Consider the following 144,179-nt stretch of genomic DNA (forward strand, 5'->3'; position numbering starts at 1 on the left):
ATTCAGCTTTTTCCCTCTTCCCTCAGAAAAAGAACTTGACCAACAGATAATTAATTTCACTATGTGCATTTCTTAGCTCTCATAGTTGCATAGGGACCACCAAGGGTCATCCTTTTGATAAGTATTTACACAAAATATTTTAATAACTAAAAAAGTTAGTTGTACAGGTTTTATTTCAGCAATCAAGCGCAGATGTTAGGCAGATGTATTTAAACTCATTGAACACTTAAATATTCACAGGTTTTTTGATCAGTCTGAAATCCACAGTATGAAAGTTAGTCTCAGGTGGGGGAGTGTGGAAGCAGAATAGTTCAGAAGTGACCTGTATATTTTCTGTTTAAGTGGTTAAAAAGAAATTAATCTTTTTACTGTAGTAAGATCCCAGATGCCAGATTTCACCTCAGCTTTAAAATTACAACTGAGCTGCTGAAGAGTCCCGTGATGACAATGTTGTCACTGCCTTAATAACAGCATCATGAACTTGGCCCAGTGATAAACAAATGGTATAGCTGATTTTAGTTTTTCCTCCAGACAAATGTCAGCAAAAGCTTAACTAGATACGCCACAGTATGCTCAAGGTTCACCTCTATGAAATTCATTTTAATCTAGATAATTTAATGCAGTGTTTCAGTGTCAGAGACCTGAAAGAAAGAAGTTGGAATGAGATGTGTTAGGTCTTTGCACTGACCCATTGCCTACATTCTTTATTACCTAAGCTATAACTTCTAGAAATTTACTATTTTGTACTTCATAGTTCAAAGATATGTTTTCCATGACCAGACAAGACATAACCATTAGAAAAGCAAATCTTAAAACTAACTATATCGAATCTTCTGTGGAAGAAGTGCTGTAACGAATGTACCTGCATGGGTTTACAGTCACTTCAGCTATACTCCAGTCCACTTCAGTATTTAATTCAAGAGGAGCGATGAAGCTGCATGTGGAGAGTATACATTTTTTCACATTTGAAAATCACATTTGTGAACCTCTAATATGTATTTTTATAGCCATCAGGTCAGCAATGCTTAGATTTACAAACAGCTAAGAACCAAAATAATACCAAGTGGCTTCTGACAATCACATCCAACTCTTCACTGCCTTAGAGCTCAGCCTGCAGATCTGTTGGCAGTTCTATTAAGGGTGGTAGAGACCACATCCAGTTGTGATTACTTCCAGGAAGAGCTCAATAGCAAAATACTAAGTGATAAAAGGCAGGTGAACATAAATGCAGATGGATGTGATATACATGAGGAAAAGAAACTTTATTTTCATCCATACAGTGATAATCTCTGAGTCGATTGCTATTGTCCTGGAATGGCATCTTTGGGTGAGAGAGCTCTGAAAACATCAGTTCTACACCCAGCAGCAAACCAAAAGCAAACAGAACATTCAAGGTTAGAGGGAAGGAACGCTGGACAGAAAATGAAACCTTATTCTGACACTGTATAAATCCATGGTAGTTCCAAGTTTAAAACTCCGAGTACTTCTGGTCCTCTGTCTTCAATAGTAACAGATCAGGAAGAATTACAGGGAACAACAACAAGGTCAAGTAAATGCTGGCATGAGAAATAACTAAACATTACAACTCTTGAAACTGCAAGAAAACAACATAAGGCAACAGGAAGGTGACTGACATCCGTTTTATCATGCCTGATGTGGAATAGTCATCTTCTTGAGTACAACATGAGAGGGCATCAAATGAAACTATTTGGCTCTCAGGTTCAACAAGTCAGAAGGAGATGGTTGCTTACAAAACATGCAGACAAGCTATGGAACTCCTTACCACAAGACACAGCATAGGCTGAAGGTTTACATGGACACAAGAAAGCAATATATTCCTGGAAGAAAAAAAAAACACCAAAAGCTATAGAAAGCAGACACCAGACCTGCTTCAGGAAGTCTCTGAACCACAGGTTGCTGGAGGAGTGTTCTGGAGTAGGAAACTATGTGTTTTCTTCTTTAAAAGCCTGCGACGTGAGATTACCAAATGCCTCTGACCAATGGTAAGTGCTAATTCAAGTAGATTGTGTTATCTTGATCTCCTTTGCTGAAATGGTTGTGTACTCCAGTGGATTTGTGCCCCATTCTTTTCTATTATGAAAAAACATGTCAAATATTCCTCAATGCTAGATTTACCCCATGCTCTTTAATTCTGTTCTTTACTGAGCAAATAAAGACATCAGGCTTCCTGGTTTGGATATGCCCTGAAATCCTTTTAAAAATTAGGGTTACGTTAGCAACATTTCAGTTCTCTGAACTCAGTCCTCTGGCTCTAACAGCTCAAACCATTGAATCCTTGAGCTACATTAGAACACAGACATCTTGCATGAACACCATTTTACCTATTCATTCTACACCCTTTCTGACAGCACTTCATATCTGAGATAGATCTTTTCATTAATCCTCTGTAAAGAGGGTTTTGGTATGGAAATCCCCTCTCTCTCTTTTGCATCTGAGCACACCTTTTAAACTTCTATCGGCTTCATAAAAATACTGGTCCTACAAACTCCCTAGCAGCCTTGGTTGTACTGACCCTGACATATTCAAAGAAGGAATCTTTATTGTGTTTCTTGTTTCTTTCAGTTGTTCAAACTCTTGGTGAGGTTCAGCTGTACCACTGTTCCTTTTGAGCCTTCACAGTTATAGTCCCCACCTTCTTCTCCCCAGATCCATGCGTAGATTCATCCTCTTCTGGGGAGTTAAGCTGACACAGGAATCTACAATTTTTAAAAATCACTGTGTGTTTACACAAGATTATTAAAAGGCACAGAAAGAAAAATAATTCCAGATGCAGATTATCCCTGATAATTCCTTATTCCTTAAGGAAGAATACATCTTTTTTAGACTGTAAACTTACTACTGTTTGCATCAGAGACCATCTAACTTTTGTTACAATCATACATTTCACAAGAGACAGTAGAACAAATCTAAGTAACTAACAGAGATCAGCACACCTGCACAACTGTGAACCAGACAAGCAGACAGATCCAAGGACGTGAATTTAATACATGTTGTTATCTTCCTCTTAAATTTCTGATGTGAGATTCAAAAAAAGCATTTTTCCCAACGCACTTCATTTGCTGCTAATTTCACTTTCCAAAAGTTAGGATTTCACTTCACCGTTGACCATGAACTTCATTAGAGAAAAAGAAAACACAATTTTATGTAAAGAAAGGTCCTTTTCTTATGATAAATACTAGGACACACATTTGAAAGAATACAGTTTCACAGACAATAGCCTTGTTTTTACAGGCCGCAATCAAAATATCTACAGCCAACATCTGAACCCTCCATCTCAACCCTGATTTAGCAGGCAAAAAGAGTTTGCTATGACATATTATCAACAGAACGCATCAAAATATTTGCAGCCAGGGAATGAGGACCCTGTCTGGGCTTCACAGTCCATGCTTTGCCATGAAAAGGATGCAGTCAGCAATGCAAACCTGTTCCTCTGTCAACCTTGGGCAGCTGGCGAAGACAAAGTGATAAAGAGGCAAATGGGAGGAATGAGCACAGGAGGCTTTCCCTGGGTGCTCCTTTCTAAGGAGTAGAAAAGGGTCTTCATTCATTAGTGCACAACATGTTCTGATGCACAGAGGGACAGAGTCCGAAGGCACCCTGAATATAAATTGTACACAGAAATTCCATTGCTAAAACCAAGCTGCAATGAGGAAGCACTGACACTGCCAAGACAGCGCCAACCAACCACCTCCAGGGAATGGTAGGAACAAAAGATTCATTATCTGTCTCATTGAGGAGCAAAGATGTAAGCAGCAACCTGGGAGGAGAGGAGGGGTAAGCAGGGAAGAGCAGAGCTGCACTGAGCCAGGCTCTTTCTCCCCCTCCCCACCACTAATTAGCTCATCGCCAGAACCTCTCAGAAAAGACACCTTGTGATATTCCCAACAAGCTGATTTTCTCACAGGCTTAGAAAGCCTCAGTAGATAATCCCTACAACCCCTTTCTGCCTTTATCATCTCCAAAGGATAACTGCAAGCTATAAAGTGAATATTATGACACAGAGTTCAATAAGAAATCCACTCCTTATTTCAGTTACTCTCCCATGACTGCAGGCTACTACTACCATATTCTAAAGATTGAGCTTAAAATGTTTTCAGTCATTTTATTGCAGACACACATTTATTGACTTTACTGCCGGTTTCAAATGCAAGCACTCTAACAGTACCTACAAATGTGCCGCAGACCCTTGAGCAGGCACCAGATGATGACTGTGAGTGACTATGTGCTCATTCATATTAGTTTAAATGTACATCTTCATATCCAGTTTTAGACACTTTCCTTGCTGCATTAAATATTGCCAGTAAACCATGAAGTAGTGGTGAAAAGAGTAAGACATGTAGTAATGTCTGTATACTTACATACCATTTTGTCTTGGTTATCACCACTCATTTGTTATTCCCTCCATCACAGAGACTTCTTAGCTAATTTCTTGGATGTGTCATAGATGCTGTATCATCTGGCCCACCAGAGAAAGTGGGTCATAGCCAGGATTTTAAGGAGAGTAATTCAAGACTTTTGGGATTACTTCCCTGTATAAAAGACAACAGGGGACAAAACTCAAATGAACCTGAAGTATTAGAGTAGCAATGAAAGAAAACATATGTCAGTTCATTCGTCTTAATTTTTTTTCACTTGAAACTTTTTTTTCTGATTTGGTATTTCAGCATGTCCAAGTTACACAGGAGAAAGGATTCACACCCGCTGATAGGCAGGCTTGGCAGCAGCATTACAAAACAAATAATTCGTTCCTAATTTCTCATTACTGTTTTACTTCTGATAAACTCTGCAATGCACTGTCAACCTGCAGACACAAGAGACATAAAATTTATGTGTATACCATGACATGCCAGAGCAAATTTAGACTCCAGCTCTTTCACACTTTGCCTTTAGTTCAGTAAGCATCATCTCCAGTGGTACTGGGACGCTTTCTGAGAATTGGGATAACTCACTGAACATTCTGCCCAATCATCATAATGCTCTTCTAGGGACTGCAGTGTTCTCAAGCTATACTCGGTCTAATAAATTTGGTAGATGCCAGAATAAAACTACACTTCAGCATGTTTTACCACACCATTACTACAAGACCTAGAATTTGAATCTAGTGTTCTTGCAATCATGACAGTTTTACTGTAGTTTTCACGTAATAAACTAGATGGGTATGATAACGTCTGTATAGCTGCTAGAGTTATACTGCATTAACTGTACTTTAACCATAGCTTTATGATTTAAAAAATATGGGTTTGGGCCAGTGTTTTACTGGGTTGCCTTGCTCAAACGTGCTCTCCATGGCAAAACAGTCATTTTTTTCTGTTCCAGCTCCTGGAACTGTAACATGAACAAGAAATACTACATTCATTTACAGCCACACAGGGCAATCTGCCAGAAGTTTGTCTGTTCTCTTCTCTAGAGTCCAGTCCACTGAAAGGTGAATCTGCTTATCTTACATACAGTCCAGACAGCCACAGTTGCCGGCAAAATTCAGTGATGCTTAATGAGTGAGCTGTGCTTCCAAGAAACAGACAAAGGCTGAGAGCTTGGAACTGGCCAGTTTTCAGGTCTCTCACAGTATTGCATCATCCTAAAGAAACCCTACAGCAGAACTGGGATTAGAGACTGTGCATGAGAGCTCCCATCTGCCAAAGCAGCAATGAAAATACACAGACTTGGAGAAAACCTTTTAACGTGTTAAAACCAGATGTTCCCATTCACCCTTCAGGCCTATGCGTTGTTCCACCTGTATCTCAAGGTGAAGGAGATAATTCTGCTCCTTTGCTCTCGTTTATACAGATATCTGCTTTCCAGCCTGAAAGGCCTATTCAGGCTCCCCTCCAATACTCTTTATTAAGATGTGCGGTTACATGAATATCTGATTGGTGGTCCAGTCATGTAAGATTTCACAGACAAGCAAGAAGTGAGCTACTATTTGAAGAGCGAGAGAAAAGTGGAAATGGATGACTGTAACTTAAATTAGCTGTTATCTTTTGCATCTCATGGCATGAATGGTACAGCACTCTCAGGGTGGTGTTTCTGGGGCCAAGTGGAATCCCACTAAGAATTCCTTTATGACTGGGTTACTTATGGGCATAAAATGAAGTTGAAATATTTTTCCTGCTCTTTAGCAAGAGATGGTCTGATAGACAAGGAAATCATCATAGCCAGCCAGAGGAAAGTGCATGTCTTTAATGTTAGGACAGAACTGAAACTTGGGGGTAAGAGTCTGGTAATTAAACTTTCTCCTGGGCTTTTGAAATTCAAGGCTCAGTTTTCTGCTCCACTCCAGATTTTGTGTATGATACTTAGCACATTATTTGGTCTGGATCAACAAGTATCAAGCTTTGAATCCATTTCTATGAACTTCAGCACCCATATCTATGCATGAATTTTACTACCAACAAAATAGGAGTGAAAACAAGGGCTAGCACCTGAGGTCTCTCCCTTTCTTCCCACCAGATGCCAGCACCACCAGGCTGGACTCAGATCCTTCACTCTTCTCCTTCCAGCTCCTTGTAGCTAGCACTGCCCACCACGACACCAGGGGCATCTAGATGTGGCACCCTAGATGTGACTGCAGGCTGCAAACAGAACCAGCCCCTGAGTAGTAACGTAATCTCGGCATCCAGTTAAAGAAAATACTTTTGCAGTGTCATGTTCATTAAGACGACAAAGTCTCTTGCCACTTAGCAGAAAAGCACACTGTGCTTACTTGTTCTTGCTTGGCTCTAAATAAAGCCACCTGCATGTTTTGTTGGGGTTTAAGACCAGCAGTGAATTCTGCAGCAAGTCTGGCCCTAGAGTTCATGTGCATGAACAGCAAATACAACACTGACTCCTGCAAAGTGACCCAGCTGGTGGAAATCTGCTCTACAGGTAATCTGAACCAGCCCTGGGAATAATAGGAAATCATGGACAACTAAGATGATATTGATGCATTGAGAATGTGTTTTATTTCATAGTATATTCCTCTTCTGAAAAATAAATACATGAATTACAAAAGCAAATGTAAATATCTTCTGAGTATTTGCCTTCGGATCAGAAATTCTGACTTGAAATATAGTCACATCAGGAGATAAAGTTAGATGATTTTTTTTGCATTTTTCAATAGGTAATTTTATTCAAAAGGTATTCCCAGTCCATATCATGGCTTTTCAAGATATTTGTGCTAGTTTCTGACCATCTGTACATGATTTTTTTCATCCTTTCTCACTTCCAACAGATATTTGAAGAAAAACTTAATTAAATATAACAAAGATAAAATTAATTGTCTAATTTGAAACACTTGAGTAAGTGTTATTTTGTTGAATTCTGAACGTGATGTTTTACTTAGTATGCTTTTAACTGACATCAGTAGTGCCGGATAACATTAAGGAATTGTGAATGATAGATGGATATTGACTTTTTTTTCTTATGTCTGCCACTCTGAGCTTTCCCTCCCAAAACCTTCCTTAGAGATTTGAAATAACTAACCTAATCACTGCTGCCTTACTACTGTCTGAAAATCCTTCATCATTCAAGGACCTTCATTTACTATCCAGTTTTTGAGGTGTCCTCTTGATCTTTGTCAGGATTCTCTTGGAGCTAGATATCTGATGTGAGATGCAGTTAAATGCATCACTGATCCAGGCAAGTCCAGAGCTCACAGTTTAAATTGACCAGAATGAATCCTGGAGATGTACTCTCATGTATGTATTTTGTGTGTATTTCTCCACTAGGATTATTTTTGTACATAGCTGGATAGTCTGAACAGACACTTGAAGGGATATTTTATGTGCACACTGAAAGACAACCCAACCTCTCCAGGCAAGCTGCACCTGAGGTTCCTAGAAGGGGAGAGCTGTGGGTGATTTGTTTTGAATTGGTGGACATCAGGAACTGAACTCCAAAAACATGTTCAGAGCGAGCAAGAGGCACCTCCCAGGTAGAACAAGGAGTTGAGATGAAGCATAAAGCAGTGGTTAAATCAGAGGACTAATGGCACCTTACTGATGGGTTCCGCCACTCCTTCAGCATGGCTCTGAGCCTTGCGATCTCCCAGTGCTCTAGCAAATCTACTGATCAAGTTTGACTAGCAGGGCTTACCTAGCCTAAAGGAGATCTTTGAGATCATTTCATGAACTATTAATTGCCATTTAAGGACTGGCTTTTATTTTGCACCATTTAGGGGCTGTAGTAATGACATTCTGAAACAGGTTCTTTCCCCACTACCCTTTCAGTGAACAGAGGGTTGATACAAAACAATTTGCACTTCAGCATACAGAAATTTTGTCATTTGCCTTGTTTGATATGTTAATACTGCTGAGACAAATTGACCCTTGAGAGATGACTCTAACGAATACTTTCCAGTTGGTTTAGATATCACCTTGTAGACTTTGTCTAAACAATCAAAGCAGAACATAAAAAGGTACCAAAAGAAAACATTAAAAAGGAGAGGAATCTATTTCAGAGTTTGAGAACAGAACTCAGTCTTGAAAAAAAAAACAGGGTGAAATACTGGCCTCTGTGAAATTGGTGACAAATCTCCCCCTGCTACACCCTCCCCGAGTTGAGTTCTAAAGTTTCAAAGGAAAATTGATTTTCCTAGCTTCTCTACTGACATAATGCGGATAGGGTAATAAGGAACTATTCACATCTACCATACATACTTACGCTGTGCTCACCACACTCAGCATCAGAACTGCCTTTCACAAGTAGCGGGAGGAAGAAAGTGGCAATAGTTAATAAATTTCCTGGACAGATTTATTTTACCTGCTGACATTTTGAGAAGCAACTCAATCCTCATACTTTAAAATCCAACTGTGCCTGTGGGACATGACCAATTTGCATTAAATCATGAAGTCCTATTCTGACTGGAAGAGGATAATCGCAATTTGTGTTTATGAAAATTGGTAAAGTCATTTGGGTTATTACCAACAAATGTTTAACAATTCAAGCTTTTCAAAGAAAGACCCTTCTGTATTCTCTGTAAGAAGGTTTCAGTTTGTGCTGCCACTGTGCCTTAAGGAAAAACTGTGTGTATCATATACAATACTGTACTATTCCTGACCTGTGTCCAACTTGTAGACGCAAATGCTTTCTCATACTCTGCACTCTGACTCAAACATTTTCCTCTCAGTGTGGAGCTTCTCACATTTATAAGTTTAAATCAGCTCAGTACGAAGGCAAATTGTTTCTGTTAAAGAAGTGATCAGGCTCACTCATGAACCATGGGCTCCATAATAAATCGGACATTACCACACAGTAATGCTGACCATACAACAGCTATTTCCTACACCACATACAGGGAAAAATATGCTGTCTCAAGTCATGCTGTGAAATGGCAATTATTGCCCGTTATTAATTTCTTAATCTAAGTCATGGTATGTATCTAAGAATTGTGCCGTCTATTTCACGGAATATTTTAAAAACTTTACAAAAGCTTAATCATCAACAAAAGCAAATCGAAAGGGGGAAATGAAAAAGCTGCCTTCCCCCCAACTCTGAAGAATTATTGCATCGTATGGCACCATGATGATCTGAATTGTAGAACTGCCACCCAAGGTGGCATTTGGTCCAAGAGACCAAAATCAAATAGTGCAGTGGGAGGATTGTGCTTGTGTCTAAAGGCTGGGAGATGCGGAGCAGAAATTTCAACAAGAAAGCAGCAGACACTTAAATGAGCATGTTCCCCCTCAGATAACTCCAATACAGAAACACAGTGGACCTTTTTGATAGGCCTCAACATCCCAGATTGTCTTTCTTCTTCAATCCAGCTGAAACAAAGCTTGGTTTTGATTTGCTGTTTTGTTTAACCCATCTAGCCAATCCCCAATTAATACATTTCTTGTCAATAAAGCTATAAATTAGAGTTTAAATTTCACTGATGTAGTGGGTCTCCCCGCTGTCTGTAGCCTACTGTGATAACAAAAGAGTGGCAGGAGACGCAGACAGCTGTTCTCTTTGAGTGGAAGTGCAAAAGGAGATCTGAGAGATCAGTAAACATTTTCTTTCAAGTTATTTTCAATGTTTTTACAACCAGTGTTGAGAAAGGAGAAAAAAAAACCCCTTTCTTTATAAATTTGAGGGAGAAAATGTATTAGTGGTGTCTTTTCATATGCTGCTACTACCCTGGCCTCATGAGGGGGGAGGGTGAAACATTCTGGCACCTTGTTCTAATAAATCTTCTTCAGTTTTCTCATGGACACAGCACATTGTAATTTAGAAACTTGGCAGGGAGGAAGTCCAAGTGCAACATCTTCAAAAGACTGTGGCTTTAGTGAAAATATAAGTGAATGAACTTGGCTTGACTACAAATAAGAAATGCATTCCTGGACTGAAGAACTGGAGCATTAGCTTAACCTTAACACCAGTTCTGTTTGTCCAGAAGTCAGAAGAGTTTTGTTTTGTTTTAATGTATAAGATCAAAAACAAAAATAAGTTGCATTTGTTGCCAGTGGGTGGAAGTAATATCTCAGTCAGCTTTGCTCCCAGTGTAAAAGAATTACTGTACTGTTATAGGTTTCTAGGTTTACTGAGTTAAAATTCAGGTCCTGTGGTGGGTCTGTCAGACCATACAAGGTCTACTTTATGAAGCTTTTATCTATACATCTGCAGCACTAGGCTGTAGCTTTATTGCCTTGCTTTTCCTATGTGTTTTTTGGTCTCGTTATTGCTGCTGTTGTTTTTCACAGGGGTAACTTTGCCAGTGGACAGACACTTGGGACCAAAACCATAATAAAGACTTTCGGTTACAAATGGTGCTGCCTTTATGAAGAAGACATGAGAAAAACACACTCCATAAACTGCTTTTACCACAGTATTTACCTTCCCTCCTCCATCCGCTTACACCAGAGGACAGTGAATGGTGTGCCTGAGGGGTGCCCAGCTTTAAAACCAGGATGTCAAATTTTTTTTTCTCTTTCAGTGGTACTTTCTGTGTACAAAATTCAAACTGTGCATGGAATGGACGTTGCTGTAAAGGAGCAGTAACTGAACTGTCAAGTTTGTCAAGTGGTTCTCTGCCACCCAATTTATTATGTTACAAAACAGAGGATGCTTTTTTTTTCCCAATCTGTAGTATAAATGTTCGTGGTAAAAACTAGGATCTGTGCAAGTAGGCACTGTGAATTAGCTCATTTCCCTCCCCCGACTCTGCCCCTGCCACTGGCTCAGCCTTTTCTCTTCCAGTCCTTTTGCACTGTCTGATGATTTTAATGGATTTTGCCGTGGCTTCTAAGAACTCATTTGGGACAATCAGACTTATGTCAGTTTTGACCTCGCTCTGAAAGAACTCCATAATTCAATAGTCACAAGTTCCATTTCTCAATAATATGCCCAAATTAATAATTAAAAAAATGAGCCTTTGGAAGAGCCCAAATGTCTGTTCCCTCCAGAACATGTCAAATCTGGGAATGGAAAACCTTGTGTGAGGTTGCAAACACATTCAGCATCTGAATTCACTACAAAACTGAATTACATGTGCCAAGTTGCAGTTACAGGTTTTAATCTTTGCATCCTACCTCACGCTTGGTAGGTATCATTGAAGAGTCAATGAAAGTACTTACACAAAATAGCAATCATGATTATTTGAATGTTATTTCATACTGACAGGCAAGCAGTAATTTACCAGCTGCTGGACCCATATGTCACTCTCAATTCTCATTCTTAAAGGCACAAAAACTGCCTGCAAATCCTTTAGCCCATCTCTTCAGTAAAGGGTTAAATGGGGAATAGCTCTTCAGCTAGGTTATGCCATCCCCCAGACAAAAACTCCCAGAGGCTTTGTGCTTGACGTGGTCAACAGAATCACAGCTGTTGTACTGTAAAAAGAGAAAATATGAACTTGCCCATCTTGTACCTGGGAGAGAAAGGCATTATTTTAATGGGTTTTTTTAATGCTATTCTTTGTTCCTTCCCTGTATGAGGACCAGATAACACCCTGGTCTCTAGGCTACACCAAATTTCTGGACACAATACTATGAGGTAAAATTCCCATTTAGTTTAGTGGAGTAAGATTTCACATTTGGATGTTAGCTATTGTTCCTGGCACCATCCCTCTTTTTTTTTTTTTCCATTGCACTCTGAGACCAGAGTATCTAATGGCACCAAACATTAAAAGGCTGGTTTCCACTTAATGGAACAAAAATCAGTTATGATAGTGGAGTCACCTCAGGGAGCCAAGTGCTAGTCTCAGCAGCACAGATGAGAACCATGCTGAATTCCTGTTGATCTGGGACTGTGCGTGTGTCAATGGAAATAAACTGTTGACTAGCTGGGTCTTCCATAGGAAGCCTTCTCTGCTTAAGCCCTGTGTACCTATTAAAAGTGTTGCTAGACAGTTTGAGTTTGGAAATGCTCTACAGTATTCTGTGATGTTGGTTCTATTTCTTCTGACTAATATATTTTATTGAAATTTTCATTGTACCTGTTGTTGGTCACTATCCCACAAGTTACTGCTCCAGTTGCAACCATTGAGCTACTGTGCAAACCTAGATTTTCTGAGACGTGTGGAGTCTTGTCTAACAGCTTAATACCAGACACATATCACAGTGTTTTTGTGACACCAAATATTCTCATTGTATACATCAGTGAATCATTTACATTAGAGACTTTTCACTCCAAGCTTGATTGTGCCAGAAAGTTGTAGACAGCTGATTATGTGTGTTTTGCTTTCCACTGTTTTTTTAATTTTCTTTTTCCTTTTAGAGCCTTATCTCAGGAAGACCCAAACAGAAATAAAACTCAAAGCAGTGCAGGATCAGACTAAGCAACTATTAGCTTGATGAGTTAGATTGCTCGGAGGAGGTTGTTATTACTAGGGCTCAAATTGACATCTGCCAGGTCTCTCCTCCTCCCCCTCCTTGGATCAGCTTCAAACAGCAGTTCTTCCTGTGTCTAAGAAATCAAGCATTTTAAGATTAAAAAGCTTAAAAATTGCCTCCAGCATAGGCTTACCCTGCTAAATCAGCACAGGTTTAAATGGATAGACTAACTATTGAACTTTATACAGGACTTCCCATCCTACAGAGAACTGCTGAGCATCTTTGGCCATTGTTTAGCACCTTGCAGAATTGGATCAAAAAGGATTACAGTGATTAAGGAAAGACATGTTTGATCAGCTTACAGTAAAGTGGAGGTAGAGGTAGTCTGAATAAATACAATGAAATACCATTCCCACCATACACTTACAATCAGATGTTCTTGTCCTGCTTTTTAGCAATATCATCTTATTTTTATGGTCTTTGAGGGCTTTGCAGATGCCCTCATCTTGCTACAGTCATAAAACCACCAACTGGTTATATATTGCCCAGGGTGGGGATTTCCAGTTCAGATGACAGTGAAAGGTGCTGCTTTTGATCCTCCTCAGCCTTTCATGGGTTCTCATTTCCCTTTTCATGAACAGTGAGAGAGCCTCTTCTGCTTTCTCTCTGCAGAGTAACAAATGCTCAGTTATGTCTGCCTCATTTTTGCAATCCAGCAGAGATGCAAAGGGGTTTGAGTAAGGTCCTCCTCATCTGCCCTATAAGCATAAGGGTATTGCAACCAGGAGTGTACAATTGAGGGGGAGGAGGAAAGATTTGTACAAGATGAGGTTCTTGATGCTGATCTTGCAATCACAAATGTCATCAGAGACTGATCACAGGACAAGTGGATCCCTCTAAGTTCTGGGATATGAGGGATGTAATGCTGGGATGTTTGGTTATTCTCACATCACATATTCTGAAAGAGGGAGATGCTTACCACAGTACAGCATATAAACTTCATTCTCCATTTCATTCCTTTGGTTTTCTGTTGGAGTGAATACATTTACTAAGATACATTTCTTTTGAGTATACACATGAAAGGCGTGATCCTAACTTTTTATTGGAATGGCCAGTTGCAAAATATATCTGAGTATGTAGCAGACTGTCAAGCGTATTGCTGCCTGCACTTGTAAATGTTCTTATTCATAAATCTGAAAATTGCTCGTCTACCTGATTCTCTGTTGTCTAGCCTGAATATGGACAATAAGCTTGCCTTGGTCTTCCAGATTCAGTGTATCTAGTCACCTGATTCCATTGTTTAAAAAAATGTTCTGTACCAGAATTCTTTTCCTGTGCTACTGGTGAAAACAAAGAATTGTGCGAACTTGAATGTAAGAGTGTGTGGTAAAAGTCACAAGATAACATAAGTTCTAAATTAAAAAGGAAATTTAAAAGTTAGTGTTCTCACACTGTAATTCATTTTTTATCTGAGTTTATTACATTAGAAATAGATAACTAATCTCTCAACACTTTTAAAATTATAATTAGTAGCCAAATGAAATCTATGGAAATAGTATTGAAGATCTATAATATGGGTATATTGAGTAAAAATATTGTTCTCTCATACCTGAAATGTATATTTAACTTCAATTCTGACTAATAAATAGAACTTTTATCACAGTATATCAAACAATAGTTTTTAAATGTGGACAAGTTAACATGGCTTTTGAAATCTTCCTGTTGTGCTTAAATATTTCTTACATTAAATTTCCTAGTAACTGTTAAGAACAAAGCCTTCAAAATCTGTTTCTTATTAGACTTGCAAAGTTTATATATTCTCCTTAACGAGATTCAAGTTTCATCTGTGTTGTACTGTAATTCAGGGGGACAGGGAGGGTGAGTGTGCTTTGAGTTTCACTTTTGGTTTTTTTTTTAGTGACTTTTTATTCATTTTAATGGGTAGATGAAAGAGAGGTAAACAAGAGAGAAAGACCAAGAGAAAGAAGGAGAAAGAGGAGAGAGAAAATGAGAGACAGAGATACAGAGAGAAGGACGGGAAGGGAAGGGAAGGGAAGGGAAGGGAAGGGAAGGGAAGGGAAGGGAAGGGAAGGGAAGGGAAGGGAAGGGAAGGGAAGGGAAGGGAAGGGAAGGGAAGGGAAGGGAAGGGAAGGGAAGGGAAAAGACAAGGAAGGGAAAGAGAAGAAAAAGAAAAAGGAAAAGAAAAAGGAAAAGAAAAAGGAAGAGAAAAAGAAAAAGAAAAAGAAAAAGAAAAAGAAAAAGAAAAAGAAAAAGAAAAAGAAAAAGAAAAAGAAAAAGAAAAAGAAAAAGAAAAAAAAAGAAAAAGAAAAAGAAAAAGAAAAAGAAAAAGAAAAAGAAAAAGAAAAAGAAAAAGAAAAAGAAAAAGAAAAAGAAAAAGAAAAAGAAAAAGAAAAAGAAAAAGAAAAAGAAAAAGAAAAAGAAAAAGAAAAAGAAAAAGAAAAAGAAAAGAAAGAAAAAGAAAAAGAAAAAGAAAGAAAAAGAAAAAGAAAAAGAAAAAGAAAAAGAAAAAGAAAAAGAAAGAAAAAGAAAAAGAAAAAGGAAAAGGAAAAGGAAAAGGAAAAGGAAAAGGAAAAGGAAAAGGAAAAGGAAAAGGAAAAGAAAAAGGAAAAGGAAAAGAAAAAGGAAAAGGAAAAGGAAAAGGAAAAGAAAAAGAAAAAGAAAAAGAAAAAAAAGAAAGAAAAAGAAAAAGAAAAAGAAAAAGAAAAAAAAGAAAAAGAAAAAGAAAAAGAAAAAGAAAAAGAAAAAGAAAAAGAAAAAGAAAAAGAAAAAGAAAAAGAAAAAGAAAGAAAAAGAAAAAGGAAAAGGAAAAGGAAAAGGAAAAGGAAAAGGAAAAGGAAAAGGAAAAGGAAAAGAAAAAGAAAAAGAAAAAGAAAAAGAAAAAGAAAAAGAAAAAGAAAAAGAAAGAAAAAGAAAAAGGAAAAGGAAAAGAAAAAGAAAAAGAAAAAGAAAAAGAAAAAGAAAAAGAAAAAGAAAAAGAAAAAGAAAAAGAAAAAGAAAAAGAAAAAGAAAAAGAAAAAGAAAAAGAAAAAGAAAAAGAAAAAGAAAAAGAAAAAGAAAAAAAAGAAAAGAAAAAGAAAAAGGAAATAAAAACAAGGCAGAAGCGGGGGGAGAGAGAAAGCATGACTTTTCACTATTATGATATGGAAACATCAGGAAAGAATGGTCAGCCCTAAATACATGCACATACTATACCATACAAATAGCAGAGCTAGGAAGAGGAAACTCTGTTTATGCCCTGAAATCCTGCTTTATTTGCAGATCACAATATCTTCCCAGAGGGGAAAAAAAAATAATTCAGAAATAACCTCTCTTGAATAACGAGGTACAAAAGATATGTTCTGTAAAGATGTTGCAGTTAAGCTGGTTTTCAGGGTGAATGGATGAAGTGAATTTTAGAAACAAGATGTTGCCTGAAGAGCTATGATTAGAGAGAAATATGTGTCAATAAGCCATAACAGAAGGAAGCAAAACACTCTGAGAAATCAAAAAATCTGAATAAAAGATCTATCTGAGTTGTTATCTCAGTCTCAGTTTTCCAGGCTTATGGCAGTTTTAAATACCATGTACCTCACTCACCTTCTTTGAGTTCTACATTTATATTTTAAAAAAAATCAAACAATCAGGAAAATAAAATGATCACTCTGAAATTCTGTGTTGCTCGTATAGAGGGAGGAAAAAAGAGACCCTTCACATGATATTAACATGTATTCATTTAACAAACCCACCTGCAGTTCCAAAATGGCAAGGAGAATATACCTGAAAGAGATCCATGTTCAGTAAAAGTGGAATTTGAATTCAGCATTAGTAAAAATGTTGTCATTCTGCAAGGAAAAGTGTCCCAAAATTCCTAAACTGTGAAATTCCCTTGAGCTAATTTTTCTGCTAAACTGAGCTTAGTCTGCTTCAAATATGGTTCTTAAGTTACTACATCTCGGGCCTCTGTTTCAGTATCACCAGGATAGCTGCAGCTCAAGTGTTGGCTTGTGGACACATATGAAATGCTACATCCAGCCCCTGGCAAGAAATGTATAATAAAAATATGAACGATCAAACTCATTCAGATTAGCCTTTCTTTAATGCATGGATTGGGAAGGAAATGTTGGCACATCCTGAGAAAAGCAAGAACATTTGGGACATCTCTTTATATCTTCTTTAGGAAATCCAAGCCAAGAAGAAGTGTCTTCCAAATGGCAATACAAAAAGCAAGATGAACAATTAAACGACTTTAACCCCAGATCTGAAGTTAACTGACTAACTGGCCTGTTCCATTGTCAAACATAACCACAGAGCCAAATGTCACTTTACAAACTCAAGCCTTCTGCATCACACAATATATTTGACTTAGGCCACAGCTATAAGTGCTTCACTCTGCTTCCACAAATATTTAAATCAGCAAGAGCATATAACTGGGAAAAAAGTAAACAAATACTATGGGGAATCCACTGGAATGGATCGTCTGTCATTTTACTTTTGTTCTATTTATTCTGTCTGTAGTTCAAACCTCATTTTTCTATGGCTTGCCTAAACAAGTTTTGCGTTGTAGCTATGACTTCCTCAACACAAGAGAAAAAATTGAACTCATTATTCTTCGGCAAAAAAAATAGTGTATTGCTTTTGCAGCGTATTGGAGCCACCTGTAAGGACAGAAAGCGTCACTGCACATTAAAGAGCTCAAAGATCAGGCCTTGAACCTTTACAGAGGCATTTGATTGCTTTAGTGAGTTATTGCATTAAGATGTTGCTGAATGTGATACATGATATTTCAGTGGTGTGGGAATATGATAATTCAAAAAATCTTACTCTAAATGTTAATGGAGTGAACTGTGGTAGGACCACGGCCATAACTGTTATACTCTTGAAACAGAGCTGTTGCTTTTGTTTTCAGTGAAATGATAATATCCACGTGCCTTTGTCTACTTCCCTGACTCAGTGAATGCACCATAGAGAGGCAACCTACAAAAAGCAAACAAAAAAACAACTGGAAACCATCCTGTAGAGTGGGTAAATAAGAGAAGGTGATGTATGTAACAGTGAATTATTTCCATGACCAAAGAGATGAAGTGCAAGCTCAGGTTTCCCAACACACACGACCTTGCAGAGCACACTTGCAGGAGCTAAGCTGGATTTAGCAGTTTTCTGGGGAGCCAGCATCCAAGAAAGGCACTGGCTTGCCTTGATGTTGACACACAGAAACACTGAAATGTTCCAAATTCAAATTTGCTTTATTTAGTGTGTGCCTGTGTTTGCCTGGCTGCACTCCCATACAACTTCACCCAAATGGGAATTTAGGGCCTCACGGGTTTTTAGTTGAAGGTCTTTAGTTGCAGGACTGTTGAGTGCTGTGTACCACACAGAGCCGTTCCGAAACTGGGACAGCACCATCGAATCAGGCAGGCAGTAATCACATTTAGGCAGCCACAAGAGCAGTTCCTGAGGCCTCCTGCTCTATGATTTTCAAGGTCATATTCTTGAAGTAGAGGATATGTAATTTTCCTGATGGTTTAAAATGGAAAGTTACTTGATACCTCCCTCTTCTAAAGGGGAGAAAAAAACTGGGAGTGGCGAAGTTGTTGAGCACAGCCTCTTCCAGTCCACAATTGGGAACAGATTCCCAGGCTCCTTTGATGATATGAAAACTCATTGAAGAAACAGCTGTCATTTTTCCTGGGTTCACCAAAGATCACAAGTGAGATAGCAGCAGCAACAGCAGCAAGCTGTAACCACAACTTCCAGAAGAGATTAATGGCAAGGGAGAGAGGAGGAAATCATCTTCTCCTCCACCAACAGTGGCTGCCATCTGGTGGCAAGATATGAGGGACAGGAAGTGTCTTCTCCAGGCTCCTGGCTCCATCCGCAAGTAAGGATCCTGGATAAGACTTGCAAAGATAAGATACGGTGTCTGCCTTGCTACCTGTCAACTTTTTTGTGTGTTTTGGAACATGCCAAACCTTTCCGGGAATGGCATGGAGCTGTGATTCCACGCTCACCTCCCTTCACAGGCGAGATGAGGATGGTGTATGCATCATGGTCCCTTGCTGTCTTGCTCCTTTCTGATCCTAAACACTTGGGGACATCTTACATTGGCAGAGAGAGGGTATAAAAGATATGAGGTGTGGTGGGAAGAATGGAAAGAAAAGAAGAAAAGTTTAAAAAAATCTCTGATATTGGGAAACTCAAGAGTTTTCTAAGTTAGATCAGAGTTAGAAAGGGAAAGAAGGAAGGAAAAGAGATGTTATAAGATGAGAAGTATCGGTGAAGCAAGACTAAGAGATATCTTAAGAATGTCTCTAAAATAAACTCTTTCTCAGAAGGAGCTTTCTGTAGAAATTGAACAATGGCACATAATGTTTATCACTCACTGAAAGGGTGATGGGGGCAGACGGCTGTGAAGCAAGACTGTGGTAGGTCCAATTGCTTCAAGGGTAAGTAGCAGTCAGAGAAATGGAAAAGTTACAGTTCAGTTTGCTGCCTACACAAGAGCTCTGAAAGCGATGTCTTTCAGCTTCCATCTTTCACCCTTTCCACACAACCTGAGGTTGAATTGCTTCACAGTCCCAAGGGCTTCAACTACAATGCTACATTATGCTGTAGGAAAACATAGTCTGTCATAAGTTAGCATGTATTTTTAAAATGTGTATTTTGTGGTCAAAATCCTTGTTTACAATTTAAACGTTTGCCCCAGAGCACCTACTGGATTTGAATAGAGTCAGCATTCATAAGGATGGGCTTTTTCCTCACTGCAAATGACCCCAAACAATGATGTCTGAGGAAATCTTCAGCCTCCAGTTGTTCCTGTTCTGAGTAGCTTTAGCGATTCACAAAAGGGGAATCAGCAGTAGTGGCTTACTTCTTTATTATTCTGTCGTGCTTATGAAGGCTTGATGCTTGCGCAAGTTCTTGCGCTTGTCTCACCAGCCTTCAGATCACCACACAACTCTTCTCAGACCCAGAGGCTTGCAATCCTGGCAAGCAAAACGCAGAAGTTATGGTCTGTAACAGCCTTTCTTGCGGTGAGGTAAATCAACTGTCCTACAAAGTGATTATAACGCCACCTTCCAAGCATCTGCTAGTTAATTGTTCCTCATCAGCTCATGATTTGCCTTGCATAGCTTTCACTTAAATTTAAAGTTGCTGTTTTAAAGGGAGGGGCACCAGGGATAGGAACCAGGTCATGCGCTAAAGACCCCAGATATCAGAGCCAGACGGAGGACGCAGGAGTTCCTGGCTCCTGTCACTGCATTCAGTCCCTGTCTGTCTTTCTCAGCCATTCTTTCTTGTTTCTACAAAAAATAAATATGTCCCTTTTATTTTTAGAAATTCCAGCTCAAGAAAGTGCTTAAAATGGCTCCCTTATTTCCTTGAGAGACAGAACTAAATTTAAAGATGTTATTTCCCTCGTGTCACTGAAATAACCTCTTTGGAAACATGAAGACCACAATGAGCCTTTGAAAGCCCAAGAAGAGGAGCTCAGCATCAGCAGTGGCTGTGGGACATACTCTGAGCTCACGGATTGCTTTTACTAAACCTTCCATTGAGCGACGGAAGATTTTGCTTTACGAGGGTTATTTAAAGAAGAGTGATAAGAAAATAAAAGAGAAGACGATGATGTAAGGACTCAGGGAGTGGGGAAAAGATTATTCTTTTCTTTATGTTCTTCAGGTGGACCTTTTTGCTCTGAGTTTCTGAAATGCCAGTGAAGGAAAGGAAGAAGTCATGCTGCTGCTGTACTCGTATACCCTCCTCTACAATGCACCTGGTAGGTCTTTCTGTGTGTTCTTAATGAGCAATCATTTGCTCAGATTCATCTGGTGACTGATACATTCCTTCTATCAGAACTTCCATCCTTTCTGTCAATTTAAAACTCTAAAGGATTCTTCTGAGATTATAGCAGCTTTCACTTACTCAGTGTTGTGATAAGCCGTGTGCCCTCTGGCACTTGCATAACCTTTACAGCGAAGACCACAAAAAAAGAGCATGGCTCAATGTGGCAGTTTTATGAGATTTCTGCAGTGCATCAACATTACCAGGATGGTGTTTTGACTGTGTGCTGTAGACCTCTGTGTTCTTCAAAAGGCAACTTGTTTTACGCAACGGAGACAGCAAGAAATTGTTTTGTCTGTCTATATACATCATACTGTGTAGGCGACGGGGATCGGTCTGGCAGCAAGGTTTCAAATGACAGAGAGCTACTTTGTCAGGAAGTATTTGCAGGCAATTAAGAAAATTAATGTAAAATCCACATTTTCTTAAACCGAGTTCTGAGTCCTTTGTGCTCTTCACACACGGTTTTCCGTGCTTCTCTTTCTACACACTGTTAACTCATTGGGAGAGGAAATGAGGCCTCTTATTGTAATATCTCTGTGTGTATGCAAGATCCTTCATTTTGTTCCCACAGCTCTGGTGAATGTACGCACAAAAGTAGCATAGTAATTTGTGCCAACTTCAATGACAACCTAGCTCTGTACGAAGAAACGCTTAAATAATGAAGTCTGAGAGTAAACTCTGGCAGGAGCCCAGACCTAATAATTCCACTTGGCAAGATTATCCACGCCAGCAAGGAAGGTTGACTTTCTAGTATAAACAATTAACTGTGGTGATAAAGGATCTACCACACACTATATTACTGGCTGGGGTGCTTGTTTGAGGGGGAAGCATAAGTGGTCAATGTCATTCAATTAATTTGTTCTCTGCAAACTGTTTAGCTTTGCTTTGGATTTGGTGAATTTGTTTGCTTTATTAACGAATACGAGAGCAAATAGGAAAGAGAAAAAATAATGCATTCTGTGTCTCAGCAACCAATTCTTTGCATCTTACTTCTTCTGAGTTTCAAAGCAGTATTTCATTTGTAATAAGTGAACTTTATCTTCAAAAAAAAGAAAAATCTATGCAATCTATTTAATAACTAATATTAAGAAACAATTGCAGGCACTTCTCCAGTAACATCTTGGCAAGGTAATACGTAAACATAGAAAGACGGAGATTGCATGTTGAATTATCCATTGGCATCTTAAAGAAAGTCCCTTCATGATGCTACAGTACTATGCTTCATAATTATTTAATAAAGTTGAGGAGGGCTGATTCTTTTAAGAAAAAGAACATTTCGTGCATCTTATGACCTTTCCAATAATTTTTGATGAAGATTTAGTATCTGAGCTTCAGGATAGTTTTCGGATTTATAAAAGGTCCTTAATTTTACTGGTGTTTTTACTTGTTCCTTTTTTAGTACATACTAAGTACTAGTATATACTAGTCTAAGCACTTTGTACTTCAGTACTCCATAGTCTATAGAATTAATTTCAAGTCTTTTATAGCTTATTTGAACAAAGTCTGTCTGGTTTTTTTTCTGTGGAAGTTTGTCTAAAATATATAGTGAGTTGGAAGCACTTTCCTTCAGAGGAGTGAGTTTCTAGGAGAAATTTAGGATGGGAATATTGAAGGCCAAGGCTCCACATTATTCTGAGTTTATGCAAGACATGATATGACAATGTCTGTGGTGTCTGAGCATCGGACTCAGCAACCAGGAGAATTGTCACTGTTCAGAGCTTTTCAGTAGTGCTCCACAGCTATGTATGCTCTGTGCTACAGCAACACCTAATTTGGGACTCAGGCTGAGAAACTCACAAGGCACTTCCCAAAGGTCATAAACAGGGACAAACTGGGATTCATCTACTGTTTTGCTCGCAAACTAAATCATCTTTTGCTGTAACTCTAAAAGAAAGATATGTAAATGTTACACTGCTTTTAAAGAACATACCAACAGAGATGATTCCAAGCCTGTTCTCCCTGGCACCCAGTGTGCTTTTCAAAAGTACAGCGAATCTGGTCTTCTTGGTTGATGCTGGGTGCCTGTGTTGCCTCTACAGATGAGCTCAGCTACACAGGAGCTCAAATCCCGCCTTCGCCATTCCCAGTTTAGTCCAGTTTTGGTGAAAGTGGAAAGCATGTGAGCTAATAAACCAACACTTTACACATCAGATCATCAATGGAGCTCTGCTGGGAGCCAAAGATACTGAAACAGCGTGTGCCTTGAAGCAGTCCAAATGTGTAATCAAATGGAAGTCTGCTGCAGATCGCCAAGCAATTAGCAGGCTTAAAATATTTCCTGTAAGTGGTCCTTTCTTTACTTTTCCTATCCCAAATTGTCCACGGTCATCTCATCTCTGTCTGTTTTTCCCAGCAGTGGTCTCAGGCATCCCAAACCATATGATTCCTATTATAAGACTGGCACCCAGCTTACGATCCATCAACGCCTCACCTTCACAAGGCGGTGATGGAGCAGTACAACATGCTAACACCTTTCAGACATTCCAGCAAGAAAACCAGGGGCATAAAAATAGACAATACACCACCAACAGTGCTAACAAATTCTAATTATACTGGGGACAGCTGTTAGAAGCTACTGGCCAAAATGCCTTTATATGAGTTCAGCTAAGTCAGATGACAATAGCATTTAACCCAGCTATGTCTGATGATTGTTCTCATGTGCTGATACTCTGTCACTTCCCACGGCAGCCAACACGAGGTATCAATAAAAGAAAATATCTCATCTATTTTGATACAAGTACAACACGTTTGTTCAAAACCTTTAAAATTCACATTGTTTCTTTTCATTAGAAAGAAAAATTATTCCACCTAACTCTGATGCATGGAGCTCACAGTGAAGAATATAATGTCTGACTAAAAGGTGTGGTGCCTTTAGATGTGTAAGACAGGATCAAGATCTCTGGTTTCCTCTGAAGCAAATCCCATAAGAACCACCACTATCTCATGGAAAGTTTTGAAAATGCCATTTAAAAGCACTTGTGTCCAGATTATCCATGTGCCAGAGCAAACCAGTGAAACCCCTTGAATCATTCCTGTCATTGGAATATCTCAAAACACATTTGCCAGACTGTTGAAAGAAGGTAGCATTTCCTCTAGACACCACATGTTCTGAAGTCATATAAATATATTGCAGTGACCAGAATCAGGATCAGATTAGTTAGCTTGTGAAACAGCAGTGTTTTACATTCCTGTCTCATTTATTTGAGAGGTACCAAAGCCCGTGTTGAAACTGGTTTTTCGTGTATAAACATTCTAAAATAGCACATGGAGTTCATCTTCAAAGGTATGCGTTCCTCCAGTACATATGTATAGACAAGGTGCCAGAATGTGGCCGTGCTCTTTCTGCCAGTCCAGCTACAATTTCCTGTTCCGAGTCTCTGCTTCTGAACTCAGGAGTGCTTGCAATTAAAGTGATCCCAGAAAAACAAGATGACGAGAGTCTGCCCTCCGTCTCATGCTTTTCCCACAGAAATCAGACAGTAGAGACAAATGAGAGCACCCTAAAACAGCGAGCAGCTGCCTTCCCAGAAGGTTTGCATAAACCTGTGACTAATAAGCACGATCCAGCCTATGCCTAATTACTTGCTCCTCCCCAATGCATCACAAAAAATAGTATGTGACATTGCAAGAGACTGCAGTGATAAGGAACACGTCTCAAAGAGTATCTTAGGTGTTCTCTGTTTCTCTTCCTGCATTTTTATGGCAATTTGAGGTGATCTTTGTTAGGATTTCATCTCCTCCAGCTGCTCAGGCCCCATGAGGGACTCATCGTTACGCAGTGTTTGCAACAGTGCTGCTGGTTGCCACAGTGATGACGAGATGCTGAGAGAGCCAAGACCCATGATGTGCAGGTGTGGAGTGTGGCACGTGCATGCGTGGGAGTCTTGTCCTGGGGCTGGAGAGTCTCCTTTGTATCAAAACATACAGCATCTATAAGCTCCAGCTGCCCTGAGCTCAAGCCTTAAGTAAGTGTACTCACATATGTAAGTACACATAAACATCCTGGCTTGTATCAGCACTAGTGTGGCCAGCTGGACTAGGGCAGGGATTGTCCCCCTGTACTTGGCACTGGTGAGGCCACACCTCGAATCCTGTGTTCAGTTCTGGGCCCCTCACTACAAGAAAGACTTGAGGTGCTGGAGCGAGTCCAGAGAAGGGCAACGAAGCTGGTGAAGTGTCTGGAGCACAAGGCTGATGAGGAGCATCTGAGGGACGTGGGGGTGTTTAGCCTGGAGAAAAGGAGGGTAAGGGGAGACCTAATTGCTCTCTAAAAGTGCCTGAAAGGAGGTTGTAGTGAGGTGGGGGTTGGTCTCTTCTCCCAGTCATAGGACGAGAGGAAACGGCCTCAAGTTGTGCCAGTGGAGATTTAGATTGGATATCAGGAAAAATTTCTTCAACGAAAGGGTTGTCAAGCATTGGAACAGGCTGCCCAGGGCAGTGGTGGAGTCACCATCCCTGGAGGGATTTAAAAGACGAGTAGATGTGGTGCTGAGGGACGTGGGTTAGTGATGGGCTTGGTAGTGTTAGGTTAATGGTTGGACTCGATCATCTTAATGGTCCTTTCCAACCAAGATGATTCTGTGATTCTGTGATATAAGATTGAATTTTGGAAGTGACTTTCGGCAGTGAGAAGAGAGAAACTCCTGGCACTCTGCAGCTGCTTCATTGCTCTGAAAATGCAAAATAAAAAGCCGAGGTGTTAGGCTACAAGGTGAGGTTGGTGAATCACAAGCTCCGGCTGGTCTGCCATCAGGTGATGGATCTTGCAGACCTCCACCGATCCTTCCTGGCCTTGCGGGGAAAGGAGCTGGGGTTGCCAGGCTCGGTCTTCCCATCACACGCACTACGATGGTTTGCAGGATCAACGTCCCAGCGGAGCAACAAGCGGGCAGGGTGGATTAGCTCTTAATGGCAAAAAGACTTGTTTGCCAACAAATACTGTGCTGCGCACAGGTGGAATTATCGCTAAACATACTTGTTCAAATGGTTTCCAAAAGGAGGCAGTAGGTTATTAATAGAAGAAGTATTACTGAGGACTACCTGTTTCTTAGGTTATATGCAAACCTAAAATCACATCTAGTGGTTTGCAAAGCTATAGCATTTGGCTGCAACAGAGAATTTACACTTTCTTTGTTTTCCTTTTTGAAAGTGATTTGAAAGTATATGTCTCGGAGGACAATGATGAATAAATCACTGTATCCACTCTGTGCGTTATTAAGCACCAGTAAATGTCAAAATTTTTGCAACAAGAAAAGGAAGAACGCATTGTGGGGAAAAGTCTGTATTGAAAACAGCCCCTTTTATTTCTGAAAATATAAATTATTTTGGACATTAATCAGATATTAATCCATGACTGATAACAGAAATAACTTGATAAGAGTTGTCTTTTTTTTTAAACAGTAAGGGTTTTCTTGATTTCTTTTGCTTTAGAGAGGAAGATTTACCAGATATTTAGCCTGGAATATATACTTCAAATGTAAAAAACTTTCTACTGCTAAAGCATTTAGCAAACAAGTGAAGCTAAGTGGGAAAGTAGAGGAAATGTAGGTAATTTTGATGAGATATTAACTCTTTTATTTGGCTTAGATTCTAAAATTCTCCACTGTGTGGACAGGAAAATTTTAAGAATTACAATGAATTTGATAATCCACAACCTAGAATATTCAGTAGAAGGCTGCTAATTACTCACTTCATCGTCAGAACTCAATGAATTAGCACTTCAAATTTTATGGATACTGCTTTCTTCTGAAAATGTTTTCTTTGGGAGCCTAGTGTGTTTGCCTGTGTGCCTGTGTTGCTATTTCCAGGTCCAACATTCCAAAGATAAAAATAGTCAGGAATCTGAGTGGTAATTATTAATAGTTACAGTATGTTATACCTTCCAAATGGAGAAATGGTATGAGTTAAACTTCTGATATCCACAAGAAATTTCTTCCTAAAATCAGGGGGGACGGTTCTCCGAAATCTGCTGAATACATAAACAAGTGGAAGTCTTGTGTCCTCAGAAAAATCCAAAGCTCCTTAAATAACATGGCAAGTGAGGGGGTTTTCTGCATCTCACCTTCTTTTACCTCAGGCAGACTCTGAAATGAGATCTTTAGGATGGTCTGCAGGATAGGTTTAGTGATTTTTCAGTCAGAAAGATCAGATATGAAAGAACAGCCTTCTGTTCTAAGTCACACAAAGTTGGTTAAAAAAGAAGTAAAAATGTCCACATAACTCTGAGGAAAAAGGGATTTAACTAACTTGTTAAAAATTCTTAAGTGTGCATAAGAGAGGCTAAAAATGCAGACAGAAAAATAACTGGTTTAGGACTAGTTACCAATGCATTTAAAGAAAAATAACAATGTGTAATACGTAAAAATATTTAAATATAACAATGCATAACTTCCTTATGTGCTACAAATGACACTTTGCAACTCAAATGAAGGGAGAGAGTAATTTACTGTACAACACTTTCTTGGTACACTGAAGAGAACAAGTCAACTTTTCCCATGCTGTTCCAAGTAACTTTTAGGTAAGCAAAGACAGGTTTTCATCATTGTTTAGTGGTTAACATTTCCATTGGCATATATTTGAGCCTTAAGGCCAAGTGATGGTCTTGTAACTGTAAATACTGAGATTCATGAATCTGAAACAGAGCTGCCTTGCACTGGTGCCCCACAATTGAAACCCAAATCTATCTGCCGTAGAGCGAAACGAGTTGAGGCGAGTGAGGCAAAGAGTATAAAAACAAACAGACTTTGAGAGCTCCTCGCTAGAAGCTTACAATAAAGTGGAGTGTCAAAGAGATGGTCAAAGGAGCCTCCTGGAGTTTATAAAGTCCAGATTTATCGGTGCTTGTCCAGGCTGATCCAAACCTCTGGAGGTTTTGACTGTTGTCCATCACTAACAATAATGTGAACAACCCCGTTTATTACACTTCTTCTGCAGCAGTGATAAGAAGCACTGTCCAAGAAACTGGGATGTAGCCCACAGAAAACAAACAAAACTTCTTACTAGGGAACATCTGAGAAATTTTTTCTGGAAAGCAAACTAGAAGAACAGTGGTATCTTGTTATGTTAAAGTGCAGTTTAAATACTATTCATTCATTTCACAAACCATAAAAACACAGCTAGATACTGTAAACTAATAAAACTCATCAGTACTACTGAGCAGCAGTGTGCTGGGTCTTGGCAATGCTCAGGCTGCTGTGCTATGTCTTTCCCTGGTGGATGGGAAACTCTTTCTCCTTAACAATCTTCAGCTAATTAGTGTCATTTTGCAGAGCTGCAGTTCCCTGTGCACAAGTATGTGGACAAAAGACTGTAACAACCTCAATTTTTCCAGCCTGTAGAATTCAAAATGTTGAAAAATCTAAACAGTGCCTTATGATTTATTTGTTAAACAATGATGATCTTACTTGACTAAATCTTATCTCCTATTCTGCCTTACTCATGTCTGTGTCTGTTTCCGTATCTTACACTTGCCTGCTTTGGAGTCTAGTCTCTCAGAGTAGGGACAACAGTATTAAAATAAACTAGATGTTCATTAACTGTTATAGTATTAAACAATACTTATTACTAAAAACAAGTATAACTGAGAAAAAAGCATGAGATGATTGTCTTGGTTGCATCAGAAAAATGTATTAAATTTTCTCAATTGCTAAATCTATGAGGTTACCTAACAGCATGAGGCAAACTGAAGGCCAGGCTGCAAAATCCTTGCACACAGGAGGAGAATATAACCTTACCAGAAGTTCTACTGAGATCGAGGTGGTGGCTGAGAACAAGGTATTTCAAACTGGGGGAAGAAGGCATCACTTGAGGGAAGAACTACAGTTCTTAGGATAGTGAGTGCTTCTTTTGTGGAGGGGACATACTGTCACTGCTGACTGTAAATAATAGTAGTGGTAGTAATAAAGGGAAACATTCACAGTCCTACTTTCAAAAACAGCAGGAATTCTGGAGGATGAGAAGGTTAATTATTCCCTCTTCCCCATCCCTTTTTCTCACCAGCTACGGAACTAGATAATAAAAACTTCCTCTCCAGAAGCTGTGGAGAGGAAGCCTCTTGAAGCATACACCAGGTTTTGTTAATTCTTCACAATTAAACTATATGCTTTCGAGGGTCACCTGCAGCCAACCTCTAAGGCAAAAATTCACTAACATACAGAATTAGACCAATCCTTCGATAATATGCTCGTGCAATTTCGTGATGTTGCCCTACAAAGGAAGGGCAATGCCAAGAAACAGCCATTGAGGCCTCTTCATTTTCTTGTTTTGTCACCATATCAAAAGCAACTTCCTCTATAAGCTACACACTCTCTTTACGTTCTTGGAAAGAGGATTTGAAGAACCAGTTTGATGAAAAACGGGTCACGCACATTGATAGATGTGTATGTTTATCAAAATAACTGATTCTCAAAAAGCCACAGTCGGTTGCAAAACCCTATAAACGTATAATTTTACAGCTACCACCCCTGGTATACCTTAAAAGGGTACCTAACATGCTGATAAAGCAAAGCAAAAAGATCTCATCGCTGCTGTGAACAATGCATAAGAGAAGAATATTATATGTTATACAAATTTTTCAGGGAAACACTCTCAAAGACTGCTGATATTGATTATACAGAATTAAACTTCTCCATTTATAGTTCTCCTTTTGATAAATATTAATTATTTATAAAGTACAAGATTAAATTATTAATGTTGATTAATATATACACATTACATAAAATAGATGGAAATACTTAATGTATTTATTACCCGTATTCATAACTAATATGGAGAAAGGGAAAGTATTGAATAAAGCAGTTGTCAGCTGATACCAAAATAGCCAAGTTGACTAAAACTTAGCCTCGAAAGAGGCACAAGTGATTCTTAAGATACTGAGAAACTTGGTGATAAAAAAAGCAGAGAAATTAAGTGTGAATGATTATGAAATAATGCACGTTACTAACAGGAGGAAAATACTTGTTTGTGGCGTTGCTGAGGATGCTTTTTACAATATCTACCAGGAGTCAGAAGGCAAATAGAACAGTGGGAGCTGCGAGGAAAGGAAGAGAGAATCAAGAACTCATCATTAGGTTACTGAGTACTTGCAAAAGTTTCGTGCTTTTTTTAAAAACTCTCTTCACTTACTGCCTAAACTCAGAGACAGGGTCCTAAAGCTGATGGGTTTTTCATCTGACCTAATATGGCCATTTTTCACTCATTGTTTAAAATTGCATTCGTAATTTGCAGTAGGCAAGACCATCAGTTCCAAAATTTTCCCTCTTTGATGAGCAGAGCTTGCTACAGTGTGCTGAAAATTATTGTAGTTTAACCTTCTCTAACAGACTGATCTCTGCATCCAGTTCAATAACTATAACACCAAGTTTCAGTGCAAGTGCACTTGAAAACTGTTCAGTTTTCCTCATACACTGAGAAGAAACTGCAGGAAGTGGAGATGGATTCTGTGATCTGTAAACTGATCAGAGCTGATAAATGGGCAATGGTCCCTAAGCAAATACCAGCACTCACTGTTATGCATCAGTCTGTGGCTCACATTTTTGATTTGTTTGACCTACTCCTAAATTTTTATAAACTTATCATCATTTATGATTTCTTAAAATAAAAAAAATACATAAAGACTATAATAACCCTGGCAGGAAGGTTTTGTCTGGATTTATTTCTGATGATGCATGGTAAGTTACTGAGGGGTTTCTTGCTTTCCCCTAAAGTCATTTGTTTTTCATGAATCCATTTAAAACAGTCTTTCATTCATTGCTTCTGCATGTGCACTGCATCTAAAATAGATGTAATATGTAGTGCTAAGAGGAGTGTCATGGCCATCTGAAATTCAATGCCAGATTAAAAGACCTTTCCCACCAACTCATGGCTTTGATTCTCATCTTTATTATTGATAAGTTTCTTATGGATTTCAGCAGAAAATGTAAAAAAGTATGATGATAATAGATTTCAATAGTCTAGAATTCACCCTCAAAAGGAACCAAAATTTATAAACACATAGAAGAGACAAAAGAACATAGAAGAAAATTAAATACAGGATATTCCTAGATAATATTACAATCTATATTAACTGTCTATTTAGGCAAATTCAGAAACCTACTTCAATAAAGCCTAGTTCAGTATCGGTTTCAGTGAGATGATTGATGAGGATTGTTATCATCTGCATTTAATAATGTTTAAATGAGTTGTTTCTTCTTCTAATGCTGGGCACTTTGAACAGGTATATTTGTGGTTTCTGTTCTAGTTTATTCTAAATACATTGCCTTCCTGTTCTTGTTGCTAGATCACGTGGAGCGAGCTTGGTTATGCTTTAAACAACAGCAGCAGCATCCCTCCTGTTCTAATTTTCCTCATTCTGTCCCCAGGAAATAGTGTGTGAGATGTAGTGTTTCTGTTAGAAAAGGGAAAGTCAAAGTTATGGCTCTAACACTTAATGAGAATGTGTTGGGTCTTATTAAGGCCTTTAATTCATTCCACATTCGCAGGCCAGTCCCAGAGAAAGCGCTGTGTCTTGCATTTTGCCCTTGCCAGCTGTCAGTCTGGACACATAGCCTGAATAAATGAGAATGCAAATAGAGGAGTGCAGTCCTACAAGCATATTTTTATGCAAGAGCCATAGGCCTTCTCTCCTTAAAAAAATAAAGAAAAAAAAATTTCCTTTACAAACCATTTCAGGGCAGTCAAAGCTAGGGAAAACTTAATATTCCCTGTAGGTCATATCCAGGATGGAAAAATATATTGTTATGTGCCCATTTAACGGGGCATACAATAGCTTAATATATTAGCAAGACTGTTTTTTAAATCTAGTTTTAAAAACAGCTCAATCGATTCAGCTTTGCAGTAATGTGGGGAGGGATGTTTTTCTTTTTCAGACAAGGAGGTACAGAAAGGATTGTTTTTCTACCAGCATAACAATGAAGTCATACAGTCCAGGAACAGTAGAGATGTCTACATTCCTTGCAGACAGTAGAGATGTCACAGTCCTTGTCTTGTTGCTACCCCAGGAGTGAATCTGGAGTGGCACAGAGCAGGGTAGCTGTGCCGTTTCACATTTGTAGCTGAGATCACAGCTAGGTAATTACAACACTGATGTTAGCACTACAGTAAACACAGCTTTAGCTATAAGCATTTCGTGATGTTTCTTGTCTCTTTTTGCATTTTATACACAAGCCAGAATGTGGTTTTATAACGTTTAATACTGAAAGTTAGACTATCAGCAGACAAAGCAAGAGTTGAAAAGAAAGAAGCAGCTGGTATTTTAGACCATTTCAATACAGCCTTTATCAGGGGGTGATATAAAGCAACAGGCATCACATAGATTCAAGCAGTATTCAACAGAAACTTGAGAGGGATTACGGACTTCCTCCATACCATGACATATTTCAATTTAAGACATATGGAATAAATCAGAGTAGACAGCGTGGAGATGGAACACACAGGAAAACCAGTAACAAACCTGGAGGGTAGTCAGAGGTGCCTGAAAACATGGGGATAGTTAGCAGTCAACTCAACTGCCTTTCAGTTGAGTTAGGATCAAGTGGGTACTGGGCAGACCTAAGGAGAACTGGCAAAAACACAAGCAGTATGAGTTTGCAGGCCACATACTCATTTAGGTTATGTTCATCATTCTTTTACATCCATCTGCCTCCTCCTTGGAGTAACACATGCTGTACTATGAGGGTATTGGTATGAGTAACAAGCATACAAAGAAGCCAGACTTTGCATTTGATCCCTACTTTGGATATTTGTGGCACCCTTGTAGATTAACCCTGACAACATTTTATGGCTGCGTAATAGTCAGCACCGAAAACCTTTAACATCTTACAACGAGCTTGTAACTTAGCAATATCAATGTAGAAATGCAGGTGGTTGTATGCTATTGTTGTAAACAGGCTAGCATAATTTTGTGAATGAAAAAAAAAGGAAATGGAAAAATTAATATCTAAATAAAATACAGCTGTTATCCCTGTCTTCTAACAGATTCAGGATGCCATCAGGTCTGCGCCTGAGCTCAGACTTTTAGCACCCAATTTTTTGCTTTTGACACAACAGTCTTGCTGACACCAGAGCAGGGCGGGCAGAACCAGACTCTTCTGTGGAGCCACCCCCGGTCTCCAGGTTATTTCTGTACAAGCTGGAGACGTGGAGTTTATTTCTGAGGTAGCATTTGAAGACCAGGAGTTGAGGAAATATTTTTAGTTCTTTCACAGGGTAATATTCCTCTACTTTGCATGAAAAAAAAAAGAGATTGCTGGGGTTAGGGCAGCTATTTTGATGCATGTTTTTGTCTCTGATTAGATGTAGAACTTTATAAAACTACTGCTTTCCATTTCCGAGTAATTTTGTCAGTGACATTTGTTACAGAACAATGCATCTAGCTTTAGTTTTAATAAATTATTGGGGAAAACTTATTCAGACCTACCCAACCTATTCCAGAAGCCTGACTGTGGCCCAGGAAAGGCATGCTGTATTGTCTATTGGGAAACACCGTCAGTGTTCATGTATCTGGGGTCATGAGTCCTTCACACACTTCGCACTGCCATTCTTTCAACTGCTGGCAGCAGGCTGCAAACTGGGTGGCAAATATCATGTTACTATCTAATCCAAATTAAAGCTTTAAATAGATTCTGATAAACTCTGGAATCACATCCGTTCTCCTGTTTTCAGTTCATGGATTGATATGATTGAGACAAAACCTCTTCTTCAGCCTTTGCTGGGGCACGTTCATTGTCTTACCCAACCTGGGATGAACTCGTCCGGATTTCTGCCTGTCAGAGCCCTTTTTTTCGAGCAAGCACTCTAATTGAGTGAATACTCAGGAAACACAGATCATATCAGCCTCCAAAGAAACCATCTGAATTTCTTCTGATGAGCAGGAAAGTATTTCTAGCTATCCATCGAACAAAAAAATTATTACGAAGGTTGCTAAAAACCAACGCTGGTGCTGGATTCAGCACTAGCACTGAAGCCAGTGTGGGGTGGTAGCTGCTTTGCAGCTCTCTTGGTCTTCGTGGTCATAGTTGGAATTATGAAGAGACAGGGGTTTCTCTGACAGACACCGAGAGAAACACAAGCATCCATACATGAATGATGCACTGTCCTCAACTTATTCGCAGTTATCACAAGCACTGCTTTTAAGAGGAAAGGGCAGGTTAATAACTTTTTCCTAAGTATATTCTCTTTTTTTTTTACCCAGTATAGCTCATTTCCAAGGGGCTAACATGTGTACACATCAGTGTATACAGCGGCTGAACAACTTTCCATGGAATCATCTCACCAAGTAGCAACACAAGCTTGTATTCCCCCAACGTACTCCTGTTCTTCCCTACCACTGTTAGTATGAGCTGTAACTTTCAGAAATCATTCTCTCCTACAAATGTTCAAACATTTTCCTTATCTCCTGTTGTTTTTTTCCTTTCTCAGCTGTATTTTGTGGCATCAAGCCTCCCAAAACCAAATTCAATCAGTACAGGCTGCACATAAAAACAGCTGATATTTTATTTTATTTGCAACATAACTGGTAATTGCATTTTCCTTTAAATTACTGCCATATTGTTACAATATGATTGAAACAGAAAGGCAATATTTAAGCATTAATAAAATAAAGATCATAAGATGAATCAGCAAAAGGTTTTGGGTTTTTTTTCAGTATGAAGTTACAAACTCTAGAACAGAAACTAATGAATAGTGTATAGACTCTGCAGACATGTGACAGTGAAACTGTAATATTTTTTTTCTGGTCTTCAAGTCAAATGGCAATTAAAATATTTCTTATTGTGAGTAGTAATACTCTTTAGGATATGAATTACTAAGCTTTATAAGAGATTTACCTGTCTTATATTTTCAAATCTTCTTTTTTTCCTGGTTAAGGAACAGCAAGATTTTAATAACAACTTATTCCAGCCTGTGATGCTTTAGCAGTTCATTACACTATCTGGGAACCAATCAATGTTTCAAAGAGAGGATTCCAATTAGCTGGTTTAGTTCCAGTTGGGGACTGTGGTTGCCTAGAGGGAAAGCATCACTGAAATCCCCCTTCAGCCTTCATTGTCTTTATTTTCAACCTTTTTGGTACAGAAACTAGTGTCACTCAATCTAATCCATGCTGTGCCCTGGCTGAAACCCTGGCTTTTGTAACTAAGATACAACAACAACAAAAAAAATCTTATTTGGCTCTTTTAAAAGTTTTGGGAAAGCAATAGGCCAAACTATCAGATGAAACAGAAAAAAGAGTTACATCAGTTTTCACCATGGCCCAAATTCTGCTACTCAAAGCATGAAATATACCTTATGTGAACATTGATGTAAAATACCAACATGAGATTCCTCACTTAAATCAGGGCTACGCATACCAGGAGAAGCTGTACAGACCTCATTGTCACTTTTAATTTTCAAAATCATATGAAAATCAAAATTTCAAGACATTTTTCAAGTCGTCTGCCGCAGTATGCAGCTTATAATCAGCTAAACCATCCAAATGGCAAAAATAGTGTGCCCAATTGAATAATTAATTACACTACGCCTTTTTTTCCTGATGGCTTCCACAAATTAGTGGTGGGATCTTTTGAATAAAATATTTTTTTCTCTTTTACTTGGTAACACACTTGAGCTAAATTTCCAGAGATTTCACTGAAAGTCCACAGATATTAGAGTACAGTCCTAAGGTCTGTTGAAATAATGATCTAGCAGCCCCTAAATTATTTCTCTTCCAAAAAATTTGGTAATTGCTAAAGTTATAGAAACACAGCCTTTATAAATGTATCTCTTTACCCTCTACGTATATATCAGACTGCAGAAAGGTGCATTTTCTCTACCATCAAACCAGTTCATTTTAAGTCTAAGTATATACACAAAGGGGTCTGCTTAAAGCAATTAGAAGGTATTAGGGATAGCCTTTTAGCAGCAGCCACACCTTCTTCTGAAGAAAAAGCCAAAATCTCCATGGTAAACAAACAAACTTGGTTATGATCCTTCAAGTAAGTCCTTAAGGTAAATTTAATAAATCCTGAGCTTCTCCTACCTTTAAAATAACATTTTTGCAAGATGCCATAATTGTTATTTCCATTTTTTCCCTGTTATCCCATTTTGCTTGATTTTTATCAAGCAAAATAAATCTATAAATATACATAGACATACATATGTATACATATACATACATACACTGCAACAGCCTCTCCTAGTTCATTCTAGGACCTGAAGAACCACAACTGAAATGCCAGGCTCCCACTCCAGGATATGTCAGGGGTCCCTGTTGTGACATGTAAGCTTACGGACTTGTGGATACAAACATTTCTAGTCTGATAATGAGGTGAAAAGAAACTGCTCATACTACCACAAAAACATTTTCTCCAAAAATGTCCTAAAAATACAAAAAAAAAAGATGGTGTTTAAGATTATTCTTATTTCTTTGAGTGCCCATCACAGAGAGAGAACTTGTTTATATTTTAAGCTGCACTTATTTTTGGGAATATCTGACCAGTGTACTGGTGTGCATGGTTATTGTATATTACTTCATAACTTCTTTCCTTCACCACATATGTTAACACTTACTACTCCAGAAAAGAAGAATGTAAATAAGAGAGGGAACAAAGACCATTGTTTCTAAGAGATTTTGTTTGCAAACAACAGAGTTTTATTGAAACAGGCCCAGAAAAGGCACACGGGAGTTACGTTCAATTTAGTTTGAGAATACATACAACTGGCCCTACCACTCAGGTCATACTGAACTGAAATAAAAATGTTATTGAAGCTAGATCATTCCTACAACTGTCGTGCCTGTGAGATTTCCAGCGTGCAGGATGCAACAGATAGAGTTGAGCATCTAGCCTGTTACTCACCATCAGGATTATAAATGAGCCATAAGGGAAAGACTAGGGTCAGTTGAAAGATTTTATTAAAATGCTACTATTTGTATTAATAATCTCAAGCCTGCAGGTACAGTTCTTAGATAATGGTCACATCATAAAAGAGGAATAAATTACACACAAAACTAAGGTTCACTTGCAATATTTTTTGTTTTGCTTAATGCATTTCTTATTTTTACTGTGATAAATGTGGAGTTTTTCCAATAGCATATTTGGGAACAAGATAATATTCTGAATGCATCAGACCTGGTGCTTGTTGAGGCATAACATCCTAATTGAAATTCAAGGTCTTGTGATCCACACATATTAGAAAGCAAGCGAGAAATATGGGCTTGTGCTTGTGTCCTTTCCATTACAAAACTTCAATATATTTTGGATTTTTAAAGCTGGCTGTTTTATAAGGTTAGTTAACCTTGAGAAACATAATACTTAATATATGAGACCTCCAGTATTCATGACAAAATAAATGGACTGCAGCCACAGGATCTCTCCACAGTGCATCACGCCATCTCAAATGGACAACATAGATCCCAGTTCTGCAACAAGCTGAGACGCCAAGATATATATAAATGTAGAAGGAACCTGCAATTCATTAAAGACATTATCCTCCCACCCAAGAAACCAAACCAATGAAAAAAAGAAATTCCTGATAAGAAAAGCCAAAATCCCTAAGACCATAATGAAGAGCTATTCAGCTGAAAGAAGTGTCTAAAAAACTTACTATTAGGAGCAAAGTTTCTAGAACAGTTGATGTGCCATCACACGAAGATGAAGGATGTGGAGAAAAATTTACTTCATTGCACCTTTAATTTATAAACTCACTTTTTCGTATGACAGCCTGTGCCACGTTGGGATTTATCATCCTTTTTCAAGCCAAATTTCTAACTTGTTTCCCTGGACAAAAAGACACACTCTGTAAAAAAGGGGACATTCCCAGAAATCACTGTCAGACATATGAGTCTGCAAGGAACCATGACCTTACTCGTGAACAAAAATGAAACTTCTGTCAGTTTTACTTAAGGAAGCAGATGGGAAGGCAGCAACTAAAAAAAAAAAAAAAAAAGGAAAGAATGGATTCACTTGAAGAGGTCATATAATGCTTTCAGACAGATTTCCAGACAGTGATGCATATGCTCAACTATTTACAAAGAATGAATTGATTTTTTAACAAAAATGACAGTACCATGAACATTGGGTATGCCAGGAAAGGGTTAGATTTTTTGGGGTTTCTTTTTTTTTCACTTGCGAGGAATGGGCAAACCCTTTATTCTTACGGATAACTTCTTGGGCTATTCTGCAACTCCATGTTCAAGAAGCACAAATAGGTCTACCTATGTAGACCTACCTACATGGCTTAGAGGTATTGCTTTCCCACTACCTGAAACACCACATGAAATCCAGATCTCCTGTGAAAAGGTGTTGGGACCAGGTTTCCCTAGAAGCAGGTGTAAAAGAAAGCCTGATCTTAGTGCTCCATTTGGTCAGAGGACTCCATAAGAAGCAGACACATCCACTCATAAGACGGCAAGAAGAAGTGGTACCAGGGACAAAAATCAGCTGTGGAGAAGGGAAAAAGGGTGAGAAAGGGCACGTCCATTATATATTTGTATGTAAGTTTTTGTGTAGGTGATATCCATGGACATACATGGATAGGAAATAGCAAGTGCCAATGTCTTAACTTTTGGCTGGACACTCTTGAGCGTGAAGCCACCCCTCTTTCAGAGTCCTCTTTTACCCAGGAGCAGGAGCTGCTGCTGTCCTCACTCACATTCCCCAGGGCCAAGGATGCACCAGACCACGCTCTCTGAACTTCTTGAGCATCCTGAGGCTCTCTGTTCTCAGCAGACCAGGCATCCCCTCAAACCTTCTCATTGCTCCCACCCACGGGTCTCTCAGCTTCTGGCAGCTCCATTTTCCTTTGGTGACGGGATCTCACACACCTTTCCTCACAAGCACAGGGCCGCCTCTGCTGTCCTCCCTGCATTGCTAATGATGTTAAAAACCAGAGCAACAACAAAGGGAACGAGCTGCCAGCTGCCAGTGGGAAAAACAAGGGGAATTATCTAGAAGGAGAAACAGACTATTTTGTACAAAAAAAACAATTTTGACTGTGCCAGAAAATACGAACAAAATAATTAAAGGGGCATTTTCCTTTTGGAGTGGCGGACCATTACAATGGCCTTGGCCCAAACACGGAGGCCACAGAGCTGACGGAAGCAGGCACGCAGAGGGAAGGGCACGGTCACGTTGTGCCCCACGCAGACAGCATTCAGCTGGAGGGTTTCGCCAGCTGACAGAGAGGCCGTCCTGGATGTGCACAGCACAGAAAAGTGCCGGGGTGATGCAGCTGACTCCTGATGGGTTCGATCCTGCTCAGGTTCACATCTCCACGCATGGACGGCACTTTGGTTTGGTTTGTTTGCAGAAGACGGTGAGTCACGCTGGGAGCACGCCACCCGCTCCCACTAGCAACGCCGGCAACAGCGCTCGCTGTTGCCATGGCTTTCACTATTTCACTACAACATTTGCTCATGAAAGATGTATGTAATCTGAATTGGGGTGAAAAAAGGCCTTGCATTGTTTCCTGAGACTTACCTTTCTCTTGGACTCAATTCACGGCTATTATTTTTGGATTACAGCAGGAAACTCCTGTCTAATTCAAAACAGCGTCACGTATTGGCATACGTCTCCCCTCACCTCTCCCGCTGCCAGAATGTCAGCTTTGCTTAGGATATGTGTCCTCTTGTGACTACAATGAAAGCTGTGTCCTCCTTGGTACAATTCATCACACAGGGTTCAGTGGTGCAGTATGCCAAGCAAGGAAGAAGAACATGAAACCTTATCACCATGGTGTTTATTGACCAGTCATCCTGCTTTGTACTCATTTCCTCCCCTTAATTCCCTGCAAGTATACATTGGCTCAAAATCAAAAGAAATGCAATAGTTAAAAAAAATCATATGCTCAGGGATGAATGTATTATTCCATACATGCTGATGGTGCAATTATTTCTCTCCTGTGATAACTGAAAACGTTTGTTAATAAAATTTGTTCCAGAAAAGCAAAGCATTATTTCATTATGTTGTTTGAGTCCTAACAAATTAGTCTTTTTTTCCCTTGGAAAAATCAAGTTTTGCATCTGAGACATCATCCTGAGAACCACTATTTACACATAATAAAGGAGCGGGGGGGTACACAAACAAAATAATAAAAATATTTGGTTTTGCCAGTCCTGCTTGGCCAAGAAAAAAGCAGAAAAGGATCACAGCCAGAACATGCTGTACCCAGCTCTTGCTGGCTGATGATTCCCTACTATAAAATTAACCCATCTGACCTAATGCTCTACCTCAGCCCTACAACATCAGCCTGGAAACAGAGACGGTCCCAGTATAAAGCCAATTAACTCCATCACTCAGCAGCACAGTGAGACACGCAGAAGAAAGCGATCACTTCTTTGTGTGTTACAGTGTGTAATCCCCACAGAATAAGTACAGGAGGGGAGAATGATAATGGCCTTCTCAGTCCTGCTTTGCCTTCTCCCCTTTTCTTTAACTCCTAACCCACCCAGCACTGCGTATTCCCAAGCTCGATGCTCAGCAGGGCAGATACTCCCTGCAGTAAATCCTGTGCATGGGGTCAGAACCCTTCCCGCAGTCGTGGTGGGGAGCAAAAAGGCAGCAGCTCCTTGCCGCCAGCCCTCTTTTGTCCCTCAGGGGCTCCGACGTGGCAGGACAGACGATGCAGGGCACTACCACCAGCACATTTCGACAAGGTGACCTTGTCTCACCATTGCCCTCCGAGTGACAAAACCCCAAGCCAGTCTTGCATGAGGACAGACAGAAGCAAACAAAGGGCAAGTAAAGGTAAACCAAAGCTTTTTCTTAAGCTTTCATGGAACTCGCTTTTCTAGGGCACAGTCTGGCCCTGAAGTCATGTCAACCTTTCATCAAAGCTGGACAAGTTTTGCATTATTCTCGATTTATGTCTTTTTTAGGTTTCAATGCAGACCTGAGGTAAAATTGTAGCCTGCTCCTTTGTTGTGTACCTTTTCCCAAGACAGAGCGCAGGACCTCCGATAAGTGCAATAACATCAGGAAATACACACATTGCTGATCTGCCTTTGCTTGAAAATATTCTCACAGCTACACTACACAGAGGAAGAAGGAGGTGGTGATGATTCAGTGAGAGGCCAAAGAGTAAGAGAAGGAAATCTCTCGGGGAAGAAAGGAACTAATGAATAAAAGTCGGGAACAGAGAGAAGACTGTTATGCCACAAATATAAAATGTAGAGTCACATAAGCTCATAGGAAAGAAAATGAGAGCTGACATCCTACAATGCTAGATTGATTAGGGAGGACTTGGAAGACGACCAAGGTCTGGGAATGGCATGGGAAATCATTTCAAAGGAGAAAGAACCTCACACTCTGCTAGGGGGGACGGCAGCAGTACAATAACACATGAAGAGGATGTTGGAGAGCTGCCACAGACCCTGGGCTGAGGGGAAGCAAAAACATATGACAATGTGTGTGATTATAATGGATACCTCCACAGCTTGCAACAGTGATGTGAAGGATTTGGACCTTCAACCACCTAAAAAGTGCCAGATTTGAGAGACCAAGGGTTGTTTTCCTGTTTGCTTGCCTGCCCCCTCCATGTTCAGATATCTCCTAGAGACTTCCCGCAACGCCCACAGAATAATGACGTAACAGTGAAATAGATATTACTTCACTCATGAATATTTTCTTCTCTGACTTTTCTTATTTCTCCATTTTCTCCTTCTAGCCAAGGGCTGAGACTATCTTTACCATTTCTTTGATGTTACAGACACAACAACAATAAATATCCTTTAATGGTAATTATAGTGGAACTTCACGCATTTCTCTGCATACACACAGCATCCGTGCAATCCAGGTACCTTCATACCGTATATTCACAGCACTTCTCTGCTGACAAGGTTAAGCTACCTTTGAAATTAATTTTGTTCCACACAAATCAAGGAAAGTGTTGTCTTTGAGCAGGAGTAGGGTGAGATTTCTACCTGAATCTTTAATAAATTCAGACTTCCATAATGCCCAATTCAAACATGAGCTTAATACACACCATTTCAAGCAAGGAGAAGGAAGACTGAATTGTGAGTAGAAATATCCCCATTACTAGTAGTCATATTGAGAGTTCAGAGTATTTTATACCTCTACAGATTGGAAAACACTTGGGGAGAAGCTGGTGCCAGGCTGTCTGTACAACACCAGTCATACATTGGCACACTTCAGTAAAGAAGTAGTAAACTCTACATGGGGTCAAAGCTTCCCCCCAAGTGCCTCGACAACATGCACGTGGAGCAGATGCGTTGGCCCCGACTCAGAGATCCAATGTAGGTTATCTGAACACACCTTCCAACCATGACTCAGGCTTTTGCTCCTTCAGAAGTCAAGAATAACTGCCAAACAATGGGAATAAGGGTAAAATGTCTGTTGTTACTACAAGAAAAGCCATCTTTACATGTAAATTATCATTATTTTCTAGCAAAGGAAAGCAATGAGGTGCTCAGAAGCTAACATGAGTGGCCTCAAGGTTTAGTTTGGAAAGCATAACAATTTGAACATAAAGAAGATGCAAATACCAGTTGCCCTTCTAATCCAGAAGGCATTAATTGCAAAAAGACTCACTGTTATGTCCTTTCTCTTAAACCCTCCCCAAACCCAGACCCTTACAAACACTAAACACTAATTGTGTTTACAATAACCAAATAGTGTTAAAATAGGTGAATGATCTGGAAGAGAGAGAGATAGGTGGCCAAGCAGACTTGAATTTCAACATCCATACATAGCCAAATAGACCTGAAATTCAACATCCAGCAAATTTTGTTTAAGTTATCTGGAACAGAAAACTTTTGGAAAGCACTTGTCACATGAAAAAAACCTGTGCTAGTTAAAACCCTAGATCTGTCAGTGCTTTAGAACATGATAATTTATTCAGATTTGTTTTCCTGGGGGGAAATATATCTGGGGGGAACACTTACAAATATCTCCTCTAGATATTAATTACGAATTCAAAATGAATCTCATTTGGCCTGCAGAAACCTTTTTGTATTTGCTTTCCATTCTACGTCTGGTTTTTATTTATCTTAATTTCATTAAAAATGTAGCCATTCAAAACTCAGAGTTTCTGTAAAGACTGTCACCATTAATCAGTCTGGGGGTATACTCACTGAAGAAATAATATTTGTCATGTATATTTTCTCTTTCCGTCAAATCCTGTTTGGCACTGGCGGAAAAAATATCGTATCTTTGAAAGCCTGCACTAAAATCTTCCCTCTCTGAACAGTTGCGAGGTGGCAGACACGAGGCTGGCCTGGGGGAGATGGGGTGGTCCTGCACAGATTTCAGAAGGGAGAGAGAATATGAAGCTCATAAGAGTGCCGAAGCCTTTTGTGTTAAAATTAATTGATGGGTTCAGTGCAAAAATCTGTGTTAAACTAGTTTTTGTCTTTGATTAACAGCTTATTTTGCTGCAGGCTCCTTATGCTGGTCACAAACTGGTCTGCTGGCATACTCCCCTGCAGAGGTCTCAGCACCGTACCTGTACAGTCCAACGCATGGGGGTGGGCTGGGGTGCGGCCGTGGGGGACGTCAGGGCAGGCTGGATCACGACCTTTTATTCCTCATATTTATTTTTTTTTCTCAGAAACAGCCTCCTGAGTGCAACACAGTGTCCGGAGTCTATGCCATTGTTGCACTTTGGAAAATGCAGTTCATGAAGCATTTAAGAAACAAACTTTGTTCCTATATTTTTCACTAGGGGAAGGGAAACGACCCAAGCTGTGGCGCGCGTTATGAGCTCCACGTGAGCAGAGTTAACGACACAGGACAATGAGCAAATCGCCTTTATGGCTTCCAGGAATCAGCTGGGCTATCTCCTGCCAGCATCCCAAGGGCTTCCTTAACCTGGAGAAACCCGTGATGAACAGAGGCAGACAGTCAGGAGCAAATCACAGACCTAGTCGGTCTTTGGCCTCCTTTTTCATTCAGACAAATTTTAAATGTTAAATAAATACTGAAGGAATCACTTGTCACCACAAATTATTCCTTTGAATGTTTACTGTTCATGCCAGCTTCCCTGGGGTCCTTCCCATTTAGAAACAACTTTTAACAGGCAATCCCATAAAACATTGACCATTATTCCCCAAGAAGTTGTGCCTAGTGACTTGTTACACAGAAATATGTTTCCAATTTCACTTTAAAACGTATTAGAAAGGAGTCCTCAGTATTTTTTACATCAGCATTTGGTGCCATGTGGAAATGGCAATTATAAATTGCTACAAGCTGTACTTATAGCCTTTATTTTTGTTTAACTGTTTAGATGGTGCTTTTCAGTACCCTTCCCTCTGCAGGCCTGGGAGAGTGATTTGTTTGCTGCTTGCCTCAGCAGTCCTCGCCAGGGACAGGGACGCACAGTCTTTCTCTGGTGGTGTCTCCCCGTGTCCTGGTTTTCCTTAAGACAATATCCAGCTGTAGGTGCCTGTCCTTTCTAGAAAAAGCAAGCTAGAAAGCTCTAAAGGCTGAGCTGAATTTGTCTTATTTTGGCCCAGGTCCCAGTGAGTCTCAGCCCATTTTAGCATGCAGTTTGGTGAAAGATGCTGCAAGAGATGAAGGCCAACTGCAATGGAGACGCAGCTGGTGACAGCAGACTCAACCGAATCACAGAATCACAGACTGGTTGGGCTTGGAAGGGGCCTCTGGAGATCATCTAGTCCAACCCCCTGACAAAGCAGATTCCCCTAGAGCACATTGCACAGAGTTGTGTCCAGGTGGGTTTTGAATATCGCCAGAGAAGGAGACTCCCCACCCTCCCTGGGCAGCCTGTTCCCGGGCTCTGGCACCCTCGAAGTGAAGATGTTTTTCCTCATGTTTAGATGGAATTTCCCATGTCTCAGTTTGTGCCCATTGCCCCTTGTCCTGTCGCTGGGAACCACTGAGAACAGTCTGGCCCCATCCCCTGGACACCTGCCCCTAAGGTATCTGTAAGCATTGATAAGATCCCCCCTCAGTCTGCTCTTCTCCAGACTAAACAGACCCAGCTCCCTCAGCCTCTCCTCATAAGGGAGATGCTCCAGTCCTCTAACATCTTCGAAGCCCTCCGCTGGACTCTCTCCAGTAGTTCCTTATCTTTCTTGAACTGGGGGGCCCAGAACTGCACACTGTTACTCCAGGTGTGGCCTCACTAGGGCTATGTAGAGGGGGAGGATAACCTCTCTCGACCTGCTGGCCACACTCTTCCTCATGCCCCCCAGGACACCATTGGCCTTCCTGGCCACAAGGGCACATTGCTGGCTCATGGGGAACTTGTTGCCCACCAGAACTCCCAGGTCCTTCTCTGCAGAGCTGCTCTCCAGCAGGTCAACCCCCAGCCTGTACTGGTGCATGGGGTTATTCCTCCTGAGGTGCAGGACCCTACACTTGCCTTTGTTGAACTTCATGAGGTTCCTCTCCGCCCAGCTCTCCAGCCTGTCCAGGTCTCGCTGAATGACAGCACAACCTTCTGGTGTATCAGCCACCCCTCCCAGTGTTGTGTCATCAGCAAATTTGCTGAGTGTACACTCTGTTCCTTCATCCAGATCACTGATGAATAAGTTAAACAGGACTGGACCCAGTACTGACCCCTGGGGAACACCACTAGCTACAGGCCTCCAACTAGACTCAGCACCATTGACCACAGCCCTCTGAGCTCTGTCGCTCAGCCAGTTCTCAATCCACCTCACTGCCCACTCATCTATGCCACACTTCCTGAGCTTCCCTATGAGGATGTTGTAGGAGACAGTGTCAAAAGCCTTGCTGAAGTCAAGGTAGACAACATCCACTGCTCTCCCCTCATCTACCCAGCTGGTCATGTCCTCATAGAAGGCCATCAGATTAGTCAAGCATGATTTCCCCTTGGTGAATCCATGTTGACTACTCCTGATAACCTTCTTTTCCTCCACATGCTTAGAGATGTCATCCAGGATGAGCTGTTCCAGCACGTTTCCGGGGATGGAGGAACCCTGTAATTGCCTGGGTCCTCCTTCTTGCCCTTTTTGACCACTGGAGTGACATTGGGTTTCCTCCAGTCCTCAGGCACCTCTCCTGTTCTCCATGACCTTTCAAAGATGATGGAGAGTGGCTTGGCAATAACAAGCCAGCTCCCTCAGCACTCGTGGATGCATTCCGTCAGGGCCCATAGATCTGTGGGCATCCAGTTTGTCTAAATGATCTCTAACTTGATCCTCCTCAACGAAGGGAAGGTCTTCCTTTCTCCAGACTTCCTCTCGTACCTCCAGGGTCTGGGATTCCTGACGGCCAGCCTTAACAGTAAAGACTGAGGCAAAGAAGGCATTCAGTAACTCAGCCCTCTCTGTATCCTCCATCACCAGGGCACCTTTCTCATTCGGCAGCGGGCCCACATTTTCCCTACTCTTCCTTTTGCTGTTGATGTACTTGAAGAAGCCCTTCTTGTTGTCCTTGATGTCCCTTGTGAGATTTAATTCCAAGTGGGCCTTAGCCTTCCTCGTTGCATCCCTGCATACTCTGGCTACCTGCCTATATCCCTCCCAAGTGGCCTGGCCCTTTTTCCACATTCCACAGACTTCCTTCTTCCATTTGAGTTTTTCCAGAAGCTCTTTGCACACCCATGCAAGTCTCCTACCCCTTTTGCTCGATTTCTTACTCATAGAGATGCATTGATCCTGAGCTTGGAGGAGGTGAAGCTTAAATATTGACCAGCTCTCTTGGACCCCTCTACCTTCTAGAGCCAGAATATCAACAGAGAGGCAAGAGCACCAGGTCCAAAAGGATCTACCCTTAGCGTTGTATTTACAACCTGTAGAATTGGAGGGCAACAATCAAGATATTTTTTTTGCACAGAGTAACAGGGTCAGCTACTCTTACTTTCCACAGTAATAGGTACTCCATGCAAGAACCTATACAAACAAAAGGAAATGATTGTACCATATCATAATAAACATTTCAGGTAAAAGGATTAACTTCAGGAAAAAACAAAGGCCCTGAAGTAATAATTAATGAAAATATTTTAATTAAAAATTAATGATGGGGCAAGGTGGGACCGAGAACAGTGGGAGATTATGACTGAGGGGATCTGAAGGAACTGAAATGGGTTTGAGAAAAACACATCAAACTGCAACAGGACCTCTGAGAATGAGGCAAGCTATAACATCTCAGGCAGGTAATGCCATTCCTAAGCACTGTGAAAGGCCTTATGTGCCAAAATTACCCCCACTAGTGGGATGCGGGTCTGTGGCTCTATTCACATCTGCAAGTTGCGAGGAGCAATGGAAGTGCATCTGCAGGGTGAAACTGGTGATGCTCAGGGTCCAATACCTCCACTCTGCACATTTCTGGGGTTTTAAATTACCATTATTTCAGACAAGCTCCAATGTGGTCTTGTGGGCTGGTTGCCAACTCCTTGTTTGTGGCCGAGGTGCAGTAAAGGTGCTCCTGGAGCGCATCTGTCCATTTAGTTTCATCCAAAAGTAATCCCATTCATCCCATTAATGTGTGTGCATCCTTCCTTGGAACAAACCAAAGCACAGGACTGGCAGATGGTTGAGAATTTATCTTCAAAAGAGCACTCCTCATCTGAGCTGGCACACAGAGGTATGATGCAGGTACGGGTTCAAGAAGTCCCTCTCAGACCTAAGCTGTTAAGTGTTTACCTTTCACTAAAGAGAAGATGCAAGAGCTCTTTAGTCAATTTAGTAAATCTCTGCTCACTCAAACAGACTCTTCAGCTTCAATGAAGCTGCTTGTGTGAATTAAATATTCATCTGTGAACACAGCGGTTACTGATTTCAACCTATCAAGTTATACTGTCTGTTTTTTTTATGCAGGAATTTGTTTAAAAGGAACACAAGATGGCTATAGAAAATTTATTTAGACTGCTTTCAGCATGAGAACTGGGTTCAGTTTTAGCAATTAGAGGCTTGTCCCTTCAAATTCTTACTACTGATCTTGGGAGCTTAATTCTCCCAGCGACGCTGGTCACTCTGGCCTTTCTCCAGCAAAGCACTCAGGCTGCTGGTTGACTTCTAAGCCTGGGAATGATACTTTAGCTCTCAGCAGACTCCTTGGGCTCGCACTGAGCACAACTCCAGGGTTGCTAGGGTGTCCCACGTTTGCAGGATCGGTCCCAAATTCTCCAGGGGCAAAGTTATTTGAGAATTTAGTAAGCACCGAAAAAAGTTTTGCTGTGACATTTTTCAAGTATTGTAAAAATCCTGTTAACTACTCTCTAGTGTGCTATATTTGTGTTATCTCAGAGCGGATGCATTTCTCACTTACTGGAACTTTAACAGCTAATAAAAATAGAACTTCTGAACTCTCAAGGACCCTTTGAATAGTGTAGCCGTAAGATGTGTCTGCGCCGCAGCAGAGGTGAAAGGGTTCGTGAAGGTCTGCGGGACACACAGTGTTGCCTGGTGCAACCAACAACCAAGAGTGGCTGTAGCATCCTCCAAATAAAACTAAATAGGCAATCACTGGAAATGCAGGCAGCGAAAACCTGTTTGGACTCACTTGACACATGCTGACTGCAGATAAAGCCAATGCTAAACAATAGGGATACAGCCTTTCCCCTGGGAGGTCAATGGCAAAACTCTCCCTGACTTCTTCAGAGTCAAGATTTGACCCAAGGACTGAACCTCCCAGCTGCTTTTTGTGGGGAGCCACTCCTGACTTCTACGGGGCCGTTTACAGCAGTGATGCTTGTAGGAGGCTCAGAAGTCGTTCTGAACCAAGATAACGAACTGTTGATCAGGATGTTTTTCCTGACATAAAACACACGGTTTCAGAAAGGCAGAGGTGTGCAGAGATTCCCATCCCCTCATCCAAGAAACCAGCATCAAGCTTCAAAGAGCCCCGCGCTCCAGAAGGATGTCACGCTGGGATGAGGAATAACTGCGAACAAATTGGAGTTAAGATAAGAAATAGTATTTTACTGCGATGGAAGCAACAATGGGATACCTCTGTTCTGAGGACCAGTTTGCTAGAGCTTTGGAAGCAGTCGTTTCCTCTAAGCTGCAAACGGCTTGTGCAGTACTGATAGGACCCTGTTGCGCTGCCTTGCAGCCTCGGCAGTGTTTCTCAGAGGACAAGAGCAGAGCAGAGCCGAGTCCTTTCTCACAGTGTTTATAAATGACTGGCAAGGTCACCTTGCCAGAATGAATTATAGCTATCTCCCAATACAGTCTGAGCTGGATTAACTACGTTTTTAATTATCACTCCAGGAGAATAAAAAAAAAAAAAGAACACAAAAAAAGTGATTGTGTAAAAGAAAACCTTTTTTGATTTAAGTTGCTGGCATGCACAGTCCAAACAATTTCAAAAGGTTTCAGCTGTTTCAGCCTGAGTAAAATAATGCTGTAGGGCCTTGCTGTGCAAATGCTGCTCCAGTGAGCAATCCGTACTCACACAGGCGATTTCTTCAATATCAGGAGTATATCCACGTTCACGAGGACTCCCTCCTCAGAGGAACTTAAATGGGAAGGGTGGGGCTTTTATTTTGCTATGGTTGTGTTAGCCCTGCTTTCAGGGAAGGTAAAAAAAAAAAAAAAAAGGAGTCTTTTTATGTTTTGGAAATCTGAACCTGAGTGTGGAAAGTGAGTTCTTGCCTGCTAAGGGCATTTGGATTTTTCTGAGGCTGTTATTGAAGTTCAAAGCAGATAAGGGCTCTATCTGGGGCTGCAAGCCACTGCAATGCAACACTTATCCAATTTGCAAGGGTGTTAGTAGCTTCAAAGTTCCCTCTAAAGGCAAACTAATCTTCACAGGCTTGCCCAGCCAGGAGTAAATTATTCTGTAATGAAGGTGAGGCACAGAGAAATGCTGGTAAGAGCCTCAACTTCCTTTCTTGGCTGCTATTACATCTTTTCTCCAAATTACAATAAAATAAGTTGCACTGTAGTTGTGGGGTTAGGGAGTGAAATACTAAAAAGAAAAAAAAAGAAAAAAAAAGAAGTTTGGTTTAATAAATGACCAAGGAAGACCATTTTACCAATAGATGAAATCCGTATTATAGAGGGTGTATTTTTATTTCATTTCTGAAATGTTTGTCTTCCTATGTGTTGATTCTGCCTTTCTGTGTAACCAGCCTTTTCTTTGTACTGCATCTGATTGCAGAGATCTGGAAGAAGAATCTAATAGATCGATTAAAACACTCATTTGTTTCTTGACCTCTGAGAAACACTGTGTAGGTACCAATACGCTTTGCAGATTATTTATGGGGGTGAAAGTAGCAGGGACTTTGTGAGCATTCCTTACAAAAAAAATAATTTGTCACAAAATACATTATTTTTGAAAACCATGATGACAGAAAAATCAAATGTTTCTGACCCAGCTTTCAAATGACGCAATACAGCAGGTAGGTACAGTGCAAGGAAGGCTATGCCTAAGTGATACAGCACAGTGCTGCATGGAGGCATCCATCTCAGCTTATTTAAAGCTAGCTTTAATACCTGAGTCAAAATAGCTTGGATGCTCTTCTTGGATGAGGGCACCTCGCTTCTTAATTCTGCTAACTGAAAGACTGCCACATGAGCTTAATATATGAACTAATACAAAGAGAATAAATCAGCCAGTGACCAACAATACATGAAATGTCATTTATACTTCTTTTCCTTATGATGAAAATTATTAATGCACATTCCAGCCACCTGAAAAAATAGCATGCTTGCCAGTCATGGAACATTTTTTCTTTTTTTAAAATCATTATCAGAATAAACTGGGAAATTCTCAGAAATCTGTGCTGCTAATAATGTCTACAATTTTTATTCCTTTTTTTCCACTGAGCAATGTAAACCAGCATCCCTGGTAGTTATTAACTAAGGAAGTGATCTCATTCCTACGCAACTAAAAGAGTATTTAAATTTAAATTTAAGTTTGAAAGATCCACTTTAGTCTCCCTACTTAGAAATGGGCAGTCAGCCAGCCTGGCTGCAGACCAAGAAATCAGCGTTTCTCTGCATAGACATCTCCAGAGAGGACCATTTCAGATTTCAGCAACAAGTTCTCAGAAATCAAGCAGTGGAATAAAAGACATTAAGAAGATAACGTGCTTCTAATACAATGTACATATCAGGATTGCTCAGTGAGATAACGCTCTTACGTGTGGAAGAGTACAGGCTCAGACAAAACTTGAACAGACAGAAAAAATAAAGTACCTTTCAAGTGTTTGAGATGTCCGCAGTGCTCCTGGATGAGGAGAAGGTGCTGGTAGTCAGCATGCAATAGGTAATGGGTCGGGGCAATCCCAAGCACAAATACGGGCTGGGCGGAGAATGGATTGAGAGCAGCCCTGAGGAGAAGGACTTGGGGGTGATGGTTGACGAGAAGCTCAACATGAGAAGGCAAATTGTATCCTGGGCTGCATCACAAGCACAGTGGCCAGCAGGTCGAGGGAGGGGATTCTGCCCCTTTACTCGACTCTCTTGAGACCCCCCCTGCAATGCTGCGTTCAGCTCTGGGGCCCCCAACATAAGAAGGACAGGGAGCTGTTGGAGCGAGTCCACAGGAGGCCACGGAGATGCTCAGAGGGCTGGAGCACCTCTGCTATGGAGACAGGCTGAGAGAGTTGGGGCTGTTCAGCCTGGAGAAGACAAGGCTCCTGGGGGACCTTCTAGCACCTTCCAGTACCTGAAGGGGGCCTACAGGAAAGCGGGAGAGGGGCTTTTTACAAGGGCAAGTAGTGACAGGACGAGGGGGAACAGTTTTAAACTGAAAGAAGATAGATTTAGATCAGATATTAGGAAGAAATTCTTTGCTGTGAGGGTGGTGAGACTCTGGGCCCAGGTTGCCCAGAGAAGTTGTGGCTGCCCCCTCCCTGACAGTGTTCAAGGCCAGGCTGGATGGGGCTTGGATCAACCTGGCCTAGTGGAAGGTGTCCCTGCCAGTGGCAGGGGGGCTGGAACTAGATGATCTTTGAGGTCCCTTCCAACCCAAACCATTCTGTGATTCTATGATTCTATGAATAGTCCTTGTGAGTTTGCACCATGTCTGGCTTTCACATATAAGCAATAAATCATTCTTGAGAAATGTTAAGTTTTCCAGGGGGATCTTAGTAGCCCCTTAGCAGAGTGTGTGTTTTCTGAGTTGCATTGCAGACAAAACAGGTTTGCTGCAGCTTGGACCTTCCTTAGCAGACTTTCATACCTTACCTGCTCCAACCCCTTTGGAGTTTCCCCATCCTCCTTTTGGGCTCCATGGGAAGACAAGATCAGGACCTCCCCTCCAGCAGCTCTGCGTTAACAAGTCATTTGGCAAAATAAATCAAAGCATTTGGTGCTGAGGCCACCTGCACGCCTACATGATACTTGTTGAGGGGCTTCACTTCAGTCAAAGTGTAGCCTGGCTGCCCCAGGTTGAATGTCTCCACCACACACGTGCCTGAGAGCTGCCTGAGGGACTGGTGGTTTGGTGGCTGCTGGCTCCTTGCGATAAGCCTGTGCTCAGCCTTCCAAGCACTGGCATCAGGATGAAGGCTGTTTGGCACTGTAAATGTCTGGTCACGTTGCCCATTTTTTGACAAAGTACTACTTAATTGGTTCTAAATGCACTGGTGAAAAACAAAGTTGGCTGGTGATATTTAGATTTGATAGATATGATCAGGAATAACTTGGCTTTTACCTTCTTAAGCCAAGTTTGCGTCAGGCTTAGAATTTCTATGTTGTTCTCCTTAAGAAGATAATAAGTATCTATACATTTTAATTACATTATTTTACAGTTAGCTGGTATGTAAACTAATTTGATGACACTGTGTGGACTACAATATCCATCTGTCAGGACACAGGAACAATAAAAATCCACCTCCCTAAAGAAAAAAAATATCCCCATTTCTATCCATTTGTTCATCTATACGAATTACTTCAGCGTAAGCTGAAAACACTCCTTTTTCTTCCTAATCATATTCAGCTCCAAGCCCAAGCAGTGCTTGGTCAAATAAGGCCTTATCTGCACAGTGCCGTCAGCATGCACAGCTGAGAATCCTGCCCAGCTGTAGCTTCAGGTTCAGATGAAGGTTTCAGGCTTTGAATTGCGGAAGCTGGTCTCACTCAAACAAAGTGAGCAGCTACTTCTAGAGGAAGAGCCTGATAACAAGATAATAAGCCCATTCTTTTTTTTTTCCTCCTTTTTTTTTTTTTTAAGCCTAGCAGCAAGAAGCCAAGAGTCTTGTTGGCTCATGTCACACACACAGCTGTAAAAGAGGCTGTAGCTTTGTCGCTCTCACAACAGGAGTAGATTAATAATACCATATTTTGAAATAGTCAAGGACTATTCGTGGCTATTTTTTTTCTACAAGTCACACTGAAGTCAAAGTTAACAGTTAATTCATCCCCTAGATCATACACAGAATATTAAAAAAATAAACAAAAACCCAACAAGAGTCCAAGACACTTTAACCAAGAGACTTAAACCAAGAATCCAAGAGACTTTAAAAAGTCCAAGAGGCCAGACTTTGCTGCTCAGCAGCTTTGTTGTGCTCGTGGCTCTGTGCTCCACTGGGATCACCACAAGTCAGGTACCTCAAGGGTCAGGCCTGGGCTCTGCTCCTCATCTTGCCTCACAAGCAGGAGGTACCAAAGCAGGAACAATCACCGTTAAGCGTGATCATACTGCAGTCTGGTGGCATTTCCATGAAGCCACTGAAGATGTTCCCACTTATCTTAGTGCCAAGTTTGGATTCTGTGCTTGGTCTGGACCTGATATGCCAGGACAGGCAGTAGTGTAGTTGATCTGAAGTTAATTTTTATACTTATACTATTGCTGTTCGAACTAATAGTTAACTGAGGTTGTTGATTCACATGCCTTTGCAGGACTGGAGGGGTATTTATGTGTATACAGGTTTGGAGAGGGAGAAACAATAAATTTGTCATGAAGAATTTGCAGAGGAGAGCCGTGCTGTAGTTGTGATAAGGAAGGCTGCTTTGAAAAAGCAGAGACCATATGAAGTCCATTAAGAACTGGTGAACTGCAGAAAAACAACGGCAATATCCTTTCCTGTGACTCCCTGGAATAGAAGAGCTTGCATAGTGCTTCAAAGGCACTTCAACAATAACATAATTGGGGGCTCACGGTCAGGCACTTAAACCCGTGTAGGGCAGTGGGAAGAGCAAAATGTGTTCTCTCTTTGTAAAACCTCCCATGCGCCTTATCTTATTTTCTCCCTTTCAGTGTTTACTCAGCGTTCATCCTCAGTGAGGCTGGTTTATAGAACATGAATGAATGAAGACGTCTTTGAAGTTGCTGTACTGAGCAAAATAGTTGAAGCTTTTGTTTGATAAGTTCACATGAATAGAGCCATTTTCTATTAACATGTCTTTTACTGATGCGGCCATTATGCCTTGAGACAATTAATAGTCCTTTTCAGATGCATGTTTGCAGCTCCCATTAAGGCTAACGGTTCTGCAAACGCGTTTTTGGAGGAAGATGTTCATAATGTTAATTATAACACATTTGCATATGCTTCTTGCTTTTAATCCAGAAAGCGCTCAACGTGCTTTACAAACTTCACCAACACACTTACACATGTTGTAAATGTAAAATCACTTTGTCGACAGCTGCTGTACAGCCACCTCGAGGTGAAATGCAACAGCTGTGTAACAACACAAAGCAGCACCACAGAACATGGCAGCGACCAGAAAAACTTAAATTGCCTTATCTAGATGAAACCACCAGGAAAATTCTAGGTAAGTAGCACGTAAATTACTCAAAATTTGGTTGCGCGCTGGAGGTAACACTCCTACTGTTGCAGGGAAAGTGCCGTGGCATTTTTAATGATGGCAATTTGCCTGAAGCTCTGTTTTATGTCTCTGTGGAAAGGCAGCACCTCCAACTGCAGTGTGATGGCTAACAGAGGCCAGCCCTCCATCTCTGTCTGAGTCGGATCAAAAGTGCCACCTGCAGCATGAGCATCTCCGTGTCCTGCAGAGCTTCGGGTCTGCTCAGCTGGCTCTCAAGGTCTGAACCTGCCTCGGTAGATAGCGAGACCAGGTGAGACCACACAGCGGCACGCAAGCACAGATTTCGTAAACAGAGAAAAGTGAACAAATTTTTAAAAGGGGAGAACAAAACAAGTGGCTGATGTCAACATGCTATAAGAGATTGGAAGCCTGATGGTTTTGCCTTCCCTAGTGGATGTGCTGCTTCTTACCCGTGTGAAATAAGAAGCAGACAAGTGATAGCACCCCGTTGTCAGGATTCTCATTGTCTTGGCTGTAGGAGCAGAGAAATGTCACTCTTGGCTGTGGATGCTATGTCTCTCCTTGGTTCGAAGTTACCAGGTCAAGCAAATGTGGGGAGTCTTCTGCAGCTGGAGAAGCCAGAGCAAATGTGGGGAGCCTTCTGCAGCTGGAGAAGCCACTGTGATTGAAACAGACTGAAAATACTTGCTTTCTGAATCATGGAAATGTAATAACTCTTTACTCAGGCTTTGAGACTCTGGAAAATGTTGGCATGTTTCCCATCAGTATGTTCTCCTTGAGGAAGAAGGAGAGGAGTGGGTTTGCATGCCATCTGTTGTCTTTCCTGCATGCCGTGTGCCTGATCCCACGTGACTGGTTGTGCTTCATCCCCAGACCGTGCCTATTAACTAGACCTCACGTTATCTTCTCACACTGTCTTGGGTTCATCCCCCTTCCTGCTGCAGGACAGTAGTCCTTCCTTTGGTAGCAGGGGCCCCCAGTAAACGGCAGCTGGTGTTTTGGTCATACACCCCTACATGGCGATTCTGGGCAGCTGTAAATGCCGTTCCTGGATATCCTGGCCAGGGAGGCAGCCACAGGTCACAGGGAGTGGGACCCTGGGGAAGATGCTGTGAGCATCTCATTTTGCAGCCCGGTTTCCACTGCAGACACCCCACCCCACTGGAAATTACCTACTGTGGAAAATCCAGAATAAAAGCCCATTTTGCAAAGGAAAGGATCCTCCCTGCTGGCAGATACCTCTGCTTTCAACTTCAGCAGGAAGCCTGAGGAGGGGGAAGAAGTCTGAAGCGGGGATAGGCGCCCGTGTGGAGGGGTTCAGGGTGGGCTGCAGCACCGACCCACCGCAGGGCTGGGCTGGTGGCAGCCGGGGCAGCCCTGGGAGGGTTTGTGTCACCGCTTCGGGTCTGAGAGTCCCATCAGCGAGACAAAGTGGAAACGAGCTGGCGAGCATGTGTTGTCAAGCACTCCTCTTCCGATGGCTCCAGATGGGGACCACATGGAGCCCAAAGTAAAAGTGCAGCAAATGAACCTAATCCTCTAATTCTCTGCCTGCAGTGAAATGGGCTCTCACTGTTGCTCTCCTAATGAAAAAGCAAGTAAGCAGTCATCTGTCTAGGTCGCTCTTATTGCTTCTTATTGGCATAACTGAATTTTACCATGACTGGCTAAAGTAGCAGAGAGAAACAAATTATAGTCTGTTTTCTGAGCCTGTTTTGCAACAGAAATAAGAAACATATTTTTCATTTGGAGGACAGCAACACACAGCTTTATTTTTTTCCTTTTTTGTACGAGTTTTGTTTTATAAGAAGCAATTTCCCCATCTTTCCTAATTACCCACCATAGCCCTTTGATCTCCCTCTAACCTTGCTATTAATTACTTCTCTAAATACAGCAGCAGCAGCAGCTTTTCATAAGACTTTTATTCTCCTCAGAACCTGATACAACTGCCATCAAAGTGAGTAAAAGCCTTTCAATCCACTTTAGACAAAGGGCATTGCATCAGCCTCTTTGTGAAAACACGTAATCCACCATTAAAAGTAAGGCAGGTCACTCCTCCATCCTTCTCCTTCTGTTGATTTTAGTGGAAGTGAATCAGCACGAACATAGAAACTCTAAAACTGATAGAAAATAATAGTCTTCCCAATAAGTAATATATCATATACAAATAAAGGCCTGCCTGTTTCTCATGCTGAACATCATGTACAGTGTTGCTTTACTTACCATAATGGCTAACAAACTCTGCTTTTTTAATGGCATGTCCTGGAAAATAATGAAAGGCATGATTTTCACATGCTGTTGTTTACTCCTGTCTAGACTATACTGTGAAATGCATATGGCAGCTCTTTGGAGGTGAGACCTTTTTGTTTCCTGACCGTACAGCTGGAAATCATGTTCTGAATGTCCTGGACATTCATGGGTAAGTATAGAATTAATTACTATAATGTATTTTTAAGTGTCTGATGAAATTACAGCACACAGCGTACTCTAGTCAAATTGTAACTGCCATTATAACTATATATTTGATGTAAGGAGGGTACTGGCTAGTCTTCCATCAATGTTCTTGCAAAACTTTCATGAGGGTTTCAAGCTGTGTAGTTTGGTGTTTAATACAAATGACACCAGCATGGGAAAATTTTTAATCCATGAGGTGTGGAGATAACAATCTCTTACTCAATTATTGAACTCTTAAAATCCCAGTTACTCACACTGCTCTGAAGGGCCTTTCTGTGCCTCCTTGATCCCCTTCCCACAGGCACCAGGGCTTCTGACACTACTCTCTACCCAGTCTGAATCAGCCCTGGTTTCACAGCCTCTCCTCTCAGGGTAGGGGCTCCAGTCCCAACCAGTGCGGGGACCTCCCCTGTCCTCACTTTGGTTTATCCAGGCCTTTCCTGAGGTGGAGGTCCCAAAACTGAACACTCATTTCCTTGCAGGAGCTCTCCCTGCCCAGGGCAGGGCTTTACATTTGTCCCTGTTGACTTGGGTATGACTCCTATTGGCCCATTTTCCCACCATGGACTCTTGTGGTGGCAGCCCTGCACTTAAGGGCATCCATTGGTTACCCTGGCTTGGTATCACCTGCACACTCAAGAGCAGGTGTGCTGTTGAGCACTCCATCATCTCCTCTGGATCATTTGCAATGATTCTTCCTTTTCAGCTTAAACATCATCATTCAGATCATTGTTTACAGTTCTGGGAAGGTAGTACCAGCTGGAAGATGTACTTTCAGAGGAGATTTCATCTTCTGTCCCATGGGGGAATTAACACTTGATTCTTAGAGGCCAACAATTTCTCCTCAGTTGATCTCAACCAAGGCAATTCCTCTGTTGCTACTTTGCCTTAGGTCTCATCTTTATTATCTTCATTGGCTTCCCAACAAGGCTCATAAATTGACCCTCAATATCTTCAAGGGGGGAAGCTTCCCTTGTCTTTTCCCATTACACATTGCAACCATGAAACATTTGCATCATCTCTGCTTCTCTCCTTTTTCTTCTCCCTGAGACCTTTGATTTTCTTCCCTTTCCCAGTTTTGCTGTTATCCTGCTTTTCTACACATCTCATCTTTTTTTGTCTCATTTTTTCCTGACAGTTTGTACCTCCCCATAGCTGTTCTTTTTCCCATGGTTTCTGTCCCTCTTACTGATACTTTTTGTCCTCCTTAAGAACAGTTTTCATTTTGCTACTACTCTGTAGCTGTAGTCTTGGAAGATACTTTGATTATATCAAGTCAGAGCATTCCCAAATGTTACGACCTCATCTTATCAGTGCGGCCATCAAATGTGGGCAAGCAGCCAAGCCAAGACTGCATTTCGTGAGAGCACACACTCCCAAAGGCACTGTCAGGAGAAGGTATTCCCTTGGGTTGCTCATTTGTCTTTACTTGAAAGCACTTCAATTTCAAGTTCAAAACCTAGTAACAGGCAAGAAGAAGCTGAACCTTTATGAATTCTCTCTTATGGCCTTTCAGAGTCTTTACTTTAGGACCACCTTCTTCTTGCCATGGGACTTGCTGTCCTAAATTATTCATTTCTTTCTGAAAGGCATATCCTTGAATAACCCTGCCCTTTCTATGAAAGAGAGAGATATTATCAAAAATTCAGAAATAACACAACTTTAGACTGTGGTTCTGTAAGATTTAGTCCACAATATGACTTATTTTAACCTATTAATCATGGTTAACCTTATTAAATAGGTTAATGTCTGTGGACATTTTCATGACCTAAGAACTGAGCTGAAAAATAGAATATTTTCGTTATATATTTTTGTAAAAGAAATGGAACAAAATCACAAACATTTTTCTTATTTTAATCTAAAGGCAAGTGAAAACTATAATTTAATCAAAATCCTGAAAAATCTTGAATAAGAAGAGTGCTATTTGTATTGTAGAAGACAGCTAAGATTAACAGAACTTAAATGGCAAAATGGAGCTAGTCTTATAAGAATGATATATTTAAAAGTGACACTTCAAAGAGAAATATTTTTCAAAGGAGAAGTACACAACAAACTTGTGGAAGACAGTCTCATAATGACTGCCAAAAAAATTCTACCAGTAGAAGAAAACAGTGAAATTGTAAGCTACAAAAGACAAGGAAAAAAGTATTACATAAGGATTTTTTAAAAAAATCTTTTCAGATGATACAAAAGTTCTGTCATTTTTATTTTACACGTTGGAGTCAGTTAGAGGGCAGATTTCTTTCGGCATAGCTGGTATCTTTGTCCCTACCAAGAAAGCCTGTGTGCTTTGATAAGCATGACCTGGAATCTTGAACACATCCACCTTTGTTAACGTGCTTAGTTTTTCTGGAAAAAATGAGAAAATAAATGCATAGACAAATCCAAGTAATACAACAGTTTGTTGACTTTAAAACATATAGACAATACAGAAGATACTTTTCTTTTGTCAGGTTTAGATCCAATGTGTGGTGAAGGTTTTGGTTGAGATTTGTTTGGGCTTTTTTGTGTTGTTGGGGTTATGTTGTTCTATGTACATGTGAGCTCTTAGATTTGTTTTATACGTGCTGCATACTTAGTACAGTATATTCATTTTGGCTCCAAATTTACTTCCAGGAGCAGATCCAAATAAGCTCAATTTCTTGTTATTTTGCTCTTTCTTGTTCCCTCCTGTAAAGCTAGTTGCTAAACCTCACCTTTTTTGCAGTTATTCTGGGCTATGATATGTTCTCTGATACCTTCTGGTTTTGGCATAAAGGAACATTCTCTATCTACTAAAAAGAAAGATGTTTATCTTTCTTTTTTTTTTTTAAACAATTTTTCTTTTAACAATATCAAAGGTTTCCTTCGGGTTCTTCTGGTTTGTTCACCAGCTTTCCTAATGCAGCCGAGGACACAGTTTTTCCAAGAACTCTCTTCCTCATAGCTTTCATAGCAGTGGTTCTCCTCACTAAGAGATACCAAGGGTGTTAACCAAACCTCTGCTGTAGGCACCAGAGTACAATATTTAACTTGATGCACTCTGAGTCTGCTACTTCTGTCACAGGGTCCAACCGGCTGTGATGAATTCTTACAAAAGTGAAACTTATTTATTTACTTCTTACAACTTAGATAAGTCAAAATTTTTCGGTCAACCCATTATCTTTTTGCTTTGGCAATACAGAATAATTTAATCTTGTTTCATAGTAATTCTAGGCATGGGTGTTGCAGGATCTAAATACAGTTTCTTTCATTCCTTTGTTTCCCTGAATGTTTTACCTTTAGTAGGTTTGCTCTAACAGCATAAATTATATGTTACACACATCTAAATTCTGCACTCAGTGACAGAGAGTAAGTAAATATATCCATCGATTTTGCTGATTCACAGTGATGTCAATGACAAGAAGATATTAAACCAACACAGGAATACTATGGTGTTTTCTGAGGTGTAGAGCAAATTTGCAATATTGGTGGGTTTGTCTGTTATGGACAAAGCAGATAAAGAAGGCAGGTTTATGAGTGCCTTCGCAAACTTCCCTTCTGTCAGGGGAATTGTGGAGTTAACTTGGCTTAGATGTAAGGCAGAGGAGCTTTATGGTTGCTTTAACTTATGCCAAATGGAGAGCCACACTAAAAACCTTTCCCCCTATCCAGGATTGCGGAGGGCTGCAGAGTGTACGGTTTTACTGGACAAAAGGATACAGCTGGAGACAACAGAGGAGATTTTGGGCACCCAAGCCCACCGTCAGGTTTGAAAGAGCTGCTTGGCATAGTTTGCTCGGGCTGATTAATTCCCAGCACCATTTCTGTACCACCAAAGGGCAAGAGTGTGAGCGTACATTTGAATATCTCTGTATTCATAACCAGCACAATTGCTTTTTAGTTGCAAATTATGCTGCATAATAAATACATGTTATTTTTAACAAATCCACTAATATTGGTCCATATAGGTAGGGATGTCCTTTTATTAATAGAAAAGAGTAGGTCTTAACTGGATATCACGCTGTCCCTAACCCAAACGACTATTTCAAAAGAGCAGCCTGCCATTCAGTGTTTATTGTGATAACAGCTTTTAACTTTCCTGCCGCTTCCTGAAAACAATTCCCCACTGTTTATGCAAGCTGCAGGGGGAAAAACAGAGAGACCCACCAAGCAGCAGTTTGCACCGGTCTCCATTTAGCTGTCCAGCGGTAACGGCTGAGAAAACTTCTCACGAGAGCACCATTTACAAACACGTGGTTTGGTGAGTGCACTGTGTCAAGCACATTGTTCCAATCTACAGAGCAGCATCGTCCTGCGAGGACTGGGTGAGCTCTCTGCAGCACAGAGAGCACAGGGGAGAAAAGAAACCACACAGCCGGGAGCGAGGGGAGAGGGAAGGAAAAATGGATCTGAGAGGGACAAAGTGTTCCCTTCTCAGAAGGCTTGAGCAAAACTCTGCAGTGATGCCCACCAGTGGGAAAAAAAAAGAAAAGAAACAGAAGAGTTTGGAAAGTGGCAGACAAAGAGTTGTCCTCTCTCCCCATCTTGCATCTGGTGTGAGGCAGGAGGAAGAGGTGGAGGATGTCAGTGTAATAATCACAAGAGGAGGATGTAACTGTGATCATCCCAAGAGGAAGACGTCAGTGTGATCATCCCTGCTTTGCTCTGTGTTCTTCAGTGATGGATCTTGCTATAGCCTCATCTTAGTATGAACCACGTTCACTGTGCACACTCAAAGCCAGCTGAAGATCAGCCAAGTTACTGTAGCTCTTGCACCCGTCTCAAAGGGTGTTGTAGGCCATGCTCAACTTCTAGTTCAACAAGGCTTTTGCCTTTTTATGTGCATGAGGATGTCTACAAAATATCCCCACCCCAATCCATTTATTATCCATTAGTATAGGAAGGCAGCGGTTCTCTTACAACACAGAGTAGCACTGACAGTATTTTCCTGATCAGATTTTCTGTCTAACCTTGATCCTACTTGAGGATAAGAACACGTTTTCAGATTTGTTGATGAAAGTTTCCCCTAGCCCAGAATCACCTTTCCATGGAAATTTCCCTTAGCCCCAGCCAGAATCACCTTTCCATCACCTTCTGATTTCTCCGGAGGAACCACAAGGAGCACACTCTGGGCTGTCTCCTTCAACAGATCTTTGCTGGAAGTTGTGACATTTTTACACCTGAGGCTGCCAGGTGGCATGCACCATTCTACAATTCCTTTTTTTACTGTATTCAAGGAATATTTTTGCCTTAGGGGAATGGGCCCAGTTGGTTTTCAGTACAGTTTCTTCTGGGAGAGCGCTAGCAGGCACCAAGGCACCCACTACCTCTGCAATTAGAGTCAGCTCATGGGACAAATATTGCCTTAGCAAAGGGAAACGTGTCTGTGCAAGGAAGGCAGGGGCATGTATGCTTTTTGATTATTTCTGTTCCAGGATTGCTCTGTATTTCTTTAAGTAAAGCTAGCAACATGAAGCCACTGGGCTGCACATAATTAATTTTAAAAATATGAGGGCACTGAGTTCATGTGTAAAATAGTAATAGTGATTGTTTCTTACTGAGCATTATGTATAACCCTCAGCATTACAGAAACATCAGCTAGCTAAAATACCTTGTGTCTAAAATACGTTGTTTACTGCTGAAATGCCGGTAAAGAAGAAAGCTAGAAAAGTCTTCTTAGAAACCATTCATTAACAGTTGTGTTGATCATGTTTGCAGTCACTGCAAATAATAAAACGTTCATCTTTGGGAACAAAGAAGAAAGGCAGTTCCTAGAAAACAGAAGATTTTTCTGAGAAAACAGTGATTCAGAGAAGACTTTAGAGAACATTGTAAATATTTGCCTGGAAATGTGCTCCAAGCGTCAATCTGTGGAAACAGAGGTAGTGCAATCTTTGCATAACAAAAGGAAAGGCAAGCAAAACTAGCAGAAACAATAGTAATGCCACCTAGCTGCCAGCCGGGGCTTTTCACGGTAGGCTTCAAAACACAAAAGGAGTAAGAATTAGAATGGAGCAAATACTAAATATTTTTTTGTTCTGTTGAAATGGAACCATGCAACATAAATCAGGGTGGAAAAAATAAATTCAGGATAAATGGAACATGTTATTATGCCAAAATGAAGAGTTTAATAAAATGAAATATTTTATTTTAAAGTATTATAATGCTTCTATTTTGCAGTCAAGCTTGAATGAAAATGTCCTTTTCAAACGCAGAGTTTCATTTGGTAACTTTACAGGGCAATCCATAAAATTTTTCCATTTCCCTCGTGACATTTTCAAAAGAATTGGCCAAGAGTGCATTTCTCACGGACCAGCAGGTCAGACCATGTTCAAGACTGCTTCTCTTTGTTCCCACAAATGTAACTGCATTTCCCTTCCCAGTGCCCTCAGGAGCCAGGAAAAATTTATTTTCTCTGTACACAGCTTCATTGCCATTTTATTCCGCCCTTCTCCAGCAGCTGGTGGGGTGGATGGTCCCTGGCAGAGGGCAGAGCTCCCACATGCTGTGAGCCATCCTTTCGGCATCTCCTGCTTCGCCTGCATGCACAGAGCTAAAGGAGATGTTAGATTTGAGGGCTAAGAGGAAATTCCCTCAAAACCAGCATGCATTTGGAGGATTTATATCTCCCTCCAGCGCAAGGGACTGCTCAACTCATCCATTCCTTCTTTTGGAGAGGCCTTTGGGGTTTGGGGGTGTCTCAGCTGGCTCGCATTCCCCACCCACAATGGGCAATAGTTTAGTACCTTGTATTAGTGATCAGGCTGAAAAACTCCAGCCCAAGTTAATGTGCTCCATTTAGAAGACACTAGACGAAATTTAAAACCTGTGAGGTCAGACTGCGTGATCTGACCTGCTTGTCCCTTCTGGCCACAAGACCCCACCGCATAGCCAGGGTTTAGCAGGAATACACTCCACTTACCAGCACGTAAAATACAGTTACACGATATCCATTGTTTCAAACAGAATATGCCTTCCTAAGGACCCCATTCGACCCTAATTGGAAACAACAGGAGTCTGTGCTTTTGGATAAAAGGCCCTCATACATTAGTAATAAATCTAATAAAAGAAATTGATTAGTTCCTCAGCAGCGGCCAGACCTCAGGGCAGATGATGGTGCTCTCGGTGCTGGCAAGGAGCTAAGCTGCACAATGTACTCATGACCGCAACAGCCACGGCTCATACGAAACCATCTGTACGTGGCACAGAGCCCCTGCTTAGCACTTTTTTGACCATATCTAGAATGAATAGTTGCTGTGCCTACGCATCTTCAACATGATTCCAGGATTATGAGAAGCTCTCTCATCTTTAGGAGGTGCCAAAGGTCACACATGTACAACGCTAAGAAGAAGACATGAAATTGCATCACCTTTTTATGTGGAAAGGAGACATTTTGTGCTAACAAGGGAAGAATTGCCCTGTATTTTGCTACTACCTGCAATAATATGTCATACATAACAGAGACGTTTCTGGCTTTGAATGCAATAATGCACGCCTTGGCTCCTGGTACATTTTGTATCTGTGCAAGCAATTATTGCAAGCATACTAGGAGATATTTTGACTGCTAATAAAATTCAAAATTCTCAGCAAGATTAACTCAGAATGTGCTTGATTTCTTGCAAGGAATTTGTAAGGAAACCATCATCTAAAGTAAAATCTGTGAAATTAAGGTGATAAGTGTCTGGGGCTCTATTCCTCTAGTTTGATGGATACTCATTTAAAAATGCAGTGTCAGGACCTGGCACTGTGCATTATTATATTGACATTCTGTTATGGGCATGATGGGCAGGCCAAAGCATTTTGTCAGCCAGCCTCCCTGCACTCTGGGGAGATCTCTACACTGTCTCACTTTTAGCCCTAGTCCTCTGATTGTCTGTGCTATATAAGCATTATCTCACTCCTGACATCCAGTTTGCAGTTAACGAATTCATTCCCAGTGCAATAAAACTGCACCATAGGGGAGTTTTACAGTTTGTTGGCTCAGGGACCATCGTTAACCCTGGCTTGGATAACAGAGTCAATTTAGGCAGTACCCACCATTCAACCTAGAACATTACAATGCGTTTTGTTGTCAGAATGCTATGAAGATTTCAAGGTGGTAAAGAAAATTAAATTTTCAGATTGATGTGGGATTCAGAACAGAATTACAACCTAACAGAAAATGCAAGCTTTGAAAAAAAACAGCAGAGGGAAGTTCTTTTGCATATGTTGGAGCTAAGAATAAGACCTCCATCTGGGCCAGTCTTCAGTAATGGTCATTGCTGCATTTTGAATTTTACAAGAAATACCCTAGATGTCACTTGCAAGGATATTGTGAGGAATAAGTCTTTTAACTTCCATTCTAATTACTGCGCTGTTACTCATTCAAATCCTTTTGTACCCTAAAATTTCTCGTGATATTCATGATCAAAAGGAAGTGAGTGCATTTTTAAAACCTGCAGAGCTGTCCAGAACTGGTAGCATGAATGGATGGCTTGTAAGTAGTATTTGTTTTATACTAGGTCTGTTTATTGTTATAGCGATGTAATTCTGCAATAATGATACCATTGAAATTACAAACTGAAAAGACAAATTTAAAATGGCCAAATTCTACAATGAGTATTCCTTTTCCATTTGAATTTCTCTGTCTTTAATTTCTCCATTCCACTGCCAGGTCTCTGCAATCCTGTATCTGGAATTACTAACTTTCAAAATTTTTAATTCATACTGTTACGCTAAATGAGGAAGTTCTCCCATTTCCATATTTATGAAAACAGAATACTTCTAGATAACTTGTTTTACATCATTGGCTCATTGTATTCATGTGAGTTTGACATAATAAACAAATTTAGATCTGATTCACCAATTCAAATCAATAATAAATTCCCTGACATCAATGGGGACAACAAATGTGAGAAGATTTGATGAAGAAACCATGGATCACATCTGAATGCACTTCCAACTACTGTGTGCAGTTATGTTGTCTGGAATGAAAAAAGACCAAGAGCTGATAATTGCATTCATGTCTGACTTCATTCTTCCTGTCCAAAGTATTTAAATCAGTGCACATTCCTCTCTGCTCATGATTTCTAGTTTATAGACCAGCTGATTGCATGGTGGACTTGAAATTCTGATATGCTCTGACTGGATAAAAATCAATAAATTCTTTGGCCCAATAAACTCACACTGTGGAATTATGAAAACAGTACGCACATCTGGGTAAACTCTTGGGTGAAATTACTTGCTCACAAGGCATATTTTTCATCTGGAGCACCTATACTCACCAAGAAGCCAAGTCCAGGATTGGAATACCAGGAGTACTGTAAACGAGGACTGGTTCAAAGCTCATAAAACCACTGTTTTATATTACTGATTTAAGTGGGATTTATATCAGGGACTTAATTACTTGAGAAAGTTTCCACAGCATAGCGTTATGAATTATTGCATTTAATATTTTCATGGCATTGTCAATATATATGGTGATGTACAACAAGTGAACTGCCCTAAGTGATTCATAAATCTGTTAATTTATAAGTGATTAAGTTAAACAAATGCACAGTGGAAAAATAAAAAGATTATTAGTGTCTCAGAGAAAACATTATTGTTTCGATCCTTGCCCTGTATTTCAATCCCTGCAGTATTTTATTTGTGGTGTGCCTTACTATGTAAGATAGAGGGTGAAAGAGCACAATTGCCTTATACTGTGATGGACCTGTCCTGTGGAGAAGTTTTTTTCTAAAAGCCAAGAAATCACTTGTCAATGTCAGGTCACCCATCCCCAGTGTGACATTTGCATTGTGAGTCGAAGCACAGCGCGGGGGATGACAAAACAGTATCGCACACTCGGATCCCATAACTGAACGTGAACAAATGTAATACTCAAGTTTAGCTTTCATGATGATATAAAAGATACCTCACCCATGAAAGGGGATTATTATCTCTGGTATAGAAGCGTGACCCCTCATTAAAATATCCATGGTCAAGTCCATCTCTTCCAGTGAGAGCTTCTTTTTACTCTGCGGCATTGTTTTAGTTGTCAAAGCCCACATTTTAGTTTGAATCAGACTGTGGGAATTATAAGTGAATCCGGTCAAATTCTCATGGAACTTTTGCTAGCTCTGTTTTGTCCTGTAATGCAGCATTGTACTGATTGCTAACGTTACGTTGCAGAAGTTAGTATTTCTTAGGCTTTTATTTATGGTGAAATCAGCCAAGCTTTTATTGTATTGCAAAAAATTTTTTTCAAATCTGCTAACTAAAGAAGAAACACTATTTCTAAAGCAGATCAAAGCACAAGATAAAGATCCTTTTTTTGGTCTTATTATTTTATAAAAAACCAGAATGTTAAAGACACATTTTGATTTAAAATTGTAAATCTTGAGTTATTGCACAATCATTGTCTAATAATTATTCAGATCTTGTGCCCCTTATTTGATCTGTAGCAGAACATTTACACTTAACTGAGCAAAGTTATCTGTACATTGGGAATTTATTAAATAGCATGAAAAAGTCAGCCAGTAATGCATGGAGATACTAAGCCCTTTGCTATCTGCAGCATTTGGCGTGAAAAGATGCACCTTATCTTAGCTACCCCCAATTAGTTAATGTCAACTGTGTAGTGATGATCAATACTGTGGATATTTCAATTAAACAAGGGTGGCTGCTTCCTATAGACAGTGATGCTGGACTCTTGCTCAAGCAACCTTTCATCTGGTTTTCAGAGGCTTCTCTTTTTTCCAGTCTCACTAGAAATCAGGGAGTAATTCAAACGAGGGTAGGTAAACCTTTTAACTGCCTACAAACATCAGTGTGCAACAGACCCTGCTTGAAAAAGAAAATTAAATGGGGCCAGAGAATAGCCAGTACATGTACTTATGCTTAACCGTCAGCTAGCTCCAGTAAAAAAGGAGGTCCCATTGAAAGGGTCATGGTGACTGATTATTGAAAGAAGTGCATGGAAAGGCACTGGCCTAGGAGTTCTTTTTTAGGAATAGAAATCTGAGGGGATGACAGGAGACACATGGGAGAAGTTTGGGGTGGATTTAATTCACGTATTTGCTTTACAAACAAGCAGAATCTCTATTTCCATGAGTAAACACCCATCAGATGTTTCCAAGAGCTGGAAAGAATGCAAAGGCAGAAAATAGTTCAAGAAGACAGTAAGATGTCTGGAGAGGCAAACAACATATATGGTCTTGGTGTCCCTGAGCAGGATGCTAGCATGGGAGGCGGTGCTGGGTGAGCTCAGGTGCTGCAAAAGGGAATGGACAATGACATTTCTGCAGCCTAAATGTCACCTACTCACCAAAGAAGCAGCATAAATTATAGTATCTGAACTTTCTACCCACTCTTCAGTTTTCTTTGGGTAAATATATTCCCTGATATCTTGTCACATGTCTTCCAAGATACGTACTCTTCCACATGATGACGGATTTTATGCTGATGAGTTGTTCAGTCTGTGTAGGTAGATGCTTTATGTATGTGTGAATAAGTTATAGTGACTTTCAAAGGCATAGTAACCAAAAAAATACATGTTTCTTGTAATGCTCCACAAAGCACCCTTTGGCAAAAGAACACATTAATTCAATACGGTCTGAGGTATTATTTGTAAAAATACATAATTTCCCATATTGGATACTACCTCCAGTTAGCTTCCCCTTGGCCAGTAATATAAAAACACTTCACTTTTCTCCGTTTGTAATTTACTTTTGTATACATTCTTCCTCTGCTTCAGCTGAGGGGAATTTAACATTTATGTTCTAAGTTCTTCCACGAAGCCTAACCCCTTGATTCATATACGTTCTGACAACATACTTCAAGTGCTTTATTTTAATAAGGACAGTTTTCATTACACTGTTTGGGATTTGGTGGGAGAAACACACTTGGAGAGTTGTCTGCCACTTAAAAATGTAGCTAAAAGCCTTTAAGGTCCTGTTTCTTGGACCATAAAACTTGTCTGTGATGATTGAAATGAGAATTCTGTTTGACCTTTTGTGACTTAATTTCACGCTTGATTTCCACTGCTGCCACTACTTTACCTCAGAGACGGTAGCTGTGTCCCTCCGATGGAGGGGGTGCTGGATAGAGACGTGAGTGTCTGTTCTGCGTCCGACCTCTCCTTCTGCCTAAACCAATTACTCACTTTTGATGCAGAACTGACCTTTTAATCTCAAAATAAAAATGAACATTAGTTTTCAACCCCCTTCTATTGGAGTCCCTTTCTAATGTGGCCATATATGGTACAACAACTGTGTACTTTTCATTTATTCTTAAAATACCTTTCCCTCTAGTTTTTAATGGTGGAATATTTGCAGCCAATAAATGTATATTTAGCATAATTTAAAATCACTATTGATCTACTGGATACTGCTGTAAACGTTGCTCCTGCTACTCTGGTTTCACTCATGTAAACAGAGCAATAACTCACGTCCTGGTCCATCCAACACATACCTGTAATCAGTACCATCTGCCACCATATGCTCTAGTAAACCATCGCTGCTTGTCCTTTTAAACGATTGCTTCTTGTCCTTGTCCTTTATCTAGTTCAGTCATAGCTGAAACAATAACGAACACTTAAAAAAACAGACACATTACGAGCTTGCAGATTAGTAGTGCAATGCCAATGCCTTTTCCAAATCTAGGGCAAGAGATCTAGTTTCTCCAGACCTGCAGAAGAAGAAAGTTTTCTGATTTTGAGCTGAGAGCTGTGATGCAGAGGGCAGTGCTATAATATCACGACCAGCAGTGTGGAAATCATTAGCAAGGGTCACCGTAGGTCCGATGGCATTTCAATCTTCTGGACCTTCAGTTTTTGACATTTATGCAGGGAGGTGGCCATGACTGATTCTTTGTGATGGGGTATGCCATGTACTCAATCGCTTCATCAGACATGCTATCAAATAGCCTTCCACAAATAACAAGCATATAGGGTCATGTTAATCAGGACTCAACTTCAATTTTCAGTCAAACAGTCTCTACAGAAAAACAGGCTCCTCCTGTACACTTTCATGCTTTGCTTTTGCATGAGCAATACCAGTTGGAATTAAACATTATTTTATTCATAAATAAAATCATAAATAAGTTAAAAAGTCTAAGAACATTAAGTGTGTGAATGTTTTCCTACCACAGGTAGCACAAGTAGACTGAAAGTAAAATAGGCAAAGTGAACTGAAAGCCACTAGAAGAAGGTGGAAAAGAGATAGGACAATGAAATGTTGCCTACATGTTTCAAAATACATGGCTGTTTGAAAATAAACACGTATACCTCATTTTTAGAACTTGTGGCACAGGTTCTGGAGATGAACGCCTCCAGATTCTCTACCAGCATGATTTTGGACATGCCATGCAGATGGGCCTAATGTGGGTAGCACAGCCGCCTTATTGTAACTGTCTTCTTAGTAGGCACAATGTCATCGTAACAAATTAGTCTGCTAAAGCATGCGTGCACACATCTGACATGCACATTAATGGATGAACTTCTGTCCAGGAAGTCAAGTTGCATCCTAAATTGAAGTCCCTCAAAAATGCCTGACCAGGGCAATTTTGAACTCCCCAGTAGATTAGATTCTATCTGGATGAGGAGACTCGGAAGAAAGGAAAGGAGACCATTTTTATAAATATGTCCCTTGCAAATTGGAAATTAGCAGAAGTGTTTCCACAGCTCATGAGTTTCCTGTTAGCTCAGCTGGTGAGAGCATGCAAACTTGGGACCTCCCATGGGCTCCACACCGTGGAAACCCATCTGACTTCTGCTTAGTCAAAATCCACGGGATTATCTTTTAAATCATTTAAGCACAACTGATTCCTTGTGTATCAAATAGTAAGACGATTACTTAAATCAGCAGGGCAATTTCTGGTGATGCATCACTTCCAAAGTGCCTGAAAGCTCATTGGTATGGTGAACCATATTCACCTTGCAGATAGATTTTTTTTTTAAAAAAAAGGAGGAATAATATAGTTCAGGCTCAGCAGAGGAATACCAGATGCACACAGATGCTCGGTGGCAGGTGTACAGCAAGGATCAGGACGAGCACCAGGAAGAAAGCAGCAGCAATCATCCGTTCAACAGCTCGGTCATTCATTTGGAGCTCTCAGCTCTACTCAGAGCTCCTCAAGGCAGACTTCGCCCTGCTCATCAGCAGTGGTGATAATGATACTTCATACAGACGAAAATCCAATTATAGAAATAAAAATCACAGGCCTAACAAACCATATTTAATCTTATGGGCTATTATTACCTCCTTTTTCTCATCTCTCATTTACATGTAGTCTAATTAGAATATAAGGTCTTCCTGGGTTGGACCTACATTAAAATCCTGTCCCCAATGAGACAACATTAGCATGAGATTCATATTGAACAAAATGCAATTAGAACGCTTATTAATTAAGTCACCAGTGTGTTTCACTTTGGCATGATGAATTATCTTGGACAGTACCATTTCATTTCATTTAAAAATTGGCATATATATAGAAATACTACCTACAGTATCCTTTAAATCTCCACTAATGTGCCTGGGAAAAGGTACTGAGCAACAATATATTTCATTTGTCTGTACAGAAATCCTAACAAGTCCGCTGGTCTTTACAGGACTAATGAAGCTGAATATATCTTCTCTCACTGTCATACCAGTTCTGTATTGCTGTCCTGCTTAGACTACTGTCTTACTATTAAAAAAGTAAAAATAATATAGCTGTAATTTTAGAACAAATTAAATCATATTCTTTCTTTATATTTCTTTCCCTAGCATGGCACATCTATGAAACATTTTTAAGGAACTGACTTTTCATTTTACAAACAGCCAGCACATCCTATCAGAAATTTCCCAGATTAGGGTTTGAGATAAGCAAAAAATTACTGAGGTAAAATGAAAGAACATTTCCTTTCTGTTACACTCAGATTCAAAGCTGCCAATAAGAATGTATTTCACTGAGCAAAACACATCTTTATTATGAAAGAAGGTAGAATGGGATGACAGAGATAAAAGGATGCATTTTCAAATGCTGCCTCTTCTAATGCAGCTTTGGTGTTCGGTTTTATTACTTTAAGACTTTAAATGAGTTCCAGGGTCACAGATACATCAGAAAATAAGGAAAGTGCTGAGGAGGTCTGGAGGTAACAGTAAGGGCAAACTCTGAAAATGAAAACGTCACTTGCAATATTTCCATAGTGCCAGGAGCTGACTTTTCACACCATTCAAGATATGAAAGGTGATACTCAAAGCCTTAACTAAAGCTGAACATCTAACAAGCTTTAACCCAAGAGCCAAAACAATCCCCATCCCAGAAGAGTGTCTAGAATGTCCTGAGCAAGGACAAGTCACTGCTTTTCATTCCTCACGCCTGGAAGACAGAAAACGTGTAACTCCCACGGGTGCAGAACTCATCGGATTTCAGGACAGCAAATCTAAACACCAAGTAGAAACCTTCACACAGGTGGATACGCTCTTTTCCTGATGTGTCAGACCTCTTGATCCTCTCAGTTCTCAGGTGTGCTCCATGCAACCTTGCTTATTGGCGAGGGACTTTTTTCCTGACTCCAGCAGGGCACAGTCTGCCATTATTTGAATAGTCTGGAGAATGTGCTGTGGACCACAGGTAATAGTTGAGATATCCCAGTATACCTATCGTGTAATTTAATGATTCTTTGGATAAAGTTAACTTGTTGTTAACCAGTTATCTGGAAGCAATTATTAACTTAAGACAGGCTAATACAAAAGCCACATGAATATTTGCATTGTATGATACACAATATAAATATGTTTATAATTATTTACAACATATAAAAACCCAATGTGGTTACAAAAGTTCATAGAAACACAGGCAAGAAACAGAAGAAAAAGCATGCTTCAGCTGCTTACACCAAATTCATTTGAAAGATTCTTGCTAATGAATGCAACCTGAGATGAAAGCACATGAAAACCCGCTTCCCAGCTAAGGAGCCTGTTAAATACACATTCCCAGCAAGGCAGATGGACAGAGGGAACATAGTCCCTAGAGAATCAGAAGAACAAAAGAGAATATCCCTATTGAAGCTGTGCTGGCTTCCAAGAGAAGTCCTTTCACATGGATCAGGCAAGGAAATGGATCAGGCTCTCTGACATGTGCAGAGGTAGTGGAAAGTGCCTCTAAAACCTGGGGATCACTCTGAGATGATTAAAATGAAAATGCAAAATACCACCACTACTACCACCACCACCACATCAACACCAACAGCAAAACATTATGGCAAAGACCCACCAGAGAGCCAACTCTTAACAGAGAATCATTTCAAATGGGAATACGTGCTTAAGGATACACCAGTTAGCCTCCTGCCCATTTATGGGAAACAGAGATACATAACAAAAGAAAAGAACCTTGGTGAACTTTTATAAACAACTCTCTGGCTTTAATCTAATTTTTTGGCTCTTGAGCACAAAAGCATTACCTCTTCAGTTCCCTTAACAAACTTCAGAGAACAAAGAGGGGTCATTGACTTATGTGGTTATATAGTCACTTTCTACAGTCTCTGCTGTGTCTGAAGAAACGAGAAAAATCACAAACTGGATCATACAGAACAACTTCATTCTCTATGTGGCATTGATCACTTGAGAGTCTATTGCCTGGCTGACATGCGATCTTTCCTTGGTTTATTACAGTCTCTGCATTTCTCCCTACTGGGCACATCAGTAACAGGGTACAAGATCCTGCTTCCAGTGGGAATTAGATGTCAAGACAGAGTTAGACTTTAATGTGTTCTAACACTTTCAAATATAGAGAAGACGACCACAAAAACCACAAGCGCTACAGCAAAGAAAAGAGCCTGTTTACAAGGTCAAAGCAAAGAGCAGCTCAGTGAGTGGAACGGCCTCTCAGCTTGAATTACTCTGGGAACGGACCACAAGCCCTGTTGTGAGCATTCAGGATGGATATCAGGTGTCTTTCCAGCCCTCCATCTCAAGGTTACCTGACCATTCCTATTTGCTGGAGCCCTCATTTAATTGGTCACAGAGAACAGCCCCGGAGGAACTTCCTGCAGCCCTTCCACCCAAGTTTCCCTCAAAAACCCCAAACAGCCAGCACAGGAAGACAGAAACAGACAGGCATTTGTTGACAAAACAATGCCTTAGTTTGCTCCTGATGTGGACTGGAAAAAGAAAAAAAAATGTACCTAGAAGTAGTATTTCTGAAAGGCTACTTTATCCTTCTCATGCTGTCAGCCAGACCCCATCATGACGTGGCCTGGCAAACACCGATCATCTTGAGCATCGCAGACCTTTTGGCAAGTTCTAACAATGGTGTCTTCATGTAATTCCCAGTTTGGAAAGAATTTGAATATTTGGCAAGTTGTTAGGTCAGACCCTTGGAGCTGAAAAGAAGTAGTGTGAAGATCAGACAGCCACATTAATGCAGACAATGCAAGTAAGCCTGAGAAAATTTCCACTAGTATGATACTACGGTTAAGACAGTACCACCTCTGGAAAATCTTCGCATTAATTAAGTAACGCTACACCATTGCTGTCTCCCACAAGTGTCTGCTTCTGACAACTCTAAATCTTTGGTGTTAGTCTGCTCATGGTCATTGAATGCCTCTTGATGCTTGTGCAAGGCACAGACGTTTGCACAGCTTCAATACAATGACATGATCAAAAGAACATTAAGTGACAAAATAAGTAGTCCAGATAATAGCCTCTGGCAATCCTAGGTGTGCGTGTGTCAGCTGAAGCCCTTGAAATGCAAGATTTCTGCAGATCCTCTATGTAGCTCATGCATTACCACAGATAGCGGTGGATGCTTAATGATTTTTCCCAGTTTTCAAGGTCACAGTGTCATCCTACATATTTTAAGCTTTTAATTGAAAAAGTGTTCAGCAGGAGGCACTTCAGCATTCTTCCTCTCTCATGCAACCAACAAGGCATACAAACAAAGCCTTTGTGACTGAAGACTAACCCCAGTGATTTGGACACAGAGTACATGACATGTGGTTAGACTAAACAAATATCTTTTGGAAAACATCCACGCTAAGCTTAACATCCCAAATGACAGAGAATCTTCCAAAAGCCATGGCAAGCTACTTCAATGGTGAAAATCTGTTATCACAAAAATATCTCTCTGCAAAAAGATTAGAAAAGTATCCTTTTCATTTAATTTTTTTCTATCTTCACCTTTTAACTATGGGATATTGTTACGCACTTGAATGCTTACAAAAGGACTTAAAGACCCTAATTATAAGCTGCGGGCAAACTGCCTTCTAAATTTCTCTTTGATGAGATAAATGGGTGAATTTATCAGTGTAAGATTTTTTTAATGGACCTCAAATCATTCTCATGATTATGCCTTTCTCTTGTCACTTCTTCTTTTGTAAATATCCCATTTTTAAAATAAAAATTCTTTTATTCTACTCATCTTGTGCATGGTCTGCATACCCCACCTACTTTAGAGTATCAGTTCTTTGCTTCTGCTGAGTTAAAATTCTTTCTTTGTGACACTGACAGTGGCTAGTTTCACAGACAAATCTGGATCAAAAAGTGCTGTTATCTGCCCAGACTGAAAAGATCAGACAAAATCTGTATTATTTTACTTTTATCTTGATTATAGCTAACAGCATAATGATGTAACCTTAGTTCTTAGCCTATTAGCACAATTCTTAGTTAGCACAGGTTGCAAAACGTACCTGAGACACTGGGCAAATGCTTTGGCTGTTAGTCTGAACTTGCATAGCCACTCCCCAGGCAGTAAAAAATTAACTAAAGCTTGCTTGGACATAACTCTGAGTGAAAAGCAGGCAAATCCTTAATGGCAAATGTTGTCTTACAAATTTTTTTTCTTTTTTTTCCTCAGAAGTGTCCCTTTTTCAGCGTACTTATCATATTTTTCATTTTTAAGCTGGCATATTAGAAAACTTGTTCACGAAACTTTTCATGCATGAACAAGGCAAACAATGGAAAGATGCATGAATACCAAGTTGCCATAAAAAGAGGCCTTAATGTTGAAATATCATGGGTGTCTGTGGACTACTCATGAGAAAATCCTGACCATCCCTAGCATCTCTGGGAGCTATTGCTATGTCGATTGCTGTTACCTTCTCCAGGTTAAAAAGTGTTCGCTTGGGTGAAGAAATAGGACAGAAAATTAAAGAATGGCTTTGTTTAGGTAGCATTTCTATTTACTTTGAGGGGAAATTTTATACAATGAGACAGTGAAACATGACTTTATGGATTATGTCATGTTCTATGAAGTCATCAGTGCCATTGAAGATATTGGAGGTGTAGTAAAATAATACATGGAAACCTATCTTGAAAAACTTCTGTGGCTGAATAAACTCCAAATGTTAGCTTTTCATACCATCTCAGACCAGTATGTGCTGAAACATTTGGCAGATAGAAAGCAGAATCTTGTTGCAGCTGGTGATATCCTTTGATGAGATCAAGCTTCAGAAACACAATGGTGCCATTCAGTGTAGGAATTATGTCATTTACTGTTGGTGAGATACAGTGGTCTCTTGGCAGTGATCTTTCTTTATCCCCTTTGCAGGAGTTTTTGGAGCCATGCAAATTCAACCCCTCCTACAAAGCAATCTCTCAATTTCCTAAGACCCATGTAAAAGAGATTTCATAAGAGTCCTGTCCCACACCTCCATCTTCCGCTGTCCCATCCTGCTGCCAGCACTGGCGAGGGATTTACTGCTGTTAATTTCCATCAACAATTTCTTCATCTGCAGGTAAAAACTCCTTATCACAGCAAAATGAGACTCTATGTGTCTTGGCTTCTCTGTCTGCGTCATGGTTTTTATACGCTTACTGTCAAGATTGTCTTCCCAATTGCTGGTCTGGCCACGGCAGCCTAAATCTTTAGGTTGAACTTTCCTCTTTTGAGTTCTTTTTTTAGTTAGCACTATGTTGATCAAAGTAGTGTTTGATATTAACATCAGAAGTGAATGTGTTTTAAGCTGTTTTTATAACCTTCTTTCAAGAAGGAAGCCATATGAAGAAACTAAGTTTTTCTTACACGAGGACAGTTATTCGTGCTACAGTATTTTCACTAAAATACAAAGTGGATTCATTGCTAATGTTAAACCATCTTGCTTGAACGTAGTTTGAATACCTAAATAGGGACCAATCAGTGTCATGACAGACTGATTAACACATGTGACAACAAGGCAAGACATTACCTTAAGGTAAGAGGGTATACAGGTAATTTTATTATTTCAAGCAGGCTGTGTCTAATGACCTTTCTTCTAGGGGGCTGAGGGAATTGGATAACGAATCTTCTGAATCTTATGTTCTCAGAAAATCCACAGTCCTCGGGCAAAGCACCAGAAGAGGTGAAAAGGACAAACACAACTCTTTAAAAGGGAAGAGGGTATAGGAAAGGATATATATACATCCTGACTGTAGTTTCTGGAAATATACCAGAATAAATAGACATACTACTTGTACCACCTGGATGTCAGAAAAAAATATTAATAAACAGGCAACAGATTTGTCTAGAAGAAAGCAAGATAAATCAAATAAACTAGTTTTTGTCATGATTCCATGAACCTTGTTACTCTTCGAAAAATTATGACTATATCATGACTTAGTGATAGCATTTGACGCCACTTCATACAACATTCTTATAAGCAAACTCTAGAAGAAAATGCTGTGAACTGCTTGAAAACTCTCATATATGTTGATCCTGAAGAGTTTTTAATCATTCCTCCTGTTAAACTGAAAGAACCTCTCAAGTAAGATCTAACATGTGTTTTTCAATATTTTATTAATTTGATTGTAATTATTTTCATTTGGTTGCAAGTATTTTCCTTAAAAAATGGATGAAGGAATAAAGTATGCATATTAAATCTGCACACAATAATCCTCAAGTACCTATTGGTGAAAAGGAGTAGACTGAAAATGATCTTGACATTTTGAAAGAAAAAAATAGGGCTGAGAGCCATACTTTCCTTTGGCAGGAATGATCAGCTGCACCAATACAGGTATGGAGCTTGTGGTTGGAGAGAAAAGAGTCTGGGAATGGATGGTGGCTCACACGTTTAACATGCTGTTAACATGCTGTTAACATGCTGTTACATGGTATCCTGGGATGCCTAAAAAAGACTTGCATCCTGAAAAACAAGTGAAATAGTCCTGCTGCTCTACTGGTATGACCTCAATTGGATTTTTGCACCCAGTTTTTTGCACAGAACTTCAAGAAGTGGCTCAACTGAAGAGAAACGAGGAGGGAAAAAAGAACAACGTTCTAGAACATACAACTTGCAAGGAATGACTGAAATTCTGAAGAATTTCTTTGAAATATTCCTTTGACATAATATCTTGGGAAAGGCCAAGACTCAGGAAGATCTGGAGATGAAACACCATGAATTTTCTTTTGAGCTCGTCACTGAAGAAGTGAAAGGTCAAGATCACAATCTCCATGTGGTGCTACACCCAAAGGAAAAGTTACATGTTTTTTATTGTGGGCATGCGCTCGATGCTTGCCTTGTAGGTAGTAACCAGTAGCTTTTCAGAGTTTTAACATCATCACATGCATACTACTCTGACTTGTAATTATTATATAGATCATTATTTTTACATGACAAAAATTTTTAATAATAAGAACATTGATATTTATTAATCAATGGGCATGAATATATTCTCATAATTCAATATCAAGGAATTAATTAGGAAAACATATATGGAATATATATACATCTATAACTATGCTTTTTCCTTTTTTTTCCCTTTTTTTCAGTTTCTCTTAGCATTCTGCTGTGAAACTTGCACTCTTTCTTCCTTGGCATATTCCCCTCTTTGATACATCATGCTCAGAGCAACTTGTTAGCCCAAACCCAAGCAGAGGTAGCCAGGCAACACTATATCAGGCAATCAGTCATTTAGATGACCTGTCCCAACAAAGACTACAAGTTTTGAACACACATCCTCGCATGTTTCTGCAATCTTCCATTTCATGGAGCAACACCTTAGTTTCATTTTCATGTTTCCAGCCTCTGGAATTCAGTGGGTAGATTCAGGTGCCCACACATAGGTATCTAACACCTAAAGGTATTCAAAAGTGTATGCACCTCCACAAATATCCCAGCTGTCCTCCAGCTATGCTCCAAAGAGGGTAGGCCTCCCATAGGTCCTTTTGTGTATTTGACAGCCTCAAACAAAGGCCTCCGACCCCCAGAGGTGTCTAAAACTGTATTGGAGAGATAGATAGGATTAGGCACTTGAATGATACCCAGTGTCTCATACTCTGTGTGCTTGCCACAGATTTTCAGTAAAATAATGGTTTTATTCAAGTCTCGTAATTTTATTTACACCTCATAATAAAAACAAATCCATGATCATTTAATGAAGTCTTGATTATATACATTGTCATTTGTAATAAAGGTATCATAATAGCACAGAGCAAAGCCACACTTAACACCTTTCATGAAAATCACTGTCATGCAAGAGCGATATTTCACCAGCTGTTCATATTCCTCCAGTCCGCAGCATTTGGGTGGCACAGGGCAAGGTTGTACAGATACATGAGCCAGCATTGAAGAATTAGTGCAGATGCAGAAAGCTGTGTACTGCTCTACCCTAGGTTTATGACCTGCTTCTCTCACGCTACGGCATTTGCTTCTCCTGATGCTGAGCCAGCACACTTGTGGCTGGTGCAAACACCTCTTACAGCACAGACCACCAAGCCACATCAGCATAAAGAAAGTCTCTGAACTCCAGCTTCCCGCTGTCTGCAAATCTCTGCCTTGCTCATATGCATGCTGGGCAACTACGAGTAAGTGGTTTTAATTTGAAGAAAATATTGCTCAACAGATTACAGGCTCCTCCTCTCTCAGCATTACATGTTTGGTGCATCTATTACATTTAATTACACTCCTATTCGTATACTCTTCTACTTGGGCTCAACAAATTTTTTTGTGCTCCAACATATTGAGTGATTCCATCCTCTGCCACAGGCTATAGAAATATTGCAAACAGCATCATGAGGAGGAGAAGTCACCACAGGGCACTCTTTCACCCACATGGGCAAGTGAGGGTTCACCATAGCTGAGCATTTCACTCCTCATCCCTTTGTTTTTCTGCAGCAGTGCAGCAGTGTCAGAACCATGACAATAATGAGCTAGGCTACACCTGGCACAGGACACATCCCTCTCAGAAGCGTAGTGAGATTCAAAGATGCATCAGAGTTTGCAGTGGGAGTAGTGCAACCATACCTTATCCTTTTCCTGGACCGCACTGGAAAGAAAATGAAATGCCATCAGTCACTACAGAATAAGAAGGAACTGCTCTAGGTTATCTCCTCCTTGATTCTGTTCAATGCAAAGACAATGCTCTATGGCACAGAAGACAGTACCATAAATAACTTTTTGGCTGAAGTCACCAAGAATTATCTATACTTTAAAGATTTTAAAAATGACATGTACACACCTAAGTCATGTCCAGATGGGGACACTAAAGAAAATGATCATTCAAGGTGATATTATCCAAGGGTCTGCAGTGAGGACACCTTTAAAGTTATTAACATCTTCCTCGAATGACATGTAAGTGCTCTCCTTCCTCTGCTCCTTGTGAGTGCTGCGATCCTAGAGTAATTGTGTGTAACACCCCCTGGAGTAAGGGCCTCAATTCATTGACTTTCCTTTTCTCTTGTAGGATTTTAGGTTACACAGACATCTAAACACTCATTTAACATCTACAATTTTTCTTAGTATTATATCCCTTAACATTATAAGGTTGGTAAGCCCTCACAATTATATAAATAAAGCTAAGACCCTGAGGCTCAGTGTTACGTTCTCAAGAACATACAAGCACCCTCTAGTTCTTTGTAGGATGGGTTGCAAATATCTGCTCTTTTGTTCTTAGTCTTCCAGTTGACAACCACTGAATTAATTCCCATGGTTCATTATCTTGACTGAATAATAGCTGTTGATTTTAAGAGTGCAGAAGTTCTTCCACAATATCCTCTAAAATTGCAGGTCAGGTTACTCTGCTATTCAGGCTCTGCACATCTGATCCCCAAGAGAGATCAGCAAAGAAACCTTTCACCCTCGTACCACAAATCATTCTTCCAGGTCCTTCAGCAAATAACATGATTTGATTTATAGCAATGAAGCATATCAGGAGGGGAATCAGAGGTAAGAATTGTCAACAGTAGATATTGCCACACTAGAAGCCACTAATTGCATAGCGGTAAATCTGCTTTTAGAAGTTCGTCGCAGCTCTCAGTAACTCCACAGGTTGCTGAGTAGCAATGGTAGTTGTACATAGCAACTACTTTTCCTGTTTAAACAAACCACAAGTGCCCAGAGACTGTATCAATAAATCACAGATGAGAATTGGAACTTCATTCAAGGTGCTATTTCACATTCACAGCCAGCTTTTACTTGGCCTTTCATTTATTTTTTTGCTAATATTTATTTCTCCTTACTTTCAATTTGGTCAATTTCTTTATTTGGTTTCCCACACAGGTGTCTCTCATACCTCTGCCAAAAAGCCTAGCAAAAATGTTATTTTTCCATTTACGTTAAAACAACACTAAACAAGGCCCACAGTTGTGTGTGTATTTGCTAACCACCTTGAGCAAAAAGGCAATTTATGGGTTTGATTTTGTCTTTATTTTTCAGTGCCATATTTTCCACTAATGCATTCACTACACTGTTAGTATTTTTTAGTACATTATTATATTTTTACCTATTTAACGAGTATAGAAATGAACAAGACTTGGATTTGCTGATGTTTGGCTGAGACCTTCTTTTAGAAAAAAAATGTTCCATGCTTTGCCATTTATTTGTGTCATTTTTTTTACCATAGTTTCTACACAGTTTCTCTGTTATGAAATAAGAGTCCATCTTTCTTAACCATAGAGACTATCTGTGATAATAAGTACAGGCACTGTGCATCTTTGTTTACCACTGAAAATTTTCTTGTGTCTGAATCCATAGTCCTCAGTTTTAATAAAAAACTTTGAATTCATTCTCTGATATTTCTATGCTTACCTGTTTGATTCCATAATAAAAATGTGCTAATAGTCATATTGGTGGTTACAAAAAAAGGAAAAAGAGAAAGAGAGAGAAAGAAGGAGCCAAACAAAGGAACACTTTGTCCTAATACCGTAGATAATTCTGTCGATTTTATCAGGTTGATAATAATAAAATAAATCAGAGAAGAATCAGAGACAATACTGTCCAACACTTGTAAATAGTGAGCAATAGTATACACGTACCAACTTATGTTTTCTTTTTTATTCTCTATGTGAAAGTGTTCTGCGTAACTGGCATTCTTCAATACTGTTCTGGGGACTTCACACCTGGTCCTCCTTCCTCATTCTCCAAAGTATAGAAAACATGTTCCACCTTCTGCTGTTCTGTTCCACCTTCTGGGGTCCTCTGAGCCACAGCAAAGTGCATTGCTGGCAGTGAGCTCCCAGTATTAGTTGCTACTGTTACCTGAAAAGGTGGATGGAAAGCCTGTGGAGCTTAAGTCTAGAAGAACATATGTGAACTATGAACTCAAACAGTTTGCTTATCCATTCGGTCAAAGACATGGTGGGGTGACAGCTTGGCAAGGAATGAGCCTCTGCCTAAAGGGATGTAGGTTTGAGCTGAGGTCTCAGAATGCAAATGGCCTCCGCCTGCAGAGTCACTCAGAGATGACTCACTCTGCAATAGCATCCTTACAAATAATCAACCTCCATCCTGCTCATCTTCTCGCTCTGGACACACCTGGCTCCAACTCTAGGAAGATGAAAGCCGCCTGGACAGCCTTCCTGGACAGCTGAGTCCTCAGCATGACAGAAGTCCAACAGGTAAATACCCTGCTGAAGCTGATGTTCAGTCTCTCCACGAAGCTGGGAAATGCTGTATGTTCTCAGAAGAAGAGAAGGGGGCACTGCGCATGTGAGTGAAGAACCAAAAAGAAAGTGGTATCACAGGAGACAAACAATGCGATGGTCTTTTCATCTCAGCAGTGCAGGCAAAGCTGCCCCCAGTCCCAGGGGAATGGGAGATCAGACCCTCGCTGCTGGCAGGTATCGACAAGATGAAAGGCAAATGGAGCAGCAGCTGAAACAACAGGAGCAGTGGAAGCAGGAGAGAAGGGAGGGGAAATGAAAACGTGGAACAGCAGCTGCTAAAGCAGAGAGAAACAATTCGGGCTTTATTTCCTGAACATTGGGATTTGAATTTTCCTCTCAGTAAACAGCATTTTTGGGAACAGGAATGAGCAATGTTCTGAGAAACTGTTTCAACATGAGGTATGTCAGGAACTAAAAGGTTTGAAGTACCATCCTACATACAGCTCTTTCTTAGTTGTAGGTCCTGTATACCCCCAGGTCTGGTTTTGCGACATTCACTATCCAATAAATCAGAGCACACAGCACACAGACAGCACACGCAGTATCTTTACCTTTTTGGACTCATGGTTTTGACGACATGTTGTCTCTGACGCTATTGGTGCTGTAACTGAACTTTTGAAAATATAATGTCAGCTTTCTAGTATCAAGTTGGTTTAACCCATCATTGGTGTCCAAGCAAAGCGCTTGTGAATGCTGCCCACTTGAAAATTGTTAATGGTATTTCAGTAAAGCGTTTGACACAGTCTCCCACAGCATCCTCGCAGCTAAACTGGGGAAATGTGGTCTGGATGATCGGGTAGTGAGGTGGATTGTGAACTGGCTGAAGGAAAGAAGCCAGAGAGTGGTGGTCAATGGGACAGAGTCCAGTTGGAGGTCTGTGTCTAGCGGAGTCCCTCAAGGGTCGGTTCTGGGACCAGTTCTATTCAATATATTCATTAATGACTTGGATGAGGGAATAGAGTGCGCTGTCAGCAAGTTCGCTGATGACACCAAACTGGGAGGAGCGGCTGACACACCGGAAGGCTGCGCAGCCATTCAGAGGGACCTGGACAGGCTGGAGAGTTGGGCGGGGAGAAATTTAATGAACTATAACGAGGGCAAGTGTAGAGTCCTGCATCTGGGCAAGAACAACCCCATGTATGAGTACAAGTTGGGGTCAGACCTGTTGGAGACCAGCGTAGGGGAAAGGGACCTGGGGGTCCTAGTGAACAGCAGGATGACCATGAGCCAGCAGTGTGCCCTTGTGGCCAAGAAGGCCAATGGCATCCTGGGCTGTATTAGAAGGGGTGTGGTTAGCAGGTCGAGAGAGGTTCTCCTCCCCCTCTACTCTGCCCTGGTGAGGCCGCATCTGGAATATTGTGTCCAGTTCTGGGCCCCTCAGTTCAAGAAGGACAGCGAACTGCTAGAGAGAGTCCAGTGCAGAGCCACAAAGATAATGAAGGGAGTGGAACATCTCCCTTATGAGGAGAGGCTGAAGGAGCTGGGTCTCTTTAGCTTGGAGAAGAGGAGACTGAGGGGTGACCTCATTCATGTTTCTAAATATGTAAAGGGCAAGTGTCATGAGGATGGAGCCAGGCTCTTCTCAGTGACATCCCTTGACAGGACAAGGGGCAATGGGTGCAAGCTGGAACACAGGAGGTTCCACATAAATATGAGGAAAAACTTCTTTACGGTGAGGGTGACCGAACACTGGCACAGGCTGCCTAGAGAGGTTGTGGAGTCTCCTTCTCTGGAGACATTCAAAACCCACCTGGACGCGTTCCTGTGTGATATGGTCTAGGCAATCCTGCTCCGGCAGGGGGATTGGACTAGATGATCTTTCGAGGTCCCTTCCAATCCCTAACATTCTGTGATTCTGTGATTCTGTGATTCTGTATTTTATCCATTTGTTTTTTTCAGAAAACTGAAGGGAGAGCTGCCTATGAATCACAAGCAAATCCAAAGCACAACACTGTCCCCCTTGCAGATCATTTTCTGGTAATATTTTGCAGGGAAATGATGGGAAACTGTTATGGAAGAATAAATGTTAACTGACCTTGTTTCTTTCTTTCGCCATCTCTCTAACATCTTCTTTTCTAGCACAAAATCCTTATTTCCTGTTGTTGTGATTGTAGTTTCTTCTAGTTGGGATATTTTGTTACTAGCATTAAGTTCCCACCTGCAGCAGTGCTAACAGACTATTCCCCTTGCCAGTTCCTTGAAGTGTGTGATTCCCCTGTGTTACATTTCAGACTTCAAACCCAAACTTCTGGCACTTTCTTTTCTTGGTCTCTTGACATTTCTCTATATTCTTCCAAACTGTTCAGGTGAAATTTTTCAAGTGATACTGGTTTTCCAACAGAAAGCTGAAGTTTTGGCTTAAGAATATTAATCATACAAACAAAAGACTTATACAAAAACATTGGGTGATTGATTGATTGATTGTCATAAAATGGCATCCCCCCGGAAAATACTTTAGCTGGAAGCCAAGATATTTCTCTTGGGATCAGTGGCTCTGAGGTGAGGAAGATGCAAAGAGAAACATCATCATCCCTGTCCACTCAAAATGAATACAGAGGAATTGCACTACCGACACAACATTGGACTTAAAATAAATTTTGTCTTCCTTTTTTTTACCTTCTCAGCCTTTAGGTGTCCTATTTTGGATGTATTTTGGTCACATTTCCTACCTTTGCTCTACAACCATGCAGGCTAAGAAATATTCATGTAGCAGAGGAAAGGAAAAAAAAAAGAATCTGGTCCTTGCTCTTGGCACTTATGCATTTCCTTTCAGTTTCAGGTCTTTTTTTTCCTGTTTTATGATTATTAAGGTTTTGACAAATGTTGTCTGGATGTTTGTGTCTGGTGAACTCCTATAATCCATTTTTTCACAGTTGCAATCATATAAAAATGACAAGGTTCGCAGGTGAGCTTAATTTTTGGAAATATATACTTCTGTATAGATTTATATGTAGCTACTCCTCTGAATAGGGGTGGATTTAGACACCAGCCTTCGGGCTTTCCTGAAATACGACACAGTATAAGTAAACACCTTAACTTAATTGAACTCACAAGACTACATTTATTTATACCTCATAAATATTTGTCCCTGTATCAATGCCGTGATATTACAAGCCACATGCTGCTTCTCCCTGCTCTTCATGAGCAGCCAGCAGAGTGAACAGTGATAATAAGCGATGCCTAGATGAGCAGTCATGGCACGTAGAGTTAGTAGCCAGAGGCCCCTAAGATCCCGTGGCATATCAGCCAGTGTATTAGCCAAAACCTTGATCTTACACATATTAACCAACGTTTTCCACTTGTTAAGGCACATTTTCCAGGAGCAGCTGTGGCTGATTTGCCACATGTAGACTCTGTTTTGGAACAACCCTGTCCAGATCTGGAATACCTCCACTGTGGGTGCCATAGGGATAATGTCCTTTCTTCCATGTGAGTTTCATTAGGTGACCCAACTGACACAGATGCAAATATGATGTTCCTCAAATACTAAATTATAGAAACTTTCATCAGTTCCAGCCCCTTAAACTGCTGAACTGACTGCTTTCAATTTCTACTTCAAAGACAGTTTTTCATTTGAAAGGTTTCTTCCACAAAAACTGATGGGATTACAACATAAACAAATTGTATGCTAGAAATCCATTTGCAGAGGAAATAATATGCTATAAATCTTGAAAGAATTGATAAGAATCCAAAGCAGTCCCCAGTCCAGTTATAAATTCACCATCTCACAAAGGGAAAATAGCTCATTCCACAACTTGCTCACAAACTACTCATTCTTGGAAAAATCTAAAGTAATGGCAGCTGGTAAAATAATTAGGATCATACAGGCATAATTACACTGCGCATCTGCAACTGTTCTACCACCATCAGACTACATAGTTAAGTACCCAGAAAACAGCTGGATTAAGCCTGCTCTCAGCTCATTTTATGATGTGAAACTGACAGCAAAATGCCTCCAGCTTGATAAATTTTCTTGGGCATTTGGATATGGTCACAGAGGTAACAGGAAGAACAGGAAAGTTTTAATACCTTCAGCCTGGTGTGGTAGTAGTTATCCCTTAAACAACACAAAACAAGGAAAATTATACCTTTTATTAGATTAACATTTCAAAGAAAAATATGATTAAATATCAGCTTTTTTTTTTTTCAAGGTTGCAGTCATTATACCAGGCTCAGACTGGGGAATACTCAGCTATCATGTCTGACATGATTTAGAGCTAGAGCATGAAATGTAATTTCCTTCATTCTGGCCCAGTTTCTGCCTTTATATTCAGGGGAATTTGGACTACAATGGCTTCCCAAACAGACGAGGTGCTGCCCAAGCACTGACAGAGTCCCTTCCTTTAAGAGCTTATATTCAGACGGGCAGAAGACAAAGCGTGTAAGAAACCAACCTGCTGGACAAAGACCTCAGAATCATGAAGGTCATATAACTCATTAATACACTGTTTTGTATTACTCATGAGTCTTTTTAATAGTTTCACTGGTCAAAGTCTTTCCTCTCCCGTACTCCCTGTGCACACCACTCTCCAGGACCCACATCCATGTGGTTGCTCATCGGCATTATCCAGGGCTTTTTGCACACAACCGTGCTTACCTCAAAGTAGCAGTTCATGGGATGTGGTCTTTCGTGAGATCAGGAAAGGAAAGGGACAATCCATCCAACTTCAAAATATATTGCTCATTTATTCATTGCTCAAACCACCAGCTCTTGGAAATGTCCAATATATTGTAAATGTCACAGCCCTAAGTGAGACAGAACTGATCAGAAGTAAAATCTTGTCCGTAACTAAAACCTATAGATCTTGCAAAACATACAGGAAGATGTTGGTAAGCAATGAGGGGTTTCCCATTGCTCTGTCCATCGAGAAGAGCAACTGGCTCAGGGACCCACAGACACTGTCAGAAATGTATTTTCAGGCATGATCACAAGAGTGACAAGACAGCAAATACCAGAAATGGATGGCTGTCTTCTCAGAGGATATGTGGAAAAAGAAGGTGCTGGTATCACATCATGACAAATTCCATATAGACCAAAACATACCTGTAATCCTAAGGTCAGATACTCAACAGTCTAAAGTCCTGAAAATGTATTGCTCAAGACCTTAGTATTTCCTGAAAAAGAAAAAAAATATTTGGGTTGTTTGCCAAGTTGTCAGTTACCTACAGCTTCTCTCCTTCAGAAAAGCCCCAAATACCTGGCGGAACACAAAGGGACACTTTACATAGCTGAATCTTAGGAAGGAAGTCTACATTGCATGCCTTACAAAGAAAATGTTACATCTACTATCATAATATTGACTTACATATGCAAAATCCCACTATTATTTATATTCAAATGATTAGCCTAAGGTGTCAGATTGATAAGATGAAGAGCATTTGCCCTTTCTGCTTCACTCAGTAACAAAATCTCTTTTTATAAATGGCTCTTCTTCTTTTGCCTCTTTTCTTGAGGATTTGAGATATTTTCTGCATCACCAAGCTGTCTCTGGCACTAGAATTTCACACTTACAAGAGGTAACTGGAAGGCTGTGACACTTCTACATTTGTACAAATTGTAATTTAGAGCACAACAAGAAGAAATTGCATTTTTTTTCTTACTGCAGTCTCAATAAACCTCTTTAAAAGAAGTATCCAGCAGCCAAACCTGGTATCTGAAGGTAGTGTTACCTACCACTGTGGAAGGATTTCTGGAAGAGAATGGTCACCTCCTGAGCCAGATGTAAAAGGCTGCAGGAAATGAGGACCTGGCTGCATGACAAGAATCATGTAGCAGGGGCCTATGGTCTGACCTTGAAGAAGGAACGTGAAGGTTGTTTGCGGTTGAGTCGACTGGAAAGAACTGGTATAAGAGGAAGAAAAAACTGTGTACATGACTTGGAGCACAACACAAAAGAGGATGTACGAGAAGATGTCAAGGAGTGTGGACAAAGGGCTTTAACAAATCATAAGCATGCTAAGGGAGCGTGATAGCTACTAATTACCAATCATATACGAGTAGGAGCATGATAAGGAGATAGAATTGCTATATTAATCTGTGCATAACGGCTAATAAACAGCATTTGCTTGATCACATTGGTTGTGTAGCAGTGTCCTGTAACCTCCGCGTCAACATACCACTGTGATTATTCTTCTGATCACATCCACCAAGAGTACTTAGCTTTCTAGACCTGATCACCATGTATGCAAAAAGTAGGTTCTCTCTCTCTAACAAGAACTAAATATAAAGCTTCCTGATTAGAAAATATATTTTATCATAGCTGTAGACAGGTACTGTCTATGGAGTGTTTTCATTAAAGCTTTCCTAGTGCAAAATACATGTAGGAGGTTAATAACTACTTTTCCATGTATCTCTCCTTTTCTCAAACTCAGTTTCTTTTGTTAAGAATTTTCCCCAAGCAATTAATCATCTGCTTAGTCTCCTTAATAATCTGTTTCTCTGGTAAACAAAATATGCTGATAGTGTCTTCCAAACATGAGGTACCTCAGGAATATGGAAAATCATGAAATATATAAAGTTGTCACACACTGTAACGAAGGAATAAGGAACAGCTACTAGAAAGCTCCATAAATGTGACCTTGGATGAAGTCAAGATTCTAAAGACATTAATAACAAATTAAATCAATAAATGTAATTGGGCATCTGAGGTGATGAAATGTCATACAATATTATTTCTTATGGAAAAGATTATTATCTACAGCAGCAGAAGTGTTATGAGAACAGCAGGGGTGATGGACATATGCATCATGGAATTCAGAGGAGAGTTTAGGTTGTTTTGTGGATGGACAAAAGAACCAGAGTAGGCCTCAGAAATTAATGACAGAGTATTAGATAAAATAAGAAAGATAATCAATGGATGAACAAAGCCCAAGAATGTGCATTTTTTTTAAAATAGAAGGGGTGCCTGTAAAAGAAAGGGCAGAACTTGCATGGCCACATTCTGCAGATGCTTGTAGTGACATTGGTAATGGATACTCTTCGTGCAGCCAGGAGGGGGTGATGCTGCTGAGATCCTGGTGCAAAAGTCACCAGATTAAACCCAGTTCCTCTGGATCAGAGCCAACTCTGGCTTGTCTTCCCAAAGAACTTATGATCTGGGTTAGACGAACTCCATGCAGGCAAGGGGATGTAACCGTGAGACACGAGCAGTGTGTTTAGCTCTATAGCTTTGAACCCATAACCATGCAGGTTTTGGAACCCGGAGAGCAAGGAGGCTAGACACTCAGCAAAGCCTTTCCATTTCACTGCATTGTTGCCAGCTAGATTGTGTCCTGAAACAAAATTCCCTTTATCCTTCTATCCTTTGAGGCCATGTTATAAACAAATACAGCAAAAATATAAGGTGGCTGTGGTCTTCAAAGGGACCGCTTGAAGGGCAATGGTACTATCAACACAGATGATAGCTCATAGGAACAACGGTGTCTAGACAGACAGGTGCAGACAGCACTTTGTTTCTAGCTGCCTGATTGGAGAGCAAGTCTGGTCTGGAAGCGCTGCAGCTCACAGCCAACTGGCGTGGCATGCTGCCCATCAAACACCTCAAATATCCATGGAGACACTCCCCAAGATATTCTGGAACCTGTATGTCTTGAGCCTGTGTATGGAAATCAGGAAGTGGGATACAGGCGTTTGCATCTCTGCGTAGGCATGGCACAGAAAGGAAGGCTGCAATACTGGGAGTGAAGGTAATGATACTGCGTGCATTGAGGCAATGTTTCAATAAATTTCAGATTACGAAGTGAAATTCTCATATTCATTTTTGCCAGAAAAAGGCAGAGTAACAATGCCCTGGACATAAAATAATATGTTATTTTTGCCAGCTTATAAAAACTGTTGCTTGACTAGCTGTCTTCCTGGTTTCTTTAGTAATATCAACCCTTACAGTAGAAAAAAGAATCTTAATTTTACAAATTTTTTATGGCAGGTTATAAATGTTGCTTGAAAGGTGCCAGCTCCAGCTTTTTCTGCCCCTCGTTAATGAATGGTAATCTCAAGGCAAGCTGTCTTACATTTTCCCCCCATATTTACCCAGATTTCTCATTTCAGACGTAATTTCTGTGTCCCTGACCACAGAATCCTCCAGTCTGATAAAGATTCCAGCAATCCAACCACCAGGGATTTGGACTGGGATTTGTTTAGCCCAATTTTTGCTAATTGTTTAGCCCAATTTTACAAGCTCAGCTTCTAGTCTAAACTACTTATCTCTACTCAATAGTCAGTAGTCACCAGGGGGACAAATGGGTAATATATTCCATTTTAAGATATGTAAGTTGAAACACTCCCTGAAAGAACATTATGTTCTCCAACAACAACAGAGAGAGCCCAAGAAGTTTACTTTGCATTAGATACTTAACCTTTTGGACAACTGAAACTCGTTGAGATCAATCCCACCAAAACCATCAAATGATGACACTAGCATGTACTGTAATGAAACTCTCCTTCCATGAAGAAAAAATCACAAGAGAAAATACGTTATCTCTCCTCTGTGCCCATGTGTTTCCCTACAAGTGCTGGCAATACAATCCTTGGATCCTGATCTAACGTGAGACTTGAAACAGAGAATTTTTATCACGAGTGCTATCCTTACTGCAGCATCATGGAATACAAGATCAGCACCCTGTAGGTTTTGTATCCACAAAGCACACTACCTCTGCCCCAAAAGAGGTGCCAAAAGGGAAAATGCAAGGAAATAATGACAAAATGACTAGCATGACAAAAATCAGGCACAGCACATGCAAACGTAATTAGTGTTTCATTTTTGGCACGTTGCAGTGAAAAGAAGGTGGTGGTCTTCTTGCAAGGGGAGCACCATGTAAGCATGAGATGTTGGTGGCAGAAAGTAGAAGGACTTTTTGAGAACTTCAGAAATGGGTAGTACAGATTTCTGTGATTTGGACCATGCAATCAAACATGAGTGGGAAACAGCAGCATAAATAACCTACCAGAGCTGATGCTGCTCACTTCCACTTAGAGTCAGGCCTTTATTCTCTGTTCTTTTGTCTGAAAACACATGTGATATATAGATGTATCTTATTACGGCCACACATTCAGCCATTGACTGCTGCTTATTTTTACAACAAGGGAATCAGCCATCCATTTACTAAGGTGAACGTGAATATCTTGTTTTGTTTACTGCTCAAAAGAAAAAAAAAAAAAGAAAAAGAAAGAAATGTCTTCCCCCCTGCCATCCAAGAAGAGAAAGAAGAATAAATAAACCTCCATATCCACTTTCAGGTTCATGCTGATTCCAGTACGGAACAAGCTTCTTCAGGAACTGTGAATGCTATTCAGCATCTGCTTTGTTGTGTTTGTGTGTGGCAGTAAGTTCATCTAAGCAGCACGACAAATGCAACAGTCTGAACTTCCTCCAAAGACAGCAAGAGGAGTGCTTGGTGCCTCCTGTTTGAACTAACAAATAATTTAACAATAACACAAATGCAAAATTTACTTATTTGACTTCTTCCATGAAATTCTGTGTGGAAGTGAAGGGAAAGCAGAAATGGGGTAAGCGCCATCGTACACGCTTAGCCCTCTTGATAGTAAAATACGTTTAGTGATCTGCTACAACTCTCAGCTAGAAAGTGACCCGTAGACCCAATGGGTCCTGTCCCTCTAAGGCCAATATAAGTGAAATGTTCATAAGAACAATTAAATGAAATGAGATAAATAATTTTCACAAGGCTTTGCTGATCGTGCTGATCTCCTGCTGCTCCTCACTCATTTGTGTTCTTAAGAGGGGAAGGGGCACGGAGGTTTAGGTGGTCCTCTCATTTAATCAAAGTTTGACTGCAAGGTCAGGCACACAAAAATAAATGTTGCAGGAAAATACTCTGGAGAACACAAGAAACTTGGAGAGAAGAGTGTTTTCCAGTTCTGTGAAAGCAAAATACAGAGTTGTTTCATGCCAGCAAATGTTTTTGGTAAATACAGAAGGTTCGCAAGATTTCTGATAAGGGCAATATTATTATACAAAGCCTCTAAAGCTGGTTCAGTGCATGTACCTCATTGTGTGCTCTACAAACAAACTTTATGGAAGAAGAATGCATCTCACAAGAAACCTCTGCTATTATTAGATGTAGCCATAAAGTGCAAGTGGAAGACATTCAAAAGCTTACCTCTTTATTTAGCACTGGTTACTTAGTCCCTAAACATCATCAGGGTTTTCAGAGATTATGGCACACTCTCACAATTTATGACTTCAAATGCCTTCATCCTGGCTCTAAAGTGTATTAACTCTCCTGCAACAAAACACTCTATTGATTCAATTCCAAACTTGTTGGGTAGTATCTCTGGGAAAGGGAAAAAAACAAACAAAGAGGAACCAAACCCTAGTTTATCACTCTGCCAATAAAAAGCCTGACAAAAAGCATGAGTCAGTCTACATGACAAACTTGGTCTCAATCTGTTGATGAAGTGGCCTTGGCTGTGTTGACTCTCTTTCACCAAGGAGCTCAATAGAGATGAAGGGGATGTGGGGGAAGCACCAAGGAGCTGGTTATGGCAAGCAGCCCCAATGGTGCTGAGACCTCTTTCCAGGTACCTGTGACAGCAGTGTGGTTTCTTTAAGCAAACAGTGAAGATCTGGCACAGCAAACTTATTATCTATCTTGTCCTCTGTCCTCCTAAACCTTCATTTTCCTTAACGCTATCCCACGTAGATGTGAAGAGCCGACCTTAGCACTGCACTAAAAAAATCAGGACTATCTGCTACCACTAGCATCAATCCAGAGGACAGTTCAGGACAAGAGATTAAAGCGGAAGACCTGGATGCCTCGATGCAAAGCTGGTTGATTGACACGGGTAGAGCAACAGTAATTATGGTCTGTCCAAACAGGAGTTCAGAGAAGTTACCTCCCATGTTGCTGCCATCTGCGTCTTCCATCCATTTGTTTTTCTGACTCTCAGGGACTATATGCATCTCCAAACCCTTAACTCACTTTCAGGCATGATTTTGAACATAAGTCGCTGGAGATGGCAGGAACCCCATGGTTTTTGGATCACTGAGAGGTTTGGTCTGTCGGATGTTGCACAGGCATGTGTACAGGGTGGCTTCTCCAGCCACAGCCCTTAGAACAACCACAACAACAAATTAAACATCACTGTCGTTTGGCTGTCACACATTTGAAATAAATTTGAGACTGCATTATGAAGTAAGACAGCTTCAGCTGAGAGCACCCTGAAGGAGATCAACACCATCAAAACTGCAAACCCAAACTGTCGTTGTAAGAGTAGGAGGGGGCAGTGATCTCTGGGTAGTGGCTGCCACACAAAAGCTCGAGAGCGTTTTGCTGGAGGTGTTGATCAGGATATGGTGTCCAAAGATGTATCCCTATGCATCACCCACTTGCTGTGGTAAATAGTTATGAGTTTTCAGAGGCAAAGCAGAAGGAAAATTCAGACCAAAATGCTTGGAGCAATCTTTGAAGACATCAGTGTCAGATTCACTGGATGACAGTTTTAACCACGATTTCATGGGATTTCAAAACCTCAGCTCAACATGCTGACTTAGCAATGGGAGAAAAAAGTCCAGTACTCTCATTAGCAGACCACTAGATTTTAGATAGGGTGTGAACAAAAACCAGTCTTGATCTTTTTTTAGTGAGAGCACTAGCGTTACGCTTTGTTTTTACCCGGACTGCAACAGGCACATGTACGTTAATAAAGCTCTTCAACAAATGATACCACTCATGGTGGAAATACTGTTGCCATTTGCCTGTGGCTGTATAGGTGTTGAATTTGGATTTTCCACTGCATGTTTAATCAAAACAAGTCAACACATTTACATGCAGTGAATTCCTCACCCCCAGGACTTGATGCAGATAAGAAAGACAGACCTGAGTGCAGACACAACCAGCACCTTCTGGCGTGTTGGTGCAGGCTCAAAGGGAAATAAAACATATTTGTCAAGACTGCTGACAACAAGCAGGAGCACACAGCATCAACACACCACTGGCTTGTCTGTCTGGAGGCAGATTACAGTCCGGGCAGATAATATTCATAAAATGGTTCGAGTATTAAAGTTGCAGTCGATGTTGATACAGGCTCTTACTGAGCCTTGCATACTGACTCTCATGCTGAGGCAGGTGGTGCAGTTTACATTAAAAAGGAAGAGAAGTAAACACGTAAGACCAATTGAGAGGCAGGCACGCTAAAAACAACACAGTAAAGCCAGGCATAACCATATTTCCTTCTTCGGATAACTACCCGAAACCTTCAGATGCCCCTGGACAAACAGCTAGATTTTCTTTCACAGCCTAGCACTAAGTAACAGTTTAGCTCTAATTGGGCCTCCAAATTAATGCTTCCAAGTGTGCTCAACATTAGTTGCTGGTGCATCATCAATCATCCCACGTAATAAAAGGCTCATCCATGCATCTTTAAATCACTTGATGCAGTTTAAATCTCCCATCTGCTTTCATTCTTCTGCCCTCTAATAAGTCTCAGTCTCTTGCAGAGATCCAGTAGTTGAAATCAATTGTGTTCTCCTTTCTATGCAACTATTTAGCCCGGTGGTTACAGCTGATACCCTCTGCAGCCTCAGGCCTGGAAGCGTGCGGTAGGCTCAATTTTTTAGCTTAACTGTAAGTTTTCATTGGTTGTGGAAGCTGTGAGTGATGAAAAAAATTACCTAAACTTGGGGTGTTCGTACCTTGTAACAAAGCTTTTGCAACATGAAATAACCAAGCACAAGAGATGCAGAAATTCGATGTCCCTAAGTCGGGGGGGAATGTCGATAAAAACAAAATGCTTCCAGATGCATGTTTTTTGCTCCTTTCATTGTCTTTTGTTTTAAATACAATTAAGCACCAATGGACATTTACAAATGCATTTTGTCCACAAGGAAACTAAGGTAATATAGTACTATTTTAGTAAGATTTCTTGGCAAAGTCTTCTAGAAAAGCTGGACTTTAACACAAAGAAAACTTCTTTAATAGATTATCCCCTCGTGTTAGTGTCTTGATGCTTAGTGCTTCCAAAAGTAAATAGAGAAATCTTTGTTTAGTCTCAGTGTGGATAAAAAGATTTATTTTGCAGGGAAAAAGGACAGGTCTTTTTAATTGTAGTCCCTAGGAGTGCAGTGATACCCTCCTGTCTTCTTGCACAGGGCAAGTGGTACATGCTTTTTAATTTCTTTTTACGCTGGAACAGAAGAGTGGATTAAAAAAAAAACACCACAACTTTTTTCTTTCTCCTTTATTCCATGAAAATGCTACCAAAACATGTTATTGTTAACTGTTTATATTGGAAAAATCGATGGACCTCTGTAATCACCACCATACTTACTCTGCGTATGAAGATACCTGCAAATACATGATGACAGAGAAAGTACTACATCTCCAACTCTCCTGAGACTTGCCTAAAATCGTAAAATTTTGAGAGAGGTGCCCTTTGGCTCCTGCTAGTTTCCTTATGGTGTCATAAAGAGTAGAATGGCACATCTTCAGGGCAGAAGTCCATTTAGCCTGCTACTCGGACAGAAGCCAATAGAAAATACTTCAGGAAGGCTATAAGAGCAGAGCAAGCATTTCTCCCTTATACCTTTCCACCATACTGAAGTTTATTGGCATGGTTGTTCCTTGAGTAGAAATGTTATTCTCCCTGGATGAGCCTTTTCACAAATTCACCAGCTGCCTTTGCAACCTGGTTGACATTCAGATCCCCATAGCATCCCACAGCACCATTTAACTATGCACTAAATTTAAAAAAAAATAAAAACACTTGATTTCTTTTGTCTTAAACCTGATGCTTGGCAACTAATGGGGTTAGCTTCTTGATCTGGCCAGCCACCCGTATGGCTACAAGGGTGCTAATCCTGGCACAAGGGAGGGAGCGGATGGCATGGCCAGGGTCAGTGAGGCTCCAAGACCAGGACTGCCCCTTTTGGAAGCAGCGTGGATTTAGATCCTCTGAAGCCTATCACAAAACCACAACTGGAGGGAGCTGTCATGACTCATCCTCTGTGAGAAACTCCCTAAGTCTTTCCTGTGAGCACTGATACAAACAATTAATTTAACTTTGTGTCAGTCCTTATCTTCCCCAAGCGCTTCCATTATCCTTTCACCTTCCATTGGCCTTGCAGACAATTTGGAAGATATATGTGTTTGTAAAAAGGGGTTATTATTAATTTTTTTGCCTTTAAAAGTTCTTCCGCAAGACCTTTTTGTTCTTTTTTTTTTTTTTTTTTTGATGGAGACTTCCAGTTAACCTCCCTTGCTTATAATCCTTTCTGGTTTCTCTGTTTGGGCACAGCCTCCACTTCTTAAAGAAAGTTTCTTTTTGCTTCTGATAGCCTCCCTTACCAAACAGCTTCATTTACACCATTATTGAATTGTCTTTTTCCTTCAAGTTTCCTTTCGAAGTTCTTTTATTTGTTAATAGACAGTTATGTGTTACACTGGACCTCTTTAAAAAATTTCCATGCCACCTGCAAGTATTTTATTTTCTGTTTTGGCTGTTTGTTTCCATTTCTTTTTAAGAAGCTTCCACATTTTAATTCAACTTTTTTTCTTTTAGTTAAAAGTACTGTGTTTTTCCTTGAAAAAAAAAAAACAAACAACAAAACAACAACAACAACCAACGAATTTGAGTATGTTATGATTATTATTAAACATGGCTGTTCAACAGCAATATTTTTAGCCAGATCCTGTGCACTGGTCAGAAATACAGCAAAATTAGTACTTCTCAGCTGTCTAGCTGGTTTCAGGAAGCCATTATATTTTCTGTCTAGGCTCCTCCATCATCTTTTGCAGTTACATTTATCATATAGGAGATTTCCTATTCCTCATTTCAGAATCTACAATCAACATGTTCAGAGTTTCTCCACCATTTGGTAAGTTTTGCAAGTACCAAAGCGGTGCAGTACTTATAATCACATTATTCGAGGACTTATGGAACTATTGGAAGAAAATTAAATATCATGAATAACACAAGGAAATCATGAATGCTTGTAATATCACACGCTTTAACCCTTTGTGCTTCACATAACAAAATCCCAGGGTTTAGAGGGAATAAGAAATTAAAGTACCTGAAGATATAGAGCAACAGTAAAATAGAAATACAGTGACAGCATAAATGCTGTTGTCTCTGGAAGCAGTGCACAGGTTGGCACTGGTTCATCGTTTTGCTTTGCATTGCACCCAAGCAGGGCATCCTTGAAGTCAGCAGAAAAGTGGAGAAATACAAAGTTCAAGGAGGCAGCTCACGTGAGTGGCCGATCTCAGCCAACATCCATCTGCACCTGCAGAAGGGAGGTTTATTTGGGTGAAATTTGGGACAAACAGAGGGAGATAGTGGCATGATGGGTCAGCAACACAAGCTGTATAGGGTGTCTGCAGGGGTCATTTGCCTTCTCCACATGGAGAGGCAGAGATCTTCTGTCATGGCTAAACCATAATGGCCAGACCAAACAAATATCTCTCTTTGCTGCTGTGCCCACGACCTCACACTATTTTGAACATCCAGTACCTGTGCTCCCAGTAGTCTTTATCATCTCCTAGCATTTTTTTGTCCTGACTCTTCCCTTTTCTCACATCTTTTTGTTTTAAACCTTGTGATTCTCTTGCTTACCTCTTTCTCCTCCTATTCCAGGATATCTCTTGATGTCCCCATGTTTCAACAAGCAGTCACAGGGGAGAAGCGTGGAGTTTTCACACCCATAATTACCATTTATGCAGGCAAGCAGAATACAAAATAATCAAAGGGAGGGGATACCTTATAAGCATCCCACAGAGCTCGACTGGCCTTCATGGAAATAAAACTGGTTAGGCGTCAAACCTTCTCTGAAAATCCAAGCCACTCAGACGATTTGGACATGACAAGTGCCAGCTCTCCTTTGGACAAAGATTCGGCTTGCCTCCCACCTTTCCTTCCTTCCTCTCTCCTCCCTCATTGTGAGAACCCAAACAGCTATTTGCTCTTGCCAAATGTGAAAACCTTGGCCTGGGTATTAAAGCCTGTTACCCTTGAAAAAATAAAAAGGTTAAGTGCTGAGACATGAGCAGTGAGATGGGAAGGGAAGGATCGTTGCAGCTAGTAGGTCCGCTACCAAACTATTATAAGCATTGGAATGAGATCTTTTCCATGCCATGACACATCTCTAGCTAGATCACCTACTGTTCCTTTAATAACAAATTCAATAGAAAATGACATTTCCTTTGAAGAAGGTGCTCTGTATTCAGAGGTAGCTTATGTATCATGTGATGCATGAGCTGCTGTTGGAAAGGACTCCTTTTTTTATTGAACAGTAATGCATTGTAAACTCTAGCATAAAACACCAGCTGTCCCTTTACACACTTGGCTTTTTGGCAATCATTCCAATTTTTTTTTCCTTGAATAGTCATAATTCATATACAGAGCCAGACACACACACACACTTCTTTTTTTCATTGGCTTTGTCCTGGTTTTGGCTGCACACTCCTTTGGGTAAAATGGGTGAAGTTGGCTTTATGAGCTATAAAACAGCAGGATGTAAGGATTCACTTGTTTTTGATGTGTTAGTAGCGTTTCATGGATAAAGTGTGAAGAAAGCCATATAACTGGGTTACTGGGAATAGTGCATGTGCCTGAAAAGGAGGAAATGCTGGAAATGTCTGTCCAGCATGTCCTCATGCATCAGGTGTGGAATTGCAGTGTTGGAACTGTTTCGGCTGATATGCTATGTCCAATTAAATGAGCAATGAGCTCTCTACTCATTCCTCTCAAGTATGGACGGTTAATCAGCATCAGCAATAAACAAGTCATAAGCAATAAATTTAACTTAATAATAATTTCAGAAAAACAGAGATGCACATTCCGACCCTTTCTGCCAGAGGCATAGCTCTCCAGCTCCCCTGCTAACAGTAGAGTTAAGATGATTCTGCAGTAGCAGAAGTGGAAGGAAGATCAAACATGCAACAACGTCATGAAAAACAGGGCTCCTGTTATACCATCCTCTTGAAAGTCTCAGTTCATTGTAAAGTATTTTATACTTCATAGTTTGCCATAGGCAAAGCAGTCAAGACAGATTTTTGGCTGAAGCAGTATATGTTTTTGACTTGCAGTCTTCAAGTAGGATTTTTTTTTTGTCTGTTAAAATAAAAAAAAAAAGTTAATCCAATGAACTGTGAATTAATAAATGAGCATCCTTACTCCCATCCCTCCCCAATAATTCTATTAAAGGCTAAAGTCCGGGTAAGTCAGTTAAAACCACATAATACTTTCCAGAAACAGTTCTTGCTTTTACAGAGCAGAAGCTAGACTTAAGAAGGTTTTAGATGACTTTCTTTTGCATTTGTTGTCTTTCTGAGAGGTTACTGTAATAAGTCCCTGTACTCATGTTCAGGATGGAAACCATTCACAAGAGTCTATCTGACAGGAACAAGACATTGCCATGTGCTCCTCCCTTACCGAGGACCACCACAGCTCCAGCTCCAGTGCACATGCTTGGTGTCAGGAGGAGGAAAGGCCAAACCACACTGCAATCTGCTTATGTGGCATCAATGTGTGGTTGTTTACAGATGACAGCCAACGCAAACCACCCTCAACCTTGGGTAGAAGCCCTCTCTTCTCCACTGTACCCATCAAGAGAAGTTGGGCAATGCTGACAACACAGTGCCTGGGGATTCACAGAATCACAGAATGAATCACAGAATGTTCGGGATTGGAAGGGACCTCGAAAGATCATCTAGTCCAATCCCCCTGCCGGAGCAGGATTGACTAGATCATATCACACAGGAAAGCGTCCAGGTGGGTTTTGAATGTCTCCAGAGAAGGAGACTCCACAACCTGTCTGGGCAGCCTGTTCCAGTGTTCGGTTACCCTCACCGTAAAGAAGTTTTTCCTCATATTTATGTGGAACCTCCTGTGTTCCAGCTTGCACCCATTGCCCCTTGTCCTGTCAAGGGATGTCACTGAGAAGAGCCTGGCTCCATCCTCATGACACTTGCCCTTTACATACTTATAAACATGAATGAGGTCACCCCTCAGTCTCCTCTTCTCCAAGCTAAAGAGACCCAGCTCCCTCAGCCTCTCCTCATAAGGGAGATGTTCCACTCCCTTCATTATCTTTGTGGCTCTGTGCTGGACTCTCTCTAGCAGTTCCCTGTCCTTCTTGAACTGAGGGGCCCAGAACTGGACACAATACTCCAGATGCGGCCTCACCAGGGCAGAGTAGAGGGGGAGGAGAACCTCTTTCAACCTGCTAACCACACCCCTTCTAATACACCCCAGGATGCCATTGGCCTTCTTGGCCACAAGGGCACACTGTGGGCTCATGGTCATCCTGCTGTCCACTAGGACCCCGAGGTCCCTTTCGCCTATGCTGGTCTCCAACAGCTCTGCCCCCAACTTGTACTGGTACATGGGGTTGTTCTTGCCCAGATGCAGGACTTTACACTTGCCCTTGTTATATATCATTAAGTTTCTCCCCACCCAACTCTCCAGCCTGTCCAGGTCTCTCTGAATGGCTGCGCAGCCTTCCGGTGTGTCAGCCGCTCCTCCCAGTTTGGTGTCATCAGCGAACTTGCTGACAGTGCACTCTAATCCCTCATCCAAGTCATTAATGTATATACTGAATAGTACTGGTCCCAGTACCGATCCTTGCGGGACTCCGCTAGACACAGGCCTCCAACTGGACTTTGTCCCATTGACCACCACTCTCTGGCTTCTTTCCTTCAGCCAGTTCACAATCCACCTCACTACCCGATCATCCAGACCACATTTCCTCAGTTTAGCTGCGAGGATGCTGTGGGAGACCGTGTCAAACGCTTTACTGAAATCAAGATAGACCACATCCACAGCTTTACCATCATCTATCCACCGGGTTATGTCCCCATAAAAGGCTATCAGGTTGGTTAAGCATGACTTCCCCTTGGTGAAGCCATGTTGAGTGCCCCTAATGATCCCCCTATCCTTGATGAGCCTAGAGACAGCACCAAGGACAAGTCGTTCCATCACCTTTCCGGGCATAGAGGTGAGGCTGACCGGTCTATAGTTACCCGGGTCCTTCTTCTTGCCCTTTTTGAAGACTGGAGTGACATTCGCTTTCCTCCAGTCCTCAGGCACCTCTCCCGTTGCCCGCGACTTAGTAAAGATGATGGAGAGTGGCCTAGCAATGACTTCCGCCAGCTCCCTCAGCACCCAAGGGTGCATCCCATCAGGGCCCTTGGATTTATGGACGTCCAGATTGCTTAATTGGTCCCTGACCCAGCCCTCATCAACCAAGGCAGACTCCTCCTCTATCCTGACTTCTTCTGGGGCCCCAGGGGTCCGGGGCTCCTCAGGACAGCCTCCAGCAGCATAGACAGAGGCAAAGAAGGCATTCAGTAACTCCGCCTTCTTTTTATCCTCTGTCTCCAGGGCCCCCACCTCATTCATCAGTGGGCCTACATTGCCTCTAGTGTTGGCTTTACCTGCAATGTATTTGAAGAAGCCCTTTCTGTTGTCCTTGACCTCTCTTGCAAGGTTTAATTCCAAGGAGGCCTTAGCTTTCCTAGTTGCCTCCCTACATCCTCTGACAACAGACTTATATTCCTCCCAAGTGGCCAGCCCCTCCTTCCATGATCTGTACACCCTCTTCTTCCACTTGAGTTTGCCCAGCAGTTCCCTGTTTAACCATGCAGGTCTCCTGGTACCCTTCCTTGACTTCCTACCTGCTGGGATGCTCTGATCTTGAGCTCGGAAGAAGCAGTCCTTGAATGCTAAGCAACTATCTTGGGCCCCCTTACCTTCTAGTACCCTGTCCTGTGGAATTTCCCCTAGCAATTGCTTGAAAAGGCCAAAGTTGGCCCTCCTGAAGTCCAGGGTTGTGATTCTGCTAGCTATTCTGTTCCTGCCACATGAGATCCTGAACTCTACCATCTCGTGGTCACTACAACCAAGGGATTCTAGATCCCAAAGACCCAGTTGTGTTTATGGATTAAGAGAAGAAGATTTCTCCTTCCCTTGTGTACTGATCTACAGTGTTGAGTACCTGGGACCCACACATCTCTGAGATGAGGTGCAAGAACACCAGCTGGAACCCCAGAGGGGGACAGCCACTTTTGCACAGTGCTGCCCCTGAGATAACAAGCCCTGCTAGTTGGTTGTCCAGGTGCAATATGCTACGCATCTGATGGTGCTACCACAGAGCTCTGTGTCGCCATTGCGGACCCATGAGCTCAGATCCCCTCCAACTGGAACAGTCACACCCAGGGAAACCTGGCCTAAGTCTTCAATGCCAAATAAAGCACAGCACTACTTTCCCAATACTTTAACAGCTGCTCTCACTTATGCTTACAACCGGAGCAACTCTGAATATAATTTACATTCCTCCATATATCCTTCTGGTTTTTTGACATCACTGAATTGCCTCCAAATTTCTTTTCTATTTAGTCTAATAGATGTAAAACATTATTTAGATTTTCACTCATAAAAATGACCAAAAGCAGCTGCATCTTCACAAGCTATTGGATGAAAACCAAAGCTAAGGGTCATTCTTACATATGCTAATGGGAATGAACTTCAGAACACAGTCCCCGTAAAACAAAAACTTGCATTTCATCTTACCTGAAAGATCTACAGCTATATATTGCAGCTAAAAAAAAAAAAAAGGTTTTATTACAGTTTATTAAGATATTATTACTTCTAAAAACAGTCCATTATTTTAAACCGCTGTAAAGACAAAACTCTAACCTAATGCAGAAGTCCATCTGGGAAATTTCCTGTCTCTCTTCTCATGGGACAGGTTGAAAACACATGGGGTTTTGTGTTGGAGCACTACAACGGGATTAGAGGCGAGGAACCAACACCTTCCAGCCTCTCCCCAATACCTGCCTCCCGAGAACAATCCTGTAATCCCACCATCATCTTAGTCCAAGGGCAGGAAAACTGGATCCGTATGCCTACACACACACAGCTGACTGCCACTCAACCCACCATCCAAGGCTTTGGTGCCACTTGTGCATTAAGGCAGAAATGTAATATTTCTGATGTTCTCCTTCATGTTATGTCCACAGAAAGTTTTCTTGACTAAGTCTTGAGTAAAATCCAAGGGACAACTTTTTGTCCCCTTCAAAGTAAGGAAAATTTGTATTCAGTTTGCTTTACTGAGATTCTTCTTCTTGAATCAGTCAACAACTGGGAGACCCACCACAGAACTTAACTATGCCACCAGGTTCTCCACCAAAGAAGGAGAATCTCTGAGAGGAAAGCAGAATCCATGGCCATACACCAAGCTGGGTTTCTGGTAACTTGAGCTCAACAGGGCAATGTGAAATGAGGGGTAGCCCCACAGCTTGCTAACTGTGTCCTTTTCTAGTCTCAGGCTCCCAGTCCCCCTAAAATTGCCCTTGGAGGAGTCCTGTGTGAGGAAGGATTGGGAAATGCTGCCATGACTGTGCTGGTGCTGTTTCTTTGCAGGAGGGAAAAGCCTGTGTAAACAGTTGCTTCATTTGCAATTCTCCAAGGCACAGTTGGAACTAAGTGAGGATGTTAAGATTGAACCATCTGCAGTTTGTTTAACTATTTCGTTTTCAGAGGTGAACAATAGTTTCTCAAGAAAACAGCTATTAATAAAAGCCAATGCTATGCCAGAATTTTGTTGCTCGCTCTTTTTCTTTCTTTTCTTTCCTTTCTTTTGTTCTCTTTCTTACTTTCTTTCTTTCTATCTTCCTTTCTTTCTCTCTCTCTTTCTTTATTAAACTGGAATATGTTGCCAATGTTTAGGTTTCCTAAACTTCTGGATTATAATTTTCCCTTTCCCTCACTTTTCCCAAGTGCCACTAATGAGGGTATAAGGAGAAGAAGAAAAGTGGAGAAGAATGGGAGAAAAAACAACCAGACTTCGTGAAGATTGTTATTTTTTAAAAAAACAATGTATTACGTCTTAGTACTAGTCATGTTATAATACATCTTATTGTATTTGGCAGGTAAAAATGTATGATTACCCATTACTGAAGAAATATTGTTTCTGTATTAAGCAATTCAGTATTTTTGTGGTTAAACATATCATTAATTTTTAGGTTGGAAGGGATTCCATTTTGTTCACACTTACACAGTGCAACTAATCCAACTCAGTTTCAAACACACTGCAAACAGAAGCTATTCAAAGTATCTCAAAGGGTATAGTGTTTATGAAGTGAGTAAATCCAGAATTTTCTTGATCACCAGCAACGGAAAAAAAAGAAACCACCCAAAGTCAGTAGGGCTTGAATTTGCACTGGCTTCTGTTTTCCCAGATTGCAACTACATAATTCAGCTGGAAAGGAAGACAAAGCAAGATATTTATGTATTATCTCAGACGGCTTTCAAAGTCATTTTAGAATTTGCCTATTTAGTGATGATTCTCAATCAAGTGGGTTTGAAACTTGACAGACTTCCACTTTGGATCACATTTCCTGAGACGGACCCAAACTGGAAATTATCAGATTGCACAACGTGCTCCCTGCTAGACCTCTTCCAGCTGAGGCTGCAACTGCTTGTCAGAGACACTGCACTTTGGGAACATGTGACAAAAGAATATCCCAGATAATGCCTACAAAAGCAGAAAATGGCCATTCTCCACCTAGAGAACTCATCTTGTCAGGCTAGTGGGCTGTGTGTGTCTCAGGAACACATGCATATGAGAAACGTGAAGAACAGCAATTTATAAAAAAATCTGATCAGTCACTGAGTGTTAACTTTCCTGGCATGTCCTCTGTTGTCTCCAGCAATCAGCATTTTAGGGACTGAGATATCAGTTGCCTAGGTGCAGTAGTCTTAAATAGCCTTTAAATGATATACATCCCATTAATATATCTCAGCCCTCAGAGAATTCATTTCCACATCTGGCTTCCATAACATCCTGCAGCAACGAGTTCGATTTTAAGAAAACTACACAAAATAATTCCCAAAGCTTTTTTATTCTGGGTGATAGTAACTAAGTTAAGAGTCTGTCTTTAGCGTATGCACAGTGAGGGATTTTTATATAGGCTGAATTTCATCAGGTTACCTACTAGTCAATCTTACAAAATCTTTCCAAAAATCGTTCCAAATGGGCTTAGATTCAGTTGTCCTGAACAATTTGCATATCAGCAAACTTAATTATGTCAGTTCTTGTTTCCTTTTCATACCATTTATGAATATTCTGAAGAGCCCAGATCCCTGCACAGACTTTGAGAGACACTGTGAAAAAGTAATTATTTATTCCTCCTCTCTTTTCCTGTCTTCTTATTCCACAAGAGTCTTACACAGTTACAGACCCACTTCATCAGGAGGCTTCAGTCAGGGAGCAAAAGTTAAAATGAAAAAATACTTTTTTTCATCAATGAAGTTAAATGTATTTTAAAATATTGAACTTTTTTCACTGACTGGCAAAAACACCTTTGCCAAAGTGAAAAATCTTTGGAAACTTTGGATTTATATGTCATTTGTCTATTTAGTGTCTGTGTTAGTCACTTTTGCTAGACTAAAAATTCTGCAGAAATAGGATCTGAAGAGAGATCTTCCTAGCACTCAAGCAATGGGAAGTTTAGAGATACTTGAGAAAAAAAGGCATCATACAGCAGACGAAACAACACAAAGTAATGAGTCAAGTATGCAACCCAGTAAACAGATTAAGAGGTTTCCAAACTGCTGTCTACTGATCACTGCTAGCCCTTAGGAGGTTGCTAAATGGCTGCAGATCCATATTAAAATGTTTTTCACTTTTATCTCGTCTCTAGAGTGTTCTCAATTACACATTCAATGATAAGGCCACATAACCTTCACAAGAAATAATGGAAGTTGTCCATTGCCTTAAAAAAATTGTTCAAAACTACTATCTCTAACATACATTAAATCTGGATTAATTCTGGTAACTGAGAGCAGATTTCAGCCTCATAATTAAAACATATTCTCTCTAAGAAGAAAATCACCAAAGCCATTAAATAAGCTCTGCAAAAAGCACATCTCTTACTATGTATTTGCCCAGCCACCATATTAATATGATGCATGGTTTCTTGTACAGTAGAAGTTTTTTATAAAGATTTTCAGACTGGCCTCTCTTTCTTAGGCTGGTTCTCCATATAATAAAAGGTAATGCTCCTCATCTTCAGTCCAAACCCACATTTAATCCATGAAGGCGTATTATTACTGTAACTTTTAGGTAATATGAACACGACTGTAGCCTGGTCCTTTTCTCACAATAAGAATCAAATAAACCATACCACAAAAGTTTTGGTACTCTTATTGAAATTCAAGCATATGTTAAAAACTTGTGTTACGTACAGAAAGTAACACCCATACTGACCACTGGAGCTCTTCCTACCTGAAAAGGACCAGATATTTTGCAAGAAGAGCAAGCAGTTGTCCTCACTAAATTTTGCACTCATATGGCCCTATAAGGGTAGGGAATACTCTCAGCTGTCCCTTCAATGTTCCATGTGTTTTCACAGAAGTTGCCCACAGGGTTAATCACATTAAAAATATCTATGCGTGAGTGATTTTGGACAAATCCAGAGAAGCTCATTTCAGCTAAGCCAATAAAACCCAGAGTAGCTCAGACAAAGTGAATACTCTTCTAACAGCGCAGATCTCTGTGGCCAGAGATATATTCAGCAAAACAACACAAATGTGAACCTCAGAAAATAAGGAAGTACTCTTAATAATACCAACCAGCCTCTAAACAGTAACCAGGCAAAATATTATAAACTCTCAAGCAATTTAATATTAAATATGGATTTGAAGAATGATGCATTTCACACCAGGTCCTCCGTGCATGTCCAGGGCTGACTTTGATGTATGAGCAAAACAAGCTTAGCACAGTGGACTGCCATGAGAACACAAAACGCTTGTGGCCCCACCATGTTTAAGGCCAATGTCGCAGGCTGGTTGCTGCCACCAAGGGAAGAGCCAAGCATGGGGTGCAAAGGGCTGTGCTGGAGGACAGGAGAGCCCACCTGGCTGCAGCCAGCCCAGCCTCCGCAGATGCAGAAGCAGCAGGCTTGCCTCTGTGGAGCAGAGCACTCCACTCCTGCTCCAGCATCCTCTGTTCTGCTGCTCTCTCCCAACCTCTGCTAGCCCCCTGCTTCACAGCCTTATGTCAGGGAAGTTCATTTTTGCCTGTGGTGCTGAGAAGCCTTGAACTAACTCTGCATGTGTTTATGTGCAGATGGGTTTATTCTTGCAGCTGTGCTCCAGAAACCTCTGATGGCTTCCGTTTTCCTGTGCACACACTCTGCGAGGTGGATCCCATAAGGTCCGAGTTCACCCATGAAGAAAGAGGAGCTACTGGGTTTGCAGTCCAAGCTAGGAGCTTGGGAAGGAGTGAAACTCAATAAGTAACCATCTATTCTAGCACACAATATTGCCTCTACTAAAGAATGACCTATCTGCAGTCTGTGCAGTTCCTCCTCATTTTAAGAGGCTGGAAACTTTCCTCCCCCTCTATAATCTATTCAGCCTAAAAAGCTAAGGAAAAAAAAATCTCCACTGTCTTCACAGTACTACAAAACATGAGGGGAAAAAAATGCTGCTCCACATCGGACAGGGAAAGAGAAATCAATTAAAGGAAAGAAAAAACATATGTGGATGTTTTGGAGAAGGACCAGTTTGGTAAATAAATCTTACTGATAAATTAAACATAAATATATTACGCAAACTCAGTAGTAAATCTTGATATGCCACATGTATCTTTCATTCCAAGTATTAAAAAGGCTTTACAGCTCATGAACAAACCTGCACACAACCAGCTACAGAAGAGTCTGTATGGGGTTTGGCAATATTTGGCATTATCGTGTGTGTTAACCAGTGGAAGAAGGTATCTCAGTTACATCTGTAGATTATATCAGACTGTAACTGGACCAGCTTGTAAGAAAGGACTCATATTTTAGATCTCTACAGCCACGACAATTGTCCGAAATAAGTAGAAGACCAGACAATGTAAATAAACAGTAAAAGTATCAGGCGTAGATAAAAAACAATCAACTGCTTAAATAGAAGATAGGGAGTGGCGGGCTGGAGATCAGTTGTGCAGACAGGAGCTGGGGATTGTCCTGGACAACAGCTGAATGACAGTCAATGGTGCCTCACTGCTGGAAGACAGGCACCCTTGGGGGGTGCCCAAAAGGACTGCCAAAGACAGGACACATGAAATAATCCCCCAAACCCACTCTGCCCTGATAAATGTTCAGATGAAGCGTTGTGTCCGTTTTTGAGCACGATGCTTTGAGGAAGATGTCAGCCAACCAGCGAGAACCCAGAGGACACCTCTGTGATGTCTGTAAAGCACAGCCTGTTGAAAAAGCTGGGAGAAATAACACTGCATAAAGAAGATGGGAGAAAACAAAGTAAAATGGCTTCAACAGTGTAAGTGTCTACAACAGAAAAGCCCCTTACATGTATGAAAAATAGATATATCCAGTCAAGGAAAACATAGACCAGGCAACAGGAAAAACAATAAAAGGTAGATTGACCCAGCCTTAACATAAACTAAGGATGCTGTTTAAGCTTCATCTCATAGGGATATTAAAACGAGTTTAGACTAATATTACTGGAAACAGTTTAAATATTGTTTAGATAGGAGATGGACTAGCTGATTTTTCCCACACAGACTTTATGAAGAAAGTTCATGGTTCTGCTTCCTCTGGCTGAGGCTGGAGGGAGGTTAGAGAAGTTGCAAGGCATCTTCCAAAAGCAGGTTTCATGGAAAAATTGCCTTGTATATGTTGCATATCAGCATTTATGTGAAGGATGAATCCTTCCAATATATTCACATAAATAAATCACCTTTTCAGGTGATTTCTGCGTGAGTGGTGGAAAATAAACAGGACAGACCATGGCTGAATAATGACAGCTGGTGAGTATTTAGAAAAATACTCTTTATTAATTTGCAGTGTTCCAGTGGCTCTCTTTCTTTTTACCACTTCTTGACCTTTCACCAGGTGCCGCCATGGGATGATACAGTCTATGAAACCCACTGTTTAGGAAACACAACGATGTAGAGTTACGTCACATGCGAGCTGCAGCAACAGCTACATCAATCAAGATGCATATTCGTGGACTATTTGTACTCTCTAGTGTTTAAAAGGAACCGGCCTCCGTGATTCTCAACACCCCAAGTACAAACAAAGCTATAATAACTCACAACTTAATGAAAGCAAACTCTGTATAATACACACATACCCTGAAACTTGCAAGGTCTTTCAAAAGAAAATCTTAACTCAGCCAAAACATGCAGACAAAAGAAGAGGTTTAAATCCTTTCCAGACGTGGAGGCATGAGACACAAGGATATTTTCTATTTATTTAACAAGCCAGAGCTGGAGTAAGAGCCCTCACAATACAATTACAGTGGTAACAATAAAAATACAGCAAACCAAGTATTACAGCCCATGAAAGATGAAGCCAGCAGTAGGATTATGGAACCTGCACACCCAGACATTTTAATACCTATGCCAGACATGGTGCTGCATGATAATACGAACACAATGAAACACTAGAAATCTAAATCCAAGTAACAGATGGAAAGGCAAAGCTTGTCTGGTGAAACTACATTTCATTGAAGGCTTAACTCCCAGCTTCATGTAGAGCAGCCATCCTTTAGAAGTCACCCTCAGTTCATACTCCACAGCAGTTTGGAAATACTTCTCTTTCTTGTTCAGTATGTGAGGAAACACAACATTAGATCATTCTCCTGTAGAAAAGATGGTGTATTCGTTGGGTGATGTTGAGATTTACTCTATGGAGACAACATCCACTGGCAGCATGGTAAATATGTCAGGAAGAGTTGACTGAAGCACATGTACAAGATAAGCGTGTAAAGCCGTTGCCGAAAGTATCTCCAAGAGAGCAGTCAAGGCCCTCACGCAATAGAAACTCTGCTGCTGTGATACAGGATTTTACCCACAACTTTTTCACAGACTCCTTTTCCAAACCCAGAACTGGAAATGCAAAATAACAACAAACATGGGCCCAAACAACTCTTATGGTTAAAGGGCAGCTGAGAGAAATTAGAGTAATGGTCCTGCTTGCTCCTACATGATACTCAGGGTTTTTTCCTCAGAAACGTGAATCACAGAACCATAGATCAAAAGTTATGTAGAGAACTGTCATATCGGAATTGCTCTGTCTTTGGTAGCTGGGCTATACCTGAAGAACAAGGATCTGACAGAAAACTAGTGCTTTAGAAGTTGGATTTTGCTCTGTAGAAGAACACAAGGAGGGCATTTTTGCTGAGGCAGAGACATTAACTCCAGAACAGAAACTGTCTGTTAGGGCACTCCCATAGGGTTGCTTCAGGATCTCTTTTCAAAGGTAAATGCCATAATCCCTAACTATTTCCCATTTTGGTCTACTCTTGTGTTATCCTTGTGTCTCACAAAACCCTGTAATGGGTCAAATCACATAGAAGAGGCTAAACTATATCATGGGAAGCTGAGTTGTACTGTCTTCCATTTGAAAAGGAAGTATTTGAAAGAGGTATTTTTAAACAGCATAAAAAAAATTGAAACACAATGTGTTTGTGACTGAGACCTTGGTTCCAGGCATGTTTTCCTTGCAATAGTGCCAATTTAAGAGCATTTTTGACACTTTGTATGCAGAGACTTGCTTTAAATGGACTATGTCTTGAATCGGTCAACTCAGAACTAGAAGCACCAAGAAAGACAAGTCATTTCACTTGGTTCAGAGAGCCAGTAGAACCAACAGTGATAGTAGCTGGTCTTCTCAATGACGTTCATGCTAGACTGAAGGCTCAAGTCAAGAGGATCTTACTCAGTCACAGTAGTTTCGTGTCTCAGCTGACAGCTGGGTTAAGAAAACATTACAGAGAGTGATTTGGAGGTTTGATGGATCATGGTTTGTGTGGTCGTTAATCCCATATTTGATTCTGAGGACAAGTAACACAATGGAGGGGTTCATGATGAAGCAGGCCAATGTTTGAAATACCCTGAAGGTAGGGAATCTCGTCAGAGTGAGTACCAGCTCAGGAATCATTGGCATGTGGCACACTGTAGCAATCTAAGTGAGTCAACACTCATCATAGAAAAGCCCTCTGCTGTGTCTACACATCTAAAGACCATGTAAAATTGTACAGGGAGAAGGTTTGGCCTCCCATCCCTCCATGATTTTTTTACTCTTCTTTTTCTTCAGTTGCTTTATATGTTTTATGTTCACTTACTACTGGAGACCATTCCTGTAGAAGCAAAGGGACATCCTGTTAAATGAAGCTCACATACAAGTTTGTGTTTGGAGTATCAAGCCCTTCATAGCACTGTTTTAATCAAAGGGAAGAATTTCCTCTTTTCTACTGGTCAGCACCAGATCCGAGGAAGATCTAAACTCCATGCACCCTAGAGATCAAAAGAGCTCTTTCAAGAGGAAGAACAGCGGATGACTGTAAAGGAAGTTACAGCTGTTTGCCATTTAATGAAGCTAAATGCATGTGTAAATGTTTATAGACTCCAGGCTGAACTCAATTTTTTTGAAAGCAAGACTTTTGCAACATAATCACATACTCCACTATTCTTTCCTGGTAGATTGTTAGCTATGCATAATTCCTTGTGATAATCTGCAAATGCTTTATCCATCTGCACAAAATGAAACACCATATTACCTAACTAGCTTCACTTGAGCACTATAGTGTTCTATTCCTGAAAATAACTTTTATGCAAACCACCCACACTAACATGATCAGTTTGGTTTTTAATCTCATATTTTCCTCCACTCTCCTCAATGCAAAATTAGATACTGTTTGAAAACAACAACAGTAACAACAAGGAATCCACTCACATTTCTGGGTAGGGGCCAAGGACTCCTTATGGAGTGAATGAATGGTTTCTTCTAAGCAAGGCAAACTTTCAGTCCCTCGTCTGGAAAACATTGCATGATCAGAAGCTTAGGATCAACTATTACCTGTCAAGTCTGAAGCTGTTATCAGCTGATTTTCACTCTTTTGGGTGGGGGAGGAAGCAATGTACACAACTCAAAAAAGAGGTTAAAACAGTCTTTGTCATCAGGTGAGTGTAAAAGTCAGAGGCAATTTAGAAAACACTGTAGAAACCTAAGTTAATTTATTTAAATTTAGGAAAAAACTCTCTCTTCTTTTTTCTAGTACGGGATCCTTCCCTTCCTCCAGCCTCTAAACCATCTGTTCAGCCTAGTGGACTGACTTCATGTATACTAAACCTAAGCTGCCTTACAAAAAAGACCTCCAAGAAACACCCACCAGCTCCCCTGCATCACTGATTGCTAGTTTTCCTGCAGACGTGCAGCTAGGAGAATTTACATAATAGCTTTGAGATTAGACGCATTTTATGCTTGAGGAATCAGAGTGGATAGCAAGCAATGCTGCATAAATGTCTATCATTAAGTAATAATGATGTATGAGATCTGAGCAAAGATCACAGTAAATTTCTTTCCATAAATGTCTGATTAATCCCAGTTAGAGCTACTATGGAAAAGGCAGACGGGTCTCTGTTTTTTTCCATTATATCTCACTCTTGGCTTCTCTCTTAAAGCTTTTCTCCACTCTGCTTTCTTGCGATTCCCTTGCCACTGCGTGTCAGAGCCCAGGAACTCTGTTTCTGGGCGAGAAAAACAGTCCATCATTCATCCCTGCTGGCTCTAGCAGCGAAGAATTGCTAGCTCCTACAGTGGCACTGGATATTAATGGCATCCTTGTAATAGAGAAGGGGAAGCAATTGACTCCCAACACAAGCTGCATTGAAAGGACTGCTGCAGCATTTACTTGTCAAAGGACGAAACATCTCTGAATGTCAATGGACCCCATGCAGCCTCCACCTCTGTCTCATCGACCTCCGGACAAGACAGCCGGCGGTAGGAGCGGGGAAAGCGTTACCCCAGCTCACAGACCTGGCAGAGCTCCACATCCAGGCTCAGCGTGACAAGCTGTCAGACCAATAAAATGTTTTGACCTTGAACTCCTCACCAGAAGGCAGGAGAGTGGCACCGCAGTCACTGGCAGCCCTCTCCTCTAGATTCAAGGCACAAACCTCTATATGGTTTAACGGTGCTCACGCAGCGATGTGCCGATCCCAAAACAATCAACCGAGCCCTGCAATGAAATGCTTCCCCTGATCCCCCCACCCCTCCTCCCTGCTTGCCCCATGAAACAAAACACCCCTGTTTCTCTTTCCGTCAGACTGGGAGACTACAAGAACCATGTTTAAACTCAGATAAAATAAAGGCATGTCCCTTGTGGCCAAAGTGTAAGATGTCATTTAAATAAACTTTCACAAAAATCACAAAGTGCTCTGCTATAAATGAGTGATTCTTAACGCAGCCAGTGATCAACAAACTCACTTCCTAATTAAGTGTAGGAGCGTAATGAGGAACAGGGTGTCCTTTGTTTCGTCAGCCCGTGTGAACTCCAGCCACAAGTCCCCAGACTCTCCTAACTCCTGCGTTCAGAGCTTGTAATTAGTACATAAGGAACCAGGTACTACAGCAGCAGCCCCTTCGACAGTGGGTCCATTCACGGCCAGCCAGATGTGAAGAGCGTTCAAAGGGGGCCGACTGACTCACATACTGCGTGGTGTTGTATGACACTATAATCTCTGGGTTTCAGCCGTACAATCAACAGGCACTGTCATTTTTTAATGCATTCTAATTAGCTGGTAAGGTTTACACAAAAGTTCAGCAATGCAAGCAGAGCTACTGAGCTGGCTGGTGGAGGGCAGGTTGGTCAGTGTGCCTCATATTTCCTAAACTACCCCCAGCTTCATTAACAGCAGACATATTCATGCCGGTATGATAAAAATTGGATCATAGGCTGTGTAATTAATTTAAGGAGCTTTCAAATATGTCTCTTTTAAATATTAACCCACAAAATAAAAAGAAAACTGGAAAGACACACACAGAAAAGTGTTATGATGAACAAAAGCGAAGTTCCACCTAAGGCACCAGGAAGTCTCCAAGGAGACCTCACTCAAACGTCCCCATCAGCTATCCCACTCTGAACAATGAGCCACTGTTCACTCAGGTCTGCATCCCAGAAAATCCAGCCTCTGAGGCAGCAGATTACATTCAGGTGTCAGGAGCCACTGTTACCTCCCTTGCAGAGCCTCTTAGCTCAAGGTCTTGGATGAGCTCAGTAGCCTCAGCTGGACTGACACCCAACAGCAAAGGGGTATATCCCCTCCACCAGCCAGTAGAAGGTAGTGGTAGAAGGTAAAAAGTGATAACAAAATATTCTATTAAAAAAAGTATTATTGACACTATTGGATGCAAACTGCTCCTCTGAAAGAAGGAAAATTGGGTCCTCCTGTTATCTGAGAGTCCAAAGAAGGGCAACAAAGCTGGTGAAGGATTTGGAGAAGAAGTCTTATGAGGAGCGGCTGAGGGAACTGGGATTGTTTAATCTAGAGAAAAGGAGGGTAAGGGGAGACCTTATCGCTACAGCTACCTGAAAGGAGGGTGTAGTGAGGTGGGGGTCGGTCTCTTCTCCCAGGTAACAAACAATAGGACTAGAGGAATCGACCTAAAGTTGCCCCAGGGGAGGTTTAGATTGGATATTAGGAAAAATTTCTTCACGAAAAGGGTTATCAAGCACTGGAACAGGCTGCCCAGGGAAGAGGTGGAGTCACCATCCCTGGAGGGATTTAAAAGATGAGTATATGTGGTGCTGAGGGACATGGGTTAGTGGTGGACTTGGCAGCGTTAGGTTAACGGTTGGACTCGATGACCTTAAAGGTCCTTTCCAACCAAGACGATTCTGTGATTCTATGATTCTGTGATGGTTTTACTGTCCTCCAGGCAAGACAAGATGGAGAACAAAGTGTCTGTTCAAAGCCCCTTTCCAGCCAGACACCCAGCATCTTTCTGACAACAATAAAAATTTTCATACAACTACAGCTTGATGCAGCACTTAATGAGCAGAGCAACTCCATTCAATGATTTGCATGAGCACCTGTATGAGTACACGTTTAGTACCGGCTTACAAAGAGCTGTTACGGAAAGGTTTGTGCAGCCAGTTTGCACCGATCGTCTCTGGTCTGGAGAGCATATGGGAACAGAGTATAAAAGAATAGCAGGTGAGCTAGTGATAATTACTGAGCACCATCAACAAGCTATGAACTGCAAATGAATCAACCTAACAAGTAAGCTGAGGTGCCACAGGCTATTACATGCTCACATTAATCAGTCACTGAATTACTTTGAATATAATAATAATAATAAACACATTCACATAGAAATATCAAGTTTGCTTGTAAAATAGGATGGAGAACCAAACTGAATATGTTGAAAGTACATTGTACCTTTGGATTTAATTCTAATTAATTGTGAAACAAAGGTGCAGGGGAGAATATTTTTCAAAACTCTGTGCACATACCAGATATCATCAGATGAAAAAACCCTTTTTGAATAGATTCTCTGTTCTTATCACATGTCAGAGAAGCAGCCCTGTACTTGTACTTGCAGACAAGTAAGTCATTCATCTAGAAGCAATCTTCAAATCATGAGGCATTATCAAGCTGCTTGTTCACTTTGTTTCTTTTGTAGATGAATGAGTTCAGGCTATCTCTAGTAATGCGGTAATGAAACCCTTCTCCGTCTGGTTCATGCCTCTTCGCCACTCAGAGATAAGTTACACTGCACTGCCTCCAGTTATCTCAGGTTAGTCTGAATTGCTCCATGCTGCCACAGCACAGAGGATCATGAACAAGGGACTTTTGCAAAGGCCATTCCCGAAACCCACATCTGCGATGGAGTCTGAGCACAAAAGAATTATGAAAAAACTCACAGCTCCCATCCCATGGCAAGGCTGTTGTATCCTCTTAAATAGTCATACCTGCATGTCTAGCAGCTCTCCTCCAGCGATGATCTAATGATTAACAACACAAGTATGAAGGAGGGAAATGCAACAATGGGGAAGCCAGCTTTTCAAGCAGCACCTCTCTTCCAGTGCGGTCTGTGATTATGTGTTCTCCATGACATGAATAACGCTGCTTTTTACGTGTTAGGCAACATCAGACACCACTCAGACGCATTACTCATCTATTTATCCAAGTCAAAACCAGTGTGAGAAAAAGTGATGTGACACAGGCATTATAGGCTTTTTAACAATACTGTTGCTGAGGAATTATTAAAGTCCCAAAGTCTGCTGCATTTGACCTCCGAGCAGGCTAATGTTAGAATTTCTTCACTGAAAGAGTCATTAGGCATTGGAACAGGCTGCTCAGGGAGGTGGTGGAGTCAGAATGCCTGAAGGTGTTCAAAAAATGTCTAGATGTGGTGCTTCAGGACATGGTTTAGCAGGCATGGTGGCATCAGGTCGATGGTTGGACTTGATCTTTTAAGTCTTTTCCATCCTTAACAATTCTATGATTCTATGAGATGCATGACTCTTGCTGGTCTTGAATGTCTGAAAGAGATGGGCTGCAGGAGCTCATACACAATATTTCAGGATCTGACCTGGTTTTTTTTTCTGCAAGTCTTTTCTCCTGTTGTAGCAGCTGCATATTAGAAGCACACACCCTGCTCATCTAGGGTCAACTGACGGCAGCTGAGAGCACTGCATGGAAATCCACATACCTATCCCAGCTGCCACTCAAGAATCTCACTCAAGTAGCCTAACATGTAAACAGGAATTTCTAGATTTTATCAAAAAGCAGGTATCCCAAAATCTGGCACAGTCATGTATTCGGTACATGGTGGAAGGAAAGAGATGGTACAAGAAATTCCTATAAAAAGAGACTGGCACAGGTTTGTTCAAATCAATGGATCTCCACCACAGAGCCTGACTGATTTTCTTCTTGTCTCTTTCTATTTCTTTCCACATCACTTGTACCTGTGATTCACTTTGAATGGCTTTATTTTGTCCTTTCTCAAATTCTTTTTCGCTCTCTCCCAAAGTGGATTCTGAACTCAGAAATGTTGGTATACAGGACCTGCACATGGATTCACTTGATCCGTGCATTAGAAAAGCCAAAAGAACTAAATAATAAATAAAGCTTCCTTCATGCTAACACCAGCACAGAAATCACAGACTTATGTCAAATAATGATTGATTTTTATTATCCTCAATATCACTGTTCAAGACTACTGCTCATTTGTTGTGATTTTTGCAGGGCTGTGTTTCCCTAACTGGGAATTCTTGCAGCACAAGGAAAGCTCTGTCCAAACTGCTTTGTCCTGTTGATATCACCCTCAAATACCTGTCCATCTGCTCCTCTCTGATCACATATAGGAAACAGCAGATATCAGCTCCCAGCTCAGCTTATGCACAGCAGACTGCCAGGTCTGAACCGTGCCTGTGAAAAAGCCTGGCTGCGGAAAAAACAGGGAGAAGGAGACATCACTGAACCCGAATTATCTCGCACCACTTTGGTGTGTGTGCTGACAGGCAGTAGCTGAGAGGCAAGCTGCGGTTATTGCTACGTTAACAGGTCTCTCCGTAAATCCGTCATATTAGGGGAGTCCTTATGTGACGTGTGGGAATTAAGATAGGTAGAAAACAGGAAATACACACTAACAATAACACTGGGTTTTAATCAAAACCACACCTGGTAAAAGAATGGAAAGATTTCAGCTTGAAGGACTGCATACAACCTGTCGTGGTTTAACCCCAGCCGGCAACCAAGCCCCACACAGCCGCCTCCTCACTCCCCCACGGTGGGATGGGGGAGAGAATCGGAAGGGTAAAAGTGAGAAAACTGGTGGATTCAGATAAAAACAGTTTAATAGGTAAAGCAAAAGCCACACACACAAGCAAAGCAAACCAAGGAATTCCTTCGCCACTTCCCATGGGCAGGGAGGTGTTCAGCCATCCCCAGGACAGCAGGGCTCCATCACACGTAATGGTGACTTGGGAAGACAAACATCGTCACTCTGAACGTCCCCCCCTTCCTTCTTCCCCAGCTCTATATGCTCAGCATGACGCCATATGGTGTGGGATATCCCTTGGGTCAGCTGGGGTCAGCTGTCCTGGCTGTGTCCCCTCCCAACTCCTTGTGCACCCCCAGCCCACTTGCTGGTGGGGTGGGGTGAGGAGCAGAAAAGGCCTTGACGCTGTGTGAGCACTGCTCAGCGATAACCAAAACATCTCTGCATTACCAACACTGTTTCCAGCCCAAATCCAAAACACAGTCCCATACCAGCTACTGTGAGGAAGATTAACTCTACCCCAGCCAACACCTGTACACAACCCCAAGCCAGGCTTATCCAAATGAGCCACAGTAAACTTTAAAGATCAGGTCAAGAAATTATCTCACCATGTAAAGATATAATCCATGTTACAGGGTGAACCATAGCAAAACTGAATCAAATCCTTATTTTTCCAAACAATTATTGCAACCTATATCTCTTCTACACAAGGTGAAAACACAAACATGTCAGTAATCTTTTCATTTAATTCATTCAATATTGCATTATACAAACTTTTTTTGTACAAGGCACTTAAAAAGCTCCATAGTCAAGAATGAGTTTTGGGAAACAAATTTTAGCTCTGAAATGGAATTACAAGTATATGTTGAGCTGATGTCACAGCTGTCATTAGCAGGAATATTCCACTAAAACTTGGTTTATACAAGTCATCATAATGCAGCCATATTCAAAAGTGCCATACTCAAATGGTCATTTTTGTGAATCCCAGTTAGTGCCTAACCCCAGCTCCAGTAACATACATATCTCTGCTGACATAACAATATGTCCTCCACAAACCTAAGGCTATTTCTATACCTTCTGAGCTATTTCCAGACGTTCTCATGGGGCATGAGCCAGCACACTACTCAGCGGGGATGCTGCCCTGGTTCTCAGAAATTTACCAACAAATGGCCAGAGTAGCTCTTCCCGTCACATCCCTTCAGCAGCCTTCTCTTCCCTCTTCCAACTGCTGTCTTCACCTTTCTTGAGGAAACCAGCCAGATCTATCCAATCAAGCCATTTTTTAAAGCTCAAGCATACGGGGAAAATACCTCCACAAAGCAGACTCCTTTGTTTTCACGGATAGGTACTCATAACTTTGGGGCAGGTTGACGACCGACAGACACACTTCATTGTAAAAAGTTTATTTTCATACCCAATACCGTAATATGACCAAAAAATAAAAAACACAGAAGCAGAGAAGAAGAAAGAGACAGAGAAGGAACAGAAGTGATGCTTTAAGGTAAGATGAGCTGTGAGTCAGGCAGGGGAAAAGACATTGGAAGGTTAATCCACAAAGGGCTCCTCTGATCGTAAGTCAAGATCATGGAAAGAGAAGAGTATTGTTCCCAATACTTGAGATAATCACTAATTAAAACAAAATATTGTTATGTTATGTTTCAGTGAGCATGTTTTATTAATTACAGTCATGCTAATAAATCACACTGAAGGCACCAGACTTTACATCACTTAGTCAGAAAAAAGACATCTTTTAGTGGAGTGGGTTTTCATCAATCAGTATTTTTATCAATCAGTCAGCATCTTGAGCTAGGTCACATTCTTCAAAGGATTTGCAAGTACAGTGGATGTAGATGTTCATCTGTCACACCAGACATTCAAACACACAGAGAGATTAGGCTAGTCTTCAGGAAACACCACAGCAAAATGTTGTTCTGTCAGAAAATGAAAAAACCACGCACACACATTGCCGTGTTTCTTGTCCTGAGTCAGCTGTGCACAGACCTTTGTAAGTCCATAGTCTTATCTGGGTATCTACACTTCAGACCACAATTGTAAAACACTGGAGAATTTAAAATAGAAATTTTAAAGGTACAAACTAGTTGTTGCCCTGAATCTTCCTACTGCCTGCTAAAAATCCTGAAGGAAGCTCTTATTTTTTCAGGCTGTTTCAGTTGTTGGAGTAGAGAAAAGAGAAATGCAGAAACACAGCTGACATAGCATGTCCTACTTTTAAATGACAAGTCAGACCTCCACTTGATTTCATACAGTTAACTGCATTACGTACCCATGAAGCATCTGGTTCAAGGGGTGTTAGTTGTTTTTCCAATGTACATAGTAACAGTTATGGGCCCCAAAAGAGTTGAATTAATGACTCGCTGAAGAGTTAAGAAGTGTCTTTTCCCTCATGTCAAGACAATCAGATTCTTCCAGTTTTTGTATATGTCATACTTTCATCTCCCAAAAGACCGAGGGTTCAATGGCTTCTTTCTGATTAAAGAATGGTCATTTTTGTCCAAATGGTATCTTCACAACATTTTGGCTAACAAAACTAAAAAACATGTTTCTCTCCTGAATTACTCACTCCCATCCACAAGGGCTGATATGTTCTGGTGTTCTTTGGGCAAGGTCAGCTAGATGACATGTGTGCTTAAAGCTTACCAGCCTCTTATATCTTGTAATGATTTAAAAACTTATCACTTTCCACTTGTATGATCTAGTGCCTCTTACAGGATCATAGAATATCTCACATTGGAAGGGACCCATAAGGATCATCCAGTCCAACTCCCTGCTCCTCGCAGGGCTACCTAAAACTAAACCATATGACTAGGAGTGTCATCCAAATGCTTCTTGAACTCTGACAGGCATGGTGTCATTTCACCACTTTCCTGGGGAGCTCTTATGAGGGAATGGGAGGAAAGTGCTGACATGTTGAGGTCACTCAGGATTTAGTCCCTCCATCATTAAGAGGGAATTGATCAAATGCACTGCAATCACCTCTGTTTCAGAAATGGTATTTTTGGAAATTTCCTAAATTCCATTTAGAAAGCAGAATTTTTAGGAATTAGAGGAATGGGTAAGGAAGGACATGGTAGTCAGACCCCAGTATTCACCATGAGGCTTGTGAGCTGCTGTGCTCTGCTCAGTGATCTGGGGCAAAATCTTCAAACTCAGCATCTGGAGCATGTGTAGGCTTTTAGTCAGCTCATGGCAGGTTTCCCGAGTGATGACTCTCTGGATTGCCTCTCCTGTTTAGGGAGGTTTTGATGCTGAATCACATCTATCTGTGTTTTTGGAACGGTCTTTGTTGATAACTCTGGAAGGTCTGTCAAACCTCAGAATAAGACTCAACTTCAAAGGTACCCAGTTTGAAGATTAGTGTGCACATATTGCAGAATTCTCTAAGGACAATTTAAAATGACTACAATTATAGGTATTCTAACACTCAATACCAGAGAGGAGTGAGGAGAAGAAGCCTGCTTTATTCTGACAGATTCATGTTCTACTTATTATCAGCCTTACAATCTCATTGATATTTGCCTTTCCCCTGCGCTTCTCACGGAGGTTCCTTCTAAGACAGAAAAAATTACATTAGTTAAATACCTTTTCAAGCTATGCTGCAGGCACAGGGAAAACACTTCTAAGAAACAGGGTCCCCAGCACAGAAGCTTTAGAGTAAAATTAGGCCTTGAACTTCCAACATCACGTTGAATATCCTTGCCTGCAATAAATCACTTAACGTACACAAAGGTGTTGTTTCATATTAAAACTAGTGCATAGTGTAAAGCATAAATGCTTTTTTTGATTCCCCATGAGGACATTGTATAACTGAAGATGACACTGATAGCGAACATTGTTGTGAAAACTGCATATAAATTATCCAAGCAGCTACCCAGGCAGTATAACTAGTAAAAACAGCTCTGTGCAGTTCTTTAAAAATTAAAAATCCTTCTAACTCATACCTTACTGTCCGCATCACTCTCAGAGACTTTTTGGATGTTGGACTGCCTAATTATCTGTTATGAATCTGAAAACAGAAGAGGTGAAAACTTCTAAGGAAAAAGAATTACCCTATTTGGTATAATTAGTTTTTAAGCCTTTAGGTTTCTACATTTGGCGTTTGCTCATGTTCATTTGTGGCTTTAAAGTACTCGAAGTAAGTGGGATTGGAGATGATCCTTTTTCAGGAGAGGGAGCCAAGAAAATATTGGTGCTGTAAAGATAGGTGGTAACAGTATATTTTTTTGCTCTGAATTTACTTTTAAGGCTAAAATCCTGTGGTCGGAAGGGACATGTACTGTTGGAAGTTTCATCTTTCACGTGGTACATAAATCTGAGGTATTAACCACAAATGGTTATCAAATAACTCATGTAACTTTGCGCAAGAGCTGCGATATTAAACTGTCCTGGACCTATAGTGGCTGGAGAAAATAAACAAAAATCCTTTATATTCAACTTCTCGACTTCTTCTATTAAAGAACGCTTGAGTGATTCCTGCCCAGGGCCCCAGTGCACACCCTGGGGTTATAGCAGCACAGTGAGATGCCCCTTGAGCTGAGCACAGCGTCCAACCACGTACCTGCTCTTAGTGCATCACAAGTGTGGTGTACCTGGGCTTTCGTCTTCTTCACTGGGATTTCAAGTTTTGCTTTATGCTTGAAGTAACCCAAGAGTGCACACGTGGCCCATTAACAGCAGCCCAGCTGAGGCATGGGACCTCATGGGACCTCATTCAACTGTGGCAAGTCAAGCAGGTTTCTGTGTGAGCCCTGGTGTAAAACCTCTTCTTTGTTGTACATCAGGAAGGGTGGCGTGTCTGGCAGGATGCAGTGACCTCTGCTGTGAGAAGGGCTGCCAGGCCCTGCTGGATAGGTGCCGAGTTCTCATTCCTACCTAACAGTAAGTCTTTGCAACTCTCTGCATGTAGGGTGTTGGGTTTGGTATCTTTTACAAGCGTAGCTGGAGGACAATGAAGAAGGAAAAAAAAAAAATTAACTTTGGAAACGTGTGGCAAATCTGAACAGGACAGCCCAAAGCCTTAGACACATGAAAAAGTATTAACGTAACACTCGCGAGTCCCTCTTCGGTGATGACATCCGTGATGGATGGCATCTGCACTACTCATTTGTTCTCGGTTTGTGGTTTGCTCCCACGCGTGTGTGAAAGGGGGAGATGGCTCCTTCCCTGGGGGTCTTCTGAGCACGGTTAGTGGAAACAGGCTTGCCAGGCTGCAACGATGAGCAAGCGAGGCACAGCACGGAGACGGCAGGGAGGAGAGGGAACAGGCAGGGCCTCAGCAGGGTGGAGGGGACGTCCTGGGGACCAAAGGCAAGCTGCAGCGCTTACTGCTGCACAGAAAGTCACGGAGCTGGCTCAGAGCCAGGGCTCACCAGGAGACTGGGAGGGTGATGGCAGCCTTGTTTATGAACCTTTTTACTTTTGCGCTGTCTTCCCTAGCTATTCGGAGCTTACACTGCTTAAAAAGATGGATTTTACTTTTTTTCCTTCTTTTTAAATTCAAATAAACCCTGCCTTTTTGTACTTAAAAGCCTTTTTTAGGGTACTTAGTACAAGGGAATACTCTAAGTAGATCCATCTCAAGCCACAGATGCAATCGTCCTACAACACAATGCAAGGAACGTAGAGACCTATAGTCAATTCAAAGGAGATTCCAGTTAGCAAAAGCAGTCATCCCCCTTTTTATTTAACCTGATTAGAACGGCATCTCAAATAAATAAAGCAGAAATCTGTCCATAAAACTTTATAAATAGGAGCTGCATGTATCTTTAAACTCACAATATGGATACAGTAGCTAGAATACCAAGGGAAAACAATGGCAACACGAATCCAGCCATCTCCTTTCACAGTCCCTCGCTGATCGATCCTTTCTTGCACTGTTTCACTCTTCTGTCATTGCTTTGCTATGTTAATAGCCATACCCTTCAGCTGCCTCTGGTTTCTGAAAATCACCTTAAACCGAAAACTCTTTAGATCTTTTCCTATTTGAAGAGTTTATCTCTGCCAGGGAAAGAATTCAAAACATACTACATTTGATGGTCTTAAAATGAAAATTGGCTCCTCCTGCACCTCTCACTCTTGCTCCTTTTATAAAGCTGCACTCCAACCATCCTAGGCTGCAATTTTCTAATAGTTATGAGCGTGCTTTTATCACACTCAAGAGTCAACAATTATTTCCACCAGTAGATGAATACTAAAACATTAAAGTTCCTAGGACATCTGCAATGATGAGTCCACTTGGGCTGTGTGGACCATTTGCTCCATGGAATCTAGGCAACACACATATGGATGTCTCCCAAGGTATGACCTGGTCCTTTGAGTGGGTTTTGCACACTTGTCAGATCAGCCCCAGGCAGTATAGTCACATAATGCCCTTCACAGATGTTGTGGATTTATATACAAGTTCTGAAAAAAATTTTAAAAAGAGGGTACTATCTCAGGAATGGAGCAAGGCAGAGATACTGTCAAAAGGAGAGAAAAGTCAGTAGTAAAGCTCTTCATGCTTTTATAAAATGGACAACTATTTCAGGAGTGCTTGTTCCAGAGCGTGCAGTGTCCCCACAGAAGCAGATTAGCATTGGTCACTGCTACTTTACATGAGTTTTGGTCAATGAAAGAACTCCTGAGCTATGTTAGTAAATCAATACAAATTCCAGGCTTCTGCTTCCCATGTGCCACATGCGCCAGTCGTGCTGGCAGGGTATGGGCAGTCTTAGCCTCCTCCACCTGGATTTTCACAGGCATTCCTAGAATTAGCTGGACATCAAGCACAAATGGTTAGCAGGGCAATAAATACACGTTGATACTCTTTTCACCAGAAGTTGAACCACAATGAATGGTGCTCTCTACAAAGCTGAAAATCTTTCATGTTATAAAATATGACAATACATCATCTACGGACCCCATTTACACTGTTTTTAAAACTAAATGATGTGAAGTACAACAGGAGGTAGCACGACTCTGCAAGAAGGCACGAGGTACGATGGAGTCCTGGGCTCTGCTCCTCTGCTCCTCCCTCTCCTCCCTGTCATCTCCATTTGTATGTTTTCACTGGTGAACGTAAAATGACACAGGGTCTGATCTCTCCCAGGTGAGGGCCCTAACCTCTAGCCTGCATACCTTCTCTCCCTCTTTTTCTTCTGACAAACTTCAGCTGACAACCTATGCTGTCAACCAGTGTCACCAGACTGCTCCAGCCCCACTGTGCATGTTCACATTTCTAAAACCCTTGCCTTTGTGTTTCCTGGTCTCTGTCCCAAGACTGCAAGTACAGCAAGTTCTGCCAAGGATTCACCTTCATTATCATTCACAAATGACATGCCAGGAACCACTGATGCAGAGTTAATATTCAGACATTTATACTGTTTTACTTTCCAGAGGTAGCTACTGTAAAGATGTCTCCTTGTCTATGCATCCTTCCATCCGCATCCTCTGTTTGGATGAAGAAATGAAGGCTGAATGTTTCATTCTTTTGGCTCTCTTTGCACAGCACATGGTAATTGCACAGCACATAATGCTACAAATAAGTTGGCTCGTACAGACGTGAGTTTTCAGAAGCTCAAGTCATTCTACCCCAAGATATGAATTAAGAGAACAATAATAATGAGAGCATAACATAAACCACATAAACCAAATTCTAGTCCCTAGGCTGATAGTTATGAAAGGGGACATGTTCCTGAACTGGGTGCTGATTAGACAGCAAGAGAGACAACAGATTTGCTAAGAGTTGAATAAGAGTGGGGATAAAATTAAAGAATAGATACTATGGGTTGTAATAGAGCAAAAGTAGCTCCATGCTTTACCTGATTTTGTTGGCAAAAAAGATGAAAGCAGACTGCTAGAAACACTCAAAAAGTACTCTCAGCCCTTTGAAGTGCCATATTTAAAAGTTTCTTATCAACAGAGGTTGAACCTTAGGAAAGAGAAGATCAGTATATGGATGTTGCAACCGACTCATAAGATGATGCACTCTGAAAAGAGGCGTTGTGCTGTGACTATGCACAGAGACGACATTTCTAACTAGGAACACTCAAAAACAAATGCCAAGGAAGAGATGTGAATGCTGTGGAGAAAATATGATACAAAACTATGTTTAGCATGGGACACACCCCTCAAATTCTGCTAGACCATCTACTACACACGCACTTGGAGGATGTCATTAGGAGCACAGGCAGAAGCAATTAGTGCTTCCCAACCAGCTGTGCCTTACACAGGAGTTCTGCACATTCATTGGCACACAAATCTAGCTCCACTAGATGATTGCTTGCTTGAAAGAAAGCACAATCACAGAATCATAGAATCATTTTGGTTGGAAAGGACCTTTAAGATCATCAAGTCCAATCGTTAACCTAACACTACCAAGTCCACCACTAACCCATGTCCCTCAGCACCACATATACTCATCTTTTAAATCCCTTCAGCGATGGTGACTCCACCACTTCCCTGGGCAGCCTGTTCCAATACTTGATAACCCTTTTCATGAAGAAATTTTTCCTAATATCCAGTCTAAACCTCCCCTGGGGCAACTTGAGGCCATTTCCTCTCATCCTATTGCTTATTGCCTGGGAGAAGAGACCAACACCCTCCTCACTACAACCTCCTTTCAGGTACTTGTATACAGCAATAAGGTCTCCCCTCAGCCTCCTTTTCTCCAGGCTAAACATCCACAGTTGCCTCAGCTGCTCCTCAGAACACTTGTGCTCCAGACCCTTTACCAGCTTTGTTGCCCTTCTTTGGACTCGCTCCAGCACCGCAATGTCTTTCTTCTAGTGAGGAGCCCAAAACTGAACACAGGATTCGAGATGCGGCCTTACCAGTGCCGAGTACAGGGTGACAATCACTTCCCTCATCCTGTTGGCCACACTATTTCTGATATAAGCCAGGATGCTGTTGGCCTTCTTGGACACCTGGGCATACTGTTGGCTCATATTCAGCCGGCCGTTGATCAACACCCCCAGGTCCTTTTCCACCAGGCAGCTTTTCAGTCACTCTTCCCCAAGCCTGTAGCGTTACATGGGGGTGTTGTGCCCCAAGTGCAGGACCTGACAGTTGGCCTTGTTGAACCTCATACAGTTGGCCACAGCCATTGATCCAACCTGTTGAGATCTCTCTGCAGAGCCTTCCTACCCTCAGGCAGATCAACACTCCTGCCCGACTTGGTGTTTTCTGCAAACTTACTGAGGGTGCACTCAATCCCCTCCTCCAGATCATTGATAAAGATATTGAACAGAACTGGCCCCAACACTGAGCCCTGGGGAACACCACTTGTGACTGGCCGCCAACTAGATTTAACTGCATTAACTCTTTGGGCCCGGCCATCCAGCCAGTTTTTTACCCAGTGAAGCCAGTTTTTTACCCTCACAAAATGAGGAGCAATAAAGCAAATGGAAGACAAGGCAACATTGTCAAAGTCACAGAATCCTTTAGAACGTGTAACAGCCTTGTAGTCATTGATTAATTGTTTAAGCTGAATATTTTTGTAGACCTATACCCTCTAACTATTCCAAAACCAGGGCTCAAGGTTTCAGTGCCTGCAAATGAGGAAATATTATTTGGCTAGGAAAAAAACAGAATATTTTCAATATCTCATGCCAAAGGTAAATATTGCATAAGGAAGGCAGGTATATCAAGACACTTTGGCAACCAACTGGCAGACCAAGTTGGATGAGGATATATTTTGGAACCAAAATCACAGCAGAATTATACCAATACCACTGGAGGAGACCTCACATACTTGTCATAGTCAGCAGTGTCCTGTGGTTGAGATGTGACAAAGGCGCAACTGAACTTGCATGGACCAAAACAAATCAGTGTTGCAAAATGTTGACAATGTAAGGGCATTCCAGCACTGGTGCTCTGAGGATGCTCGGCTTTAGGCATTGCTCACAGCTTTAGAAAAACCAGTATAATGATGAACACAAGAAAAATTCAACTGACAAATGCTAGCAGCTGCCTGAGAATTGTACTCTCCTGACTTTCAGCAAAGAAGAAAGATGCTCTTCTCTAGCTCTGAAGACTGCTTTCCTTAATTTCTACTTCCTACTTCTGGTCAGGAATTCGCTTTACTCTCTTCAGAGAGTTGCTTCACCTTAGTGCTGCAGGGAGTCTTCAGTGATGCCCTATAGCACGCATGGGGAGATCACTGTTTTTATGTATACAGCAGAGAACGAGCACCTAAAGGAAAAGGAAGAGATGAACATGAAAACTAGCCTGCAGAGCAGGTTATTTTATGAAAAATTGTCATTTTCCCAGAGAGAGTGGCAATTCTTTGATTCAGTTAGAGTGGGGCTCCCATTCTCAGTAAACAAAGTGGAGAGGCTACTGAGACAAAGTCCAAGACCAATTCAAAAGATTAGTTTTGAATCTTAAAGCAGGACTCTCAAACAAAATGAGCAACAAGATAAATATAAATGAATAGGGGTTTGTTTTTTCTTTTTTTTTTTTCCAGTGGAAAAAAAAACAATAGCATCTCCTAATGAAATACTGATGTTTTTCCTCCCTTTTTATTTACTGTGGTTTCTTGAGATTCTAGGGTATTTTGACTGCAGATATATCCCCATTTTAAACATGTAAACTGTACATCAAGGCTGTAATCAAAACACACCTACAGTCACTCTATACTCTGTTTTTCTAATGAAGACCAGGTGTACACGAAACAGCAGAAGCATGTTCCCAAAGGACCATTGCAAAGAGCCACCAGTTCTGCTGCAGAGCAAACTGGAGACTTTGAGCAGCTTCTTGCAAAGATGTGACCCATCAAGACGCAGCCGATTCCCTCCTCATTTTGGACAAATACTGCTTTTTGCTATGGTGCAGTATGTAGGTTTTTGAGGACCAGCTCAATGGTGAGTTATGGTCACTGCTCTCCCTTCTCCGGCTGATGCTCTCGACCTTGTGCTTGGCATTGTTAGAGTGCACTGCACGTGGGAGGCAGGCTTGGACCTCTGCCACCCACCCCAGACCGCACGTTACACGCCAATGAGAATGGCACATGCAACGCAGCCAGAGTCACACATGAGTGCTCCCACTTCAGCAACAGCAGTAAATCATCTCGCCAAGACCCCTAGTTCAAAGCGAGCGTCAATCCCTGCCACTCTTGTGATTTTAATCACTTTGGTGAAACACAGGGTTTTCCGTCTGAGACATGCAGTCGAAACAAAAGCGACAAAAAGCTGAGAAATGCAGTATTAATTGTGTCACAGCCGCTGAAAAAAAGCAGAAAAGCGATGAGAGCAGGGTGGTTTCAGAGCCCTTTGCCTCCGTCACTGGCTTCCACCGTGCTGCCACGCAGCTAGTCCGATATCCTGGACACAGGCTCTGCCCAGTCCAGGCGAGATCGCTCACCAAACAAGTCATTTAAGGTCATCTTACTGAGCACAGGACATCCTGGGGCAGGATATTGTGTAGCTCAGACATCATAGCCAAGAGAGCTGAGTAAAGTTAGTGCTCTGTAACAGCCAGAGCTGGCAACGTAGCACCTGTAATGAATTTCACAGAATCACAGAATCAATCAGGTTGGAAGAGACCTCAGGGATCATCGAGTCCAACCGTTGCCCTGACACCACCATGTCAACTAGACCACGGCACTAAGTGCCACATCCAGTCTTTTTTTAAACACATCCAGAGATGGTGACTCCACCACCTCCTTGGGCAGCCCATTCCAATGTCTAATGACCCTTTCTGAGAAGAAATGCTTCCTAATGTCCAACCTGAACCTCCTCTGGCAAAGCTTGAGGCTGTGTCCTCTTGTCCTATCGCTAGTTGCCTGGGAGAAGAGGCCGACTCCCACTCCACTACAACCTCCCTTCAGGTAGTTGTAGACTGCATTAAGGTCACCTCTGAGCCTCCTTTGCTTCTTCCTAGCTGTTACTTATGTTTCAGGGGACTTGAACTGGCATGAACTGGCCTTGAAACAGAATGCTGGATGAAGCCTCAGCTGCCCTTGCAGTGAAGGCTGTGATGTGTGTCAAGACTGGCATGCCAGTCTGGTCACACAGAGAAAAATATGATTACAAGTGTGATATCCATTCTTCAAGCAAGGTGAAAAGACAGATAGCCTATGGGTACCTTTCACAAAAAAAAAAAAAAAAAAAAAAAAAATGTATTACATCCCAGTGAAAATGTAAAGAAAAAGAGTGAATATCCCAACTGTTAATTCAAGCCTCCAGCCTGCAAGAGTTTCCATTATTAGTTACGAAACTGCCTCCCCACTCAGGTTCTGCAGAGGTCAGGGGAGATGCCTGGCAGCTCACAGCTGAGCTGTTGCTGGTGACCTGTCCCCGGGCACAGCTCTGCTGAGTGACACCCGTCCATCAACTCGGGACAGGCGCAGCGCAGAAGGTGGAGGGGCCTCCCCACGCTGACTCAGCACAGGAAGCAGAGGCACCAGGAGACAATCCAGTCTTTAGGCACTCTGCAGTGACTGCCAGCTCTGGCAACGGGTTTTATTATATGGATCACTATTCATTAAAAGCTGGACCAGGACCAAACAGATACAGATGGAAAGGCCTTTTTTTTTCCTCATGGACCTGTTCCAACCCAAGCTCTAGGTCCCAATATATATCCTCTTACCAGCAGGTTCCCAAAGAAGAAGAATGGCTTACAACAGTTTTATAAAACCCAGCTGTTTAGAAAACTCAGATAATTCACCCTACCCCCAAAACTAGGGATAACAGACCAAGTAACACATTTTTTTTTCACTTGTATGAATGCACAATAGACATAGATACCCAGGAATACACTGTGTAGCTTACAAGTGAACTTCTAAACCCAATTCTCTGCTCTGTTATACAAGCTAAACACAGCTATTACACTACAACGTTACCTGATATCTAGTTATCCCAAAGAAAATTGGCATAGAACAGCAGAGAAACAGATTCTCTTTCATATGAAAGGTCCTACATGAAAAAAGAATAAATGTTAACTCCTTGTTTGAATGTTGAAGCTCTTTTCCCAGCTGTAGCAAACAGGGAAAATGTCAGCAGTAACTGAAAGCGAGGAGCAAAGTCTCAATTTTATTTTCGTTTTTCTTTTTAATTTTGGAGACCTTACCTACCTCTTTGTTAGTCTCATATACTAGTTTAGGATTTCTACTCCCTGCAGGATAATAAATACCTTCAAGGTAATAAATAACAAAAAAAGAGGAGCAGACGCATGTTTGATAAGAAACTTCATGCTTAATTGAGGTTTTTCTGTGTCGGTAGAAATCAGGATTGAGACTTTTGCACAGCCCACCAAATAATGATCAGATTGAAGGTAGACGGCAAGAAAATGATGGATTTGCCGATCACTGGAACAGTCAGACATGAAGCTGAAAGGCTCATTAAACACATTTTTCCAGAGAATCACAGAATCACAGAAAGGTGCAAGTACTTTACAAGCACCAGGGTTTCAAGACAATTAATGTGTCTTTTTTTTGAGGAAAATATCAGTACAATATTTAAATGCACAATGAATGTAATGTACACTACAGCATGCTTCCCTCGCTCCTCATGCAGGAACTGGAGAACACCAACCATTACCCAGCTGTGTCTATTCACTTGTGCACTGTGAAAAGGTTTAATGAGCCACAAAGTGTATTTTGCTCCCTTCATGGATCACGGAAGCAACAGTCCTAGGGGTAAAATGGCTTGTGTTGTTTCCGCTGCTGTGAGTTGGGCCCTCAGGGGTGCATTTTCAGTGCAATGCATGTGGATTTGGCTCCTTAAGTCCCATTGATGTTGATGGGACCCATGAAGCTAAAACCCCACAAAGTGTTTGAAAATGTGTCCCTTGGTGTCTGTAAAGCATCATTGTCCTCTCAAATAAAATTGACCAGATGAGTCTGATGGTGGTGCTCCTTCTCAGCAAGGTCTGCAGTACTTGTGCAGATTTGCAAGCAACAGTGCACAGGAATGCATGGAAATTCATTGTGCATCTGTGGCCCCACACATACTTTTCAAGAACTGAATTGCCCAGGCTTTTGGGTCAATGTAGTACCGAATGGTATAAAAATGCTAGGAAATAATACCCTGTCACGTTCCTTCGTATAGGCCAAATTCCTGTGGCTGGTTAGTACAAGTGTCTCTCACACTGGGCACAGCATGAGTATCCCTCTAGAGGACCACAAAAAGCATGAGCAGAGACACGGTAACATTCCCATCCTCTCCTCCATATCAGCGGGGGGTGGCGTTGTGTGGTAGAATCTGTTGATTTGCAACAGAATCAGCATAACTGAAATTACTGTCCGTAACCTGAGTTTGCGCAATCTTGTTCATGTTTGCAAATTCTTTTGCTTATTATTTACCTTGACATTTAACCAGAAATTGAAGTCCAACTATTTGCTTTCCAGTTTTTCATGATAACCCGTAATATCCAGGATACGAGACAGATCAATAATATTTTCAGTGCTGATTGTGTGTTGCTCCAAAAGGCTGGCTAGCTAAGAGTAGAGAGACATGTATGAGCTGCTTAATACGGTCCCAGCTATGTAAGCCCATCCTGTGTTGTAGATCAATTTAAGGTTCTCAAGCAGTGCAAAGACCTTAAAGTGGTTGGAAACACATAAGATTTCAAAAAAATCACATTTGAGGGAATAGTGAGGAGAGTAGAGAAGGAAGAAGAGAACATGATGCTATTGTTAGGGTTGGGGTTTTTTTAGTCTGCCCATTTATTAAAATAATATGCATAGAAATATCCATATGGGGTACACACAATATGGAAATGACTGCTTAAGCCTATAGCGAAACAACTCATTAGTACACCACTAGTATCTGTTACAGTTATAAGGAGTTGTGTCTGCACCCATTGGAGTAATATATTTAGATATCAAAGCTAGATGGGGCCATTGTTGGAAGAGCAATAGGTAAGATCTTTTTAAAGGGCAAGGAATGCACCTGAAAGGGAAATGTCTTAGGCTGATTGCAAGGCAGGGATCAGAGAAGGGGGATCCCAGTTCCCTGTGACATTGCAGGAGAACGGGTAGAGGACAATATGGAGGAGGAGAGAGGCAGAGGGACTGGAAAAATCATCAGGGTCTCAGTTCAGCTGCACAATCTGCACACGGGATGTCAAGGGGGTTTCTATGACCCCTCTCCTTCCTCTTTTGCTGTCTTTCTGTTTTAGCTTAGTTGGACTTCCCACATAATACAAGCCACAGAAGAGCAGTCAGGAGTTGAAGCCATGATTTCACATTGAGCCAGGCTCAGAGTACGTGTGTTAGTCATCCAGGCTGAGCTTAAATATTTGGAGGGAAGGAAAATCCACTTCTTTCCTAGACAGAAAGGCATGTTTCAGTTTCAGGAGGCATTGGTCTAACTTAATCTCTCAGCAAGAGAATCCTGGTGCACTTGCTTTGCTGCATTAAACAGTCCACCTCCACCAGGATACAACCAGTAACAGCATAACAGCACATTGCCTCAAACAGATACAGGACTGGCTCTCCACAACGCTACACTATTTTGGCAAGGCAAAAGGGTCTTTAAAGGGTGCATGGCCATATTCTGCCAATCATAATGGCCTTTTATAACGCAAAAGCTAGGGTAGTGCAAATAAGAGCTGAACCTGAACGTATATAGTAATGCTGAAAACTACTTTTATTTAAAAGTAATTTATTGCTGGCTATTTTATAACTAGACAAATATTTTAATCTGTAAATTGTCTTTACTTTCAGACTTCTCAAACACACAGTGCTTAATTGTGCGAGGTTATCACTGTGTTAAATATAGTTTCCACCTCAGATTTACACATAAGCAGGCCGGTTCATATTGTGTCAAACAGTTGCCATTGTAGTCTTTCCCATTCTGTGTCGATACAAACTGCTTTCTGTGGAGCAGCTATGGTCATTTAATTCAGCTGAGGATCAGCCCCATGACATCATTTCAGTAAAAGCAAAGATTACTTCTACGTAACACAAATGATTCTATTCTATACACAGCAGAGCTGGAAATGTACTAACTTCTTTTTTTTTTAAAAAAAAAAAAAAAAAAGGAAAGAAAAGAAAGGAAAAAAAAGTCTATTCTCAGTGGTAATTCACAGGATGGTTCCTTAAGTGAAAACATCCTAACCATGGAAATCTGATTCCCACAAACATTTTTACATTTTAAAAATGAGATTTTAAAGAAATCATTGTTTGTTCACTTGGACTGGTTAATTGTATTTTAATTTGGTAATTGAAAGCAGATATCCAGTATCTTAACGTCTCTATAAGCATAGCAAGTATAGTAGAACAGGAGATGTACTTCTAAGCTCCAGATGTAACTCACAGGGAATTTTCCAGTTATTTCTCTGATAGGTGCTTAATTCATATGATTTAAATTAATATTTATCCTTCAAAGACAGGATTCTGTCATCTGGCTGTGGCTGTAGTAATTCTTTAGGCAGTTACTGAATGAAATCTGTCACTGTTTGACTTTTGTTACACACATGAAGCTCAGAGCAGCAGACCCAAAGACTGACTACAGGTCAGAAACTTTTGGAGCACACTTGAGATGAATGGTTAGAATACCTGGGGTCAGCTGCAGAGTTGCAGAAAATTCATACAATATTTACATTTTTGCTATGGCATCAGCAAAAAACTACACCAAACTGAGGAATTTCAAAAGGGCTTTGCTTTGCATTTTTTACATCCAAAATGAAAGCTGTACTTGGGACTAAACCCAGGCAGAATGTCTTACATGGGGCCTCGATAAGTGAAACTCCCTAGTGTGGCTTTTCTGACATAAGCTTGGAATATATCCCTGCGTGCAATTTAACCCCCTGGAAAACCATACCAAGACTATATCTGTGAGGTTTTTGTTTGTTTGTTTAAATCAGTAAGGGAAAAGGCAGAATTTGATTAAGGTTTGCTTTTGAAAAACACCAAACAAAACTAATTATTTTTCAAAGACCCAGGCAGTGGGGACGCGACCAGGCAGGGAGCGCTGCTTCTGCTGCAGGCGAGCTCACTCCACCTGGGTGGATGAAGACGCGTTCTGCACTGGTGAGAAAAACTGCTGTACTGGCAGCACACTTCCTAAATCCAAGGATATTTCACCTGTGCAGATAACAGCGTAAGCTTTCCTGCCCTCTAACGAGGAACCCGGACAGGGATCGTGCTTCAGAGTAGGACCAGGGGGACAGCATGTCCTCATGTCCTTCCTAGAATGATATGCCCTGATATTCTCTAAACCTTCCCTTTGCATGTCCCAATCTAGCTCCAAGTAAAGAGCGCAGCTACAAGCAGCATGGTGTGACACGTGCTTTGTAAACAGACCATTTATTTGTGGTTGTACCCACCTACCAGTATGGACAAAACAGAGTTTCAAGTTGGCACTTCCTGTTTTTTCCTCCATTTCTTCCAAAATTTTACAAGCTCTTACGGAGTGACTAAAGCACTTGGAAACTTTGTGAGACTCTTCTGGAAGAGGTATAAGAACACTATTATTCTTGGGCTGGCACAATAGTCCTGCAGTTTGTTCGTTCTTCCCCCTCCAAAGTGAGAGAATTAGTTTTGCGTCCCAAAAACTTATCTTATTTCCTGTTCCAGCCCAATCTGAGAACACTGTAAATGGGACTCCTTCAGTCATTACAGATGCTGCAGAAACCTCCCACTCGGTATTTCCAGCCAAAAAAGACAGAGATTGTTCCTCCCAACTTAGATAATGTATCGACTGTTGTGTGATCTTTACTGAAGCTAGAGAGGCAAAAAAGACAACTTGTAGGAACTCAGTGTCCATATTTAAGACAGATATTTTTTTGCCTTCATTTTTAATGAGTTGTGACATCTGTGTAGTCAGCTGCTGCTCTGTCTCCTGGTTTGGGATGCATTCATGCTTTCTCACCATTCTTCAGGACGCTCAGGGATGGTAGATACCATACAGTGTAGGTTGCCACTTACAGATCAGTAAATGTGGTTGAAGCAGCCTATCGAATCAAAAGGCATGAGCTGTTTGAACATATTCTCTTCTCATACATAAAAAGAGATGGCAAACCACGCACCTCCAATTAAAATATAATTGTCTGATGGGAGAGAGGACCAATGTGTTAGTGGGGTTTTTTCACTATGACTTTCATAAATCTTATCCCTTTGTTTCTTGATTAGCATTTCAAAAAATACTTAATGCTATTGAATAAATTATTAATTTTTTCATTGTCAATTGTTTACCCTCTTCAGGATGGTCATAAAAGTTCTTTCTGACCTTTAAAATCTATCAGCCTCTGCTCTCTGTTCAGTCCAGATTTGTCAGAAAGACTGTAAATTTCAAAAAGCCTGGCTCATGCTCTGTGTCTCTAATGAAATCCATAAACAAGCATGCTCTACCCTGTGATGGGTTTGACTGAACCCTTCCACATCTCCTGTCAAAAACGACTATCCAGGGATGGATGTCCAGGTTCTTCCAAGGCCCTGACTTTACCTTATCCCAGTATTACTGCTAGAAAGGAGCCTCACTGAGCCAGAAGAGTCGTTGATTACAGAATTAATTTATCATTCCCTTTAAAATATAGCAAAAAAGATGTCTAAAAGAGAAGATCTCTGGAAGACCACAGTCACCAATGAAGAGAAATATGTTAAGATCTCCTGATAGAATGCTTTAGACAAAGTCTATGCTCAAAAAAAAAAAAAAAATAGGGGCAGAGAGGAAGGGAGGGGATTTTTGCTGATTTGAAGAGGTCTATTCAGATTTTGAGGTGACTTTTCTTCCAGGGTATGGTTGTCATTAAATTACTTCTTGTGACTTTGTCATGCAACACAGTTGGTACTACTTCAGGAAAACTAAAGCTCTGGAAATAAACATGAAGACCTGAAGAGAGTTACTCTGAATTTAATACTGGTCTTTGAGAAAATTTTCCCCCTTAGACTGCAGGCAGATGCTCTGCATCCTGCCCTGGAAGCAGATATCTACCCCAAGATACCCCACAAACTCAGCACTGCCTTCCCTTGCTAAATTTGCTGACATCCAGTCTGACAATATGATTGTTCCTCTGGGTGCTCCTAATTTGTTTTCAGCAATGCCAGCTGACTTTGCTTAACCATTAGAAATAGACAGGTTACCAAGAGGTGTTTGTACTGCTTAAGCCAATCTGACTGGTTTTTCTAATGTGATTTCAGGATCCTACCATTGGCAGTTCCAGATGTGATGAACCATTTCTTTGCTAACCTCTGATGGAGAGGTGATGATGGCACATGGAGAAGACCAAGGGTGACTAACCTTTTATGCCTGCACAGCTGTTTTCTCAGTAACTGCTGGTTTCCACCCGTATCTTTTCTTCATAACATAAACCTGAAGATGAATATGCATTGCTGTGTTCCTTCTGTGTTCCACCCCGCCCCACAGGTGCTTTAGAAATTATTTTAGGACAGAGAAAGGAACCTTCTGGTCTTTCTTTCAGGCTAGACAGGAGCACTTCCCATACGTCTTTATGTAGCAAACACGTAAGGTGGGTGGCCCCTAAAATACGAGCAATTATGCCAACAAAAATTAATATAATTTTGTTTTGCATAACTCAGATGGAAGGAACAGGAGAATTTTGAAAATATTTTTCATTATTTTTCTTTCCAATTCAGATAAAGAGCCAAAATAGTCAAAACTGGAAATACACACATGCACCAAAAAAGTCAACAGGTGGAAATAAATTAGTCCCTTTCTAATTAGTGAACCTGAAATTTGTGCTGAACATGCACTGTAATAAAATGTTAAAACTTCTCCTAAAAATTCACAATAGAACACTTTCTACCAGCTTCCTTGAATCTTTTTCAATGAACATGAATTGATAAGAAAAAATTACTTTTTCTTGAAGAATGTACAGAGAAGGAGAAATAGTGACAAAGTTACGGTCTCGGAAGACCCCTCCAGCTGACTCACTGGAAATGTTAGGTTTTGGGTTAGTTTTTTTTCTTGTTTTCTAATTAACAAGATCTCCCATGCCTATCCTCACCTTTTCAGTAACTGAGACATAAATCACCCAACAGAACAGACCTTGACATCTGCAAACTGCTCACCCCTTGTGTTTCCACACGTGGTTTATCCTGAGCACTGACAACGCTGTGCACAGAATGAGCGAAAAATTGGGCACGATGCAGCTATAGAAGTCTCCAGTGCTCAGGCTTCAGCTGTCTCTACTTCTTTGTTCTAACAAACCCATTGTAATTCAGCTCAAAAGAGTCAGGCATGCAGCTTTCCAACACATTGTGTGCGGTTGTATCTACACAACTCCCATTTGTTTCAAACATGAGTGGAAAAAAAAAATCTTAGCCGGCTCTGTGGGGAAGTGCAACGTGACCCACTAAAAAGCATAATCAAGGCTACTAGAGAAGGGATGAGGAAGGGATTTGTTTATCATGGGGTTTTTTTGGTTTGCTTTTGTAAATTATTTCAAATCCATGAAGGAAGGAAGCTGTAGCATGGTTGAAACCCGTTGGATTCACTGTCTAACATCCACAGGGACTCCTCAACTGAGGCAAATCAAATGCCTGCATTGATACAGATGTGTCAGTCGGGAAATACAGATACTTACACATTAATACATATGAGACAGCAGATGCTTCACTTCCCTCCTGGTCTGAGAAAAAAAGTTCAGCAGGTGTGACACGGGTCATTTCACACAGTCAATCAAACTTTAAGATAAACTTCATCTGAAACCCAAAACTTTGTGGTTTCGTTCAGCTTGGACAACTCTGGAGAGCCTATGCACTGAGACAGATCTTTCTCATTTGCCGTGTCCCTTCTGGGGAGAAATGATAACGCTCCCCAGCACTACCTAGCTGGTGGATCTAAGACTACCCAGCCAAAAAAAACCCTCTCACACTTGGCTGCCATTTAGCCCTGGCACCAGCTAACCTCAATGTGTGCTCCCAGCCTTAGCCTGAGGCGTTGTCTGCACTGAGAGTCCTATTTCCATGCAGACGCTCAGCTGTGACTTCGTGCTGCCTTCTCTCATCCCCTTTGCAGTCTGAACAGGCCACAGTTCTCATGGTCTTCTCTGTACGGTCTCTTACGAAACCACAGGCACCTAACGCAGCCAGGAATAAATCATTTTTATTTCTAATAAACAAGTATGATGCCTGAGTCACTTTTTGGATGGCATAGGTCTAAATCATAGAGCAGTCATCCATCTGGAGCTGAAGGGTCTGGACTGAATGTTCAGCAGGAGACTCCCCTGATGGTCCTGCCAGGAGCCTGCTCCAATAATTAGGTTCTCCAGGGGTGAGAGCATCCCCCACTCTCACCTCTGAAAGTGGGCTGCTGCACTAACGACGAGCTCGGTGCTCCTGGGGCAGAAGAGGATGCAAAAAGAAGTCTCCTGTCAGTCTCCACATTGGTGGAGGAGGCTGCTGTTTGAGCCTCCAACCCTAGAGAAAGTCTATCCAGCAGGGTGATGTTAAAATGGGCAGTTCCTTGGGTAGGAGTCTGGATGTGAAAATCACAATTTCACACATACATTGGATGCCAGAGTCCTTAGGCCTGCATGCAAATCCCTTTTTGAAGCTAGATCTTGACCTCCCTGGGAGCATGAGTACTGGTTTTGGTGTCTTCATTCAAAAATGTTCGCCTCTCATTTCCCTTTTTGCGCTCTTCAATAATGTATGTAAGGAGACAGAAAAGCTCAGTTGGATTCGCTCAGTCATTTCTTGGCTTTTTTGTCCCATCAAGCTAAATTGTCTTGAGCAATGCCTCCTGTGAATGATTATTTTCAGCCCATCCTACCCGTCAGGAAGCTTTTTTCTTGATACACATCCCAAAACCTCCACTTCTTGATTCCATCCCATTATGTCTACTTATCCCCTTACATAAGCAACTTTTTGTTCCCTGACTGCATCTCAAATCCATGTGCCCAGTTACCAGTCTCATGCAGAAGAGTACATATTCAATTAACTTAATTTTTTTTCTTCTGGAGAAACCTTTTTACCCACATATTGCTTCTGGTAGTTTTACTGGAACAAGGGAATAGAAACATGGCCCAAAGCTACTAGACCTCAACTCTGACAAAGAAAAGGTCTTGCAGCAGTAACTGCAAACAGAATCAAGCTGAAAATAAGTATTTCAGGAGTCTGCAATCACATTAAAAAACTCACTAATTTACTTTGGAATTATTTGCAACCCTGTTTAATTCAGTTACTGATTTGTTCAAGTGAGCAACAAATTCTGAGAGTTGCAGCATTATTATCCTGTCAAATTTCTGGTGTAAGTGCAGCGACCTGAGCAGAAAAATAGGTTTGCTCACCTCTGGTACATGTCTTGCTATAGATGATACAAATTCTAGCAAAGAAAACACTTTTCCCTACATTAATCATACCTTAAGTAGGAAGTTTTCATCAGCTGATCTGTCCACACAGCTTTCAAAAGTGGGCTAAGCTATATCCCTTAAAATCTTTTGTATGTGCCTCAGCTTCTCACTCACCCGTGACCCAGCTGTGACTGAAGGCATCGCTAAAACTTCTCAGAGTGACAACTGTAATTTAAGAGTCTGGTGCGTGTGAACACAAAATACCATGGAATAGATTTACAAACCAAATGCTAAGCCTGAATGATGATGAACTATACATGCATTGTCAAATGGCTGATTCCCAGTATTTTACAACCCCAATTTCTAAAGCTGAACCTTTTAACCCATCACTGCCCTTTTAAAATTAACTGTTTTAGAAAACACTTGATAAACATATAGCAAGAAACTCCAGAAAAATTGTCATACACTTTCTCTCACTTTAAGTAAATTATATGAAACAAATTTGCTATTCATCTGTTATCATATGGAACCACAGATAAAGATCACAGAATCACAGGACCAACTAGGTTGGAAGAGACCTCCAGGATCATCGAGTCCAACCTTTGACCTAACACCACTGGGTCAACTAGACTATGGCACTAAGTGCCATGTCCAGTCTTTTCTTAAACACCTCCAGGGATGGTGACTCCACCACCTCCCTGGGCAACCCGTTCCAATGTCTAATGACCCTTTCCGTGAAGAAATGCTTCCTAATGTCTAACCTGAACCTCCCCTGGCCCAGCTTGAGGCTGTGTCCTCTTGTCCTGTTGCTAGTTGCCTGGGAGAAGAGGCCAACCCCCACCTTGCTACAACCTCCTTTCAGGTAGTTGTATAGAGTGATAAGGTCTCCCCTCAGCCTTCTTTTCTCCAAGCTAAACAACCCCAGTTCCCCCAGCTGCTCCTCATAGGACATACCCTCTAGACCTTTCATGAGCTTTGTGGCCTTCCTCTGGACTCTCTCCAGCACCTCAACATCTTTCTTGTAGTAAGGGGCCCAAAACTGAACACAGTATTCAAGGTGCAGCCTCACCAGTGCTGAGCCCTGGGGGACACCACTAGTAACCAGACGCCAACTGGATGCAGTACCATTCACCAAGATTCTGCATTTTTTTAGTGTATTTGCTCATCATAAATGCTTTTCATTAATATTAATCAAGAAATTTCTTAATGTTCTTGTAAATAGTTATCCTGAACCTTAGGAACCAGTGAGTTTCTTTTCAGAGTTGCTTTTGCTTTCGGAAAGAATGAAAGCACTTCAAATCTCTGGCAGCTTTACCTTTCTTCTTTTAAAGGTTTAGTACAACAAAACTTCACATTGATTTTTTTCCCTCCCTGGTCAGGCCAAATTTACACTGACGTCACCTGGAGTACATCATCAGTGGACTTAAGACATTGTGTCCTAAGACTTGTAAATATTTTCAACCATGTCAGACAAACAACTGTTAGAACAAGTGCAAAACACCCAGTGCAATACACATCAGTAAGGTCCTTTCAGTCTAAAACTTAGACAGGGGAGAAAAAAGACCTGATACCATGTCCTTATGATTTAATAGTGTGAGAGACCTCAATATAAGTCATCTTCAAAACACCACCTGTCTCTCTCCAGCTTTCCTGGCTTTTGAAAGCCCTCTATAATCTGTCAACTCCCTGTTCAGCCAAGTTAACTGGACACTTAAGGAATTTAAGTAAAATTGATGTAATCCTTTTTGCAGTGGCCCTTGCTCCTGTGGTTGCATGTGCCTTAAGCAAGGATAACCCTGAATGCTGGATACACCCTGCTCAGACGTATTAACCAGAGAAAGAGCAGTTGTACTTGAAGCTGAACACTCCTGAAGAAACACATCCATGTACTCCTCCCTTCCTCCTAGCTTTACTCTCGTCTGTAAATCAAGCAAGAAATAAAGCAGATCCCCTCTGCTTTTCGCTATCAGTACTGTAGATAATCCTGCTTTGGTAACAATCCATATGGGTAAGAATCAATCAAAGGGAGTGGATTAACGGCAGTAAGAAAATGTACTGCGACAAAAGACTTTCCTTTCACTTGCACTCTGGCTCCTGATCAGAAAATTGTCAGGACAAGCAACTTCTCAGGCTAATTGCTGACAAATGTAAGATAAACTTAAAGATAACATGAAATGTTATCACAACCACCTCCCCTCACTTCTAAGAAGGGGGATGCAGTTAAAGCCTTAAGTATTACACAGAATGTGACATCCTTTTATTGTTCTTATTTCGCACAAATGGGGATTTATCTCATTTCATACAAGCAGTTGTTATTATGAAAGACTCACATTTGGGGAAGAGGCAGACCTGGGAAATATCTAGGAGAAGAAGTTAGAGCAAGGCTACAGAAGAAGAAATGTGTCATTTCGACACATTACCTCGGATCCTGTGTCCAGTTCTGGGCCCCGCACTTCAAGAAAGACGTTGAGGTGCTGGAGCGAGCCCAGAGGAGGGCAACCAAGCTGGTGAAGGGTCTGGAGGGTATGTCCTCTGAGGAGCAGCTGGGGGAACTGGGGGTGCTTAGCCTGGAGAAAAGGATGCTGAGGGGAGACCTTATTGCTCTCTACAACTACCTGAAAGGAGGTTGTAGCAGGGTGGGGGTTGGCCTCTTCTCCCAGGCAACTAGCAACAGGACTAGAGGACACAGCCTCAAGCTGGGCCAGGGGAGGTTCAGGTTAGACATTAGGAAGCATTTCTTCACGGAAAGGGTCATTAGACATTGGAACGGGTTGCCCAGGGAGGTGGTGGAGTCACCATCCCTGGAGGTGTTTAAGAAAAGACTGGACATGACACTTAGTGCCATGGTCTAGTTGACCCAGTGGTGTTAGGTCAAAGGTTGGACTTGATGATCCTGGAGGTCTCTTCCAACCTAGTTGATTCTGTGTGTGTCTCTGTGTGTGTGTGTGTGTGTGATTTTATTTGCAAACTGTCAGGTGCTGTGGCAGAGCCTGCCTGTCACAAGAGGTATGGGATGGGGCAAAGCTGCTGGGACAGGGACAGAAGCCAGGGCTTAGAGATACCAACCAATACCTACCCACACCCAGGAGTGTTTCCCCGCATACACCACTGGAAGAGACACACTCATCTGGGAACAAGCAAGTAAGGAGTGAGAAAACAGCATATTGAGTGCAACCAAGTGTCCTCTCAGGCCCCTGTCCTCCCTCCACCACTGCTCACAGAAAATACTCATGGCAAAAGCACGAGATGCAGTGCAGCAGGAGGGCACTTGTCTGTACCATTTATGGCTTTATAAACCTCTGTTACACCTCCACTCTCTTTTCCAAGCTGAAGAGGACAGTCTATTGAGCTTTGCAAGAAGCAGAAGTCATTTCACACCTCTGACCAAGCTTGCCATCTTTGTCTGTATCCCTTCTCCTAGACCCCTGTGAGATGGAGTGACCACAGAATTCAAACTGCAGCATGCAGGGAGACCCTACCTGCTGATGCTCTGCCTTGTCTGACTGTTCCATGATAAACTTTGACATTCCTGACTGCTATCTTAACTAATCTCACAGCACTGAGGTCAGATTTTTAACAAACTGTCCACCATCAACCCAAATTCCCTTTCCTGAGTAGTAGAAGGCAGTAAGAGTCCATATGTTTGTATGTGTACAGAATGGTATACATCAGAGGTCATTTTCTTCAGTGGGCATTACCCTCCAGTAAAAGAGGAATTCTGCTAACTAGCAAGAAGGAGTCGAAGGGCTAAATCCAGATGTTAATTATCTGAGTAATGATTTGGAATATCTTCCCTGCCAACCAACAGACAGACAACCAGCTTCTCGTACCTGGCCAACCTACATTGCCTGGCCCTATATGTTTACGTTGAAGAAGACAGATTCTGAGAGGAGATCATCAGATCAAAACAGCATGATGAAATCCTCTAACGAAATGTGGCTGGCAGCTCCCTGAGTTGCCAATGCTATGATGACATTGCGCATTGTGGACAGATGCATTAGCAGCCGGGCAGCGCTAATGAGGTCTCAGCACTT

The sequence above is a fragment of the Nyctibius grandis genome, chromosome Z, assembly GCF_013368605.1.
Source record: "Nyctibius grandis isolate bNycGra1 chromosome Z, bNycGra1.pri, whole genome shotgun sequence".
Classification (NCBI taxonomy): domain Eukaryota; kingdom Metazoa; phylum Chordata; class Aves; order Nyctibiiformes; family Nyctibiidae; genus Nyctibius; species Nyctibius grandis.